Raw genomic sequence first — 131,565 nt, 5'->3', positions numbered from 1 at the left:
TTATAGGCATGTTTGGCCTCTTGTGGGGGATTTTAGGAACTGCTGGCGTGGAATTCCTGGATTTTGGGGGTTTGGGGGTTTTTTTGGGGTGGTTTTTTTTTCCTACAGGGTCAGCCAGGAAGAGCTGACTTGGTGTTTGTAAAACTCATTTTTAGCATCGATTTTTGCGGGTTTTTTTGGGGCTGTTTGGGGTTTTATTTTTTTGCTGTGGGAGGGGCGGGAAGGGAAGAGAGAAAGGGTTTGAAATAAAAACCTTGGAAATTGTTGGATGTTTCTTGTGGTGAATCCCGAGTCCCTGACCCCCTCCAGGCCCCCTTTGCCTCTTTTTTGGGGCATCCTGGCACCCCAAAACCCATCAGGGACCTTGGGATGCCTCCATGGCTGCTCCCAATACCCAAAAATAAATTTGGGGGATTTCTGGGTGCCCCCCGGCTGCTCCCAGTACCCCAAAACCCATCAGGAAGCTCCAACTGCTGCCCTTGGCTTCTCCTGGCACCCCAAACCCATTCGGGGGGAGCCCTGGGTGCCCCCTGGGTGCTCCTGGCACCCCAAACCCATTCGGGGGGAGCCCTGGGTGCTCCAGGCACCCCAAACCCATTCGGGGGAGCCCTGGGTGCCCCCTGGGTGCCCCCAGTTCCCCCATGGATACTGGGATGCTCCTGGTGCTCCCAGTTCCCGCATCCCCGTGGGGTGGGCTGAGACCCCATGGGCTGGAGAAGCCCAAATTCCCCTCCTGGCCCCCCAAACCCCCTCCCCAGCCCCTTCCCCATTCCCGTCCCCCCAAATCCCCCTCGGGCCATGCAGACCAAAGGCGGTGGAGCGACACAATTGGGAATGGGGTGGGTTTGGGGTCTCAGGGATGGGGGCGAGGCCAGTTTGGGATCCCTTTGGAGGTTTAGGGTCCCCGGGATAGGGAATGAGGCGGATTTGGGATCCCTGGGATTGGGAATGGCGCAGATTTGGGGTGCCCAGAATGGGGAATGCGGCAGATTTGGGGTTCCCAGGATGGGGCAGATTAGGAGTGCCTGGGATGGGGAGTGGGGCAGATTTGGGGTCTCAGGGATGGGGGGCGAGGCCAATTTGGGATGCCCAGGATTGGGAATGAGGCGGATTTGGGGTGCCCACAGCCCGAGGAAGCTTTGGGGCCGTGCTGAATGCGGGACCCCGGGAATGCTCCAGGAATTCGGGGCCCCGGGACGCGCCCACGGCCTGGAGGAGCCCGTGGGGACCCGGGGCACCCCCTCGCTGCCCCCGGGCCCCCCAGAAAAAGCCGCTTTTGTGCGGCCGCCCCCGAGCGGGCCTGGACAGCGCCCAGCAGGGCCGGGGTTTTATTTTTACCTCCTGATTAGCATCAGAAAGCGGCGCGGCCCCCGCGGGCGGCGCGGCCCCGGACAACGGGCGCTTTCTTCCCGCTCCGCCCGCCCCCGACCCCAGCCCCAGTCCCGCGGGTGCTGCTTCCCCCGGGACCCCCGAGAGCAGCCCCGGCCCCCGCGGGGTCAGCGAGAGGGGCGGCCGCTGGTGGTGCCCACCCTGCGGAAAAAATCCCCTTGGGTGGCGGGGTGTTGCTCCCCGTCCTTAAATCCCATCCCCAAATCCCATCCCAAATCCCACCCCAAAATTCTGTCCCTCAATCCCATCCCCACATCCCACCCTTGGCCAGCTCTGCCCCAGCCACGGGGGTGGGTCTGGGGTGTCCAAACCCCCAGTTTGGGGCTGGGACCTGTGCGGAGTGTGGGCGCTGCCCAGTGTGCTGAGGGGAGTGTGGGAACGAGGGAAACTGAGGCACGGGGTGGGATCAGTCTAAGGGAAACTGAGGTACGGGGTGGGATCAATTCAAAGGAAACTGAGGCACGGGGTGGGATCAGTCTAAGGGAAACTGAGGCACGGGGTGGGGAGGGAATGAGGGAAACTGAGGCACGGCCCGGGACCAGTGCAAGGGAAACTGAGGCACGGCCCGGGACCAGTGCAAGGGAAACTGAGGCACGGCACGGGATCAATCCAAGGGACACTGAGGCACGGCCCGGGCCAATGCAGCCGGGGCCATGCAGGGGATGGGTGGGCATGGTGCCCGCTGTCCCTGCTGTCCCTGCTGTCCCCGGCCGGGCGCTGGCAGCGCCCCAGGGTCAGCGCTGGCACCGGCGCTGCTCCGAGCTAACATTTACCCAGCCCCGAGGGCTTGGCTGCCACCCCGGGAAAGGACAGGCCAGGGGCCACCAACCAACCCAGCCTGGGGGCACAGACAGTGACGCTGGCACTGCCACCGCGCCAGCCCGGCGCTGGCACTGCCAGGGAGAGCCACGGGCCCTGGGAAATGGGGACAGGGAGGGAGGGAGGGATTGGGGATGGATGGACAGAGGGAGGGAGGGATGGATGGACGCATGGATGGATGGATGGAATCGAGGGATGGATGGATGGATGGATCCATGGATGGATGGATGGATCCATGGATGGATGGATGGATGATGGATGATGGATGGATGGATGGATGGATGGATGGACGGACAGATGGATGGATGGACGGACAGATGAGTGGATGGATGGATGGATGATGGATGGATGATGGATGGATGGATGGATGGATGGACGGACGGATGGATGGATGGATGGATGGATGGATGATGGATGGACGACGGATGGATAGATGGATGGATGATGGATGGATGGATGGATGGATGGACGGACCGATGGATGGATGGATGGATGGATGGATCCATGGATGGATGGATGGATGGATGGATGGACGGACAGATGGATGGATGGATGGACGGACAGATGAATGGATGGATGGATGGATGGATGATGGATGGACGACGGATGGATAGATGGATGGATGATGGATGGATGGATGGATGGATGGACGGACCGATGGATGGATGGATGGATGGACGGACAGATGGATGGATGGATCCATGGATGGATGGATGGATGATGGAGGAGGGAAGCAGCGGATGGGGCTGCCGGGGTCCCGGGGGGGCCGTGCGGAGGGGCGGGAGGGGAGGGCGGCGGCGGGGTCCGGGTGGGGCCGGGGCCCCCTCCCGTCGCCGCTCACATGACGCCGCTCCCGGGATGCGCCGGGCGGCGCCGGGCGTGGGCGGCGGCGGCGGCGAGAGGCGGCGGCAGCGGGACCGCACCGGGGCGCGCCGGCTCCGCCACCGGCACCGCCACCGCCACCGGCGCCGACACCAGCACCGGCAGCGGGACCGGCCCATGGCCCGCGGCCGGACCGCCGCGCCCGCCCCCTGAGCGGCCCCATGGAGCAGGTAGGACCGGGACCGGGACCGGGATAAGGAGCGGGAGCGGGAGCGGGAGCGGAGCCGCCGCGGCGGGGACCGGGCGGGTCCAGCACCCACAGGCGCGGCGCCGTTCCGGGGGTCCGGCACCCCCGGGGACCCCGCCTGCCGGCGGAGGGACCCCACCGCTCCCCACCTGCGGCCGCTGCGCTCCCCACCTGCGGCCGCTGCGCTCCCCACCTGCTGCTTTCTGCCCCACCCACCTTCCCCCGGCGTCCCCGCCGCCCGCCTGCTGCCCCAGCAGCACCTGAGCCCCGCCGCAGCATCGCCCACCCGGGACCCTCGGTATCACCGCCCTGAGAGCCCCGCGCCCCCCGTGCGCCTCACCCAGCCCAGGTGTGCCGCGGGACCCTGTCCCTGTCCCTGCCCTGCCACCGCCTCCTGCCACAGCCCGGGGCGGGTCCCGCCCGCGATTTGGGGAGGGGGTTTCTGCGGGGAAGGGGCTGGAGCCGCCGTGGGGTGTGGAAAAACCCCGGGGGGGTCTTTGCTCTGTGTCCCCATCCCGTTATTCACCGGCCGCCGCCTCCAGCCCCCGTCCCGCTCCGGCCGGGCTGTGCTGCCCCTTCTCGCCGCCCACTCGGGGCTGGGGGTCTCTCGGACCCCCCGTGCCGTGGCTCTGCGTGGACAGGAGGGTCCCTGGGGCGGGGGTCACCCCCTCCCGACCATCCCTCCCCAATTCCGGGGTCCATCTCGCTCCCCGCAGCCCCCGGGACTCTGCCTCGTGTTCCCCCCGCCTCCGCCATCGCTCCGGCTCAGCGCAGATCCCAGCGCAGGATCTGATGCCTCGTGGGTGCCCCGCACCCCCCGAGCCTCCGGAGGGGCTGGGGCAGCGCTGGGGCCCGCGCGGAGGCGCCGCTGCGGGCACGGCACGTCCCCAGCTCTGCCCGCACGTTGGGGACCGCGTGCTGCAAAATCCACCCCCCTCCCGAGCCGCGGCGGGGGGAGCCGGGGCGCCCCAGCGTGGCCGCGTCACCCACCCGCCACCGCCGCCCCCGCGCCCAGCCCGGACCCCCGGCACGGCCCCCGCGCCCCGGCAAAGCCAGCGCGGGGTGCAGCATCCCCGGGGGCCCCGCTGCCGGCTGCGATCTCCCCGCTGCAAAAATCCCCTCATCTCTTCCCACATCCAGCTGCAATGCAGAGGAGCTCCCGAGCCGCCCGCACGCCTTCCCCGCCGCCCTGATTGGCGGCGACGCCTCTGGAAGGGGCCGTGGTAATTTTAGGCCGTGAGCGGCAGCAGGTTGGCATGTGCCCGCCGGCACCGGGCACGGCTCCTCCGGCAGCGCTGCCCGGCCGCCCTCCCTGCTCCCGGGAGCGGCCCGCGGCACCGGGGATGCTGCGCAGCGCCCGGGGCTCCCCGAATCCCGGCAGGATCGCGGCCCCTCCCTGATGTGGGATGAGCACGTAAGTCCTCGGCGCCCCCCGCCGCCCCGCCCGGCTCGGCGCTGCCCCGCTGCCGGCGTTCCCGGCTCGGCGCTGCCGGCCCCGAGCCCCCCTGGCCTCGCTGTTGTTTATCCCGACGGCCCCGCTGGCGGGCAGGGAAGGAGGGGCCGGGGCCGTAACCCTTTGGTCTGGCCGCCCGCTCAAAATGGCTTCGGTTCCCAGCCGCCGCCAGGGAACGGGAGCTGCCGCTGGAAGCGCCCGCCTGGAGCCGGGAGGGGACACCCGGCGAGACCCCCCCAGCTGGGCACCCGCGGGGTCACCCTGCGCGCCCCGCCCGATCCCGCCGCCCCCCCGGCTCCTCCCCGCGCCCCGCTTTTGCTTTTCTTCATTTTAATTCCCGGGATTAGGTTAAAACCCATCTTCCATCCAGGCTGGATTCCCCTCTCGCTGCCTTTGTCTGCGGCGCGGAAGCGGCTCCGCAGGGAGCGGCGGGCGGGGGGCTCCTGCTCCACCCCTGCTCCCCCAGACCCGCTCCTGCTCCCCCAAATCCGCTCCTGCTCCCCCGGACCCGCTCCTGCTCCCCCAAATCCCCTCCTGCTCCCCCGGACCCGCTCCTGCGGCCGCCGGGATTTGGGGTGGGGGGCTCGAGCAGCGATGGCTGTGCCCCCCAAGGGCCGCGGGAGGGAGGCAGGGCGGTGGTTTTCGGGTGGATGGTCACGGAATGGGGCGTGGGGGAGCCCTGGCGGGCGTGAGCCGCGGTCCCGCCCCGCCCGTGGGGACCCAGGGGCGCGGTGTCCCCGGGGGGCTGCGGGGTGCGGCTCAGGAGACAAAGAACGGGGATTCCTTGGGGCGGGGAGGGAGCGTCTGGGGCACGGCGGCACCCGCGCCCCGGGGACACCTGTGGGGAAGGTGCCCGGGGGCAGGGATGGGGCTGGGGGCTCTCCTGGAGCCCCCCTGGCTGTGCGCCCCAGGATGGGGCTCAGCCCTCGCTGTGTCCCTGTCCCTGACCCCGTGCCAGGGTCAGTCCCTGTCCCTGCAGGGCCAGCTCAGGTTGTGTCACCTCCTGGGTGGCACTGGGGACACCAGGAGGGCACTCGGGGTGCCGGGATCCACAGCTGCGTCCTGCCGGGGCTGTCGGGGCTGGACGTGGCTGTGTCCCCTCGCGGGGGACACGTCAGGAGGGACCCCAGGAGTGGCACTGCCGCAGGGGATGGGAGCGGGTGGCACGGCTGGAGGAGGCCTCTGCTCGTCCCACGGCCTGTCCTCAGGGCAGGGACAGACGGACGGACGGACGTTGGTCAGGTTGGCCCGCGGTGCCAACCCCAGCCCGAGGGGACATTTCCTGGAAAGTCCCTCTGGAGAGTGGCCAGCGGGATGGAGCAGCTGGGATGGGCAGAGCTGCGTGGCCGGGCAGGCAGAGGGCAGCCGGGCACACCCCAGGGAGGGGACAGCGGACAGGGACGTGTCCCATGCAGGGTCTGGGGACATTGTGCACCCCCTGTGGGTCCTGGGGGTGCCACACTTGGGGGCTGAGGGGGCCTGGCTGTGCCCTGTGGGGAGCAAATTCCCATCACTCCCATCCCACTGTTTGTCCCCTCCTGCTCCCAAGGACAACAGGGGACAGCAGAGGTGGCAGTGACTCTGTGGGACCCCTCAGTGCTGGCACCCACATTTCCAGAGGGAAACCCCCCCATCCCACCCCTGGGTGCTGTGGGTGGCACCATCCCTGGGTGACCCCTGTCCCCCCCTGTTTCCTGGATGTCCTTGGCGGTCCCATCCCTGCTCCTGTCCCTGGTGTCCCCTGCCTGTCCTGGCTGGAGTGACACAAGTGGGAGCTGCCACCCCATGAACGGGTCCAGCCCCCGTGGCCTCGCTCCAGCCCCGAATTCCGGCGTTTATTTGTTCTGGGGGCGCCGCGCCTGCCCCGGAGCCCGCAGGAAGTTGTTGTTGACACGGGATTTTCTTAATGGTGTCACGGAAAACTCGCGCTTGGCAGCCGCGGTGTCGCGAGCTGGCATTCCTGGGATCACGGGGTGGTATGGGCTGGCATTCCCAGGAATGTGGGGTGGTACAGGCTGGCATTCCTGGGATCACGGGGTGGTATGGGCTGGCATTCCCAGGATCATGGGGTGGCACGGGCTGGCATTCCCGGGATCACGGGGTGGCACGGGCTGGCATTCCCGGGATCATGGGGTGGCATGGGCTGGCATTCCCGGGATCACGGGGTGGCACAGGCTGGCATTCCCGGGATCATGGGGTGGCACAGGCTGGCATTCCCGGGATCATGGGGTGGCACGGGCTGGCATTCCCAGGATCATGGGGTGGCACGGGCTGGCATTCCCGGGATCACGGGGTGGCACGGGCTGGCGTTCCCAGGAATGCTGCTTGGCATGGGCTGGCATTCCCAGGAATGCTGCTTGGCACGGGCTGGCGTTCCCGGGATCATGGTGTGTTGTGGGCTGGCATTCCCAGGAATGCTGCTTGGCACGGGCTGGCATTCCCAGGAATGCTGTGTGGCATGGGCTGGCATTCCCAGGAATGCTGTGTGGCACAGGCTGGCATTCCCAGGAATGCTGCTTGGCACGGGCTGGCGTTCCCGGGATCATGGTGTGTTATGGGCTGGCATTCCCAGGAATGCTGTGTGGCACAGGCTGGCATTCCCAGGAATGCTGCTTGGCACGGGCTGGCGTCCCTGAGGGCAAAGCTGGGATCCAGGCAGGGAACGCCCGCTCGCTCGGGACTCGGGGAGCGGCCTGGGGCTGGCAGTGACGTGGGGACATCGCCTGGGGGTGCCGGAGCCCTTGGCACCTGCAGGATTTGGGTCCCCCTGGAATTCTGGGGTGCTCTGGGGGTTTGTTCCAACCCCCACCTTTGTGCCACACGTGGAGCTGTGTCCCTGTTGGGGACAGAGAGGGGACAATGACGCCTGCCAGCAGCGGAGGAGCCATCTCGGGGCGCTGTGGGGGTAAATGGGAGATGATCCCGCTGTGCCCTGCCCTGAGCCCCTCCCTGGGCTCATCTGCCCCGGATGGGCCCTGCTGGCTCCAGCCCTGTCCCTGTGGTGACTCTGTCCCCTCCTGCCCTGTCCCTGTGTCCCCAGGGGTTGTGGCCACCATTCCTCCCGGTTTTCTTCACCTCCTCCCACTTTCCTGTCACACGTGGCTTCATTTCCCTCCCAAAATTGTCCTTCACACCATCCCAGGGCTGGTGCTGGGTCCTGGCTGTGCCACAGGTGACTCAGGTGACTCAGGGCTCGTGTCATGGCATTGATGTCACCTCCTGCCACCGCAGAGCCTTTCAGGTGCCGTTTGCACCCCGGAATTCGGCTGTGGGATTTGTTTCCTCAGCAGTTTCTCCACACTGGTTTTGGGATGCTCTGCTGTGTCCAGGCCAGGCCCTGCTGGCTGCCCCCATGCTGGCTGCCCCCATCCGTCTGTCTGCCAGGCCAGGCTCTGTCCGTCCGTCTGTCCAGCTGTTTCCCACCCTCGCTGTTTCCTTTCCCCGCAGCTCTGTCTCAGCCTTTGTCCGTCGGTCGGCCCCGACCCAGCTGTTTCCGTCCCCCCGTCTGCCTGTGCCAGTCCCCGTCACTGCTATCCCTCTGTCCTGGCGTTTCCTGTCCGTGTGTCCGGCAGTGCCCGGCCTTGGCCTCGCCCTGCTGCTGCCTGTCCGGCTTCCCCTGCCCTGCCTCTCCTGGTGTCCCTGTGCCAGCTGCCCTGTGCCTGCCCTGCTCAGCTCACGGTCCCTGTCCCTCTGTCCTGGCTGCTCCTGGCCTGGCTGTCCCCTGCCCATGGCTGGGTGACACATCCCTGTCCACATCCCCATCCCACTCCATGCCTGGCCTGGTTTCTGGGTGTCCCTTGTGTGGCCCTGGTCCCCAGGAATGTCCCCTGTCCATCCCCGGTTGTCCCACTCCTGTCCCTGTGTGTCCCCCTCCTGTCCCGGTCCCCGTGTGCCCTGTCCTGGTCCCTGGATGTCCCTCCCTGTTCCTGGGGGGTCCCTTCCCCATCCTGGTCCCATCCCTGGTGCCTGCTCTGGTGCCCATCCCGGTGCCAGCTCGGTACTGGTTCCTGCTCTCCTGGTGTTGGTGTCGGTACCCGTTCCCACCCCACTGTCCCGCTGCCGGTTCCCGTTCACACCCCGGTGCTGGTGCCGGTTCCAGCTGTCCTGCTTCCGGTTCTGCTGTCCCGGTGCCGGTTCCCGTTCCCGGTGCCGGTTCCTCTGTCCCGGTGCCGGTCCCGCTGTCCCGGTGCCGGTCCCGCTGTCCCGGTGCCGGTTCTGCTGTCCCGGTGCCGGTTCCTCTGTCCCGGTTCCCGTTCCCATCCCGGTGCCGGTTCCCGGTCCCTCTGTCCCGGTGCCGGTCCCGCTGTCCCGGGGCCGGTTCCCGTTCCCACCCCGCCATCCCGGTGCCGGTGCCGTGCCGGTCCCTCCCGCCGGGCGGGCCGTACCGAGCCGCCCCGCGCCCCGCCCGCCGCCGCGGGCGCCCGGAGGAGGCGGAGCCGCGACCGGGGCCGGGGCCGCCGCCGGCCCAGCCCGAGCCGAGCCGAGCCGAGCCGAGCCGAGCCGGACCGCGCCGTGCGGGGCCGCGCCGGGCCGAACCAGCGGGAGCGCACGGGCAGCGCCGTGCGGGGCCGTGCCGAGCCGAGCCGTGCGGAGCCGGGCCGAGCCGAGCCCGCCGCGCCCCGATGAATGGGATCGCCTTCTGCCTGGTCGGGATCCCGCCGTCCGCCCCCGCGGTGAGCGACACCGGCGGCACCGGGAGGCGGCAGCGGGGACCGGGAGCGGCGCTGGGGGGAACTGGGCGGACTGGGAGGGTGTGGGCTCGGCGGAGCGGGGTCTGCGAGGAACTGGGGGATACTGGGCGGACTGGGGAGGGATAGGCTCGGGGAAATGGGGTCTGGGAGGAAATGGAGATAACGCTGAGCTGTAGGTCTGGGGGAACGGGGACCGGGGGAACTGGGAGCTACTGGGAGAGTGCGGGGCCGGGACTGGGAGTGCTGGGATGGCGCCGAGGTCTGGCAGCGCGGCCGGGTGTTGGGTGATGCCCCTCGGGGACCGGACCGGGACCGAGCCGGTTCTGCGGGGCTGGACTGTGGCTCAGGGCCAGCGGGACCGGGGGTGTCCGGCCACCCTCGCCACGCCACAGGCGCTGCTGGCCGCGGTGGCCTGGCCGCAGCCACGGCGGCGTCGTGGCAGGGCGGAGGGGCTGCGGCGCCTGGATCCGGCCCCGGAGCCGAGGGGGAGACCCCGGGAAGGAGCTGCCCCTTCCCGGGACGGGCCCACGGACACCCACGCACTTCCTCCGAAACTCCCGGCCGGGCTGGCTCCGGCGGCTCCGGCGGGTCCATCCCGACAGCGCTCGCCTCTGGGCAGGCAGCAGCCCCCGGCGTGCCCAGGAGCTCCTGGAGGTCAAATCCAACCCCCCCGGCCCCGAGCAGCCCCCCAGGATCTGCTGACCCGCGGGTGGGCACCGGCATCGCCCGGCGCCGCTGCCCCGGAGGGCGATTCCCGTCTCCCGGCAGTGGTGCCAAGGAAGGCCAGCCCAGCCCTGGCTAAATCCCCATTTCCTGCCCGTTTTATGCCAGATCCCGGCGAAACCTTGGCGTGGGGATGAGGACAGCGCTGGGGGACCTGGGGCGGGGGTCTGGTGGCCGTGGGGACCCCGCGGTGTTGGACTGGCACATCCTGGCCCCAGAGCTGCGTTTGTCCCTCAGTTCCTGGTTGTTTGAGCTCGGCTTCCTCGGCCCCGGCCATGGGGGAATTAACCGGCCTGAAAGGGTTAATTGGGGTGTGCGGAGTGGCCCGGGGATGAGGAGCTGCTGAGCATTAATCATGGTTCCTCCTGGACCCGTCCCTGCTTACCCCGTACCGCTGAGTGCCGGCGCTCGGAATTTTGGGATGGGCGTGTGTGCGTGTGTGTGTGTGTCTGAATCTTGGAATCGGCTTTTCTGCTGCGTTTTGGGGTGAAATGTGCCCTCCTGGGGGGCGGCACCGGGGGCAGGGCTCGAGTCGCTGATTTGGGGTGATTTGGGGCGCTGGGGGATTTGGGTTGCTGGGGCATTTGGGGTGACTTTGGAGGGGTTCATTACTCACCACGTGTGGGGATGAAGGCTCTTTGCCATCCTCCCGTGAGGATTTAGTGCTGTGCCAGCAGAAATCCTGCCCGGCAGCCGCCCTAGGGCTGCGTGTCAGGGACGGTGTCCCACTGTCCCCAAGGCCCTCACCCCTGCATGGCTCCTGCCCCCGAACCCTTTTTGCTGTCTCTGCTTTACAAATTGAATTTCTTCCCCCCTTTCCCCCCCCCCTCCACCCCCTTTCTCTCTGAACCCTGAACTTGAAATACAGGAAAAGCCTGTGCTCGGGGCTGCTGCCGCAATCCCGCCTCGCCAGCGCGAAACCTGGCACGGGCACCGGGCTGGGCCACGCGGTGCCACCCTGGGGTCCCACCGGGCACCCTGGGCTTGTGCCTGCCAGGGCTCTGAGCTCTGTGCTTTAACCCTGGCGTGTCCCGCGCCACCACTGGCAGGGGCACCGGGGGGAGATCCCAAACCCCCCGGGGCTGGCAGCCCTGCCCGCTGCCATCATCCAGGGTCAGCTGCCAGGCTGGGCCTTGTGTGGGGCTTGGGGCCGGTGGGTTTGGGGACTGTGGGTTTGGGGAGTTTGGGTTTGGGGATGGTGGGTTTGGGGACTGTGGGTTTGGGGGCTTTGCGTTTGGGAATTTGGGTTTGGGGAGTTTGGGTTTGGGGAGTTTGGCCTGGGGGGAACAGCTTGTGGGGGATGCTGAGTGTGGGACCAGCTCCGAACTGGAATTTGGAGCCTCTCCCCAGTTCACGTGGAGCCACTCATTGGGAGAAAGCACACGGGGATGAGGGCGGCTGTCCTGGGAAGCTGCCGAGCCCTGGGATGGCCTTTTATTCTTATTAAAAGGGAAAAAAACAGGATTAGGTTTCAAGTCGGTGCCGTCCCATTAATAAACCAAGTTTGTCTTCGGCAAGGCAGCAAGACCTGATTTAAAAAGGAATGGAGATAGATGACCTATTTTAAGCTCTCAAGTTGGAAAATATCGACCTGGCTGCCTCCAGCCTGCCAGCGGCGGGGCCGGCTGTGCCAGCTGGGCCACAACGCGCTCCCAAAACCCTCCTGGATATCCCTAAACCTGCCTGGCTCTCCCAAAACCCTCCCGGATATCCCTAAACCCTCCTGGATATCCCTAAGCCTGCTTAGTTATCCCAAAACCTGCCTGGATATCCCTAAACCTGCCTGGCTCTCCCAAAACCCTCCCGGATATCCCTAAACCCTCCTGAATATCCCTAAGCCTGCTTAGTTATCCCAAAACCTGCCTGGCTATCCCAAAACCTGTTTGGTTATCCCAAAACCCTCTTGGACCTCCCAAAACCCACCCGGCTATCCCAAAACCTGCCTGGTTATCCCAAAACACTCCCAGTTCTCTCAAAACCCTCCTGGCTCTCCCAAAACCCTCCTGGCCATCCCAAAACCCGCCCAGCTCTCCCCAAACCTGCCCGGCTCTCCCAAAACCCGCCCAGCTCAGGATGCCCCAGGTGGTTCCTTCAAAGGCGCCACCGACCTCCTGCCTGGAGCTCCTGGAGCGGTCGCTCCTTTCTCCCCAGGAGTTCATTAAGGCCTCGCCAGCTGCCAGCCCGGCACTCCTTGGCGTGGCGCAAGAGCCGCGGCGGCGCGGTCCCAGCTCGGTGCCACCGCGGCCGCGCCGGGATCGGCCGCATTCCCCATGGCTTCGGTGTCACCAGGGCTGGAGAGAGGTTTTTGGGGTGGTTTTAAGGGTGGGGGGTGTTGGGGTGTGGGGTTGGCCCCGATCTTTGGGGGATGAAGCTGGAGCTGGGCTGGCCGTGGGGAAGATGGGGTGAGTTGTCCCAAAGTGACCAAAATGAGGTAGTGGTGACCATGGGGATGGCCCTGGTGACAGTGGGGATGGAGCCTGGTGACCATGGGGATGGGGCCTGGTGACCATGGGGATGGCCCTGGTGACCATGGGGATGGCCCTGGTGGCCATGGGGATGGGGCCTGGTGACCATGGGGATGGCCCTGGTGACCATGGGGATGGAGCCTGGTGACCATGGGGATGGCCCTGGTGACCATGGGGATGGCCCTGGTGACCATGGGGATGGAGCCTGGTGACCATGGGGATGGCCCTGGTGACCATGGGGATGGCCCTGGTGACCATGGGGATGGCTCTGGTGACCATGGGGATGGCCCTGGTGACCATGGGGATGGAGCCTGGTGACCATGGGGATGGGGCCTGGTGGCCATGGGGATGGGGCCTGGTGACCATGGGGATGGAGCCTGGTGACCATGGGGATGGCCCTGGTGACCATGGGGATGGCCCTGGTGACCATGGGGATGGCTCTGGTGACAGTGGGGATGGGGCCTGGTGACCATGGGGATGGAGCCTGGTGACCATGGGGATGGCCCTGGTGGCCTTGGGGATGGCCCTGGTGACCATGGGGATGGCCCTGGTGGCCTTGGGGATGGCCCTGGTGACCATGGGGGTGGCCCTGGTGGCCTTGGGGATGGCCCTGGTGACCATGGGGATGGGGCCTGGTGGCCGTGGGGCGGCTCTGATGATGACGGGGATGGTCCTGGTGACCGTGAGGATGGACCTTGCTCTTGCCCAGTAGAATCCCTTTCCCAAACACAGCAGGAAGGATTTGGGATTCCAGGAGCCAGGCTAGGGAACAGGTTCCTGCCACAGCCCTGAGCCCCAGGCTCGTGTCCCCTTCAGTGACCAGCCATGTCCCCATCGCCCCTCTGGTCACCCACCACCGGTGGCACCCCCCGACCTGTCACCGCACACCCCGGGTGCCCACGGTGACCGTCCCCCCCCCCGCCATCCCCCGAGGGCCACAGAGGGTCCCTTGATGGGGCCGAGCGCGTGGGGCAGCCCCGGGGCGGGTGGGACGAGCGCGGTGGCTCCGGGGGACAATCGGGCCATTGTCGCACATCGTTGTGGCACATAGTGGCTCTTTCTGTGCAGCCGGGCGGGGGCCGGGCTGCGGTGCCAGCGCTTTCAGGGCCAAGCGTGGTCCCCAGCGGGGCTGGCGGTGACTGGTGTGGCAGCAGGGGCAGGACATCGATGTCCCCGGCCGGGGAGGGGACACGGACTGGACGTTCGGCCATGGACGCGTGTGGGATGAGGAAAAATGTTGGGCTGCTCCGAATGCCAGGGAAACGCTGCTGGGGTGCTGCTGGAGCTCGGTGTCCCCAAGGCCGTGTCCCCAAAGCCGCCTCCTGTCCATGCTGTGACCGGTGGAAGCTCAGGACCCCTTTTGGCTCCTTATTTCCACCATCCAGTGAGGGCTGTGGGGTTTGTGCTCCCTCCCAAGCCCTCAGGTGTCACCCCAAGGGTGTCCCTCACATCTCTGGGGGGTTCATGGGGGGCTCCCCACCCCAGGCCCCCCATCCTTGAAGGGAGCAGGGGCTGGAAGGAGCTGCAGCCTCCCCCTGACCTCGTGGGCTGGGTTTTCCACGCAAGGTGCCTCTGGAGCCGCCGGAGGAAATGGCTCATTGTTAGCCCGGCTGAAAAAAACAGAGACCCAAAAAACGGCCCTAATGAGGCCAGCTTCTATTTGAGGGTTTGCATGGGAAAAACAGGAAACAGAATCCTGTTACTTTTCTAGGGCCCACTGCCGATAACGCCGTTTGTAGGATGGGGCTGAGGAGGAGGAGGAGGAGGAGGAGCTGGCGATGAAGGCAGCCCCAGCACGGCCTTGGTGGTCCTGCTTCCTCCTGGGCTGGGGGGTGAAAACTCCTCCTTGGAGTGGCTCTGGCTCCACGGTTCCCGTCTTTGTGCTGACTCTGGTGTGTCCCCAGCCTTGTCCCTGCCTCGGGGCTGCTGGCACTGGGTGTGGGACAATCCAGGAGGGGTGAGGAGCTGGGAGGGCTGGGATGTGGGGATGGACAGAGCACGGCGCTGGGGACAGGGGGTGGCTGCCTAAAGTGTCCCCAGAGCTGGCCCTGGCTGTCCTGGGATGTGTCCTGTGGGTCTGTCCCCTGTCCCCACCTCCCATGGGACTCGGGAGGGCTGGGATGGAGCCAGGGCCTGCCCTGGAGTTGTGACGGGGAGGATCCGCGTGGATGCCGTCACTTCAGCGCGGTGACATCGGCTGGTGACACCTGCGGGGCTGTCACAGGGACAATCCAACAAGCGCAGCCCAGGAATGCCACCAGGGATGCCAGCAGCCATGGGGACCTGCAGGGACAGTGCCACGTGGCCAGAGAGCCACAACGGGCACCAGGAGAGGCCGGGAATGGAATGGGGCTCTGGGATTCCCAAATTTCCCTGGATATGGCAGCAGGGACCCCCTGTCCGGGTGAACAGGAGCTGCTGCTTCCAGATGTGTGAGGAACGGGATTCCTGTGGGTCCAGGGATGGCATCTCGGGGTGACAGTGCCAGGAGGGAGCTGGGTTTGGTTTGGTGACAGGATGGAGCCACCAGGGATGGGCCAGGGAGGGGACGCGGTCCAGGGAAAAATCGGTGTGGGAAGGAAGGAAAGGAAGGAAAGGAAGGAAAGGAAGGAAAGGAAGGGAGGGAGGGAGGGAGGGAGGGAGGGAGGGAGGAAGGGAGGAAGGGAGGAAGGGAGGAAGGGAGGAAGGGAGGAAGGGAGGAAGGAAGGAAGGAAGGAAGGAAGGAAGGAAGGAAGGAAGGAAGGAAGGAAGGAAGGAAGGAAGGAAGGAAGGAAGGAAGGAAGGAAGGAAGGAAGGAAGGAAGGAAGGAAGGAAGGAAGGAAGGAAGGAAGGAAGGAAGGAAGGAAGGAAGGAAGGAAGGAAGGAAGGAAGGAAGGAAGGAAGGAAGGGTTTCCTTGCCTGTGTTAACACCCAGGAATGTCACAGGGACGGTTGGTGGCTTCTCCTTGGCTCCGGTGTCACCCGGGCAGTGTCACCACCCCACTCCCGGCTGCTCTGGGGGTGATGAGGATGTGGATGTGGGTCCTTGGCTGGTGTGGGGTGGATTTGGGGGCAGGACAGTGCCCATCCACCCTCAGTGCTGGATCTCCTGTGGAATCCCCGTCCTGGGCTGTCCTCAGAGGTGGCACTGAGGACAAGGACACCCAGCCCTGGGCCCCGGTGGCTTTCCCATGTCCCCCATGATGTCTGAGAGGTTTTTGGGGTCCCAGTGATGCCGTGAGGGGCTCGGGGGGTGCTGTTGACAGCCAGGCCGTGGGAAAAGAGGCTCTTGGGAGTCTCCATGGATGCCTGGAGCCAACCCCAGCACTCCCACCCTCCCAGGGCTGGTGCATCCATCCTGAGGGGTCCTCCCCGGGCTGGCACCTGGCACAGGGAGGCACCTGGGGCGTTTCTCTCCGTGACTGAGGTGGTTTTTCCTCCTTGTCCCTCCTTTTTCCTCCTTTCCCCGGTGCTGCTGCTCCTGCCTGGGATGTGCCTCCCGCTCCCAGGGCTCCCACCCTGCTTTCCCCCAGTCCCAGCTGTGTGGAATTGGGGTGGGGGCGTTCCAGGGGCCCGGAGCGTCCCGGGGGGCGCTGCAGCGGGGCCAGCACCCCCCAAATCCCCGCTGAGCTGCAAAGCTCCTCAGCCCCGGGTCGAGTTAAAGAGAATTAAAATGCTTTCTCCCGCCGATCCCTAATCCCCGCGGCTGCGGCAGGGCCGGCAGGGATGCCCGGATGCTCCCGGCGTGGTCACCTGTCCCCACCCCGTTCTGCTGCCACTTCACCCCCCCAGCCAGTCCAGGCTCGGCTGCCGGAGCATCCCCGCCCTGCCCGGCTCCTGGAGCATCGATCTCGGCTCTTCTTGGGGGTGCAGCCCCCCCAGACGCTGCCTGGAGCCCGGGGAGGGCGTGTGGGACCCCCGACCCCCTTCCCCATCGCAGCTTTGCCATAAAAGGGCTGGAAGTGGGTTATTGTCTCAGCGGGGCTTTCTCCTCCTCCCAAATCCTATTAAAACCTCATTTTTCTGACCCTAATCTCTGCTGGCCCTTCTGGGGGGGGGCGGATTAGCGGTCGTGTCCCCCCCGCCCCGGCCGCGCTGGGTCCGTGCGGGAGAGGCGCGGCCGGAGGGGGGCGGCTCTGTGGCCGCGGTGGTGGCAGCGCTGTCGCTGTCGCTGTCGCCGTCGCTGTCGCTGCCCAAAGGGTGACGTTATCCCCGCCGCGTGCCAGGGCGATGGCGCCGCTGGCAGGGACAGCTGGTGACATGTCCCCAGCTGGGAGCAGCGGCTGCAGCCCCGCGATGTCACCGCGCTCCGGGCGAGGGGGGACAGGGGGTGGCATCGGGGTCAAATGTGGGCATCCCTCAATACGGGGAGCAGGGCCGGGTGTCCCCCATGGGCGTGTGTCCCTGTCCGTGTGTCCCCCATCCATGTCCCTCTATTTGTGTGTGCCTGTCTGTGTGTCCCTTCATTCATGTGTCCCCTGTCCATGTGTCCCTGTCCATGTCCCCTGTCTGTGTCCCCTGTCCATGTGTCCCCTGTCCGTGTGTCCCCCTGTCCATGTCCCATGGCCGTGTGTCCCTGTCCATGTGTCCCCCATCCATGTCCCTCTGTCTGTGTGTCCCTGTCTGTGTGTCCCTCCATTCATGTGTCCCCTGTCCGTGTGTCCCCCTGTCCGTGTCCCCTGTCTGTGTTCCCTGTCTGTGTGTCCCCCCATCCATGTGTCCCCTGTCCGTGTGTCCCCCTGTCCGTGTGTCCCCCTGTCCGTGTGCCCTGGCCGTGTCCCTGTGCATGCCGGGAGCTCCCTTTGCAGCGTATTTAGGACACTCCTGTGCAAACGGAACGTTCTGGAAGGCGTCCAGGCCGCTCGCATTCCTCGGGGTGGAATCTGCCCCCGCCAGCGCCGCCTGACCTTTCCTGCTTTGGGCTGCGGGAACAATCCCAGGGACCGTCCCCTCCCTGTCCCCCACCAGGGCTCGGGGATCCCTCCCTGTCCCCTCCGGGCGGCCGGGGCAGCTCAGCACCACCGCGAGGGGCAGGGGGCAGTGCCGGGGTGGCACCATTGTCCCCAGCTGTCCCGGGTGGGTCCAGCCCCCCGTTCCCGGCTGGATTTCCCCACCGAGCCAGGAGGCGAAGCCCCCCCAGGGCTGTTTGCACTCTCAGCCTGGTCCGGCTGCTCCAGCCGGGCAGCTCTGTGAGCTGGGACAAGGCAGCGCCTGTCCCCGGGCTGCGGTGAGGCCGCTGGGCTGGCTCAGGGACAGACCCTGGGCACAGGCCCTGGTGACACCGGGATGGCCCCGGGCTGGCTCAGGGACAGACCCTGGTGACACCGGGATGGCTCAGGGACAGACCCTGGTGACACCGGGATGGCTCAGGGACAGACCCGGGTGACACAGCGGTGGCCCTGGGGGTGCTGCTGGCAGGGTTTGGCTCCCCCGTGTCCCCATCCCGGTTTGTCGTGGCTGTGCAGCTTTGGAGGCACCGAGATGGTGCCCCGGGAGCGCAGAGGGGTGCCTGGGGACACCTTGGGTCCTTGGGGACACGGCTGCCACCAGGCCACGCCACCCAGCCGGCCTCAGGGTGGCTGCTGGAGCTGTTTTGGGGCAGATCCATGTCACCTGGGGGGGACACTGGGGACATTCTGGCCATGGCAGCCAGTGTCCCCGTGTCCCTGCATTCCGTGTCCCCATGTCCCTACATTCCGTGTCCCCGTGTCCCTGCATTCTGTGTCCTCTCCATGTCCCCGTGTCCCCGCATTCCGTGTCCCCGCATTCCATGTCCCCGCATTCCATGTCCCCATGTCCCCACATTCCATGTCCTCTCCATGTCCCCATGTCCCCACATTCCATGTCCCCGCCATGTCCCCGTGTCCCCACATTCCATGTCCCCGCCATGTCCCCGTGTCCCCGCATTCCGTGTCCCCTCGCTGGTGCCCACCTGGGGCTGTGGGGCATCCCCCTGGCGGGGCGGGGACAGCCGGGGGTGCCCGGCCCGGGCCCGCGGGGCTGCAATGCCAGCAATGCCCGGCATTTCCCGGCGTGGCCTCCAGCACGGCAGGAATGCGGCCGGGACCCCCTCGAGCGGGGCCGGGGACGGGCAGGGCGGGAGGGGACAGCGCAGGGGACGCTGCCAGCCCCAGGCCGAGCTGTGCCGGGCTCTCCGAGGTGCCGCTCTTTTCCTGATCCCTCCCAGATTTTGTCTGCCGCGGGGGGTGGCGGTGTCGCTGTGCCTGGGGGACGACAGGGGACCCGCCGCCCCTGGGTGTCCCCCAAAATGAGAGGTGGGGCTGGCGGTGCTCTCGGTTTAATTCCAGCTGGGAATTGTCCTTGCAGCATTTTTTTTTAATTTTAAAATTGATTTTATTTTTTTTAATTTAATTTTTTTTTAATATATATTTTAAAATTTTTTTTGTCTCCTTTTTGCCACAGGCACTGAGAGGGCCGTGAGGGGCTGTGTGTGTCTCTGGGGGGATATTTACATTTTTGGCCTCCACGGGGCTGTTTTGGTCTCCCGGGGGGATTTTGATCCTCGGGGTGCAGCGCATGTGTCCCCCTCAGCCCCCACTGCCGGGGGGGGACAGAGAGGGGACCTGGGGTGTCCCGCAGCCCCCCCAGCTCTCCGCGGTGGTGACAGAGGGTGACAACTCTCTTCGTGTCCCCGGCATCGCCCGGTGCCCTGCGGAAAGGAAGGAAGGAAGGGGCCGGGAGGAGGGAGAGGAGGAAGCGGGGAGGGTGGGATGCTGCCCGGGGTGATGGAGGAAGAAGGGGGCGGATTGAAAAAAAAAATTAAAAAAAAAAAAAGGGAAAAAAATGAAGGGAAAAAAAATGAAACGGAAAAGATAAGGGAAAAAAAGAAAGAAGAAGAAAAAAGGGAAGATCCTGGCAAAGTGACCCCGGGGGCGGCGGGCGGGGGCGCTGGGTGCGGGGGTCTGGCTGGGGGCGGTGGGCTGGGCACTGATCCCTGCCAGCAGCTGGGACTGTGGCTGCCCGCCCTCCCTGCGTCCATCCTTCCCTCCCTCCCTCCCTCTTTCCCTCCCTCCCTCCGCCCGGGGCCGGGGGTGGCTGTGCCTGGGTGGGGGCTGCGGCGCTCGGGGGGGCTGAGCCAGCGAGCGAGCGCCGATGCGGGCGTGAGGCGGCTCCTCCGGCTGCCCCCATGGGGGTCCCGAGCCCGGCCTGAGAGCCCCGAGCGCCGCTGGGATGGTGCAGGAGAGCGCGGCCGGGGCGGCGCGGGGGTCGCGGCGGGCGCTGCGGGGTCGCTGCCGGCCCCCGCCGGCCCCCAGCCCCAAGCGGCTGTGGAGCGTGGAGCGCTGCGGGAGGGGCTGGCGCCTGGAGCGGCCGGTCGGGGTGGATTGCAGCTCCCCGGAGCCCCGCTGCATCTGGCTGAGCAGCCTGCGCCGCCACGCCGCCGGGCCCGGGCCGAGAACCGAGCGGTGCCGCCGGGTGAGAGCCGCGGAGGGGCCGAGGATCCGGGACGGTGCGGAGGGGTCGCAGGAGGGTGGGGGGGGGGTGTCTGTCACAGCCCCCGGTGGCCGTGACTCCCCTTGGTCCCCTCTGCGCCCGAGCAGGGTCCGGCTCCCGGGTCCTGCTCCTGCTGCGCCGTGCCCGGGGTGGGGACAAATGCCGAGCCCCGGGGGGGGGGACACAGCGCTCCTTGGCTGGGCGGGAGCGGGGGACACTGGCAGGAGGGGGGATACTGGCAGGAAGGGGACACTGGCAGGAGGGGGGGGACACTGGCAGGAGGGGGGGGACACTGGCAGGAGGGGGACACTGGCAGGAGGGGGACACTGGCAGGAGGGGGGGACACTGGCAGGAGGGGGGGGACACTGGCAGGAGTGGGGGGACACTGGCAGGAGGGACCTGTCCCCACGGTGTCCCCACGGGGGTGGCTCAGTGTCATGGGGGACAGGGGCTTGGTGACAGCTGTGCTGGGGGTGGAGGGACTCATTGGGGTGACCCAGCTGGGGGGTCTGGATGATCAAGGGGCTGCCCGATCCCTGCAGCGCTGATGGGAGGGGGATTTGGGGCTGCTGGGGTGAGGATGCAGCTGGGGGAGTGCAGCAGGAGCCACCGGGGCGAGGCCAGAATCGAGCCAGAAATTTGGGAGGAGGGACAGGGCTCTGAGGACAAACGGCTGAGGTGACAAACTGTCTGGCGGAGCTGGAGCATCTCAGCCAGCACTGGGCGGCTGCCCGAGGCCACAGCCGCACGCTTCAAAACCCAAAACCTCCAAATCCAGATGGTGGAGAGGGAAACTGAGGCAGAGCAGCCAGGCAGGACTGGCTCACCTCACACCTGGGGACGCGTCCCTGATCTGGAGCCGCCCGCACGGCCGCGACACGGGGACACGTCCCTGTCCCCGCGGGCCGTTGGTGTCGGCAGCCCTCGCTGCTGCCGGGCCTGTCCGTGCCGGTTACCGTCAGCGGGGCACATTCAGCTGTCAGCTTAAAAATAATCCGGCGAGCCGGGGCCGGCACAAAGGAGGGCGCAGATGGGGCCGGGCGCCGCCGGGATGCTGCCAGGGCCGCGGGATGGGGTCCCCCGGGAGCGGGGGGCGCCTGTTGCCAGCTGGGTTGGGGTCATCCCCTGGGATTCGGCAGGGCGGGGAGGGGTCGTGGTGCTGGCAGAGGGGTTGTGGTGCTGGCAGAGGGGTCGTGGTGCTGGCAGAGGGGTCTTGTGGCTTTCCCATGGTGGTTCTGCGTGGTTTGGGGGGCAGCCGGTGTTTGGAGAGGGTCAGGGCGGTGGCAGAGGTGCGTGCTCAGCACAGGGATCCCGTTCTCAGGGGGACAAGACCCCCGTGGCCACCCTGGGCTCCGTGCAGGACGTGCTGGACCGGGGGCACAGCCCGGCCCTGCTGTCTGATCTCCCCACCGGCAGCGAAAAGGCCCACTCAGCACAGGCACACACAAAGGCTTTTTGTGCCTTGTCCCTTTGTGTCCCTTGTCCCCGTCCCCTCCCATCCATCGCTTCCACCCAGACAGCCCCTGAATTTTAACACCCTCGTGCAAGCATGGGCTGACTCCGGCAGCAGGGAAGGAGCCAGGGCTTGGGCAGGGTCCCTGTGGATCCCTGCCGGGATCCCTGCCCGTCCCTCTGGCTCCCACATTCCCAATTTCCCTGGATTTGGCGGAGCTGGGTGGTGCCAGGACATCAGGCAGCGCCCTCTGCTCCCCACGGCCCTGGAGCTGCTCCCACCCCAGCCAGATGTGCTGCCAGATGTGCAGCCACAGGGAGCAGCCTCGGCCCTCACCGGGGCTGTGCTGAGCCCTCCCAAACCCATCCCATCGAACTCCAAGCTCCTGGAATTCGGAACCCAGGAGTTCATCCCAGGTGTTGGCACTCTGGCTGCTCCTCGGTGCCAGGAGTGGTGCCCGTGGCTGCTCCGGCTGTGTCACTGCCCCATTCCCTGTCCCAGCACTGGCACTGGGAGCTGTGGGATGGAGCCACATCCCCTTGGCACTGCTCTGGGCAGTGTGCCCTGCCAGGTCCCTGCCCCGTTTTGGGAAGCCTCACTCATCCCACCACCTCCCAGGAAGCTCTTTCTGCCTTTGCCCGCGGTTATTGCTGTGGCATCGGGGACCCTTTGTCCCCAAGTGCCACATCCCGTCCCCTCATCTCCCCTCCTGGGTCCCATCCAGACCCCCAGGCACAGCTCATTTATTTTGATTTCCTTTCCATTCATCTCCTTCCCAAAGGCCCCACAGGAGGAGTCGGGGAGGGGGGGCTGGAGTTCACTGGTGGGGGGCTGGGATTAGGGATGGGGGGGGTTTTAGGAACGGGGCAGCTTTTGGGGCAGGGCTCAGCCCCATCCCGGGGCTCGGGAGCACGTGGGGGTGACACCTTGTCCTTGTCCCTGCAGCCGACGCCGGGCCGGAGAGATGGGGCGTCCCCGAACGCCAACGCGCCCCCGGAGGGGGGGTCCTTCCCCTGGGTGGGGCCCAGGACGGTGGCGCTGCGCAAGAGCCCCCAGGGCGGCTTCGGCTTCACCCTGCGCCACTTCATCGTGTACCCTCCGGAGTCAGCCGTGCACTCGGCCAAGGTAGGGCCGGGGTCCGTCCTGGAATGCGGCCCTGGGAGCGCTGGGTGCGGGATGAGGGCTGGGGTGGGCAGGGAGTGAGGAGTGCAGCATCCATTGCCTGCTCTGTTGGGATTCCTGGTGATCACCCCCCTGTGGGGATCTCACCCTGGGATGGAGGAGCCCGTGGGGCTGCTGGAGCTGCTGGAAGATGAGCTCTGGGCAAGCAGCACCTCTGGAGGCATCCCAGAGCCTTTTGGGATATGGGATTGTTTGTGGGAATGGAGAGGATCCATCAGCTCCCACCAGAAGCTTTGGCATCATGGGAACGGCAGGAAAAGGCACCTCGGAGCCCCCGGGGCCAACCAGGGCTGGCAGATTTTTAGTTCTCACTTTCCTGACTGTTGGTGGGGATTTTCCAACTGGATCTGCCCAGGGATCTGTGTTTTGGTCACCCCTCCGGGTGACGTTTTCTGGGAGGACACGACCCTGGCTTGGCACCTCTGAGCCCTGATCTGGGCAGAGCCTTTCCCCTCGAGGATGGAGAGATCCCATGGAGCCTCCCAGCAGCAGCTTCCAGCATGGATGGAGAGCCCTCCACACCCCGAGGCATGAACCAGCTCCAAACTCCTGGAATTCTGGAATTCGGAACCCCCTCTCTCCCCACTTTCTGTGGATGACAAGAGAGGATAATCTGGGATCTGTGTGATCCCACGCACCCCTTTCCCTGCTCCAGGCCGGGCAGACCCCTGGATCATCCCATCACCCCTGGAGCTCCACAGCTGCCCCACGGCCCCGGCTGCCCCACGGCCGGGCGCTGGCAGACAGGGAAGTGCCGTGGGAAGTGAGTCACAGGGTGGGGAGAGCCGACTCGCCGCAATCCCCGCTCGCCATCCTCCGGCACCTCCGGCATTTCCCAGGCTCCTCACTCTGCCTCTCCAACCCCTTCCTGCCTTCCTGCGCCCGGAGCGCGGCCCCGTCCCCGCCAGTGTGACTCTGCCGGCGAGAGATTTGTCATGGGAACGGCCTCAAGCTCCTCCAAACCCGCTCCCACATCTCCTCTGCCTTCCGAAAGATTGCTCCTGCCCCTCTGGGCACCGGGCTGAGCCCTGCCCGGGCGGCAGCACCCGGGGCCGCGTGGGATGGAGCCGGATCAGCGCCGGGAGCTGGAGATGCTCTTGGAAAGAGGCTGGGAATAGCTCCCGGCCGCGGTGCCGGCGGGGCAGGGCGCGGTGGGGCTGGCGCAGCAGCAGCAGCAGCAGCCGCGGGGGCCGGCACCCCGCCAGCTCCGGGGGCTGAGTTTCGGTGGCTTGACTCAGCAGGGAGGGGACCGGGAGGGCGCTCGCCAGCGCTCGCCGTGCTCATCGCCCTGGCAGCGGGGCTGCTGCGGTGCCCCCGGGGCCGGGAAGGGCTCTGGGGCGCCCCCGGGGCCGGGAAGGGCTCTGTGCTGCCCCCGGGGCCGGGAAGGGCTCTGCGGTGCCCCCGGGGCCGGGAAGGGCTCTGGGGCGCCGCGGGGCGAGGACGGGCAGGGAGGGGCTGAGCCCATGCCCGCAGGGGCTCTCGCTGTGGCCGGGGAATGTGGCTGTTCCTTGGGCACCTGCTGCTCCTTGTGCCGGCAGTGTCGCACACCGGTGCCCTCCCGGCACCCCGGGGGGACCTGGCACCTTGGGGACATCAGGGCTGTGTCCCCACCGGCTGGGGGCTGTGGCCAAGCCTGTGCTGCCAGCCGGGCACGGAAAATGAGAATTCCCTTCCAGGTGCCCAGACCCCTCCTTGGGGGAATGTGAGACTCACCCTGTGCCCCACCCCAACCTGGCACCCCCCGCCCGGGCAGCGCGGCTCTGCTGAGGCTCCCCGCAGGGAGTTTGGGTTAAAAGGGCAGGGATTTGGTGCAATTCCCACCCCACGGCACAGACCAGCGCCCACTGCAGCCCTGGCAGCCCCCGCCGCGCACCGGGAGGCTGCAGGGATGGACAGGGATGAGGATTCACCCAGGATGGGATGGATCCCTCCCCTGGAACCCCACGGCACGGCTTGGGCTCTCGGGGCCGGGCTCGGCGGCCCGGTGGGAAGGGTCAGATGCCACCCTGGGGCTGCCAGGCCCCTTCCTGCTCCCCTGCCCCAAACCCGGCCCCACGCCGGCAGCTGGGTGCGGGGGCTGCGCGGGTCCCGTGGGCGGGATCCGGTGTCGGGCGGTAATTTTAGTCGGGGGCGGCCGAGGGCAGGGGGACGCGCCGGTCCCACAGGGGCTTCATGGGGCCGCCACCCCCTCGGTCCCCTCCCGGTCCCCTCGGCACGGCCCCGCCACCAAATCAATGCTTTTCTCTTTCTGTTTTTGGCAGGAGGAGGAGAATGGGAACCGAGCAGGTGAGCACCGGCATGGGGACCCTGGGGACAGTGGGTGGCACAGGGGAGAGGGGGGTGACGCGGCTGTCACAGCTCGCAGTGGGTGTTGCTGTTGTTGTCACCGCAGCCCTGAATATCAGCTGGCGGTGAAGCCACGCGGCGCTTTGGTGGCAGCTTGGTGGCCCTTGGCGCCGGCCATGGGCTCGGTGTCCCCAATCCCCCCGGGATGTCACACCCGGAGGGGCTGCGGCGTGGCCAGCACCGGCCCCGGGCGAGCGCGGGCTCTCTGGGGACAGGGGCGCGGTGTCGCTGTCCCCTCCGGGAGGCTCAGGGTGACGCGAGCGAATGTGAAGGTGTCAGAACGGATCGGCGCTGGCGCGGTGACGCGGCGCCGGGGCCGTGCTGCCCGGGCAGCCGCTGCCGCACCGGGCACCCGGTACCCAGCCGGGCTGGGGGCCCCGACCTCGCTCCAGGGGGGGTTTGGGATCCCCGGTGGGCACCGCGCCCTCCTGGGGGCTTCGCTCTCGGGGGTGGTGGGGCCGGCGATCTGCGGGAGGACAGGAGGGGACGGTGCTGGCTGCGGCGGCAGCTCCCTGACACGCTGTGCCCGCCGAGCAGGGCCCCCCCGGAGCCGCCTGGAGCCCATGGACACGATCTTCGTGAAGAACGTGCGGGAGGACGGGCCGGCGCACCAGGCGGGGCTGCGCACGGGTGAGCGGGGACGCGGAGCCGGGGGCGGCTCCCGGCTGCTCGCGGGATCCCGGGAATGCTCCGCCTCCTCTGCCGGGGAATTTCTTGCTTATTCTGCTCTTTTTCTGGCGTTCCTGCTCCTTTCTGACCCTTCTCTCTGGTTCTGAGAGCGCTCTGCTCTCTCTCGTCTTGGGGTGCTCAGAGCAGCCTTGGGGTCCCCGGGGGTTCTCTGGGTCTGGGGTCCCCCTTTGCTCCCTTTGCCCGGCGGGGTCTGGCTCACACCCTGCCCTGGATGACCGCGGGGACATCCAGGTGCCACCAGTCCCTCGTGGTGACACTGTCCCCTTCCCGGGCTCTGCAGGTGACCGGCTGGTCAAGGTGAATGGGGAGAGCATCATCGGGAAAACCTACTCCCAGGTGATCGCCCTGATCCAGAACAGGTGAGCGCCCTTCCTGGGAGGGGAGGTGACAGCATGGGGACAGGTCACAGCAGGCCCTGTCCCTCTGGGTGTCACTGGGATGGCAGGGGCCCTGAGGCGCTTGGGTGACCACGGACAGGCAGCAAGGTGCTGTCACCATCGCGTGGGGACAGGGACGTTCATCTCGTGGGGGATCCAGCCAGGTGTGAGCCTGGGGACAGCTGGGGCTGACCCCTCTGTCCCCTGTCCCACAGCGATGATGTGCTGGAGCTCTCCATCATGCCCAAGGATGAGGACATCCTCCAGCTGGTGAGTTTGCTGGGCAGGTGCCCGGAGGACACCGGGGGACACCTGGGGACACTTGGGGACAGGGCTCCACCAGCATCCATGGGGGAGCAACGGGTGCAGAACTGGGGGTACTGGGGAAGGAACGGGGGTATGGGCCCTGTGGTTTTTGGGGGAGCACTCTCAGGCACAGCTGGAGGATGAATTGTCCCAGGTTTTGGGGTGTGGTTTGTCCTTGGACTCCCTTAAGTGGCTCTGCCATGGGTGTGCCAGGATCTGGGGGTGACAGTGGCCCTGGCAGGGTGGCCTGAGCTGAGGGCTGTGCTTGGGGCTCCTCTTGGTGCCCCTCCCATCCCAGCTTGGATATTCGGTGGCTTTTGGGGTCCGCCACTGCCTGTGCCCAGCCTGAGGGCCCCTTCCCATATGGCTGAGGGGTTTTACAGGAGGGTCCCATTCTGTGCCTCTCTGGTCTCTGGGAATCCCCCAGCGTGGAGCCAGGGGCACGTGAAAAATGAGCCGGGATGGCCGTGAGCCGGGCCGGCCGTGCCGGGGTATTTTAGGAAGGAGGGGAGGGGACAGCGGAAGGGCTGCGGCTGCTGCCAGCGCTGCCCAGAGCCGGGGGGGCCCCGTGGGAAAGTAGGAGGGGTGTGGGGGGCTGCATCCAGCCCAGCTGACCCCACTGGAGGTTTGCTGAGGAGTTGGGGCATGCGGAGAGCATCCCTGCGGTGGGCGTGTGGAGGATTGTGACCCCGTCCCCCTCCCTGACCCGCTGTCCCCCGTCCCCAGGCCTATTCCCAGGACGCCTACCTGAAGGGCAACGAGCCGTACTCCGGGGGGGCTCAGAGCATCCCCGAGCCCCCTCCCATCTGCTACCCACGGAAAACGTACCCCTTCCAGGCCCGGGGTGCCGAGCCCGCCCCGGGCCAGCCGCCGGACCCCCGCGCCCCCCGCTCGGCCACCACCGGTCCCTCGTCCCCGCTCGGCGCCCGCAGCAGCGACACCGGCGGCAGCCCCGCGCACCGCCCCGAGGAGCCGCAGCCCGGGGGTCCCCCCCCGCGCCCCGCCGCACCCCACGGGCACCCCGGCTCCTTCTCCCGCCCCGCCTGCCCCGCCAGCGTCCCATCCTCCGTGCCCGACCGCTACGGGATGGCCCCCGCCACCGCCTCCTGCTACGGCGTCCCCAAGCACCTCCCGGAGCACCGGACTCACTGCGGCTTCAAGGAGGGCACCGGGCGGCCGCCCCGGGACGTGTCGGGAGCCCAGCGTGCGCCCGGCCGCCAGGAGTGCCAGCAGGCGCTGTCGCGCTGGTTCTGCAGCCAGGAGCCGCGGCGCAGCGCCTCGGAGGAGCGGCGGCACGCCATGCCCCGCTACCGCAGCGTGTCCCACGACCGCCTGGGCGGCTCCGGGCCCGCGGCCCCACAGCGGGGCTGGCCCCACAGCGCCTCGCACGACACCCTGCTGCAGCCCAGCCGCGAGGGCTGGGCCCCCCGCGCCCGCTCCGACCACTACCTGGGCAGGTACGGGCGCTCCATGGAGGCGCTGGAGCCCGGCGCGCTGCTCGCGTCGCACCTCGACCGCTCCGCGTGGCCGCCCGAGAGGCTCTGCCGGGCCGCCGTCGCTGCCACCGCGACCGCCGGGCCGCCCGTCCCGCCCGGTTCCTTCGCCGCTTCCTCCTCCTCCTCCTCCTCATCGCGGGAGCCGGTGCAGAAGCACCCGTCGCAGCCCAACCTGCCGAGCGCGGATGACTCGGGCTACATCGGCTACCGCAGCTACAGCCCGTCCTTCCAGCGCCGCACCGGGCTGCTGCACGCCCTGTCCTGCCGCGACCCTGCCTTCGGGGGGCTGCCCACCTTCAGCATCGCGCAGCGGGCCGTGGCCCCGCTCAGGGACAGCGCGGTCAGCCCCGCCAGCCCCCCCGCGGCCGTGCCGGCCGCGCCCAGCGCGCCCCGGGAGCCGCGGCCGGAGGGCGGCCGCGGGTCCGAGCAGCCGGAGGAGCGCCGGGAGGAGGTGGTGCTGCGGCAGAAGCCGCCCACGGGCCGCAAGATGCCCGTGCCGCTGCGGCAGATGAACTTTGTGTTCCCCGAGGGGGTGAAGGAGACGGACATTTGTGACCCGGCCGCGGGCAGAGGGGACAGGCCGGGCAGCGAGCGGCCGGGCCGGCGAGTGGCTCCCCTGGCGGCCCCCGAGGACTCGCTGGCATCCATCCCCTTCATCGGTGAGTGCAGGGGGGCCTGCTGGTCACCTGCGGGAAGGGATTTAGGGGGTCCTGTGCCGGGGAGGGCACGTTTGGGGGTCAGGAGTCCGGAGCACCCATCTGTGGCCAGCGTGGAGATGGGAAGGGCCGGCAGCGCCTTCAATGCCTGGCACCCCACAGTGCCCCATACCCCACCGTGTCCTGTGCCCCTCTGGATCTTCTGTCCCCAGGCAGGCCCGGGGTTGGTGATGTGGTGCCACAGTTTGGGTTTGAGCACCCTCACCCCTCCCTCTTGCCCTGCACCCCCTGCCCAGCTGCTGGGGCCCCTTACTGGTGTGAACTGGAGCCCTGCTCGTTCCTGCCCCGCTCAGAGGTGGGGACAGGGCTCTCCCTGTTCCTGTCTCACCTGGGAGCTCCCTGCCCTGACCCAGCTGGGTTTAGGAAGCCACAGCTCTGCCCTGTCACTGGATGGGAGGGGAGGGGATGGAGTGGGGATGGGGGTCTCAGGGTTGCTGTGGGTGAGGGTCCAGGTGCCCCATCAGCTCCTGGGGGTGCCAGTGTGTCCCCAGCCCAGCCCTGACACCAAACCCACCACCCTCAGAAGCGCTGGGGGGTCCCAGCAGGGCCTTCCCCTGCCCCAACCCCCCCTCCAACACTGCCCACCCCCCTCACAGACGAACCCACCAGCCCCAGCATCGACCTGAAGGCCAAGCACGTCCCAGCCTCCTCGGTGGTGTCCAGCGCCATGAACTCGGCACCCGCCGTGGCCACCAGCCCCGCGTCGCCCACCTTCGCCTTTGCCCTGTCCCGGCACTACTCCCAGGACTGCAGTAAGTTCTGGGCAGGGGGAACCACCCTGGGAGCCTTGGAGGGGAGCAGCCCCTGCCCCAGAGCCCTGCCTGGCACGCCCGGGCTGAGCAGGGCGGGTTTGCCCCCTCCCCACCGCAGGTAGCATCAAGGCCGGCCGCCGCTCCTCCTACCTGCTGGCCATCACCACCGAGCGCTCCAAGTCCTGCGACGATGGCCTGAACGCATTTCGGGACGAGGGGAAGATCCTAAGGTAGGGCTGGAGCCCCCTCCCGGTCCCACTGCCCCCCAGCTCCCGCCCACTCGCGCTGACAGGGGCTCTCTCCCCCCAGGAGGATGCCCAGCCGGGTCCCCAGCCTCCGCATGCTGAGGAGCTTCTTCACCGATGGGGTGAGTGCCACGCTGGGGCTGCCCCAAAACAACGGGGGGGTTCCCTGGTGGAGCAGGGGTGCCCATGGCCTCACCCCAACGCCTCCCTCCGGCCCCTCGCAGTCTCTGGACAGCCTGGGCACGTCGGAAGACGCCCGTTCCAAAAGACACTCAACCTCCGACCTCTCGGACGTGCCGTTCAGCGCCGTGAGGAAGGAGGGCTGGCTCCACTGCAAGCAGATCCTCACCAAAAAGGGGAAGGTAGGCGGGGTCTGCCCCCAGCCCGGAGCCCCGTGGCGCCGCGGGCCGCTCCCTGAGGCCGGCGCTCCATCCCTTCTCCCCGCAGAAGGTCGGGGGAGGCATCCGGCAGTGGAAGCGCGTCTTCGCCGTGCTGCGCACCCACTCGCTGTACCTGTGCAAGGACAGGCGGGAGGCGGTGACCTGCGCCCCGGCCCCAGGTGAGGAGGAGCCGCCGATCAGCATCCAAGCGTGCCTGGTGGACATCTCCTACAGCGAGACCAAGAGGAAGCACGTCTTCCGCCTGACGACCGCTGACTTCTGTGAATATCTCTTTCAGGCAGAGGATCGGGAAGACATGCTGGCCTGGATCAAAGTCATCAGGGAGAACAGCAAGGCTGAGGGCGAGGTGAGAGCCACATGGGGCTCCCGGCTGCCTCTGGCTCTCCCGGCACTAACCGCCTCGGCTCTCTCCGGCTCTTTGCCTTGTGCTGCTTCCCCAGGCCACGGCCAGGCCCGTGCCGTGCTCCCAGGGGTGCGCGGGGGCTCGTGGCTCCCAAGAAGAGTGTGGCCCCATGGCCTCAGGCGGGGCAGGGTGCGCGGGATGCTCGGCAGATGGGCCGCGGCTCTGCAGGCGGGGCTGGCATCAGATCTGCCGTGTCAGTGTTTGGTTGTGCGGTGGCAGAGGAGCCTGTGTGGCTCTGCCAGGGTCTGGTGTGGCTCTGCCAGGGTGCGGCCTGGCTTTGGTGAGGTGCGACGTGGCTGTGCCATGGTGTGATGTGTTCCCACCATGGTGTGATGTGTTCCCACCATGGCGTGATGTGACTGTGCCGTGGGTTGACGTGTCCCTGCTGTGGTTTGACATGGCCGTGCCATGGTATGGCCTGTCCCTGCCATGGTGCAGTGTGGCTCTGCCGTGGTTTGATGTGGTTCTGCCTGGTCTGACATGGCTCTGTTCATGGAGAGAGGAGCACGGTGCCCGTGTGGTGCTGCCAAGGCTGAGCCCTCCCTGGGCAGCCGTGGCTGTGCGAGGTCACTCGGGTGTGAGATGGGCAGAGCTGCTCTGAGGCTGCTCTGGATTGCAGCGGTGGATCTGTGGGGTGGCCGTGCCAGCGCTGGGCTGGCTGCAGTGTCGCGGTGTCGCGGTGTCGCGGTGTCACAGTTTGGTGGCCGTGGTCATGCTGGGCTTGTGGCAGGCTCTGGTGTTGAGCTCGGAGTGGTCTCTGGCTGTCTGTGGCACAGCCCTGTGCCAGAGGGCGCAGGGGGCTCGGTGGGGACGGTGCTGCCAGGTCAGAACCGGACGGTGCTGCTGAGTTGGATGGTGCTCCAAGGCTGGAACTGGCCAGTGCTGCTGGGTCAGAACCAGACTGTGCTGCTGGGTCAGAACCGAATGGTGCTGTTGGGCTGGAACTGGATGGTGCTGCTGCTGGGTTGGACCCAGATGGTGCTCCAGGTATTGGACCTGGACGGTGCTGCCTGGTTGGAACTGGACGGTGCTGCTGGGTCAGAACCGGTGCTCTAAGGCTGGAACATCCAGAGTTGTCTGGGCAAACACGGCGCTGTGGTGCTGTGAGGAGCATCCTGCAGGGATGGTTCTGTGCCCATGGAGGCTGAACTGTGGGAGCATCCTGCAGGGATGGTTCTGTGCCCATGGAGGCTGAACTGTGGGGAGCATCCTGCAGGGATGGTTCTGTGCAGGGGATGGTTCTGTGCCTGTGGAGGCTGAACTGTGGGAGCATCCTGCAGGGATGGTTCTGTGCAGGGGATGGTTCTGTGCCCGTGGAGGCTGAACTGGGGGAGCATCCTGCAGGGATGGCTCCGTGCCCATGGAGGCTGTGCAGTGCAGGCACAGGTGTGCGTGGTCGGCGCAGGTCAGCAGAGGTGTGCGTGCCGTGGAAGGACACACCTGTGTCCAGCTCAGACCCTGCTCTGTGGCCTGGAGCGATGGACAGCAGCAGGGCTGTCCCGGGGCAGCGGGGACCTGGTGCTGCCCTTGCCTGGTGCCACCCGGTCCCGCCCGGCGCCCAGCACAGCGTGGACTTGCCCGGGGGTGTCCGGTGGACGCGCTGCTCAAGCTCTCCCTTCCCCTCTTCTCTCTGCCTCCCCAGGACCCCGGTTTTGCCAGCCAAGCCCTTATCAGCAAGAAGTTAAACGACTACCGGAAAGTGAGGTACGGACCGGGGTGGTGGGCACCGAGAGCCCCGGGGCGTTGGTCACCCTGGTGTGACGGTGACGGAGCAAAGCCGGCGGCTCCTGGATGGGGCAGTGATGGAAGAGCCGCCTGCACGCGGCGTGGCCTGGGGTCAGCCAGAGTGGCACACTTGTAACGAGGGTGGAGCAGCCCGGTGCTGCCCAGGCTCTCTGTAGGATGCCGGGGAGCCTGGGAGTGGTGCTGGCCACACTCACTGGGAGGTTTTGTGCCGGGCTGGTGCCCCTGGCCGTGCCCCACCTGAGCCCTCCCCGCTCTCCCTGCAGCCCTGCGGGCACCAAGCCCGACTCGTCGCCCAAGGGCCCTCGTGGGCTGGGGATCCGAGCCGAGTTCCTGAAGCAGACGGGAACCAGTGCGCCCCGGTCCCCCCGGCAGGACGCGGCTGTCACGAAAGGTACGTGGGACACCCCAGAAGGACAAACCCGGGGTGCTTTGTGTCCCCCACGGCTGCTGTGGTGCTTATCCCCGCAGGGCTGCTCTTCCCACTTACCCCAAGTGATCCTGTGGGTTTTTCCCCCCTCCCCAGATGAAAGCAGCTCCCAGAAAGCCCCGTGGGGCATCAACATCATGAAGAAGAACAAGAAATCTGCCCCGCGTGCCTTCGGCGTGAGGCTGGAGGATTGTCAGCCTGCCCCGGACAACAAGGTAGGGCTGTGCCACCACTGCCGGCCCTCGGGGACTCTGCCCAGGCCTGGCACGCCCTGAGCCCATCTCTGTCCCTGCAGAACGTGCCCCTGATCGTGGAAGCGTGCTGCAAGGTGGTGGAGGACCGGGGCCTGGAGTACATGGGCATCTACCGCGTGCCCGGCAACAACGCGGTGGTGTCCAGCCTGCAGGAGCAGCTCAACAAGGGAGCCACCGAGATCAACCTGCAGGACGAGGTGAGGGCAGGGCAGGTGATCATCCCCATGGCTGGCCCCATCCTGCTCCCCATCCCTATCATGCCTCTGGAATGCTCTCCTGGTCTGTGTCATCATCGCTGTCCCCGTCATCATCCCCATCTTTGTTATCGTCCATGTTCCTCTCATCTCCCCTGTCCCCATCAACATCCATGTCCCCGTCATCATCCTGTCCCATCATCCCTGTCTCTGGCATCATCCTTATCCCCATTATTATCATTCTTTCTGTCATCATCCTTGTCCCCATTATCCCAGTCCTGTCAGTGTCGTCCCTGTCCCCATCATCCTCCCTGTCCCGTTGTCCCTGTCCCCACCATCCCTGTCCCATTGTCCCTGTCCCCACCATCCCTGACCCCATCGTCCCTGTCCCCTCCATCCCCGTTTCCATCCCCTGGAGTGGTGGCGCCGCCTGGCGGTCGCTGCCAGCACTGCCGGTGAAATCCTGGGGACGCTTCTGTCGCCGGGGCTGTGCCTGGTTTGGTGTCCCTGGTGTCCCCTCGGTGTCCCTGGTTGTCCCTCTGAGCAGCCTCTTCTGTCCCCCGCAGCGGTGGCAGGACCTGAACGTCATCAGCAGCCTCCTGAAATCCTTCTTCCGAAAGCTGCCTGAGCCCCTGTTCACCGACGGTGAGTCCCTGTCCCCCGAGGCCACCAGAGCCCAGACCCCATCCCCTGTGCTGGGGACCTGTCCCCAGACCCAGTGACACAACCACCCATGGCGGGGGACAATCTGTCACCAAGGCCACGTGTCCTTGTCCCTCCTTGCCCTGCAGTAGGACCAGCCCTGAGACCCTTCCCCCGTATCTCCAGCGGGTTCATCCGGGGGTCTCTGACTCTGGGGAGGTGGTGGCCTGTCCCCTCCACCCTGCTGTGACACCCTCATGTGCCACTTTCAGATAAATACAATGACTTCATCGAAGCCAACCGAATTGAAGATGCCAGCGAGAGGATGAGGACGCTGCGGAAGCTGGTAGGGACAAGGGACAGGGGCTGGGGTGAGGACACCGCCCTGGAGCCCCCCTTGGGTGGGGACAGAGGGCAGAGAGGTGACCCAATGCGTCCCCACAGATCCGGGACCTGCCAGGCCACTACTACGAGACCCTCAAATTCCTGGTGGGTCACCTGAAGACCATCGCTGACCACTCGGAGAAGAACAAGGTAGGGACCCCCCCCCTCCCCGGGAATCTCCTGCCCCACCTGGAGCCCCCTGCCCGGGCTGGGCTGCAGCTCTGAGCCGGCTCTGGGTGCAGATGGAGCCCCGGAACCTGGCGCTGGTGTTCGGCCCCACGCTGGTGCGAACGTCCGAGGACAACATGACCGACATGGTGACGCACATGCCCGACCGCTACAAGATCGTGGAGACCCTCATCCAGCACGTGAGTGGCACCCCTGGGTGGGCAGGGGAATGGGATCTGTCCCCCAAAAAGGGGGACGGAGCTCCTGACCCCTGTCCTGTCTCCCCCACAGTCAGACTGGTTCTTCAGTGACAAGGAGGACAAGGGTGAGAAGGTGAGTCCTGTCCCCACTCAGGGGGTCCTGCTGTGGCTCAGGGGGGTGCAGGTGGGAGCTGGGGGGCTCTGGGCAGTGCCCTGATCCCTGTTTGTTCCCCACAGACGCCCGTGGACGAGAAGGAGGCTCAGTCTGTGCCCAACATCGAGTACCTGCTGCCCAACATTGGCAGGACGGCAGCGCCCGGCGATGCCGCAGGTGAGGGGTGGCACCTGTGACATTGTTCCCGCACTCCTGGCACCCCAGAGTGCCCCTCCCGACTCTCTGTGCGCCCCTGCCCACATCCACGGCCAGCCTGTGATTGCTGGATGGGACATCCCATCTCCCTCCTCTCCAAAGCTGGGAGCAGCCCTGGGGATGCTCGAGGAGCCCCTGCCCACCCTGTCCCACCCCCCTTCTCTCCGGCGGCCACTCCTTGTCCCTCAGGGCAGCGCCCACCCTGCGGGACCCCCGCCCCTGCCCACGCTGCCACACCTGGAGACCGGGAGCCTTTGACGTTGGACTGATTTCTTACGTTCTTTCCTTGAACTTCTCTGTGCTGTCCTCTTCCTCCTCCTCCTCCTCTTCCTCCTGCAGCGGATCTCCTCGAGAGCTAGAGCGGGTACAGTCTGATCCCGGGTGCATTGCTCACGCACTAACCCTCGGGGGGACGCGAGAGAGGGGGAGCAGGGGGACACCGGGAGGGGAGGGGACACTGTCCTGCCTGGCGCTGTCCCCAGAGTCCCCAACACTGGCAGAGGAGCCCCAAATCCTTCTCACTCTGCTTGGCCAGTTCCTGTGATGGCACCCCACTGCAGGGATGGGTGTGGGGTGTCCCAGAGCCCTCACATTCTGGGGTGTGGGGTTCCCAAAGCCCTGGGGAGGGTCAGCACCCCCTTTCTGCCTCCCCCTCTCTCGTTGTCAGCACTGCTAACCCCGTCCCGGGCATGCGGGGCGGGAGAGGGGTCTGTGTCCTGTCCTTGTCCTTCACATGGCGGCAGCAGGGCCAGGGCTGCCTGTCCTCTCTGTGTCCCCTCTGTGTCCCCTCCTTACCCTGTAACCCCGGCCTATCCCAGCCCTCTCTGAGGCTGGCTGTGGCACGGAGCCACCTCCCCGCCCTCTCTCCCGGGGACGCGGCGGTGGCAGCGCCCTGTCCCTGTCCCCTCTGCGCCCCGTGGCTGTGGGAGGGTTGGGGTCCCACCGCGGGGGTCCCGTCTGTGTGTCCTGGCTGCGTGTGCCTGCGTGTGCCCCCCTTGTCCCCATTCCTCACCCTGGGTGAGGTGAGCAATGCCAGGGACCCCCCCGCGACCACCGGAGCCCCTCCTGGCAGGTCCAGCCGGTGTGACAGCCCCAGCATGTCCCTGTCCTGGTTTGGGGGCATGGAGCAGCGTCCCCAAAGAGACCCCAGACCCCTTCCCTGCACACTCCCCCCGCCAGGACCCCTCTAACCCCCTCTCCCCTCTGCTTTCCAGGCTCCACCCGCAGCGGCTCTGCCAAACCGAAGGTGAGCGGGATCCCGGGCTGGGGCCGGCAGGGTGGGCACGCGGGGCTGGGGACACCCAGCCTGTCCCCGTCCGTGTCACCGCCGCCCCTGACCCCGCTGTCCCCGCATCCCCAGGGCACGTGGCCGTCGCGCAAAGCGCCGCCGCACCGGGAGCTCCTCGCCATCCCCTTCGTCTCGGCCGCCGCCCGCAAGAGGAAGAAGAGGAGAGAGGCCGAAGGCGTTGGGAGCAGCACCGACGACGACGCGGAGCGCAGGGACGGCCCGGGCTGGCAGCAGGAGCAGGAGGGCCCCGCGGGGACACCCGGCAAAGCGCCCCGCGGCACCAGCACCGAGCCGGCCGGGACGCAGCGGGAATGCTCCGCCGAGACCGCGGGCAGCGGCTCCGAGCCGGCCCCGGACGCCCGCTCCATCGTGTCCGGCTACTCCACGCTGTCCACCATGGACCGCAGCCTGTGCTCCGAGGTGCACTCGGTGGCCGGGAGCCGCGGGGAGGAGGCGGATGACGAGCGCAGCGAGCTCAGCCACATGGAGACGGACACGGAGAGCCGCGAGGGAGCGCGGCCGCGGCCGGGCCAGGCCGGGCTGGGGACGGGCGACGAGGACAAGTCACCCCCGGGCCGCCCCTCCTTCAACTCGCACCGCCTGATCCAGTGCGACACGCTGGCCCGCAGGAGGCTGGGGAGACCGCGGGACACGGCGGCGGCGGCCGGCGGTGACGAGCAGGGCTGGGTGGCCCCCGGGCGGGCGTCGCTGCGGGAGCAGCTCCGGCAGCACCTGCGGGGCTCCGCCGATGACATGGGGGTGCGGCTGCGCCGGGCACACTCCCCCGAGACGCGCCGCAAGAAGAGCAGCTGGCGCCGGCACACGGTGGTGGTGCCCGGCGGCCTCAAGGACCTCAACTTCAACGAGTGGAAGGAGCCGCGGGGACTCGAGGGGACCCCGGGACCCTGCCGCGACAAGGACTCGGGGCTCAGCAGCCTGGAGTCCACCAAAGCCCGGCCCGCGGCTCCCGCCCCGGCTCCCCCTGGCACCGCCGGCCCGGGCACGGCCGCCCGGAGCCCCCCGGGCAGCCCCGGCCCCCCGGCACCCCTGCGCTTCCCACAGTGTCTGTGACCCCCCCGGGCGTGTTTAATTTAAGGACTGTCCCTTGTCCCCGTATTTAATTGCCCTCCAGAGGAGCCGCTGGTGTTATTTAACAGGTCCCGGTGGCCCTGTGCCATGGGGGGACAAAGCCACCTCGTCCCCCCGCTTTGGGGACCAGCGGCGGTGTCACCACACGGTGCCCCAGCCCCCAGGCAGTGCCAGGAGGGGCGTGGGGGCTCACGGGGACTGTCCCCAGTGGTGGCACTGCTGTCCCCAGCTGCAGCGGAGCGAAGTGCGGGCACTTCCCTGGGCGCTGCGGCTGCTCCGGCCGGGACCTGCCTGGGATGGGGACCCTGGGGACCCTGGGGACCTCTGTGTCACAGACCCCTGTGTTGAGGGACCCTGGTGACCTGGTCAGAAACCTGCTGGGGACCCTGGGGATCTTGGTGTCACAGACACTTGCTCTGGGGGACCTTGGGGACATCAGGGTCAGAGACCCCTGCCCTGGTGACCTCCATGACAGACCCCTGCCCTGGGGACTCTCCATGCCCTGAGGACCTTGGGGGTCCCATCCCAGAGACCCCCCCGTGTGCTGGGGTCACCTGGGGACCTCAGCGCTGTCACCCTCACCTGGGGGGGCTCTGGTGAGAGGGGGGAGCCGGGGAGGGGGTGGCACTGAGGGGGACACCGGCGGCAGGGGGGACACTGCCACCCTCCACCCCCCACGAGCCGCGTGTGGCACATCCTGGGACGCCCCTGTCCCCTCCCGTCGCTGTCCCCTTCCTGCCCCCAGGCCAGAAGCACTTTAGGAAGGGAGTTTGGGGACCCCCGGCCTGGCCACGCGGGGACACAAGTGCCACCACCTCGGTGGCCTGGTGTCACACCCTGTCACCGTCTCTCCGTGTCGTTCTCATACGTTATGCAAATATTTGCTGTAAAGTCATTGGTTTTTCTTTTCTTTTCGATTTTGTTTTTTGGTTTTTGTTGTTCGTTTTCCCCTGTAAATACCGGCCCTGCCCGTGTAACATATCCCAAAGGATTTATAAGGATTTTTTAAGAAGTTTTGCTCAGCGGAAAGGCCAGCCCCAAGCAGGGGACGTGCTGGACCAGTGGTGACTTTTTAAAACCCTCCTGCATGTCCCACCCAAACCCCTTCCCACCCCCATTCCCAGCCCTGTCGGGATCTGCAAAACTGCAAAAAAAACCCCAAACCAACCCAAAAAATCCCCCCTGCTTTGGCCCCCCCACCTCCAGTCTATATATTGGAAATAAACTGGTTATTCAAGGTTTTGTTGGTATTTAATTCCCTTTTTTTTTTTTTTGGTGGGCAGGAACTTCAAATTCCTGGTGCTGGGAATTTTTATTCCTGGGTTTATCCATGTGAGGATAAATCTCATTTTTCTCTGAGCCTGTGGGGAAGAAATAACAGAATTGGGGAGACCCCATTCCCATTAAAATTCTCAATTTTCAATTTCTCAAATTTGTCAATTTCTCAATTTTCAATTTCTCAAAATTCGGGGAGAGGGGGTAAAAATGAGGGGAAAAATCGCCAGAAAAAGACAGAAAAAGAGGCAAAAAAAAAAAAAAAAGAGTAATTTTATTAAAGCCAGACACTCTGATAGAAAAGAAAAATTATAAAGGGAAAAAGGAAAATAATAAAAAGCAACCCTTTTGTCACGGGAATTACAACGGTCACACACAACTACCCATGGCATCCACGGTGACACAGGGGACACGGGGGGGGGGTGGCACAGGGTGGGGGCGTCCCCTCCCTCCCCTCCCCCACTTTTCCCCTGTGCGAGGCTTTTTTTTTTTTTTTTGCATTTTTCTTCATTTTTTTTCCTTTTTTTTTCCCTCCATTTTCTACTCTTTTTTGTACTTTTTGTTCCTTTTATTTCCTTTTTAAAACAGTTCACGAGAAAATTCATGCGGAAGAGAGAGAGAGAGAGAGAGAGACACACGACGGCGTAGAAACCCCAAAACAGCCTCTAAGGAGAACCAGAAATTCCTTGTTTTTCCTTTTTTTTTGGCGTTTTTTGCTTTTTCTTCACAGTTTGTCCTTTTTTTTTTTTGTCCTTTTCAGAGTCGTAGCCTTTTTTTTTGTTTGTTTTGAAACAACATCCAGACGAGTAAAGCGGGGAGCGCATGCAGCGGGCGCCTCCGACACATGCACGATGCAGGCAGCGCTTGCGTTTGGGCTTTTTTTGTCATTTTTACACATTTTCCTCTTTTTTTTTAATCATTTTTAAAATATGTTTTTCCTGGTCTGAACCAGAATTGAGTTGTTTCGTTGTTAATTTTGATTTTTTCGTAGTTGTTTTTTGTTGTTGTCTTCTTGCTTCAGTGAGAGATTTGCACGATGCCATGAAGGGGACGGACGCACACGCACACGGGGACACCACGCTCACAGGGACACCAGCCGGGAAAAGGGGACACTGGGGGGGTTTGGGGACAGCCTGGGAGCTGCCACCCCCTCACCTGGCGCTGTCACCCCCTGGTTTGTCACTGTCACCCCCCTGCTCTGAGCCAGTGACACCGAGCTGGGAGGGGTGGCCTGGGGACAACCCCAGTGGGGTGGGAAAAGGGACAACCCCCCCCAAAATCGGTGACAGCTTGGGGACACCAAGGTGGGGACACTGAGGACAGCCCCCTCCCGTGTCATTTTTGGGGGTGTCCCCATGGAGGGTGGCAATTGTCACCTCCTCACGTGGGTGTCCCAATGGAGGTGGCACTTGTCACCGTCCTGTGACATTTCTGGGGGTGGCCACAAGGGGGCGGCACTTGTCACCTCCTCATGTCATTTCTCTGTGTGTCACCACAAGGGTGGCAATTGTCACCCCCATGTGGGTGTCCCCATGGGGTGGTATTGTCACCTCCATGTGGGTGTCCCCAAGGGGGTGGCATTGTCACCGCCATGTGGGTGTCCCCAAGGGGGTGGCATTGTCACCTCCATGTGGGTGTCATAAAGGAGGGTGGCATTGTCACCTCCATGTGGGTGTCCCCAAGGGGGTGGCATTGTCACCTCCATGAGGGTGTCCCCAAGGGGGTGGCATTGTCACCTTCACGTGGGTGTCCCCAAGGGGGTGGCATTGTCACCGCCATGTGGGTGTCCCCAAGGGGGTGGCACTGTCACCTCCATGTGGGTGTCATAAAGGAGGGTGGCATTGTCACCCCCATGTGGGTGTCCCCAAGGGGTGGCATTGTCACCTCCATGAGGGTGTTCCCAAGGGGGTGGCATTGTCACCGCCATGTGGGTGTCCCCAAGGGGGTGGCATTGTCACCTCCATGTGGGTGTCCCCAAGGGGGTGGCATTGTCACCTCCATGTGGGTGTCCCCAAGGGGGTGGCATTGTCACCTCCATGTGGGTGTCCCCAAGGGGGTGGCATTGTCACCGCCATGTGGGTGTCCCCAAGGGGTGGCATTGTCACCTCCATGTGGGTGTCCCCAAGGGGTGGCACTGTCACCGCCATGTGGGTGTCCCCAAGGGGGTGGCACTGTCACCTCCATGAGGGTGTCATAAAGGAGGGTGGCATTGTCACCGCCATGTGGGTGTCCCCAAGGGGTGGCATTGTCACCGCCATGTGGGTGTCCCCAAGGGGGTGGCATTGTCACCTCCATGAGGGTGTCCCCAAGGGGTGGCATTGTCACCGCCATGTGGGTGTCATAAAGGAGGGTGGCATTGTCACCTCCATGAGGGTGTCCCCAAGGGGTGGCATTGTCACCTCCAGCCAGCAGAGCTCGGGCGCTGTCACTGCCCCCCCTGGGGTGACACAAGGTGACAGGAGGTGACAGCGCGGGGGTGACCGGGGGCAGGGGAGGGGACAGCGCCAGGTGCCACCACCCGCCCGGCCCCGGGAGCTGCGGCTTTGCTACAGAGAATTCACTTTGGTACCGAGAACAGAAATTAATTAAAAACGAAATTAATTCCAAACGCGTCAGTGACTGCTATTGCTGCTGGCACTGGGGGCGGGCGGGGGTCTCCAGGGCCACCAGGGGACACCTGGGGACACCTGGGGACAAGGAGAGAGGGCGGGGACTCAGCGCTGAGGGCGACGAAGCCGCTCTGGGAACCACGAGGAGCTCTAAACCTAAGAAGGGATTTTAAATCCATCCCCTAAATAATACCGGACATGATTTATTTATTTCTCTTCTTTTTCCTTTTTTTTTTTAGGTTTTTTTTTAGTTTTTTTCCCCTCTTTAAATATTTATATATAGATTTATATTACGTATATTATATATATATAATATGTAAATATATTTTTTAAAACAATATAAAATGTTAAGACACTTCACTTAAATGTAAAGAGTTGCTTTTTTTGCAATCCAAAGAAATTGCATCATGATTTTTTTTTCATTTTTTTTTCCTTTCTTTTTTTGGTCTTTTTTTTGGTTTTTGTTCTTTTTTGTGTGTGTTTTCTCTTTGTTATTCAAAAAAAGGCTCTCATTTCTTCTGTACAAAAATGATCGAGATACAAAAAACAAAAAACAAAAAAACCAAAACAAAAAACCAGAGGAGGGGGGAAAAGGAAGAAAAAAGGAATTGAAATTTAAAAAAACCCGAAAATAATCAACCCAAGGACGAAACAGAGAACGGAAGGAGTGATTGGATCTTGTGCTGCACACACAGAGCACACGCACACACACACCTGGGCACACCTGGGTGCACCTGGGCACAGCTGGGTACACCTGGGCACAGCTGGATACACCTGGGGCACACCTGGGCACACCTGGGTACACCTGGGAGCACCTGGGCACAGCCCAGTGCACCTGGCACCACCTGTGGAGCACCTGGGCCCACCTGGAGTACATCTGGCCACAGCTGGCTGCACCTGGAGCCCACCTGGGCACAGGTGGGTACAGCTAGGGCACACCTGGGGCACACCTGGGGTGTACCTGGGCACACCCGGAGCCCACCTGGGCACACCTGGGGCACACCCGGAGCCCACCTGGGCACACCCGGAGCCCACCTGGGCACACCTGGCCCAGCCACGCTGCAGGGAGGTGGCCACGGGCCCCCCGCTCGCTGCCCCCGGGCCGGGCAGGGCCGGGGCTGCTCCGCCGGGGCTCCGGGGCCCGGTCCCCGCCGGGAGGGGACAGAGCCGCGGCCGGGTGCCCCCCCCTCCCCCGGCATCACCGCGCCCCGCTGGATCCCGGACCCCTCCCCAGTTCACACCCGCGCCCTGCGGCCCCTCCGGCACTCCCGGGGACCCCCCGGCCCCCCTGGAGGGGACGCGGTGGTGGCGGCGGCGCTGACAGCGGCGCGGGGCCCGAGGTGTCCCCGGGGTGTCCCCGCGCCCTCGGCCCCGCCGGCCGCGCCCCGCCGAGCCCGGGCCGGAGCCGCGCTCTCCTCCTGCGGGGGCACCGCCGCCGCTCCCGGGGCGCTCGGGGGCCGCTCCGGGGGCCGCTCCGGGGGTCGCTCCGGGGGTCGCTCCGGGGGTGTCCTCGGCCGCCGCTGCTTCCCGGTTTTCCGCCCGGTGGGAGCTGGAGGCTGCTCCTGGCTGGACGCTGGTGGGGGGAAGCTCTGAGAGCTCTTAAATAAACAGAAAAAAAAAACCCAAAAAAAAAACCAAAAAAGGAGGGGAGGGGAAAGGGGGAAAAAGAGGAGGGGGGGGACCAAACCAACAGCGATCCAAAGGGGAGGGAAAAAAAGGAGAAAAGGAGGGGAAAAAAAAGAGAGAGAGAGAGAAACAGAAAGTGGCTGGTTGGCCATGGCGGAGCGGGAGGGGACACAGAGGTCGGGCCGAGGCGCGGCACAGGCGAGACAACAAAAGTTCGTTTGGCGGAGCGGAGGCGACAAAAACACGGATCAAACAGAAAGAGGAGGGGACACAGGTGGCGGATTCCCTCCAGAGCGCCTCAAGGAGAAGCCAAGTCCCAGGGAGGAAGAGGAGCCCGAGGAAGAGAGGAGGAGCCCCCCGGAGCAGGAGAGCGGCCGGGCGGAGCTGGCCGGGGCGCTCAGAATGAGATGGAGGAGTTCCTGGCCCCAAAAGAAGTCAATACGGGGATGGATGTTCTGCCAGCTGCGGGTTTTTCTGAGACCGTGGGGGAGGTCTCACTGGCCTCTTTAGATGGTCTAGTGGCCTGGAAAGAAAAGCAAGATTCAAGGAGGACGAGGAGGAGGAGAAAGGGGTGGAAAGTCCAAAGAAAAATAAAGAAAAAGCTTAAAAAAAAAAAAAAGACGAAAGAAAGGAATAAAACAAAAAGAGGAAAAAAAAACAACAAAAACGAGGACAGGAAAAACCCAAAAACAACCGAGAAGCAAAGGGAGTTCGTTCAGAAGCAGCACTGAGTCAGGCCTGAGGTCAAGCAGCTGGAAAAGGGCCACCACAAAGAGCGCGACAAGAGCGGGTCCCACGTGTCACTGCACGGGCAGGGGACGGCCCCGAGAGGAAAGGACGGACGGACGGACAGACGGGCACGCGGACACACAGGCACACACAGCCGGGGGGCACAGGGGACACGGGGGAGGCACAGGGGGGACAAGAAGGGCAGCGTTAGAGCGGGCACAGCCCCCGGGGCAGCGCCCGAGGGCGGCCGTGCCCACCCTGTCCCTGTCCCTGTCCCTGTCCCTGTCCCCGCCGTGCGGGCACGGCCCGACCCGGCTCGGGAGTGATGCTGAGAATGCCCCAGGGATGGGGAGCGGGATCTGGGGTCCCCCAGCCCCACCTTGCCCCCAGTGAGGGGCTGGGCTGCGGGGGGACAGGGGGGGACACCCCCAAATCCTGCACGGGGACAGAAGTGGCACCGAAAAGTCCTGAGGAGACCACGCCAGCAGGGCCACGGGGACGGTCACCAAGGCGGTGACACCGAGCAGGCAGGGCCGTGCTGCTGGGTGGCCCCCAGGGGAGGGGACCTGGTGGCCTCACGGGGTCAGGAGACGCTTCCCGACCCCTCAGGGTTTGCCCGGGGTCCAGTGCAGGGGGAATCCAGAAGGAGCCCCCTGCCCCTCCCTGATCCCATGGGGTGGGACAACCCCGAACGCCAGAGGGGACACTCAGGGACACCCTGAGCTTGAGGACCTCAAAAAACCCCAAAAAACCTCCAAAAACCTCCAAAAAACCCTCAAAAATCTCCTCCCTGGGGAAGGTTTTCCACTGGGAAGGGAGCAGCCAAGGTGGGGTTTGACCCTGTTTGCCAACAGGTGCCCGTTTTGCTCATTCCACATTTTTCCCCCCAAACCCTGCTGCGAGGAGCTGGGAATTCCTTCGGTTTGTCCGGCGGGGCTGCGGGATGCACGAGGATCAGCAGAATTGGGTTTATTGCGCGGTTTGGGGGCGGGAAAGGGCTCAAGACACAGAGCGGGGGCAGAGCAGAGCTCAGGGCGAACCCGCCCGCGGCGCTGCTGCCCAGCCGGGGGGAAAGGGGCGCTGGAGGGGGGACAGGCAGCAGGGAGGGACGGAGGGAGGGAGGCACCCAAGTGTCCGTGATGCCCTGGCCTGTGGGAATGCACGGCCAGCACTGGGGTGACAGCAGGGACCGGGTGGGGAGCCCTGGGGCTGCCCCGGGGTGGGTGGGGAGGGTCCGTGCTGGCCGCTGGGGTCGCTCCATGGCACCCCAAAACGCTTCTCTTCCAGCTGCTGTGGCCGCTCACCGTCCCCACAGTGCCACCAGCCCGCCTGGGACACCCCAAGCTGCTTCTGTGGGGCCACGGGGGGGGTCCCGGCTCCCCAAAACCTCCCCAGGCAGGGAATCCCCATCCCCGCGTGGCTCTGCCACGTTCATCAGCACGGCCAAGGAGGTGGCACTGTCCCCTGTGAGGGGAAAACTGGGGCTCAGCCACCCCTCTGGGTGACACCCAGCGCTGGGGACAAACCCTTCAGCCTCACCCCACAGCGAGGATGAGTTCGTGACTCTCTCGCGTCCCTGTCTCCAGCCACAGGGCGGGCTCAGAGTGTGACCAGAGCCCCTCCCGCACCGCCACCACCGCGTCCCTTTGTCCCCAGCCCCGCCGGGCTCAGCCGAAGCCAAGAAGGCACCAAGGAAGGGAGAATGCGGTCCCAGAACTCATCCCCGGCTCGGGTGTGCCCGGCTCGGGCCGTACCCTGGGCGGTGCCCGGCTCGGGTGTCCCCGGCTCGGGGTGTGCCCGGCTCGGGAGTGCCCGGCTCGGGTGTGCCCGGCTCGGGGAGTGCCCGGCTCGGGTGTGCCCGGCTCGGGTGTGCCCGGCTCGGGCCGTGCCCTGGGCGGTGCCAGGGCGGCGGGCAGCCCCGGGGCGGCTCTAGGGGTGGAGTACCTGCTGCTGGCCCTGGATCCGCATGTACTCCATGCGCTGCTTGATGTGCTTGCCCTTGTCGGGGCTGCCCTGCTGGCCCTGCTTCAGCCGCGACGCCGGATTCACCATCTTCATGGCCGGGATGGAGACGCCGCCGCTCTGCCGGGACACAAAATCCAGGGGGAAAGGGTTAAAATCGGCCGGTGGAGCCCTGGGCGGCACCGCTGGGTGCCCCGGGCTGCGCCACCCCTGCCAGCGCTGCCCGAGGGGACAAGGCCGGGCCAGGACCGGGTCACCGGCTCGCCCTGAGCTCCGAACCCCGCCGGGACTTACCGGGAGGCACCCGGGAGGGAGTTTAGGGAGACACGGCAAACACCGGGACACCGAGGGCGGGACGGGACAGCCCGCGGGGCCAAGAGAGAGGGAAAGAGGCGGCGGCAGGCAGAAGCAGATTCCAGGAGGGAGCGGCGGCAGTGGGAGTACAGAGGAGTTTATTCACTGTGCACAGGTGAGGATACACAGGCGGCAGTGCCACAACCCCCCCGGGTCCCCTCCGTGCCAGGGTCCCCTGTCCTGTTCCAGCCCGGGCTGGGGAATCCATGGCTCAGGTGAAGCCCTGGAGAGCCCCACAAGTGCCTGTGCCGCACCATCCCCAGCATTCCAGCGCTGGGAATCTTCCCTGGAATGTGACACCAGCCCCGCCCTGCCCTGCCCTGCTCGAGGACCGACCCATCACAGCCTCTCCCATCCCAGCCTAACCCTGAGCCTGGCTTCGCCCCAGCCCCAGCCATAAATCCATCCCGCAGCTCCACTTCCCTTTCCCGGGAAAAAAAAATGGGAAAAATTGCAGCTCCAGCCCCCGAGGAGGGAGAGAACGGCTCCAAATGGAAAAGGAGATTTATTCCCCAGCGCTGGCTGTTAATAAAGGAGCAGGTTGTCGTCGCAGCGGAGCTCAGGGCATTTTTCCCCTCCCTGTTTTTCCTCAGATATTCAGCTGGATTCCAGCAGAAAGCAATTTGGGATGGCTTCAGGGAGCTCGTGCTGTGCTTTAATTAGGAGAAACATCTGCCAGGCTCCGGCTGCTGCTCGTTAGGAGAGGGATTTTATGGAAAATGGTGAAACTGAGAGCGGTGCTTCTGCACCAGCCCTGGCTGACCCCGTGGGATGCTCTTGGACCCCGTGGGATGCCCATGGACCCTGCGGGACACTTGTGGATCCCGTGGGATTCTCATAGATCCCATGGGATGCCCATCCTGGACCTGGTGCTCCCAAATCCTGCCAGGGCAGAAGAATCCCCCTCATCCAGGGTCTAATTCCAGGACGGGATCAGCCAGCACCGCTTGGCACCATCTCCCCTCCAGCTCCTGCCTCGCTCCTGCCCTTCCCAAACCCCTCCGAGTGTCAGGGAGAAGAGGAAGATTCGTTCTCCAGCTCGGCTCTGCCTGGAGGTGGAGTCACAGAGAGGGAGCAGGCAGAGGAAGAGACATCAGAGCGAATCCAGGGCAGAGCAGGGCACGGGGGAGAAGAGAAAATGAACCTGGGGAGTGCCGGGGGGCAGCTGCGGCTTGGGGAGCAGCGCTGGCTTGGTCCTGCTCGGAAAGGGACTCGTGGCAGCGCCGTCCTTGGCCTGGCTGAGGTCCAGCGCGGTGTCACCGTCGCCGCCTCCGTGCCCGAGGTCCCCCAGGCTCCTCCCGGCCTCCTCGGATCCCGGCGCGTCCTTGGGGAACGCAAATTCCACGGCGGGGTGGCTGCTGATCTCGCTGATGGTCATTTCCAGCTCGCGGATGGTTTCCTCCAGGCTGTCCAGTCTCTGGTAGGTGTCCTCGTAAATCTCCTTCTTGCCCGGGCCCGCGGGGTTCAGGCGGCCTCTGCAGAGCCCCTCTGCCGCTTTCCCCGCCGCTCGGGGGCCGCCCCCGGCAGCCGGAGCCCCTCGGTCCCATCCCGGCGGTGCCGCGGCGGGGCCGGAGCGGGCCGGGACCCGCTCCAGGGGCGGCTGCTCCGCCCGGGAAGGCCCCGCTGCCCTCGGGGCTGGGTCCCTGCCCGCGGGAGCCCCGGGCGGAGGGCTCTCCTCCCTCCATGCAGCTTTGGGAGCCCCAGCTGGGTGTCCGGGAGCGAGCCTGGCTCCTCTTTGGGAGTCCCCAAGGCCAGCGGGAATTTGGGCAACGATCGCGGCACCCGCGGAGGGGAGCGCGGCCTCCGCAGCTCCGGCGCCTTCCCCGCGGCTCCGAGGAGGCTGCGCAGCCTCGGGACTCTGGGGACAAGCCCTGCCACCGCCTCCTGGCCTGCCGGCAGCGTCCGGAGCCGCGTCCCCTCTTTGTCCCCCCATTTTATCCCTCGGGAAAGGCGGGGCTGCCAAGGGAAGCGCCCGGGATGCGCTGCCGGGGGGCTGCGGGGCTGGCGGGGGTTCCTGCGCCAGCGGGGACTTTGGGGAGCTGCCGGGAGCCGCCACACGGCCTCTCTTTGTCCCCTCGGGTGGCAGCTGCCCTGCTGGTGCTGCGCTGCCCGGCGCCGCCCACAGCTCCGGCTCGGCGTCGGGGGACGGCGGCTCCGACACCCACTCGGTGAGCACGATCTGGGGCAGGGAGAACGCCCGGCCGGCCGGGGCTGCCGGCGCCAGCGGCTCCTAGGTAGAGAATTCAGACAGGTTAGGGGCCAGGCGGCAGCGGGGTTTGCCTGGGGAGGCACCACGGGGCGCCACAAATCATTGGGGTCCCCCCAGAGCGGCGCCTCCGGGCATGGCAGAGCTCCAGGGGGAGTCTGGGGAGGGAGGGAGGCGCAGCTCCCTCCGGCCCATCCCACATATCCCAGCGGGATTCACGGCATGGTCAGGGGCTGGAGGGGATTGCTCAGCTCCCTCCTCCAGCCCTGACATCCCGCAGGGACCCACAGCATGGACAGGGGCTGGAAAAGGATGTTCAGTTCCCTCCTGTGCAGCCCTACATCCCACTGCACCATGGACAGAGAAAGAGATGAGCATCCCTGTCCAGCCCTGACACCCCACAGGGACCCAGAGCATGGACAGGGAATGGAAGGAGGTGTTCAGCTCCCTTCTCCAGCCCTGACGTCCCAGCGGGACCCCCAGAATGGACACGGGCTGGAAAGGGATGTAGAAATCCCACACATCCGCCAGGACACACAGCACAGACAGGGAATGGAGGAGAAGCTCAGTTCCCTCCTGTCCAGGCCTGACATCCCAAAAAACTTCAAATCAGAACCCAACCACCCGGCTCTGCTCCAACCCCTCCCTTCCCATGCACTCGGGGCGGGGTCTCCCCCGCACCGCCCGCCCCCGGTGCCGTGAGAGTGGCGGGCGCCGCCCGTGCCGTGCCCGGTGCGGTGCGGGGGCGGCCCGGGAGCCTCCCGGGAGCCGCGGCCGTGGGTTAGTGCAGGCTCCGGTGCCGCGTCAGTGCCGGGAGCGAGGCGGTGAGGACAGAAGGTGGTGATTAGTCGGTTAAATCAGAGAAAAGCAGCAGAAGTGAGCCGAGAGGAGGCAGAGGAGGAAGGTGAGAGCGCAGCCCGTGGAGCCGTTACCTTCCATCCTTCGGCTCCGAGGGGCCACGGCTCGGAGTGGCCTGGGGACACGGCCTCGAGGGGGTCACAGCGGGGCACGGGGAGGAAAGGGGAGGCTGAGCTCCGCTGAAACACCTGGGGAGTCAAACACGGCCGTTGGAGCGAGGGAGGGGTGACCTGGGCCTGCACTGGGGCCACGGCCTGAGTGGGGCTCACAGCAGCCGGGCTGGTGGCGGCAGCATTGGGACAGAGCAGCATTGTCCCCTGTGCTGCTGGCAGGGCCGCCTGTCCCCTGTGCTGCTGGCAGGGCCACCTGTCCCCCGGCCAGCTGTGCCATCAGAGCCAGCAGAGCCGCCCGTTCCCGGCCATCAGTATCACTGCTCCTCCGCCAGAAGGGTCACTGCCCCAGCCTGGCAGCATCACCGGTCCAGTTCCCCTGCCTGCAGCATTTTCACCTGTCCCACACCTGCACCATGCCCAGTTCTCCTCCCTCCTGGAGGAAAACCATCCAAGGAAAACCGTCCAAGGAAAAACCATCCAAGAAAACCCATCCAAGGAAAACCATCCATGAAAAAACTCCCCTGTCCCCACTGGAGCACCTGAGCCGTGCTCAAACCCAGGCTTAAATCCCAGAGTGGGAGGGAAGTGCAGAAGGAAGTGCAGATGTTCATCACCCAGTTGTGTGTCACCCAGGTGAAGCACACCTGTCCTCAGCAGTGCCACCACTCCGTCCCCGTGGCCCTGCGCAGAGCAGGGACCCCGGGGCGGTGCCGGTGCCGGGGATGTCACACCCCGAACCCCCCCCGAGCAGAAGGGCAGGGCGGTGTCACCTGCGGGCGGTGTCACCTGCGGGCCGGTGTCACCTGCGGGCGGTGTCACCTGCGGGGCGGTGTCACCTGCGGGCTGGTGTCACCTGCGGGGCGGTGTCACCTGGGGGGCGGTGTCACCTGCGGGCGGTGTCACCTGCGGGCCGGTGTCACCTGCGGGCGGGGTCCCGGGCTCCCGCCCCTCTCGCGCTCACCTCCAGCTCGGCGATGATCCGGTCCTCGTCGTCGTCGTCCTTGACGGCCGAGGCGATGATGGGCGGGGTGGAGGCGGGCCGGACCACCTCGGACACCGCCCGCCTCAGCTTCACCTGCGGCTTCGGCGTCTCCAGCTCCTCCGACTCCGCCTTCTGCCGAGGGGAGCGCGCCGTGAGGGCCGGGGGCACCGGGGGGCACCGGGAGGCACCGGGGGACACGGAGGGACACGGAGGGACACGGAGGGACACCGGGAGGGGTCGCGCTGCCCATCCCAGCCCAGCCACCATCCTCACCTTCATAAAGCCGGGCTCCTTCTTGCTGGTGACGATGACCTCCCCGCTGCGGGTCGTGGTCAGCCCGTGCGACGAGGGGAAGCTGCGGCGGGGCGGCGGAGGCGGCGGCGACTTGGAGGGTTTCTCGGTGCGGTACCGCGGCACCGTCAGCTCGTCTGGGCACAGAGGGGGCTCTGAGGGCACCGCGCCCGGCCGTGTCCCTCCCATCCCACCTCGGGGACAGCACCGCGCAGCCCCGGCCTCGCCTCTGGAGGCCACCCCGTCCCTGCCCACCCCGTACCTGAGCCCCGGCGGCCGTTGGGGTCCCCTTTGCCCCCCGATTTGGGGGTGTGCTGTGGCTTGGAGGGTTTGTGCTCGGGCGTGGAGGCGGCGCTGCCGCTGCCCGGGGTTTGTTTGTGCTTGGCTGCGAATTCCAGGTCGGGGATGGCCTTCATGAGCTCGGCCTGCGTCTCCTCCAGGAGCCGGTTGATGTCCTTGGCGCTGTACTGGGTGAGCGCCGCCCGCTTCTCCTCCCAGTCCCGCTCGGCCGCCTGCGGACACAGCGCCGGCTCCAGCCCCGTCCCTGGCGGGCAGGACGTGACCCCAGAGCCCCCTGACACCCCCGGACCCGCTGCGAGGAGCTGGGGGGCGGATTTTTGCTTCCATCCCCAAATTTCACACAATTACCGGCTGGAAGAGACGTTCAAGATCATCGAGTCCAACCCAGCCCCAACACCTCAACTCAACCCTGGCACCCAGTGCCACATCCAGGCTTTGTTAAACACACCCAGGGATGGTGACTCCACCACAGAACATTCCAGAACTTTATCATCTTTCTGTAAAAAACTTTTTCCTAATATCCAACCCAAATTTCCCTTGGGGCAGCTCGAGGCTGTGTCCTCTGGTTCTGTCAGTTCCTGCAGACAGAGCCCAGCCCCAGCTGAGCACAGGCCCCTTTCAGGAGCTGTGCAGAGTGAAGGGGGCACCCCTGAGTCTCCTTTTCTCCAGGTGAGCACCCCCAGCTCTCATCCTGGAGCTGCCAGGGCTCCTCCACCGAGGAGCAGCAGGGTGGGCACTGCTCCCATCCCCATTTTCACCTTCCCAGACCCTCTGGAGGAGCCCCCCGAGCTGACCCCCCCGGCCGGGCTCTCACCTCCACAGACACTGCTTTGTCCGCGCTCTTCTTGCTGGGGGTCTCGGGCCCCGTCTGAGTCTTGGCGGGCACCATCTCGGGGGCTCGTGAGGGGTTATTGCTCTTGCCAGGGTGGCTCTGGGGCTGGGCGGGGAAGCCCAGGGGCTCGGGGGTGCCCGTCAGGTGGTGCAGGCTCACGGGAGGGCTGGTGGGCATCTCCAGCTCCAGCCCTTTGCTGAAATCTGTCTCCGGGGCCACCTTCTTGGGCGACTGGCTCAGGCTGCTGGGCGAGCTCCACACGCCCTCGTCCACTTGTCTAGGGCAGAGCGGAGGCACTGAGGGTCTGAGGGGCACGGGGAGGGCACAAAATCCTCATTTCCTCAAGGCTGAGGTGCTCTGGGCTGGGCTTGGTGCTGCTTTGGAGGGCCTGTCCGCTCTCATGAGCCCGGCGGGAAATGGGATCCCTCCAAACCCTTCCCCTGCTCCAGATCCCGCTGGAGCCGCCCTTGGGATTGAGGATTTATTTGGGATGAGGGCACTGCGGGATCCCAGGCTCCTTTCCCTGGGAAACTGGGCTAGAGCAGAGCCCGGGGCCATCCCGGGGGCAGCCAGGAGCCATCACTAATGGGACCCTAATGGGATCCTAATGGGATCCTAATGGGATCAGGCAGGTGAAATCCACCCCGCAGCGGCTCTGGCAGAGGATTTTTCTCTGGCTGAGGATTTTTCCACCACAGAACAGCTCTCTGCTCCCTGGGAAAGAGGTTTCTGCTCACGCCAAGGGCTGTGTGTCTGTCCTGATGTAAAATCCTGCTTTATTCCCAAGGCAAAATGAGGTTTGTATCAAAAGAGAGGGTCCCATGCACACCTGGAAAGGACTGAGGGTGTTTTTGGGGTCCTTCAGCAGAAAAATGAGGCTTTTACCAAAAAGGGTTCCCACTCACTCCTGGAGAGGACCGTGAGGGTGTTTTTGGGGTGCTTTAGCAGAAAAAGGAGGGTTTTAACAAAAGAGGGGGGCCTGGAAAGGACTAAGGGTATTTTTGGGGTCCTTTTTTTGGGGGTCCTTCAGCAGAAAAATGATCATTTTGTGCACACCCCTCGGACCCGCTCCCGCCCTGAGAGTTTGGGATGCGCAGAGAGGAGGTGGCACAAAGGGCACAGAGGTGGCACAGTGGGGACAAAGGGACCCCGAGGGGGTGGCTGTGCCCTCGGGGGCTCGGCGCTCACCTGCGGATCTGGGCCAGGGTGTCGGTGACGGTCTTGCAGCGCTTGAGGAGCCCGTCCAGGCGGTTGGGCTCCTCCTTGAGGAACTTGACGGCCTCCACCTCCACCCGCAGCACCACCCGCATCTTGCTCTGCAGGCTGGGGAACTGGGCTGCCAGGGGACACTGCTGTCACCCCCGTGTCCCTCCCAGCGCCCCGCTGGCACCGCCAGGACCCTGTGCTGTGGGCAGGGTGGATCCTGGGAAAGTCTGGATTGATGGCTCCATCCCGATTTTAGGGGTGTCCCCTCCACGGCTGTGGGCACAGGGTGTGGCACTGATGGGCACCTGGGAGGGCAGGGGACCCCCCTGGCAGGGGCAAACCCACAGATCCAGGGCAGGGAGCACCTGGAGAATCCCAGGGGAAAACACAAACCTGGGAAAACACAAATCCAGGAGCACCTGGAGAATCCCAGGGGAAAACACAAATCCATGAAAACCTGGAGAATCTCAGGTGCAAGCACCCAAATCCCGGGGCAAGGAGAACCTGGGATATCCCAGGTGCAAACACGAATCCAGGAGCATCCCCAGGCAGGGATGGAGCAGGCAAATGCCAGAAGGTTCTGTTTGCACCTCCCCAGCCCCTCCTCACCCTTCAGGTCCGTCAGGGTCTCCCCCAGCTGCTTGAGCACCACGGCCTTTTCCTCCAGCTCCTGCGCCGGGATCAGCCGGTGGTTGTGCGCCAGATCCTTCTGGATCTTCTCCACGGACTTTTCCAGGTCACTGGGAGGGCAGGGGGAGGGCAGGGGGTCACTGGGGGGGTCACTGCTGGCTCAGGAGGGTGGAGAGCCCTGAGGGTGGTAGCAGGAGAGGGGAGCACTGGGATGGGGACCCCTCCTCACTTGGGGACGTGGTCACCAGGCTGGGGGTTCCTCCTCACTCAGGGGTGTGGTCACTGAGCTGAGACCCCTCCTCAGGCTGGGCTGGGGACCCCTCCTCATGTAGGGGTGTGGTCACTGCGTAGGGACCCCTCCTCATGTAGGGACATGGTCACTGCATAGGGACCCCCTCATCTGGGGATGTGGTCACTGCATGGGGACCCCTCCTCATGTAGGGATGTGGTCACTGCATGGGGACCCCTCCTCATGTAGGGATGTGGTCACTGCCTGGGGACCCCCTGATTTGGGAACATGGTCACTGCTTGGGGACCCCCTGATTTGGGGACGTGGTCACTGCATAGGGACCCCTCCTCATGTAGGGACATGGTCATTGCATGGGGACCCCCTGATTTGGGGACATGGTCACTGCATGGGGACCCCCCGATTTGGGGACATGGTCATTGCACAGGAACCCCCCGATTTGGGGACATGGTCACTGCATAGGGACCCCCCGATTTGGGGACATGGTCATTGCACAGGAACCCCCCGATTTGGTGCCATGCCCTGGGCAGTGCAGAGCTGCTCCGTGCCCCCTCTCTCTGCCAGGGCCCCCTGGCCAGGCTCACTTGAGCTGCTGGGTGATGAGCTCCTCCTCGTTGAGGTAGCGCAGCCGCTCCTCCTCCACCAAGCTGCGCTGGCGCTGCAGAGGGTCCTCGTGCTTGCGCATCGTGTCCGTCACCCTCACGCTCAGCTCCGTCTCCGTCCGCCGCAGCAGCGACTTCACCGTCTCCTGGTTCTGCAGCTGTGGGGAGGAGGAGGAGGAGGAGGAGGAGGAGGGGTCAGGCTGGGAGAGACCCCTCAAGATGGGAAACGGGTCCTGGTGAGGGAGCAGCCCTGAGATGGGCGAGGGGAGGGATCCCTGAGCCTGAATTTGGGAAAGATCCCTGGGCTGGGCATGGGGAGGGATCCCTGGGGTTGGATTCATGCAGGATCCCCAAGCTTGGATTCAGGCAGGATCCCCGAGTTTGGATTCAGAGAGGATCCCCGAGTTTGGATTCGGGCAGGATCCCCGAGTTTGGATTCAGGCAGGATCCCCGAGTTTGGATTCAGGCAGGATCCCTGAGCTTGGATTCAGAAGGATCCCCAAGCTTGGATTCAGGCAGGATCCCCGAGTTTGGATTCAGGCAGGATCCCCGAGTTTGGATTCAGAGAGGATCCCCGAGTTTGGATTCATGCAGGATCCCCAAGCTTGGATTCAGGCAGGATGCCCGAGTTTGGATTCAGGCAGGATGCCCGAGTTTGGATTTGGAGAGGATCCCCGAGTTTGGATTCGGGCAGGATCCCCAAGCTTGGATTCAGAGAGGATCCCTGAGTTTGGATTTGGAGAGGATCCCCAAGCTCAGCTCCAGGACGGATCCCTGAGCCCCCCCACACCAACCCCAGTGCACAAAGGGCATTTCCCCATCCCAACCCAGTGAGAGCTGGCTCAGATTCGGGGTCCCCTCTGCCCGGGTGCCCACCTGCAGCTTCTTGAGCTGCTGCAGCTGGTTGCGGAGGTCGCTGGCGTTCTGCTGCAGGTCGTGCAGGTGCAGCTGCATGTGCAGGCGGGTGATGGCCGTGGGCTGCCCCGCCGGGGTGCTGGTGGCCGAGGGTGGCGGTGGCGCGGGCACTGGGGTGCCCATGCCGCTGCGGCTGGTGGCTGGGGGGGAAAGCGGAGGCTGCTGAGGGGTTTCGGTGCCCGTTTCTTTTCTTTCCCCACCCGATCCTACAGCTCTGGGGGTCTCCAAAGTCCCCCATCCATGCTGAGTCCTCCCTGCCTCCTCTGAGGCCACTCCAGAGCAGTATGGGGGGATCCCACTGGTTGAAAGTGATGCCTCAGGACTTCAGCTTTTATATTTCTCAAATCCTGTACTGCTTTAGGGAATAATTCTGAAACTCCATGGTCTGTCAGCTGCTGCTCTCTTGTTTTATTCAGACAAAACAATTCCTCTCCAGGCCTGTAACTCAAGGACACCTCACTACCTCAGGCCCCAAAAAATATTAAAAAAAGTGAATTGGGGGGGGAAACAAACTGTGAGTAAATGTCTTCATTACCTGAATCTGTAATTGGAGGATTAACCCAAATTACATCAATTAATATCAATTAATTGATACATAAGTGGACCAAACATATAATTGTCTGAAAAACTCATGACCATCGTCCATTTTGGGTGCAGCCCCTTAGGGAGGCTTCATCTGACCTTAACGTACCTGGAGGCCCCTCATTAAATAGATCCACCCGTATTCTCTTAATTCTGGTTTTAGGTCAGCCTGAGAAAGGCATCACCAGCACATGAGGGGGGCTGCAGAGCCCACCCTGGGACACCCACGGGGGTCCTGCAGGGCCGGGGTCACTCACACGCTGATGGGGGGGTCCCGCCGTTGGTGGCCTCTGTCTTCTCACTGAAACCAAAGAGCGGAGGGCGCTGAGTGTGGGCGGGGTTGGTGCCCCTGGGAGGGGGACAAACCCCCAGGAGGGACAGGGACAGAGCCCCCGGGGTCCCGGAGCTGCCCTCACCTGGGGGTCTCAGCCTCGGAGCCGCGGAGCAGCGCGCTCTGCACCAGCCCCGTCAGGCTGGCGATCTGCTTCTCCATGGCCTCCATCCGCTCCCTGCGCCGGCAGAGGGACAGGGACGGGTCACGGGCTGCGTCTGCCACCACGGCCACCCCCGGCCGCTCCCGGCCCCGCTCACAGCCCAGCCCTGCCAGCCCGGGAGCTGGGGACACTGGGGACACGGCTGTCACCAGCTGCAGCTCCTCAGTCCCTGTCTGTGCTCGCACCTAGCCCTCACCCGGCGCCCAATTCCCCACCCCAGCACTGCAGTGGCGACGGGGCAGCGCCTTCCTCTGCTCCTCCTCCTCCTCCCAATCCACTCCTCCTCCCCCTCCGGTCCATACAAAATCCCCTTTTAGCAAAGCTCAAACCCACCGGGGATCCCAAATCCAAAGGCAACAGAAAACCTGGAACATCCCAGGAACAAACACAAATCCAGGACAACCCGGAGCACCCCAGGTACAAACACAAATCCAGGACAACCTGGAGCACCCCAGGTACAAACACAACCTGGAGCACCCCAGGTACAAACACAAATCCAGGACAACCCGGCGCACCCCAGGTACAAACACAAATCCAGGACAACCCGGAGCACCCCAGGTACAAACACAAATCCAGGACAACCTGGAGCACCCCAGGTACAAACACAACCTGGAGCACCCCAGGTACAAACACAACCCGGAGCACCCCTGGTGCAAGCACTCCACGCCTCCTCTCACCTGGTCTCCGTGTCCTTGGCCGGCCCGGGCGATCCGAAGCCCGAGAGCGGCCGCTCTGCGGGGCCGGGGAACAGCTCGGGGGGCCCGGACGAGCTGGGGTTGCGCGTTTTGCCCGCGGGGCCGTCCATGAAGACAGAGGAGCAGGAATCCTTGCGGAAGGACTGACGGACGGGCGAGGAGCGGCTGGGCGGGCCCGAGTAGGGGCTGTGCGGGCTCTGCCCGGGCTCCACCATCTTCTGCGGGGACGAGGGCGGCATGCGGAAGCCCAGCCCGGGGCCGTACGTGTCGCTGTAGATGGGCGCGTTGGGCTTGTACAAACTGTCCTCCAGCTCCGTCTGCAGCGCGGCCGCCGAGTAGGTGCTGAGTGACCGCACCGAGCCCCGCTTGTAGAGCCCCCCTGAGTAGCCAAAGGGGTCCCCCATGCCCGCCAGCGACTGCGTGGAGGTGATGCTGAGCCTGCCCTCGTGCACCATCCCGTAGGGATCCGCGTAGAGCCCCTCGTTCTTCACCAGCACCACGTTCTTGCCCGCCAGGTCCTCGTCGGGTTTGACATCGCGGCGCTCCAGGATGGCGCTGGGGCTGGGGGACACGCCCTGCGCCGGGGGCAGGCTGGACAGGCGCTCGCCGTGGTGCACGGGGCTGCCCGCGTAGGAGGGCGGGCGGCCGCCGCTGTAGGACATGCGGGAGCGCGAGGGCGATGAGGACTGCAGCACGGGCGGCGGGGAGCCCGAGGCCAGGTGCGAGGCTGGGGAGATGTTGTTGAGCCGGCGCGTGGGAGAGGATTCCCGGGAGGTGTAGACCATGTCCCGCTGTGGGAATGGGGCGGGGGGATCAGCACTGAGTGAGCCCCACGCTGCTGGGCCCTCTGCCCCACCAAGGACTGGCGATTCTATGATCCTGTGATTCTGTGATTCTGTGATTCTGTGATTCTGTAATTCTGTGATTCTGTGATTCTGTGATTCTGTGATTCTATGATTCTGTGATTCTATGATTCTGTGATTCTGTGATTCTGTGATTCTGTGATTCTCTAATTCTGTAATTCTGTGATTCTGTGATTCTATGATTCTATGATTCTGTGATTCTGTGATTCTATGATTCTATGATTCTGTAATTCTGTGATTCTGTGATTCTGTGATTCTCTAATTCTCTAATTCTGTGATTCTGTGATTCTGTGATTCTATGATTCTGTGATTCTGTGATTCTGTGATTCTATGATTCTGTGATTCTGTGATTCTATGATTCTATGATTCTGTAATTCTGTGATTCTGTGATTCTGTAATTCTGTGATTCTGTGATTCTGTGATTCTGTGATTCTCTAATTCTCTAATTCTGTGATTCTGTGATTCCCAGCCAGCAGCAGGCTGATTTATCCTGATGATTTATCCTGATGATTTATCCAAATGAATTATCCTGATGATTTATCCTGATGATTTATCCCGATGATTTATGCTAATGAATTATCCCCATGATTTAATTCCCTACAAACCATATTTACGACCCCGCTGTCAGCTCCCACCCAGCGCTGGCAGCAGGCAGGATGGATCCCAGCCACACACAGCTCCCAATTCCCAATCTCTGCCACTTTCCCTTCCTACTGCTCCCACTCCACCAGGCCCCGCCACCCCCTGGGCTGTGCCCGTGTCCCCTCTCACCCTCAGGTCGCCGTTGGTGATGTGTGAGGCTGGGAACGAGGCGTAGAGCGGCTCTTTCCGGTAGATTTTAATGATGCTTCGGTCCTGGATATCTCTGGAAGCAGAGGCAGAGCCTGAACACCCGGGACAGACCCCACAAAACACCAGCCCTGCACCCACCACCTCCTTTGTTCCTTCATCCCTGTCCTGGGTTTCAGGATATGAGTGTGTTCTATTATCTGTTAGAGGTGGGGCAGCTTGCCTGAGAACATTTTAATTTTAAAATTATAACAACCTGGAGAGAGGGGGTTTACATTTTCCATTTTAAGGGAAACTCCTGCCTTCCTTAGCGGACACCTGACTTTTCAAACCAGGACAGTCCCGCAGATTTCCCATCTTGTGACAGATTTGAAGGACTGGAAACCAGCCCCGGGTGGGAATTGATCCCTCCCTGCTCACCGGACATCCTCCAGCTCGTAGAAGACGTTCCGGGACTCGTCCTTGATGAGGATGGCAGTGTTGGGGGACTTGAGCATGCCCATGGTGAGCTTCTGGGGGAACATGTGCACGATGAGGGCGTGCAGGGTGTCCATGCTGCTGATCTCGTGCGTGATGTGCACCCGCCTGGTCTCGTCCCCAAACTGCAGGAACAGCACCCCTGGGAGCACAGGAGGCGCGCCGGAGTCAGCTCTGACCCTGCCCCTTCTCCATGGGGGTGACAGGGTCTGCCCAGCCAAAGGAAGGGGTCGGGGGAGCTCTGGCCACCCCACAGCGCCCTGGTGAAGGTGGGAGGCTCTGGGGCAACCAAAAAAAGGGGTTGGGGAACTTCTGGCCACCCAATCTCACCCTGCTGAAGGTGCAAGGCTTGGGAGCACCCACAAAAAGGAGTTGGACACCCAACAGTGCCCTGGTGAAGGTGGAAGTGTCCAGGGCAACCAAAAAAAGGGTTTGGGGGATGTTTGGCCACCCAGCCTGGCCCTGGTGAGGGGATGTGTTCCCTGAGGGCTCTGGGGCACCCAAAAAAATGGGATGAGGAACTTCCGGCCAAGCACAGCTTGGTCTGGAATTTTGGGCAGGTGGAGACCAACCCCACCCTGCACCAGGGAGGTTTTGGGGCCTCCGGGGGTACCTGGGGAGCGCAGCTTGGTCTGGCTGGCCGAGCGGGACAGGGGCAGGCTCTGCCGGAACCGGTTCATCCTGTTGAAGGCCAGCGGCAGCTCCGCCTCCGACATGGTCTCCAGGGACTCGGCCGAGGCGAAGGAGAGCTTGGCTTGGTCGGCCAGGCCAGGCTGGGAGCCCTGGGAGTGCCGGGAGCTCCTGGTCTGCAATGGGACAGGGACAGGGACGGGTCAGGGGTGCAGGGATGGGCGACCTGGGTGAGGCTGGTCCCGCTTTCCTCAGGAATGTGGCACTGGGATGGAGAGGCTGGTGAGGGTGGTGGGAGCGTGGAATGGCCTGGGATGGGAGGGAGACACAAAGGTTGGCAAGTGCAACCCCTGGGACACCCCCAAAAATCCCTCCCTGTGCCTGAGGGTGGGGCTGGGCCACATCCAGGGGGCTCCACCCCAAATTGAGGGGGCTCCACCCCAAACCCAGGGGCTCCATCCCAAATTGAGGGGGCTCCATCCCAAACCCAGGGGGCTCCATCCCAAATCCAGGGGCTCCATCCCAAACCCAGGGGCTCCATCCCAAATCCAGGGGGCTCCATCCCAAATTGAGGGGGCTTCATCCCAAACACAGCGGGCTCCATCCCAAATCCAGGGGCTCCATCCCAAACCCAGGGGGCTTCATCCCAAATCCAGGGGGCTCCATCCCAAATCCAGGGGCTCCATCCCAAATCCAGGGGGCTCCATCCCAAACCCAGGGGGCTCCATCCCAAACCCAGGGGGCTTCATCCCACATCTAAGGATCCCCCATCCTTCATTCAGGGATGCCCCATCCTTGTCCATGGATGCTCCATCCTCATCCAGGGATGCTCCATCCCATATCCAGGGATCTCCCATCCCACATCCAAGGTAACTCCATCCTCATCCAGGGATGCTCCACGCTACATTCCCACCCCAGCTCAGGCTCTGACGTGCTTCACCCCCCGCTCCATGCCTGCTCCGCCTCCTGCTCCCAGCACAGACCCCATTCCCATTCCCAATCCCACCCCATTCCCATTCCCAATCCCACCCCGCTCCAGGATAAACCTTCCCAGCTCCATCCCGGTGCCTCTGGGCTCCCACACCGGCAAACCCCTGGAATTTAACCCTGCAGGAAGGAGCCAAGGCTGCCAGAGCCGAGCACTGGAATGACCTTGGCTGCTCCCGGAGGTTACACATCCATTACTCCACTCCCGGGAATCCTAAATGCCCGGATCCTTCTGGAAGCAAAGCACTGGGAAGGTTTATGGCTCTGGGAGCTGGAAGGATTTCATTTTCCAGGATCCCCATTTCACAGGAGCCTGCTCCCAGAAAGTTTGCACCACAGACATGGAAAATGTGGATTTTCCAATATCCCAAATATCCCCAATATCTCCAAATATCCACAAATATCCACAATATCCACAAATATCCCCAAATATCCCCAAATTTGTGGCCATTCCCAGAACTGCTGCCTGTTAATAACCCCAAAAACCCAGGCCTGGATTTTCCAGGCACTTGTTGAAGGTTGGCAAACCCAACAGAGGGAACAAACAGCTCCCAGGGTGTGGAAAAGGCGGCGCTGTGGAAAGGGACAACAGCTCTATTTTAAGACGGGGGAAAAAAAGGAAAAAAAAAGAAAGAAATCAATATGAAATGATAACAGCCATCATCGCCATTTAAATGAGACATTAATTGGAAGATTTAATTAATCCTGTGAGGCGGGGTTTGAGAGGACTTGAAATGTTCTCGCTGTAGTTAATTGCTGGAAAATTGACTGCTGGGCTGGGTTGTTGCTGTTGGAGCACAAAGAGCCCTGGCAGAGCCTCACATCAGGAAGGGATGCAGGGATGGAGGGAAACATTCCTTGCTCCCATCCCTGGGGCCGTGGGACGCAGCTCTGACCCCTCGTGGGGGTGGTTTTGGGGTGGAAAAGGTGAATTTTGGGGCTCCTCGCCCTCAAGGCCGTGGGTTTTGGGTACCCTGCTCTGGGTTTGGGGTGATGCTCACCCAGATCCCAGCCCGGGATGGATCCTTAGGGAAGCACAGGGACGGGGCCGGCAGCTCCTGGTGGGGATGTGAGCCAGGGCTGCAGCTCTGCCTGGCTCTGCCTTCCTGGATCCTTCCCCTGCCTTGTTCCTGTTCTCTGGGATCTCGCCCTGCCCCAAATCCATCCCTTCATGCATGCATCCCTGCATCCATCCATCCATCATCCATCCCTCCATCCCTGCATCCCTTCCACACCCAAATCCCATCCCATCCCACCCCAAATCCCCCCCATTTCCACCCCTCATGGGTGACAGGGGCACCTTCCCTGCCCCAGGTGACCCCAACACCCCCTGTCCCTGCCCTGTTCCCATTCTCTGGGATCTCGCCCTGCCCCAAATCTGTCCCTGCATCCATCCCTGAATCCCTTTTACTCCCCACCCCAAATCCCCCCCATTTCCACCCCCTGTGGGTGACAGGGGCACCTTCCCTGCCCCAGGTGATCCCAGCCCCCTCCCGGCCCTGCAGGCGCCCTCGGGCCCCGAAGCTCCCACTGTGGATAATTTATAGAATCAGTCAAACCACAAAAAAAACCCCGACCAAGCCAGGCGAGATGAGCGTTAATGGGTTTTCAGCCCGGAAGGGACCGTTCTGCCCTGATGCTCTGCGCAATTTGCTGTCCCCAACCCCCGAAACTGTCACCGGCACCGGGACAGCGCCACCCCAGCCTCCCTTCCCTAAACTCAGGGCAGCCCTTGGGGCTCGGGATCCTCCCAGATGGGCTCAGGATCCCCCCAGATGAGCACAGGGCCCCCCTGGCCATGGTGACCCCAAGGGTGGCACCTCGGGGCAGCTTTGCCCATCCCTCTGGAACTGCAGGTGTTTTGAGCGCTCCTGACCCTGCCCTCGGGGTGCCAGGTGTGCCAGTTTGGATGTCCCCTGCCACCCCTGCCCCACCAGGGCATGCAGGAGCCATCTCCCAGCTGGGAAAGGCTCAGGATAAACCCAAACCCCATCCTAAAAATCCCCAGCGTGGCCATAAAAACCTCGTGCCCCCTCATTTTTCCGTCCTGCCCCCCAGGTGACCCTTTCATCCACACCCAGACCCCTCCCCGGGGGCTTCTGCAGCCCAAATTCCCCTTGGGCACCGAGAAAATTCCCTGCGGGATCCGAGGTGGTGGCAGGGAAGGGAGGGAGGGGACATGGCCGCCCTGCGCCTGTCCCCAGCTGGGAAATGACCCATTTCCCGCCGAGCCAGCCCCAGAGCGGCAATCCCGGAGCTGGACCCTGGAATTCCCGGCTGGTCCCCGTGGGGATTCCAGCGGGGAACGCTCGGGACGGGAGCGAGGGAGAGCAGCCACAACAAAAACCGCTCAAGGCCACGGGGAGGCCGCGCCGGGAAAAATCTGGAATTGCGAGGCAGAGGGGGCTGGGCCAAGGGCATCGAGCTCGGGATGCCCACAGCGTCCCCCCGCGATTAAACCTGCTCGGATGAAGCCCCCTGGGAGCCTCCCGAGCCGAGGGAATCCCGCAGGAGCAAAGCTTGGAACCCTGGCTGTGCCCCCGTGGTGATGGTCCTGGGGAAAACCCGACCCCAAAAATCCCCAATTCCAGCAGGGCCAGGAGCACCCCCAGAGCCTCCGGAGGAGGAATTGGGAAAAATCCCCAATTCCAGCGGGGCCAGGAGCACCCCCAGAGCCTCCGGAGGAGGAACTGGGAAAAATCCCCAATTCCAGCAGGGCCAGGAGCACCCCCAGAGCCTCTGGAGGAGGAATTGGGAAAAATCCCCAATTCCAGCAGGGCCAGGAGCGCCCCCAGAGCCTCCGGAGGAGGAATTGGGAAAAATCCCCAATTCCAGCAGGGCCAGGAGCACCCCCAGAGCCTCCGGAGGAGGAATTGGGAAAAATCCCCAATTCCAGCAGGGCCAGGAACGTCCCCATCCCCTCCCCCGTCCCTGGGAGTTTTATATAAAAACGGTGGGATGGGGAATGGAGGGAGTTTTTTTAATGTCGAATTTATTTTTTCCTTTTGTCTCCCCAGAGCTAAAAAAAGCCACAATTAAGGGATTCTTTGAGCTCCTAAAAAGCCCCGACCATCCCTGCGGAAGCAGCTCCATTATCTCTGCCTGGAGATAAGGATGCTCCTCATTCCTGCCTCATCCTCATCCTCATCCTCCTCGCACACCCCTCTCGCACATTCCCCGGCCCAGCTGGGAGGGCGGAATGCTCGGCGAGGAGCAGGGAAGGATCAAAGGACGCGGCGGATTTTTGGGAATCCGTGAAAGGAGCGGGGTCACCCCTCTGGATGGGGAAAGGCGGTGGATGGAGAGGGGCAGAGGGGTCAGGAGAGGGACAGAGGTGACAGGAGCAGCCCTGGACCTCCCACAGATCACTTCAAAGCAGACAGGAGGGGAAAAAAAACAAGGGAAGAATGCGTGGGGAAGGAATCCTGCCCCGGGATGGAGCAGCTGCTCCCAACAGCACCCGGAGCCACCCCACAGCTGCAGATTTCCACCCTCGGCCCCGCCAGGGGCCTCGGAGGGGACGCGGGGTCTGTCCCAGCCCCACAGGCTCCCAGGGCCCTGCCCGAGCCCTCCCGAGCGAAAAACGGGTCCTGCCCGAGCCCCCCGTCCATTCCACACCTGAGGGGCGTCCAGGCCACGGCAGGTGAGAGGAACAGCAGGAGGAGAAGCGGCTCCGTCCCCCTCTGACCCCCCGGGACACTCAGAGCTCCAATTCCCAGCCGCACCCCGAGCTCCGCACCCCCTCGCACCCCAAAACCGCCGAGACCAGCCCCAAAACAGACCTGGGATGGACAAACCCTCGCTGTGCCAGTGCCACCGGCGGCGCCTGGCCCCGAGCTCAGCCTCCCCTCCCCTCCCGTCACCGGGAGGAGCCTCCCGGGCTGGGCTGGGCAGCTCCGGGGCGGGGGCCGCGCCCTCCAGGAGCCCCCAGAGCCCCCAGAATCGCGCCCCATGGGCCCCGAGGGTGCTCCGGAGCGCGGCCGGGCATGGCCCTGGCGGGGCCTGGCGGGTCCTGGCAGGTTCTGGCGGGTCCTGGCAGGTCCTGGCAGCTCCTTGCCCTCCGCTGCCCGTCTGCAGCTCCTCCGCAGGATGGGGATAAAGGCGAGGGGGCCCTGAAATCCCTGGAAAACAGCTGGCACGGCTGGCACCGCCCCGGGCACGGTTATTTACCGAGGCTCCGGCCCCGGGCTGGACACGGATCGGGATTAATCCCTGCTGATCCCCCTCTCATCGCTTAATCCCGGGGTCCCGCCCAGCCCCATCTGGTGCTGAGCCCTGGGAAGGATCCGTGGGGTGGGATGGGGTCCATGGGGTGGGGTCCATGGGGTGGGGTACACGGGATGGGCATTCCCAATTGGAATAGAACATCCCTGAGCAGAAACCAGCGTCCCTGATGAGAAACCATAATTCCCAATTCAAATAGAGCATTGTGGACCAGAACCCAGCATTCCCAACATTGCTGACCCAGAACGCCTGACAAGAATTCCCAACTGGAATAGAACATTCCTGACCAGAACCCAGCATTCCCAACATTGCTGACCCAGAACGCCTGACAAGAATTCCCAACTGGAATAGGACATTCCTGACCAGAACCCAGCTTTCCCAACTGGGCTGCAGTGTCCTCAAACAGACACTGGCATCCCTGAACAGAAACCAGCATTCCCAGCTGGAATAGAACATTCCTGACCAGAAACCAGCATCCCTGATGAGAAACTATAATTCCCAATTCGAATACACCATCCCTGAGCAGAACCCAGCATTCCCAAGGGGAATTCAGCATCCCGAGCCTGGCTGCTCTGCCCCAGGGCCCGGCTCTGGTGCCGCCCCGCTCGGACACCTGATCCCGGCCGGCGAAACCCAACCCCTCTGCTCCGCCCTTTCCCTCAGCTGCTCCAGCCAGGAGCGATGGATTCCGCTCGGGAGGGAATTCCAACGTCCCAGCTCCTGCCGCTGGAGGCGAGGAGCCGGGGGATGCCCATCTGGGAAGAAAAACGGGGAAAACTGGAGGGAATTTGGGGCAGAAGTGGAGGAAATGAGAGGCCCAGGGTGGTCTGAGAGGCACCCAAAGGGTTTTTCCAGGAGTCTCCCCCATCGAAGGGGTTGTGGCCTTTCCAACGCCGCCCTCCCGGCCCTCTCCCCTCTCCCCCCGCCCCCAAATTAAAATCGTTGCCGCTGCCGGCAGCAATAACTCATCCCACGTCTAATGCTGAACATTTTGTCAGGATTATCCCGATTAAGGCAGAATTAATCCCGATCTCAATGTTAACAGGATTAGCGTTCAAATCGGATTAGGGTTTTTAAACGGGACCCCTTGACTGAAGGAAGGGGCCGCCCCCTCCGGAGAGAGCGGGACTCCCCGCCTTGGGATGGGCTCCGGGATGGGCCATTCCCAACCCCTGATCCCGATCCCAGAAACTCCCGACACTCTGCAGGTGACAGCACCTGGATGTCCCTGAGGTAAAGGCACCTCTCTGTCCCTGGAGACGGAGAGGGAAAAAAGGAAAAGGGGAAAAGGGAAAGGGGAAAAGGGAAAAGGGAAAAGGGAAAATGGAAAAGGGGAAAGGGGAAAAGGGAAAAGGGAAAAGGGAAAAGGGAAAAGGGAGAAGGGAAAATGGAAAAGGGGAAAGGGGAAAGGGGAAAAGGGAAAAAGGGAAAGGGGAAAAGGGAAAAGGGAAAAGGGAGAAGGGAAAAGGGAAAATGGAAAAGGGGAAAGGGGAAAGGGGAAAGGGGAAAGGGGAAAAGGAAAAGGGAGAAGGGAAAAGGGAAAAGGGAAAAGGGAAAAGGGAGAAGGGAAAAGGGAAAAGGGAGAAGGGAAAAGGGAAAAGGGAAAAGGGGAAAGGGGAAAGGAAGGAAAAAGGGGGACTTTCTCATCCCCTCTCCCCGATTTTCCTGCTGGCAGCAGAAGCTCCGCGTGCTGATGAATATTTAAAAGCCTGGATCCTCTGCAGCCTCATGAATATTGACGCTGCTGCTCGCCCCACACCTTCCCCAACCCCGTCCATTCCCGCCGTGCCTCAGTTTCCCCGTTCCTGCGCTGAGGATGCCGCTTCCATTCCCAGCACCCGGATGGGGTGGGCGCCATCCCCGCCAGGGGCAGGGGGGTGGGACCAGGAGACCTTTAATCGCTTTTCCCACATAACCCATCCATAAATATCGACAGCCCCGCGATCGATGGACAACAACGAGCATCATCTCCCGGCCATGCCGCAAAACCAGCGAGGACCCCAAAAACCACAGCGAGGCGGTTGGAGCAGCCTCTCGCCACTGTTTACCCACCCTAAACCCCCCTTCCCACCGGGATCAACCCCCGGGATCAACCCCCGGGATCAACGCCCGGGATCAACGCCCCCGCAGCCCTCGGGAGCGCGGCCCTCGGCGGGGCCGGCGGGAGGCGGCAGCGGGAGCAGCGGGATTACAGCAGCCCAGGGCTCGTCGCCTCCTATTTGCTCATCTCCTGCGAGTAAATTCTCATCTCCTGCTCTCACTGCGGCTGGCCGAGCGCCGCCGAGGGGGAAATGGCTTCCCGCGAGGAGACGCGGGGCTCCGGGCAGCCGCGGGCCCGAGGCCGGAGCGGGAGCGCGGTGCGGATGAAGCCGCTCCTGACGCTCGTTTTTAAGACAAGCGCGTCCTTTGTGTGTCCCCCGCCGGTTTTGCCCTTCTGGATCTTTTACTCGGCTGCCTTTGATGTTCCTTCAAAGTCCCGGCTCCAAAGGAGCTCTGCCGAGCCCTTGGATCTCCTCGCTCCTCCGGGAATCCAAATTCCACCCCACCCCTCGCATCAGCGCGGCGGGAGCCCCCGGCCCTCTCCACTGAACTTCCCCGCGGGATTTTCCCCCCTTGGATGTGACCCTGGATGTCCCAAAAACACCGCGAGCCTTTGGGATCGCCCCGGGCGCGATTTTCGGGCAGGGAGGGCAGGAATGAGGGGATGGAAAAGTGCGGGCAGGATTGGGATGTATTGGAGACAGCCCGGGGTGTCCTGGAGGATCGGGAATCTGCCTGGAGCCTGGGCTGGCAGCAGCGTGACGGTGGAACAGAGGTGACAGTGGCACGGGGGTGGCAGATCGATGCCATGCCCCGGGGGAAGGGCGCAAAAAATCGGGAAAATATTTTAAAGCTGAGGATTTTTTGCCTTCCCTCCCCTCAAAGCGCCAGGAAGGTCCTAAAGTTCAGCCCTGTTTTATTTCTTAGTCGCAAAAAAAATCGGAAGAAAAGACGAAAAATCCGAGAAAAAGATTAAAAAAAAGTGAGGATTTCGCGCCTTCCCTCCCCTGGCAGCGCCGGGAATGCCCTGTGGGAGCCGGGGCCAGCTGAACCTCCCGGAGCCGCGGCTCCACCCCCGTTCCACTCCGGGAATGAAAACTCGGGAACAAATTTTCGTATCCCGCATTTCCCGGCCCCACATTCCCTGGGTTCTTTGGGTTTATTTTTTTCCACGGGAAGAGCGAATCCACCCGGGACAAGGCGCCAAGGTCACCCGGCAAGGCGGCGACCTTGAAGGGCAGCCAGGGAGTCACCGGGCAAGGAGGAGGAGGAGGAGGAGGAGGCTGGAAACCAGAGTACCCCTGCTTGAGCGGCCACTCCGAGCTTCCAACCCCATCCTGAACCAACCTTTTCCCATCCTTTTCCCAGAATTCAGTCTCAGAATTAACCCCAGAGCAGCAGGATTTGGCCGTGGGGTGGCTGCTCAGAACGAGGCCTCACAGAACCACTCACGGCTCACCCCAAACCCCAAAATTCCCTCTCACCACCTTCGACTTCAGCTCAGGAATCCTCATCCAAAAAAATCCCAAAAATCCCACCCTGGGCTCCCACCCCCCTCGAGAGCCAGAGCCAAGCACATGCATTTCAGAGAGAAAGCAGGAAAAATCCAAAATACTGACCTTAAAGCTCCAGTAGTTGGGTTGCTAACAACAAAGAAAAGATAAAACAGAAGAGAACACACACACACACACACACAAACAAAAAAATACCATTAAGATTCTTGGTTTGACTTTTGGTTTTTTCCCTTTGAGAATCTCTGAGCTCGGATTCAAACCTGCTCTGGTTCCTGCCCCTCCCAAAGGGTCGCTGGGGTTTCGGGGAGCGAGCAAGGGGTGAGGATTGAAGCAAATCGGGGTGAAAAAGGAGGGAAGAGGGGTTGGCACAGCAGCCCGGCATGGCTACTGGAGCCACCGGCGCGCCCAGCCCCTCCTGGCACTGCCGCGGCGCTGGAAGTCACAGCAATGTTCATTTTCCACGGGATTTTCCAGCCCTGCCCGGCTGTGCCCGCCCCCTCCCCGCGCGCTGGTGTCGCCGCTGTCACCGCGATGTGGCACCGCCGGTGACGGGAACTGGCACCGCTCCCGAGCTGCCCTTCCCGGGCTGGGCTGGGCTGGGCTGGGATGGGATGGGATGGGAGGGGATGGGATGGGATGGGGATGGGGATGGGGATGGGATGGGATGGGGATGGGAGGGGATGGGGATGGGATGGGATGGGGATGGGAGGGGATGGGGATGGGATGGGATGGGGATGGGATGGGATGGGATGGGATGGGATGGGATGGGATGGGATGGGATGGGATGGGATGGGATGGGGATGGGGATGGGATGGGATGGGATGGGATGGGATGGGATGGGATGGGATGGGATGGGAGGGGAGCCTGGGGTCCCAGAGGGGGCCTTGGGGCCTTGCAGAGTTCTGGAAGAGTTCAGGTGGGAAGGGATTGAAAGGCGTCTTTATTCCAGGGGGATCCCAATATCCCAGGCTGTTCCTAGCCCCATCCGACCCCCTGCAGGAGGGAAGGTGGGTCCAGGGGTGAGGAGTGGGATTGAGGGACAAGGAATGGGATCCAGGGACAAGAAATGGGATCCAGGGACAAGGGGTGGGATTTAGGGACAAGGGGTGGGATTTAGGAACAAGGAGTGGGATCCAATGACAAGGAGAGGGATCCAGGGACAAGGAGTGGGATCCAGGGACAGGGAGTGAGATCCACCTGGCTGGAAGGATAATCCACCAGGATAATGATGTGTATCCTGACTTTTCCCTTCCCCAGCTTTTCCCTTCCCCAGTTTTTCCCTCCCCAACTTTTCCCTCCCTCTCTCTCCTCACTTCTCTCTCTCGGACCCTCAGTAATTTTCCCTCCCCTGATATTGCTGATCCTATCTGCTGCCAGCGCCGGCTGTGAGTTTTATTTATTATTTTGGGATGACAGTGTGGATTTTATTTATTATTTCGGGATGACTGGACAAGCTCCTCACCGAGCCCATAAATCACAGCCAAATCCAGAATGTTCTGGCACCATTTGTGGTGGGCACTGTGACCTGTGGGCACAGGATGGCACAGCAGCCATCCCTACCCCAGCTCAGCAGATCCAACTAGGAAAAACAAGCTTTTAACCCCATTTTTTAACCCTATTGTAACAATTTAAAAGTTTAACAAGGGGCAATAGGAGATAAAGACAATAAAGCAAAGGCTGGTGGCGTTCAGCCAAGAGCACATTTGCTATTTTGGAAACACTTTTAATATGTTTATATTTCTTGAAAAAAACACTTTTTATATATTTATTTCTATTGTATTAGCTTGTTGCATATTTTTTATACTAAATATTTATAATATATATTTTATTTATAAAATATCATGTTATAAAGAATATACATTTATGAAATATATATATTTATTTATAGTATTTTATATTTTAAAATTATTTTAAATATTTTTAAAATGCTTAATATTTTAAAATATTTTAGTATTTCCCAAAAGCCACTATTATAACATGTATTATAACACAATATGTATAATATTATAATAATGTGTCTCTATAATAATTATAATTTATAATAATGTGTCTCTACCTTTCCCTGGCAGCCCCGGGGATGTGGCACCGCCCGTGGGGACAGGGACACGCTGCCCGTCCCTGCAGGGCTCCGGGACCATCCAGGGCTGACAATCTGGCGCGGGTGGCAGCGCCAGGCGGGCCGTGGCCAGCACCACGTGGTGGCACTTGGTGGCTCCATCTGTCCCTGCTGGCGCTGCTGCCACCCCACCCTGCCCGTGCTCTGCCCACCCCAAATGCCCCAAAACCACAGAGGGTGCAGCCCTGGCGGGGGGTCAGGCACAGCCACAGCCCTCGGGTTTTAGTTTTTATATTTTTTAGAATTTGCGCTGCTTCGGTGTGGAGTTCTGAGCTTCCTGTTATGGGATGGTGAGCTCTGCACAGAGCAGGGAGACAAAACAATTCCTGCTCCAGCTGGGGACCAAGGACAAATGATCCAAATCTCAGCCCAGGAGCACAAACACCGCGGGCTGGAGAGAGAAAAACAAGGATGGGACTGCAGGGGCTAAAGCTGGAACTGACAATAAACTCCAAGATGCAAATGGAGCAGAACTTAAAAAGGTGAGAGACCCTGTGACCATTTGGGTTCGTTTTGTGACCATTTGGGGTCATCTTGGGTGCAGCCCTGGCTGGGCACTTGTGAACTTGTGAACTTTGGGCACTGGCTGGGGCTGAGGCCTTGTGAGGGCTGAGCTGGAACTGAGGCCAGAATTACAGAATAAAGCAGGGATCTGTTTAAAGGATCTCTTCAATGGATCCACCCTGGGCAGCACAAGGACCCAGCCAGGGCTGCACCCAAGATGAGCCAAAATGAACCCAAAATGAACCCAAAAGAAAACAGAATGAACCCAAAAGATCACAAAATGAACCCAAAATGAACCAAAATGGTCCCAAAATACACGACCAGGCACGGGGTCTCTCACTTTGACAAGTCCTGCACCATTTGCATCTTGCAGTTCATTGTCCCATTCCAGCTTCAGCCCCTGCAGTCCCATCCTTGTTTTTCTCTCTCCAGCCCACGGGGTTTGTGCTCCTGGGCTGAGATTTGGATCATTTGTCCTTGGTCCCAGCTGGAGCAGGAATTGTTTTGTCTCCCTGCTCTGTGCACAGAGCTCAGCATCCCCTGATGTGAAGCCCAGACCCACACACTAAAGCAGCACAGAACCCGAAAAACACAAAACCTAAACCTGAGGCATCACCTGCCAGCCCCTTCCAGGCTGGATTTGCCCAGAGAGAGGGGGAGAGGAGAGGACCGAGCTGGAATTAACATTTCGCTGGCTCTTCAAAAGCATCAAAGGGAGATAATGGGCCGGGAGAGGATTGGAAGCGACAGCCGCGTTCCGAGCCATAAAGCAGGCGGCTCCTTGCAGCAGCAACCCTGCAAAAGGTGCGGGGAATTACAGAGGCTGTGATTTATAATTACAATGAGAGTCATGTCCGCGGTGCTGCCAAACGAGGGAATAACGAGGAGCTCAGGGTCCCCAAAGCGCGGGGAGGAGGGCGGAGATGCTGCCGGGAGCCCTCGGAGGGACGGACACACAGACGAGGCAGGAAAGCAGGGCTGGAGTGATGTAATCGGGAATATTTTGGGACTTAACTTTGAAAAAATAAAATAAATTAAATGGTTGTGGTTGTCCCAGGAGGAGACGGGAGGTAAATGAAATGAAATCCAAGTGAGTCAGCGCCTTGACCGAGGGGGACTTCCCCTGAATGGCAATTAAATCCCAAATCTGTTGGTGATTAACGAGGCACGGCCGTGTCCCTCTCGAAAGGGCAGCAGCGGCAGCCGCCGCCCCGGCACGCTGCACGCCCAGGGAGGACAGAGGCAGCTTCATCGGCTTTTTAATTAACTCATTTCCAGGAGTTCCAGCTTCCGATCGAGTCCCCCACCCTCCGGCACCGCGTCTTGACAAACAAAAATCTCCTTGAAAAATAACAGCCGAGTGAATTTAATCTGTTTCTGCTTATTAAAGTTTTTTGGTTGTTGGTTTTTTTGTTGTTGTTTTGTTTGGGTTTTGGGTTTTTTTAAATGCTTTTCAACGCCAGCGAAAGTGAATTAAAGTGGAAATAGCAGCATGACAAGACAGGGAGAAGAATGCAAGCAGTGACCAGACAGAGCGGGGGCTGCAGATTTTGTCACCTGAAGTGCCACAATAATTGCAGGCACCTCTCAAACGTGACCGGGGGGGGACAGCGGGGACAGGAAGGGACGCAGGAGGGCTGGGGCTCATCCCTGTCACACCTGGGCTCCTCAGGAGGCCCCACCACGAGGTTCTGCTGCTCCTCTTTCAGGCAGAGCCCTGGGCTCTGCTGCCCCTCCACCCTGAGCGGGCTCTGACGGCCATCGAGGCGACATCAGAGACGCCACCGCCGCCTGTCGCGGCGACTCAGCATCAGGACTCCCCCACAGACCCCCAGCTCCAGCTTCCCCCTCCAGGCCCCTCCAGCTGCCCCCGCACCCCCTCCTCCCCGAGCCCACCCGCGCCAATCACAGCCCTGGCCTCCTCCGCGGTCCCTGGGGACAGCGCAGGTGACACCGGAGCCCCGGGGGCACCTTTCCCCCCCGGCCCCGGCTCCAGCCCCCTCCTCTCCCGGAGCGAGGCGGCGAATGCGCAGCGCCGGCTCGGAGCAGTGCATCAGGACGTGCTGTGCCGAGGAGCAGCCATGCTGGGGCTCCGAAATCTCCCTCCTGCAGCAGCCCCGGCCAAGGTCAGCCCCGTCCCCGCCGCAGGTGCCGCGGGGGCCGCATTCCGCGCTCAGCGCGCCCTCCCCAGCGCAGGGGGGGCTCGGATCCATCGCTGCCGGACGCGGGAGCGCCCCGGAGCCCCGCAGCGGGGTCAGGGCGGCCCTGAGGAGGTTTTGGGGCACGGACAGGGCAGGGGGAGCTGGCAGGAGCCGGGCAGATCAGATGGCACGGTGGCCATGGCAACGGCACGGCGTAGGTGGACCAAACACAATAGGGACGCGCGAGGTAAAGCGGCTCCGCTCCCCCCGCGCTCGGCACCGCGTCCGACCCCGGCAGCTCCGGGGGGACCCCCCGGCGCATCCGCACCCCCAAACCCGGCAAAGAGGGATAAATCTTTGAGAAACGCCAAGGACAAGCAACGGGGTCCCCTCGGAGGGGGTCACGGCAGCCGCGTCCCCACCGCAGGGTCCCCGGGGGGGTCGCGGCAGCGCGGGAGGGGGGCGCTGAGCACCCCCGTTCCCGGCAGAGATGGGGGTGAGGAAGACTCCGGCACGGAGCCCGCCCTGCCCTTCCTCCGTCCCCTCGCACCGGGGCTGGCGGAGCCGCAGGGACAGCGGAGCCGCCGCTCCGGCTGCTGCAGGGCTGGGGCGGCCCCTCCCCGAAAAGCCACCTCCGACACGGCGGGCAGCGGCCCCGGGGTCACGGGGAAAAGGAGAGAAATTCGGGCTGGGAACGGCGGGAAACTTGAGGGGAGGGAGGGAGGGAGGGAAAGATGGATGGATGGTGGATGGATGGTGGATGGATGGACAGATGGACAGACAGACGGATGGAGGGACGGATGGACACAGTCACCCTGCCCGTGTGTGCCAGGGAGAGCAGGGACGCTCGCAGCCCTGCCGGGGGAGCGCTGGTAGCCCAGCTGTGCCAAGGGGAGCGTCCCCCTCCAGGTCCTGCTGGGCACCTCCTGGGCACCTCCCTGCCCCACTCCCCCGAACCCATTCTGCCCCCCGGGGCTGTCATCGCTGTCCCCAGCCGGGTTTTTACCCACTTCCCGCGTAAAAAGACCCCTTCCAAAAAACCCCCAAACAAGGGGAAGCGGGGTGCCCCGCGGAGTTCCGCCTGACTCCAGAGCCCCCGTTCCCAGCCAGCCCTGCTGGAACGAGCCGGGAATGGCTGGCGGGGGGGGAATGAGGGAATCGATAGGGCCGGCTCCGGCTGCAGTCCCAGGGACACGCACACAGCGCTCGTGTTACTCCCGGCAGCCGCGCTCCTCCATTTCAGCGCTTCCCAGCGCCTCCCGTCACTCTCCACCTCTGGAGACCAAGATGACACCGCGGGGAGAGCCCCGAGGGACCCCGCGTCCCCTCTGCCACCGCGCTGCCGCCTCCCGCGCCGCCTCAGCCGGCGCTCCCCGTCCCCACCGAGCGCCCCGTTGCCCCCAAACCTGCCCGTGCCCAAACCCAGCCCAGGCGGGCACCCCGAGGTGCCAGGGCCGTGTGCCGCCCCTCGGAGGGGTTTGGAGGTGAGGGCAAACCTTTCCTGCCACCGCAGGGCTCAGCTGTGGGCGCAGCCCGCGGGAAGGACGCTGGGCTAGGTGAGCTGCAGGCGACAGGAGCGCCCGCAGGGCGCGGGGACGGTGCCCGCCCCGGCCGTCATCGGCCCGAGGGGGGCACAGGGAACCGGTGTCCCCTCCCGGGGCTCGGGTGACAACGCGGAGCGGCCCTGGGACAGCGGGGGGTGCGCAGGGGGGTGGCACGGGCACCGCCAGGGCTTTGCAGGAACCCCCCGTGCACCCCCGAGGGGACAAGGGGAGCCCCCCCGGCTGCGGCACCGAAGGGCAGCGCTCAAAGTGCCACCCCCTCCCCGCCGCGACACCGGGAACGGGGGGGACCCCCGGGAATGGGGGAGAGGGGGAGGCTGAAGGAAAGGGGACGGTGGAGGGGCTGCCCCCGGTCTGGGGCCGGGGTACGGACACCCCCGGCTGCCGCCGGGAACCGGGAGCTCGGGGTGGGGATTTTGGGGAGGGGGACGCTGCGGTGGGCAGGAGCGACAGCAGGACAGCTGGGGCAGGGGAGATCGGCGGGGGAGCCGCAGCAGCGGGTGGCGGACACCGGCTCCGTCACCGCCCGGAGGGATGCGCCCCGCTCCATCCCGCGCCATCCCGCGCCATCCCGCGCGTTCCCGCCCGGTACCTGCGGCAGGTGAGGGCTGCGGGCCGGGATCCGCAGCGCCGCTCGGCCCCGCTCGGCCCCGCTCGGCCGCTCTCGGCTCGGCTCGGCCCCGCTCGGCTCCCGCCGCCCCTCCCGCCGCCGGGCCCGCCCCGCCCCGCCCGCGGCGCCGTCACCATGGCAACCGCGGCTGCACCCCGCCCCCCCGCGCCGCCGGCAGGGGGCGCTGAGAGCGCGGAGGGGCGGGGCCTGCGGGGGGGGCACGTGAGGGAATAACGGGAAAATAATGAATAACGGGGGAATAACAGGGGAATAACGGGGGAATAACGGGAAAATAACGGGGAATAACGGGGGAATATCGGGGGAATATCGGGGGAATAACGGGGGAATAACGGGGGAATAACGGGGGAATAACGGGAAAATAACGAGGAATAATGGGGGAATATCGGGGGAATATCGGGGGAATAACGGGGGAATAACGGGAAAATAACGGGGAATAACGGGGGAATATCGGGGGAATAACGGGGGAATAACGGGGGAATAACGGAGATGGGGACCGGGACAGGGACAGGGACGGGGACAACGCAGGGATGGGGACAGGGACCGGATAACACAGGGGAATAGACGGCTAGGGGCAGGAATGGGGACAGGGATATGGGCATGGATATGGGTATGGAAATACAGGGATGTGGATATGGATAGGGAAATACTGGGATGTCGATATGGATGTGGACATGGAAATACAGGGATATGGGCAGGGATAACACAGGGACACACTCCTGGAAACACACGCAGGCACACGCAGGGATGTGCACACTTGGATGTACACGGGGACTCGCGCACAGCTGGATTCACAGCTGCATTCACACCTGGGTTCCCACACTCCATCACCCCCCAGCACAGACCCAGACCTGTGCCCGGGCTCTGCAGGAGCCCCCTGTGGGACCCGGTGCCACCTGCGCCCGCTGCCACCTGTGCCCAGCGCCCCCCGTGTCCCCTGCACGGCCCTCACAGCCCAGAGCCAACGGCGCCATCAGGAAAGGGAGAGGATTCCCGGGAGCAACGGATTTCTGCCAGGCTGGAGGGAATGTTGACATTTATGGAACGTCCCTTTTCACCTCTGGTGTTCCAAACTCCCTCAAATGTCTTTTTTTCTTTTTTTTCCTTTTCTTCCTTTAATTTTTTTTTTCTTTTTCTCTCTCTCTCTCTCTCTTTTTTTTTTTTTTTAATCCAAATAAAACAGCAAAGCCTGGGATTCTGAAATCCCTTCCAGGCTCCTCTGGAATATCAAAGTGATTTTCAAACGTTCCAGGCAGGCCTGGATCCCAATGTCATTTAAAGGTTGGCACCTGAGCTTCCCAGGATTTCTGGATTCCTGTTATTATTTATTGCCTGCCAGGGAAATGAAGGAAAAGAAGGGAGGAAAAGGAAAAAAAAAATAGATTTTGGTAGGCTTTTAGGGTGTTTGGGTGGGGAATGAGCTGCAGCCAAGCCCAAAAATCCAGGTTGGGTTTGGGAATAAAGGAGATAATTCCCAAATCCAGATAATTCCTTCACCTATAAAAATCCTTAGCAGTTTATCAGACCTGAGCCAACCCCAGCTGGATTTTTCCCTTTTTTTTTTTTTTTTTTTTTTTTCTTTTTAGAGCTGCTGCTTATTTAAAAAGAGGAAAGTCTTTAAATCCCTGTAATAATAGGGGGAAAAAAATCCCATTTATTTACCAGGAAGCAGCGCTCTGTGCCTGGACATGCCCCAAATATGGATTGTGACAGCAAAGCCACCATCAATTATTGTCCCCTCCCCAAAATTGGGGTGTTTGGAGGCATTTGGGGGGGCAGCAGCTCCGACGGCCCCAGTTTTCCTGGCAAAGCTGGACTCCCTTCCAGCAGGCCAGTTCTGGGAGCTTTGGGAATTTTTGAATTTGGGGAATTTTGGGACCTTTGTCCCCTGGGGATTTTTGGGATGATTCGAGGTTTCCTGTCAAGGGTGCTCCAGGTTCTGCTGCCCAGGGGGAGGTGGGCATTTATTCCTGCCAAATTGGTGTCACCAGAGCCAAATCAGGGGGTTTGGAGTCCCCAGTGCACCCCAAAACAGGATAGGAACAAGGGGACACAGCCAAAGGACAGCGTGGTGGACAAGGCACCAACCCCAAGGCATTTGGGGTCCCCAGAACACCCAAAACAGGGTCAGGACCCCCTCCCGAACAGACCCTCCCCAGGGCCCTGCTGCGCTCAGCAAAGGCCCCCAGATGCTGGGGGGCCCCGCTCCCCACACCTGGGGGATTCTGCTCCCCACACCTGGGGGTTCTGCTCCCCACACCTGGGGGGTTCTGCTCCCCACACCTGGGGGATTCTGCTCCCCACACCTGGGGGTTCTGCTCCCCACACCTGGGGGTTCTGCTCCCCACACCTGGGGGGCTCCTGCTCCCCACACCTGGGGGATTCTGCTCCCCACACCTGGGGGGTTCTGCTCCCCACACCTGGGGGTTCTCCCCACACCTGGGGGTTCTGCTCCCCACACCTGGGGGTTCTGCTCCCCACACCTGGGGGGCCCCGCTCCCCACACCTGGGGGGCCCCACTCCCCACACCTGGGGGATTCTGCTCCCCACACCTGGGGGCCCCCGCTCCCCACACCTGGAGGATTCTGCTCCCCACACCTGGGGGTTCTGCTCCCCACACCTGGGGGTTCTCCCCACACCTGGGGATTCTGCTCCCCACACCTGGGGGGTTCTGCTCCCCACACCTCGGGGGTTCTGCTCCCCACACCTGGGGGGTTCTGCTCCCCACACCTGGGGGGTTCTGCTCCCCACACCTGGGGGTTCTCCCCACACCTGGGGGTTCTTCTCCCCACATCTGGGGGTTCTGCTCCCCACACACAGCGCTCTCTGTCACACCTGGGGGATTCTTCCCTCAGGGCTGGGGAATTCTCTCCCTCACCCCTGTAAGATTCCCTTCCTCACCCCTGGAATATTCTCTTCCTCACCCCTGCAATATTCGCCTTCTTACACCTGGAATATTCTCTCCCTCACGCCTGGAGAATCCCCTCCCGCACACCTGTAGGATTCCCCTCCTCACCCCTGCAATATTCCCTCTCTCACCGCAGGACCATTCCCTTCCTCACCCCCGGAGGACGCTCCCCCATCACTGCCGCGCCCACCCCCCCTTTTCACACACACCCACCGCCCCCTCGCTCCCTTTCCCCTCCATCCCGCTCCTCCCAGCACTCCCAGCCCCCCAGTTCTGGGCCACCGCCCTCACCTGGTCCCGCAGGCGCTCCTGCTGCCCGCGCAGCGCCAGGGCGTGCTGCGGGTATTTGCTCTTCAGGTGGTCCATGAAGGCATCCCGCTTGCGCTCCATCTCCGTCTTCTGGAGGCCGGTGAGCGCCTCCAGGCTCTGGGCGGCGATCACCGTGTGCCGGCGCTCCGAGGTGTGCACCAGCCCCACGTTGGAGAAGCGCCGGGTGCCGTTGCCCAGGGTGCGGTACTCGCGCGGGTACTCGGCATCGTCCGCGGAGATCATGTGCGAGCTCGTCCTGTCGGGATCTGTGCGGGTCCGGGAGAGCACAGCGGGGTCAGGGCACAGTCCCTGGCCATGGGGCAGGAGGGGGGACGGTCCCAGCCGTGGGGCGGGGGGGATTTGTCCCTTCGGGATCTGCGTGGGCACCAGGAGAGCACAGCGGGGTCAGGAGAGGGCCCCTGGTCATGGGGAAAGGGGGGGATGATCCCTGGCCATGGGGCAGAGGGAGGGGGACGGTCCCCAGCCATGGGGCAGGGATAGGGGCAATCCTCTCCATGGGGCAGAGGTTGAAGGTTGGGATTTGGGGTTGGGGAGGGGGATTTCAGCAAGGAAAGATGGCAGAGCCTTGCTGGGAACGGGATCGCCGCTCAGTGGGGTGCACACAGTGGGATCATCCCTCAGTGGGGTGGGGACAATGGGATCGGCCCTCAGAGGGGTGCACACAGTGGGATCACCCCTCAGAGGGGTGCACAGAGTGGGATCACCCCTCAGAGGGGTGCCCGGGGAAGGAGGTGGGTGCCGGGCTCGTCCCCCTGCGGTGGCCGCGCTGTCCCCGCTCCCGGACACGCGGCAGGAGATGAGGGGACAGCGGGGATGGAGGGGCCGGGGGGTGCAGGGGCTGGGATTCCACCAAAGCCGCGATGATCGGAGCGAAACGGGAATGAAACAGCGCTGGGCCACTGAAAACAGCACAGACGGGACACGGGACAGGGACACGGGGGACACAGGGAAACACGGGGGACACGGGGACACGGACACGGCTCCGGAGCACGGACACACGGGGGCACACGGACACAGGACAGAGCGAAAAGAAAATGAAACCAGGCGGGGGGGGGGAAGGTGGTGTGTGCAGGCACCGGGGAGGGGGGACAGGACCCCCATGGCCCCCCAGAGAGGGGGGGCAGGACCCCCATGTCCCCCCAGAGACCCCGGCGGGGGCTCAGTGCCCATCCCGCAGCCATCGCTCACAGAGGCCCACGGGCACCAAGCCCGGGATTGTTGGGATGCTCTGCCCCATCCCAAACCCTTCCCGGGGCTCAGCCCAGCCCTGTGCACCAAACCCGGCATCCCTGGGATGCTCTCCCTTATCCCAGCCCCTTTCCGGTGCCCGGGAACACCAACCCCGGCATCCCTGGGATGCTCTGCCCCATCCGAGCCCTTCCCGGGGCTCAGCCCAACCCTGTGCACCAACCCCGGCATCCCTGGGATGCTCTGCCCCATCCCAAACCCTTCCCGGGGCTCAGCCCGGCCCAGGCAGGCGGGAGAGGGCACAGACAGAGGGTCCCAGGCGCAGAGAGGTGACAGGGACTCGTCCTTTCGCTCATAATTCATTCCGAGCACGCTGGGATCTGACTTCCAGGGAAGCTGCAGAGCCGATGGATGCCTGGAAGTCCCCGCACGCTGCCAGCGCCTGGCACCGCCTCGGTGCCCGCAGCTCGAGGCCACCGCGCAGCCCCCGGCCCCTGCCCAGCCCCGTGCCCTCTGCGGGGCGGCTCCAGGAGCCCAAAAAGCCACTTTGGGGGTCTCACACCATCCGGGAGCCGCTGTCCCCAGTCCTTGGAGCGGTGCCAGCCTGGCCCGAGGCCAGGGCCTGGCTTTGCCACCACTGGTGAATCTCGCAGCTCGTTCTGCGGGGCTCAGCCTCCTCCTCCTGCTCCCCTTTTAACCTTGATCCATAATTCATCCAATTCTTCTCCCGCTTTTGCCTGTGCCTTCCCTCCTCGGCTCCCGGCAAACAAACCACAGCGAGGTTTTTTCCCCTTTTCCCTTAATTTTTTTCCCCCCCTCCATTATTCATGAGCCCGGCAGATCAGTTTGATATCAAACTGATAAGAAAGCGTTATCAGCGGGGTCACGGCCGCGATTCCTCCACTCAAGGTCGCACGAGCGGCTTTGTCACCAGCCCAGCGGGGACATCACGTGCTCACAAACGCCACGGGGACATCCCAAAGCCTTCCCTCCTCCAAAATCCACCGGTGCAGCTCCGTCCCTCCCAGCTCTGCCACCAAATGTCACCTTGGCCGGGCTGTCCCCCCCTTTTCCCAGAAAACGGAGCTGGAATGTGGCAAGAGCTGAAGATCCCGTCCCTCCCTCGCTCTGCCGGGTCCCCGTGGCACCAGGGAGGTCACAGTGGCACCAGGGAGGTCAAGGTGGCACCAGGGAGGTCAAGGTGGCACCGGGGAGGACAAGGTGGCACTGGGGAGGTTACAGTGGCACCGGGGAGGACAAGGTGGCACCGGGGAGGACAAGGTGGCACCAGGGAGGTCAAGGTGGCACCGGGGAGGTCAAGGTGGCACCGGGGAGGTCACAGTGGCACCGGGGAGGTCACAGTGGCACCGGGGAGGACAAGGTGGCACCGGGGAGGTCACGGTGGCACCGGGGAGGTTACAGTGGCACCTCCACCATGCCAAACAGTCCCGGCTCCCCTCTGCCATCAGGGGGGGCCGAGGGGACACGGGCAGGGCATCGCCCCGGGCTCCCAGCGGCTGCCGAATTCCAGCCCTGCTGGGCAATCCCGCTGGAGCAGCTCGTCCTGAAACCCCCGCGACCCCCAGGAGCCGCCTGCCCCTCTCCCCGCTCCCGTCACAGCCCCACAACGTGCGGTCCTCACTGGGAAATGCAAATCCAAACTGGGAAACTCCTCCCCGGCCTCGGCCGCTCTCCCCAGCACAGGCTCCGCGACCCCAGAGCAGAAATTTGGGCAGGAGCTGCACCCAGCACCCGACACCCCGCACAGCCACAGCCTCGGAGCCCTTGGAAAGGTCCGGAGCACCCTCGGGAGCAGCCAGGAGCCTGCTCGGGGTGGGGGATCGGAGCCGGGGCCAGCCCCGCTGTGCTCCGAGGCCACCAAAACCATCCCTGGGGCGCCGCAGAACTCGCGGATTCCTCCCGTCCCACGGGAATTCTGTGCCCGGGGATGGGGATGAAGGCGAGCCCCGCCAGCCGCAGCAGAAGGAGCTGCAGCGCGTCTCCCTCCCGGAGCCGAGCCGGGACGGGGATTTTTGGGGGGACAGAGGGGGTTTGCTCCCCGCCACCACCTCCCGGTGCCCGCCCCAGCCCCGCCGCAGCAGCGCGGGGCTGAGGCCGCGTCCGCAGCTCCTTCCCGGCCCCTCCCGCTCCGCCATCAGCATGCAGCTCCCCGCTCCCTAATCACACGCTCCGCCAGCGGAACGCGCCAGCTCCGCTCGCCCGCTCCCAGGGATGATCTGAACAGGGGCACGGAGGAGCTGGACCCCCTCAGGGGCGCTTCCAGCCCGCGCTGCGCCGCATCCGCTGCGCGATCCATCCCCGGGACACGGGGCCAGCCAGGACGGGGCGGCCCCGACCCCGCAGCATCGCAAAGGTTCTGATCCGTGAGCCCATCGCAAATGTTCTGATCCAGGGGAGGAAAAGTCGCCACAGCCACGCGCGCTGGCCTCGTGTCAGCGCTCCGGAGATGCCACCAGAGATCCCATGCAGAGGGGGTCCCGCCCGCAGCGGGCAGGGATGGTCCCGCAAGGAAACAGCCTGGGGGGCTCGTTTGGGGAAATGAACCTGAAAACCCTCAGGGCCAGGCTGAAGGAAAGGCTGTTAACCCTTCCCTCCTGGCGATAATTCCACCTCAAATCCCCCACAAAGTTTTTTTCTCCTCCTCCTGCAGCAGTTCAGGAATGCAGCGGTTCCCGCACGGCCGCAGCAGATCCCTGGAAAGTGCTTCCCGAGGCTGCTTCCAAGTAGGTCACTGGGGTGGCAGAGCCTGCCCGGAGCCTGCCCGCGCTGCCCAGCCCGGCCCAGCCCACGGGGACACCCTGCGGGCCGCGTCCCCCGCCCCGGCACCGTCCCCTCGCTTACCCGCGGGCGCAGCGCGGCTCCCACGGCGGCCGGGCAGCGGCTCCGGGGGCACGGAGGGGGCAGCGCTCCGCTCGGCGGGGGCTGCGGGCGGCTCCTTGGCCGGGCGCAGGGCTCCCACCACGGCCAGGATGCCGCGGTAGATCCGGGCCAGCCCCTCTCCGAGCAGAGGGAGGTTGAGGGAACGCGGTTCTCTTTGCCGATTCATCCACCCATCGTCCCCACCTGCCAGCAGAGGTGTCACCCGTGCCGGGGCCGGAGCCCCGGGCTGCTAGCAGGGCACGGCCATCGCGTCCTTCCCGGGAAAACAGCGAGACCGGAGAGACCGCTTTGGGTGGAAATCTTCAGGAACGGCGCTGGCAGGAGCTCCTGAGAGACAGGGCAGGGAAAGGCCCCAAAAACCGGAGCGGCTGCGGGATCCGGCTGGGATCCCCCCGTTAGCAGCGGCTCGGCGGGGTTTTATCATCCGGAGGAACGTCTCAAACCCAGTTTATTACTGCAGTCCCATAAATCTTCATGAGGCAGCGAAACCTCGCGCGGGTCGCGGCGAGCGATCAGCGGAGCGTGCAAAATCGCCCGAGAAAGCGCTCGCACAAAAAGGGGCGAGGGGAGGGGAGGCGGGGAGTGCATTTGGGGAGAGAGGCAGCCGGGAGGGCGGCAGCCCCTCGGAGCGATGCGGCTCCCCCGCGCCCGGCCATTAGCGCGGCCGGAAGAGCGGGATGCTCCCGCTTCCTCCCGGAGGCTGCACTGCCGCACTGCCCGGCGCCCAGCGAGCCCGCCCGGCTCCCGGAGCCCTGCCCGGTGCTAACCCCTTCCGTGCCGCGCCGCCGGGGGCGGGAGGAGGCGTGGGGAGAGCGGGGGGAGCTCCTGCGCCGCGCGGTTTAACTCGTGTGGTGCTGCAGAGACGGCCCTGGGAATGCGCGCACTGCCAGAGCCGGGCCTGCGGGAAATCAGGGAATGATGGAGCGGTTTGAGGTGGGAAAATCAGCCAGATCCCAGCCCTGCCATGGGCAGGGAGATCCCACCACGCCAGGTGGCTCAGAGTCACCGGCAGAGCCATTGCTGTCCCTGTCCCTGGCTCGGCCACCGTGGTGTCCACTCATTTTGGGATGGTCAAGCGCCTTACAGGACCTGCCCTCACACCCAAAAGGTGCTGGGAGCTGCCCAGATGCTCAAGTTCTCCGAGCAAACGCAAGCCCAGGAGCGTGGACACGGCAGGTGACACCGGGGGGACACCGGTGTCCCCTCTCCTGCCACCGCCACGACCCCGACAGGGCCAACCCTGGCCGGATCTGGCCACTTAAAGCGAATTCCCAGGGAATTCCAGCCTTGGGGCTGCGGGATTGCCGGGAGCGGGGAGGACTCAGGGTCCGTCCCAGGGCATGTGAAAGTGAGGGGACTTCAGGGTGTCCTTGTCCCTCTCACAGCGACGCAGGAGCGAAAGCTGCCGGCGACCGGGGTGAGAATCCCCCACCCTCCCCTCGCTGCCGGGCTCATGGAGCGGCCGCCAAATCCCCTGGGAAGAGCCAAGGCCACTCGCAGGGGACCGTGAGCACCCAGCAGGGGACAAACCTCTCCGGGATGTCCCCCGGGATGCGGGAATTGTTCTCCCGCCTCATCCCCCCCTTCCCAAGGATCCCTGCCGGTGCTCAGCGGGCTCCCCGCCGCGCCTTTCACTCCCAAATTCCAGCGGAACAGCGGAAAATCAAACATCCCCCTGCTCCACAAACACACAGCTCCATTGGGAACTTCCCAGACGGGACCCCACAGATCCCGCTTGGCTTTGGGCAGGGGCACCGTGCCCGCTCACGGTGCCAGTCCGGATTCTCCGCGTGAAATCCTGGGATCCTGCCCGTTCCCAGCCCCGGGCGCCGCCTTCTCCCGCCCGCACCCCGCAAATTCCCGCCCCGGAGCTGCTCCGGGACGCGGAGCTCGGCCCGAGGCTGCAGCTTGGAGGAGCTCAGCTGGCATCGCCCCGTGGCACTGCCCTGCCAGGCGGCTCCTTCCCGCGGATAAATCCTGCATGTCACTTGTCAGAACCGGAGCGAGGGGAGGAATCCCATCTGGCCGACCCTGGAAAAAGCAGCCGCCACTTTTCCCACCTCGCCGGGTGTGATCGCGCCCACGCGCCCACATGGAGACGGGAGACGAGTTCACCTCCCAAAATCCCGGGGATCCAGTGCCAAGGGAAGGGCCGGCACACCTGGATGCTCGCCTGGGGCCGTGCAGCAAGGAGCAAGCCAAGGGAAAATGAGGGGCAGAGGGTGGGAAGGGCAAATTCCAGCTGGGAGAGCTGGGAGAATCTTCCCAGTGCCCTCGGAAAGCCAAGGAAAGATGAGGGGCAGAGGGAAGGGCAAATTCCAGCTGGGAAAGCCGGGAAAAATCTTCCTGCTTCCCTTGGAAAGCCAAAGAAAGATGAGGGGCAGAGGGAATGAGGGAAGGAGAAAATCCAGCTGGGAGAGCCGGGAAAATCTTCCCGCTGCCCTCGGCTCCGTGTCCGGCCGCTGGCCAGAGGCTGAGCCGGGGCATTCCTGGAGCACGGAAAACTTCCCTGCCCGGGGCAGAGCCAGGAGGAGGAGGAGGAGGAGGACGGAGCCCTGCGTGCCCTGGCAAGGGCGACATCCTCGGCTGGCAGGGCTGGGGACGCGCCAGCAGCCCGGGGATGCGGGATAAAAATAAAGGCGAGGCGAGGCTGGCCAGCTCCTGGCGGCTCCCACAGAAGGAGCTTTGTGGTCTCGTCCCCACCCCCGCGGCACAGCCAGGACCTGGCAGCTGCCATGGGAATGGCCCGGGGACCTCCCTTGGCACAGGGAAACTGAGGCACGGAAGGGAGTGACACGGGTCGGGCTGCTGAGAGGGGAGGGGGTCAAACCCAGAATGGTCGGAATTGAAAGGATTTTCCCAGGATTTTGGGGCCTGGCAGGCTCCGTGTGGGGCAGGTGAGGATGTGGGGCCGTGACTCAGCCGTGGGGCCGTGACTCAGCCGTGTCAGTTCGGTTGGAGAAGCAGAACCAACTCCCCCTGCCCCAGGCTGCTCCTGGGACTCTCCCGGGGATCCGGGGCAGCCACGGCTTCTCTGGGAATTCCATCCCAGCCCCTCCCCACCCTCTCAGGCAGGAATTCCTTCCCAAAATCCCATCCAGACTTCCATGACAGGAGGAACGGGAAGGAGCAGCAGAAGGAACTGAGACCTTCCAGCCTGGCCTGTGGCCACCAGCAGCTGCCAGGGCAAAGCCCAGAGCCGGGCACGGGGCCTTTGGCATCCCAAATCCCACTCCATGAGGGACGAACCCTCGCAGGGAAGCCACGAGGGGAGGGATCCAAGCCAGGCCCACCCTTTGCCCCACCAGGCTGGATCTCCAGAGGGCTCAATTCCACGAGGGAGCCCTCGGGGAGGGGATTTTTCCTGGCTCAGAGGGTTTGGGACCACGGCAATCCCACAGCCAGCTCCATCCTTGGCACAGGAGACCCAACTCGCCCAAATCTTGGCTCTGCCACCCCCAGGATGGGCTCGGAGCCCACCCCGGCGCTCAGCAGCTCCATCCACAGCACCGAGCTGTGCTCCCGCACCCTCCAGGCAGGATTTGGGTGGCACTGCCCCTTCGGATGGCTCCTGCTGGCAGCTGGGCCCTGCCAGGCGTGGGAGAGGCTGGGAGAGGCTGGGTGGGTGTCCCGTGGGGGGCCGGGAATGCTCCCGGCGGGGGTGGGGAGAGCAGCCCCTATTTCTGGGCGCACAGGTAGCACGTTGGTGCTTGGTCACCGCCTGCCGTGCCAGCCCGGTTAGTCACAGCTCGTTAAAAATCAGAAAAGCTGGGAGAAAAATATCTCAGAGCCTCGGCAGGAAAACGTGCTCAGGGATGGAAAACACGGGGTGAAATCCTGCAAGGATTCGCTGTCAGCCTGAGCAGCCACGGGACACGGACGCTGCGGGGACATGTGACACATCCCCCTGGCCGCAGGGCACGGCGACACCGAGCCGGTCCCTCGCAGGGTGGTGGCACCTCCCACCTCGAGACAACGCGGGTGACACGAGGACAAGGCCGAGCGCGGTGCCACCCCCGGCCCGCTGAGTGCGCCCTGCTGTCCCCTCCTGCCCCATCCTGCCCTGCCGGGCACATCGGGGGCTCAGCCACGGCCCCCCCGCCCGCCGCCTCCCACCAGCGGCAGCCAGAGCGGGGTTTAGTCAAGCAAAAGGAGGGCAGCAGCAGCTGCCTGCAGCCCTCTGCCTCCTCCTCCTCCTCCTTCTCCCTTCAGAGCCGGGCACGACACAGCCCACGCCATCTGTGCCCACCTGTGAGGGGCTGGGACCGTCCCCAGGCCACCCTAGAGGTCGCCTGTGAGGGGCTGGGGCATCCCCCGGCCCACAGCATCCATCAGCTGCTGGGCAGAGCCCACCTGTGTGGGACCGGGACCCTCAGGCCACCCAGAGCCCACCTGTGAGGGGCTGGGACTGTGCCCAGGCTGGGCCTTCTGTCCCTTCCTGGGGCAGGACCCTTCTGTGAGGGGCTGGCACCACCATCCATCACTTCCCTGGGCACTGTCCACCTGTGAGGGTCTGGGACCATTCCCTGGCCACTCTAGAACCCCCTGTGAGGGTCTGGGACCACCCCATCCCGGCCCATCCATCACTCCCAGGGCACGGCTCATCCCCGGAGCCTGCGGACCCTGCGCCCCCCGTCCCCGCGTCCCCCCGGTCCATACCCACGAGCAGCGCTGGCAGCCGGTAGTCCCCGGGCTCGCTGGCTCTGCCCGGCTCCCGCAGCCTGGCGGCGGCTCGGGGGGAAGCTCCAGGGGGCTGCTTTGCCCAGCGGGGCAGCATCGCGGGGGCAGCGGCAGGCGGCTCGGCTGGGAGCGCGGCTCGCCGATCTGCGCGACAAACACACGCAGCTCATCGCATCTGCTTAACGCGGGCCGGGCACGGGCTCCATGAGCATTTCGGCATTTCAAGCCACACTCCGGGCCCGGCAGGGTCGGCTCCGAGCAGCCGGATCGGGCGGCGCTGGCTGCCGGTGCTGATTAAACGCGGGGTGGGCTCGTTACCGAGCGAGGGGAGGGTGGCACCGACCTGATCGCGCAGCTCTGACCTCGCAGGCGTGCGGCGGCTGTCACCTCGCATCCAGCGCCGCCACCGCCACCTCAAACCCAGCGCCGCCGCCGCCACCTCAAACCCAGCGCCGCCGCCGCCAGCTCAAACCCAGCGCCGAGTCCTCCGCGCCGGGGAGCGGAGCCGCAGCGAGGCCGCGCTGCTGCCGAGCGCTCCCCGCTCCTCTCCCCGCGCTACCGAGCGGCTCCCAGGCTCGTCTCCACGGCCGGCGTTCCCCGCTCCCGCCGCTCCGCCAGCTCCCATCGCTTCCCCTCACATCCTGGCCCTGCCCTGGCAACTTTCCCCCCGGTTTGTCCCTCCGCTCGCTCCGCTGGGCGCGGACGGTTCTCGCTCTGTTTTCCGCCGTTCCGGAGCTCCCTGCGGGTCCCCCGGGGATTTTTTCCCCCCTTCCTTCCCCTGGAAATGTCAGCGTGCCCCCTCAAACGCATCACATGGGCCGGGCAGTGCCAGCAGCCGGGCAGAGCCATCAGCGCCCGGATTGTCGCGCTGCCCTCCCCGTGTCCCCCGCCGGTGACACCGCGGGGCTCTGCCCGAGCTGCCACCAGCCCCGGAGCCGGCCCCGAGGGTCCCGTGAGCCAGGATGTCCCTGATGGCACCGCGCTGCCAACCCCTGGGCACTGACACCCCGAAATGTCCCCGCTGTGAGCCCGCTGCCGATCCCCCGGGAGCTCGGGAAGGAATTCCAGAGGTTTTCCGGGTTTGTCCCCAGACGTTTTCCGGGTTTGTCCCCAGAGGTTTTCCGGGTTTGTCCCCAGAGGTTTCTGGGTTTGTCCCCAGTGGTTTTCTGGGTTTATCCCCAGTGGTTTTCCGGGTTTGTCCCCAGAGGTTTTCTGGGTTTGTCCCCAGAGGTTTTCTGGGTTTGTCCCCAGAGGTTTTCCGGGTTTGTCCCCAGGACACGGCGCTGGTCACTGCGGGCAGGGTCGGGCCACAACCCCCATGGATGGAACTGACCATTCCCAAAATTCCCAGGGTGAGGGGATGATTCCGAAGGAAGGAGGAGCGGCGAACACCCGAGGGGCGCAGCCCGCTCCTCCCGCACCCATAACCCCATCCCTGCCCCCACATTTTGGGGGTTTCACACGGTGCCATCCCCAGGGTTCCGGGGAGACGCTGCCCCAGCCAAAGGAACCCCAAACCCAACCTCGCCCCTCCCCACAGGGCTGTGACCCTCCAGGGTTATTTCAGTCCAAATGCTGATGCCACAGGATTAAAAATTCTGGAATCTTGGGATCAATAAGGCTGGAAAAGCCTCCCAAGCACTCCCCCGGTGCTTGACGTGTCACCGTGTCCCCAAGTGCCACCTCCAGGTGACCTTTAACCCCCTGCGGGGACGGTGACCCCACACCTCCCCAGGCAGCTCAGGTGGCTCCAGGTGGGAAGAGCTGGGAACCCAGGAATGCTCACACCCCCTTGGATTTTCCTGATTTTTGACCCTGGAGAAACTGAGGCACGGACGGAGCAGGGCCAGGTGCTCTCCCCATTCCCAGCCCAGGGCAAGAAGGGAGAAACTCCAGCGCCCTGAGCTCCTCTTGGAGCCTCTCCAGGCTCCCCAGCAGCCGCAGCCGTGAGTCACAGCTGGCACAGGCGGCACTCACGACACCAGGAACCTTCCCAAAAAATTCCTTCTCCTCGCAGCTGAGCGCTCTGGGCCGGTTCCCGCACCCCACACGCACCGCGGGGGATTTTCCCCCCTCCTCTCCCTCACTTTGGGGCCGGCGGAATCTTTCCCTGTTAATATCCAATATTATCCACGCGAGGCTGATTCCTGCCTGGAGGAGAGGCGGGGATTGCTCCAAAAATAAAGGAGACAGAAAGGTTGGATGCACAAATGCCGAGGAGAGGTGACCAAGGACACGCAGCAGGGCAGGGATGGGACAGGGACAGGGACAGGGACAGGGACAGGGACAGGGACAGGGGCAGGGACAGGGACAGGGCCGGGAGGTTTCTCAGGACCCGCAGCTCCAGGGAAGACGCTCCCTATAACTGGAAAAACTCGGAAAGAGCGGAGATTTTCTCGGGAAAATGCCGTCAGATAAACGCGACGGGGATTAATTGTCCTTCCCTGAAAACCCGGCTGGGAGGATGCGGTGACCTTTTAATTGCGATTGCGCTGCTGATGAGGGGTTAATGAGCTGCCACCTCGCTGTCACCCATTGTCCCCGCGGGCCCCCATTCCACAGGTACTGCAGGTGCCACGCTCCAATCAAAACAAGATTACAAAACAAGACTACAAGATCCATTTCCTCTTATTAACACGTGGACAGAAATATAAAAAATGTAAACTAATGTATTATATAAATGCCACGGGATGGGGGAAGGAGCCGAGGGCAGCTCCAGCGCCCAGGTTTATCCCGGGATAAATCTCAGCCGGCATCACCCGTGCCTGGCATTGCTGTGCCAGCGCAGGGACAGTCCCCAGCAGAGTCCAGCACCATTCCCTGCACCCTGAACCCCCCGGAAAGGAGGGAAACGCCCGGATTTAAATCCGAACCCCGTTTTTCCCCCACTTTGGGCTCTCCCAAGGTGGTGACTTCCCTGCGGCACAACCCGGAGCTGTCAGGGTGGTGACAAAGGTGTCACCCACTGCTGGTGACACCGCTGGAGCCGCAGCGTGTCCAGGAGGCAATTCCCGGGGAAAAGCTGCTAAAAGCAGCTCCGACACTCGGGGTGAGACATCCGCATTCACACCTGCGCTCCAGGACACGATTTCGCTCTCAGCAGCTCCCGGGGAGCCGCTGGATGCTCCGTTCCTTCCATTCCCACTCCATTCCCGCTCCGTTCCCGCTCCCGGCCCATCCCTCAGTGAATCCCGGCGCTCCTCACGATGCCCTAAGTTTTAGGTTTTATATTTTTTTCAGATTCTGTGCTGTTTTACTCAGTGGGACAGTCACGGATCGGGGTTGGGTCGGGAACAGTGGGACAGTCACGGATCGGGGTTGGGTCGGGAACAGTGGGACAGTCACGGATCAGGAATGCGGGCCCCCTCCCAGAGCTGGCGCAGACAGCGGGGCTTTGTGCCCTCACCCAGTCTATAGAGCAATATTCACACAGGCGGTGCCCTCACAGCGGCACAGAGGGGCCTTTGTGTCACCAGCACGGCCACCAGAGATGGGGACAAACAGAGCGCTGGAGGGGGACGAGCGGGGATGGCACAGAGGGGTTACCCAGGAGGGCAGGGACGCTGGGAGGCCAACAAAGCTCGGCCCGTGGCCGGATCAGCCGTGCCCAGCATGGCTTAGGGCGGGGGCACCAGGTGGGGATGGATGTGCCCATGGGTGGTGCCAGGCGGGGATGGCTGTGCCCCATTCCCTTAGGCAGCGCCAGGTGGGGATGGATGTGCCCATGGGTGGTGCCAGGTGGGGGTGGATGTGCCCAATCCTGGATGGCAGCGCCAGGTGGGGATGGATGTGCCCATGGGTGGTGCCAGGTGGGGATGGATGTGCCATGGGTGGTGCCAGGTGGGGATGGATGGGCCCCATTCCCGTAGGCAGTGCCAGGTGGGGATGGATGTGCCCATGGGTGGTGCCAGGCAGGGATGGATGTGCCCCATTCCCGTAGGCAGTGCCAGGCAGGGATGGATGTGCCCCATTCCCGTAGGCAGCGCCAGGTGGGGGTGGATGTGCCCATTTTTGGATGGTGTTCCCAGGTAGGGATGGCTGTGCCCCATTCCCTTGGCTCTGCCATGTCAGAGCCCGATCAGGAGGTGCTTCCCCAAATTCCCGAATTCCTGAATTCCCGCTCCTCAGCCCCCATCCCTGAGCTGTGCCCCCAGGCGGAGGTGGCAGCACTGGAGGCCACAGGGACAGCGGGACAGGCAGAGCCAACCCCAGCGGGAGACCCAGACCCAGCCCCAGCCCTCGGGGCGTCTCGAATGAGCAAAACCCCTCTCCAGGTGGACAGAAAAACCTTTTCCACTTGGAAAGAAGGCTGTGAGTGCCGGTGAGGTATCGAATCGGGAGGAAACTGAGTTAAGCAGTGAAAAAAACCCTTAAAAACCTCTTGGCACCGCGCAGCTCCGAGCCTTTCACAGCTGAAGGGCCCGGAAATGCGGCTCCTGATCAAACCCAGCCAAGTGACGGCTGCTGAGTTCTCAAATCACACCAAAAACTCCTCAAAGCCCTAGCAGAAGCAGCCGGAGGTGTGGCGGGGATGGCTCAGCCTGCTCGGATCCGCGGGCAACATCTGCCGAGCCTGGCATCGCCCTCGGCGCTGGCAGTGCCCGGCGCCGCTCCCAGGCGGGAGCTGCCAAGCGGTGCCAGGTGGAGCCGAGGGAATTTTGGCACCCGCAGGTCCCCTCCAGCCTCCCACGGCCCTCTCATCCCAAGCTGTTCCCGCAGCACCCTCTGGATCAGCCCGTGGATTCGGGGTTTTGCTCCCCAGCTGGTGGCGGAACCCAGCCCCTCCTGGGGAAGCGAGGATTTGTTCCCCGAGCCGAGCGGAGCCTGGCACAGCCTCCCGGGGCTGCAGCAACACCTCGGGGCCCGGCTGGCGCCCGGCGCGCCCGGCACCCACCGCCTGCACCCGGCGCCCTGGCACGGCCCCAAACCCGCTGCTCCAGAACCTCCTCCCCGTTCCCTTTGCTCACTTCGCTCAGAGCGGCCGCAGCATCGGGAGATGCGTGCCCGGTTCTGCCTTAAAATATCCCAAAATCCACCTGTGGGACGGGGAAGGGGAAGGAGCACCAGGAGCGGCTGCGGCAGCGCTGGGAGCAGGGGCCGCGCCAGGAGAGCCCAGATTTGGGGATAGGGGAGAGGGAAAAGCCTCAGCAGGGGCAGCGCTGGGGTTTGGGGGCACAAATTCTCTCCTCACGGAGCTCTGGGGTCGTTGGAAGGATCCCAGGAGGGTTTGGGATGGAGGGAACCCTAAGGTTCACCCCCTGCCATGGTTGGGGACATCTCCCACTGCCCCAGGCTGCTCCAGCCTGGCCTTGGACACTTCCAGGGATGAGGCAGCTGCAGATTTTCTGCCCTTTTCGTGCAGGAAGACCCCAAAATGCCACAGGAGAGGTGTCAAACCTCCTGGCTGAGCCACTGCCAGGCTGCCCCTGCTCCCAGGGGACAATGGGCAGGATGGGATAAATCCAGGGGGTCACTCCGAGCCCCGGGACCACCCCGCTCCCGGGATGCTGCTGGAGAGCCAAACCTCACCTGCCTTGAAAAACTCCATTTATTTCCTCTGGATTTAAGCATTTCCAAACCCCCAGCATCGCTGGAAAAGCCTCGGCATCGCTGGGGGTTTGGAAAGGGTTAAATCCAGAGGAAATAAATGGAGTTTTTCAAGGCAGGTGAGGTTTGGATCTCCAGCTCCATCCCCTGGGGACGCCCCAGCAGCTCCCACCTCACCTGGGGACCTCTGCTCTTCCTCCCAAGGCAGCCCCGGGATTTCAGTCACGCCCGGAGCTGCTGCCGGTGCCAAAATCAGCCGTTAAATCAGCATTTCCCGACCTCTCCGTTTATATCCCCGCGCTCTTTACCCGTTTGGAAGCGGCAGGAGGGAGCGGTTTAAAGGCATCCGAGAGCAATTCTTAAATTAACGATTTGCAAATGGCTTAATTGAGGTCCTGGTCTGGCTCTTTGCAGCGGAGAGGTTCTGAATCATTGCTATTTGTTGGGTTTTATTGTGAATTTCAGGCCCTGGGCTCCGATAAAAGCTTTAAAACCTCGCCTAGGGGTGGGAGTTGTGGCTTGAACTGGGCTGGGAGTTGTGGTTTAAACTGGGCACGGGCAGATGGGGGTGAGGAAACGGAAGGGGGAAAAATAGGAGAGGGAAGAAGGAAATGGGGGAGTTGGGGGATGCTCACAGCCCTCCTGGGGATTTCTGTGGCTTTGTGTAAGGCTTTTGCACTGATAAAAATAAAATTTGGGGTGTTTGGAGGGAGGGAAGCTCAGCCCTGTGGTTGGGGATGAGGGATCCCTGCTGAGAGTGGGGATTTGGGGTTTTAGGGGTGAAGTTTGGACAGGGCTTGGAGCAGCTGGGATGGTGCCTGGTGGGATTGAAGGTCCTTCCGTCCCAAACCATTCCCTGATCCCATAAAGATCCCATAAAGATCTCATCCCCACCAACACCACAGATCCCGGGTACAGGGTTTGGTTTTGCACCTTTCCCAAAATTCATCTCCCGGCAGGGCAGGAGAGGTGGAGGCACCTGGAGGGGACGGAAGGGACTGGGAAATGCTGGAAGGAACTGGAAAGAGGCACCAGGAGGGGCTGGAGAGCATCGGGAAGGGATGGAAGAGACCGGGAAGGGATGGGAGAAGCCGGAGGGGTTGGATGGAACCAGGAACAGCTGGAAGGCTCCGGGAAGGGCTGGAAGGGTCCGGGAAGGGCTGGAAGGCTCCGGGAAGGGCTGGAAGGCTCCGGGAGAGGATGGAAAGCACCATGAAGGGCTGGAAGGTTCCGGGAAGGGCTGGAAGGCTCCGGGAAGGGCTGGAAGGCTCCGGGAAGGGCTGGAAGGCTCTGGGAAGGCTGGAAGGCTCCGGGAGAGGATGGAAGGACCTGGGAACGACTGGAAGGCTCCAGTAAGGGCTGGAAGCCCTCTCAGGCAGCCAAGGCCGCTCCTGTCTGCTCCAACTCCTCTGCCGGCGGGGGCTCTAATTGCGGCACATCAGACGGTAATTATAGGTGCAGTAATTATAGGTACAGCTCTGACGACGCTGCAGCCGTCAGGCGGCTCTGGCAGGAGCAGCCGCGGGGAGCCGGGGCCGCATCCTCTCCCCCCGCTCCCGGCTCTATTTTGGGGAGCTTTCGGCGCTGCCCCGGCCCCCGGACACCTGCTCATCCCTCAGGGCCAGCGCCGGCCCCAGCCCGCTCTCCGGGATGGAAAAGCGGCTCCAGGCTGCCGATCCCGGGGAATTTCCACCGGGAATTGTTTCCACAGGGGAATTTTTTACCGGGGAATTGGTTTCACTGCACCCCGAGCTTCTCCCGGGGTCGATCACCTGTGGATGCGCCCGGAATTCCCAGGGGGAAGCGTCTGAAGCTTCTGCAGCGAGGGTGGCAACGGGGCCAGGACCCAGAGAGGGAACGGGGAGCTCAGACAGATCCAGGGAGGAGGAGGAGGAGGAGGATGGGGAGGAAGAGGAGAATGAGGATAAGGAGGAGGATGAGGAGAATGTGCAGGATGAGGACAGGGTGGATGAGGATGAGGAGGATGAAGATGCCACTGGTTGTGCCGCAATTTTACAAGAGGGGGAGGAAAAAGCCCATGGGGGAGAAGCAATAATTGGATCATTGTAATTAAAAAGCAAACGGTGGCCCGGAACGGGAGAGGGCAGTGGGGACCAGGGGATGGGGACATTTTTCTGTCCCACGGGGTTGGGGACAGCCCTTCTGTGTCCCTCTGGGATGGGGACAGCCCTTCTGTGTCCCTCTGGGATGGGGACAGCCCTTCTGTGTCCCTCTGGGATGGGGACAGCCCCTCTGTGTCCCACTGGGATGGGGACAACCCTTCTGTGTCCCTCTGGGATGGGGACAGCCCTTCTGTGTCCCTCTGGGATGGGGACAGCCCCTCTGTGTCCCACTGGGATGGGGACAGCCCTTCTGTGTCCCACTGGGATGGGGACAGCCCCTCTGTGTCCCACTGGGATGGGGACAGCCCCTCTGTGTCCCACTGGGATGGGGACAGCCTGTCTCCACGGGATGGGGACACTTTCCCCTATCCCAGGGGTCCCTTCCCCTGTCCCCTGCCCTGGGACACCTGTGGCCACCACCCCTTCCCCTGGGAAGCCACGAGCATTCCCACCATTCCCACACAGAATTCCCGGCTCATCCCATCCCAGCTCCCTCCTGTCACCTTCAGCAGGACTTTGGTGACACAACCAGGGGACTTTTGGGGACAAAAGCCACCTCCACCCCCTCCCTGGCTGCTCCAGGGTTTTTCCGGGCTGGATGAAAGCGGCGCCGGTTTCCTCCAGGTGTTCACAACCCTCGGGAAGGGTCAGGAGGCGCTTTGGGGCCGGGAGACAAAACTCATTAATGTCCCCATTAGCGGTGGCCTCGCTGGCGCTGTCACCTCCGCCAGGACGCGGCGGCGCTTTCATCCCCCAGACAGAGGCGGAAAAGCAGACGGGAGGCAGGGAAAATGTTCCAAAGGGTCGGGAAAATGTGGTTTTTTTCCATAATTCTCGCTCCTGATCCCACATCAGCGTCCTTCGGGATGTCACCCCGGCGCTCGTGACTCGGGAGGCGTCACCAAGGGTTTGTGGGCCCTGGTCTGGGGCTGGCAGGGAAAGAGGGGTCGGGAGGGGCTTTCCTGGTTGGAAAAGATTCCCCAAACCCCACGGATCCTACAAATTCTCTGCTGTGCTCCCTTGTGCTGGGTTTGACACCTCCAGGAGCTGCCTGAGCCATTCAACCACTGGGTCCCTAAGGATCGCCACTGAATCCCAAGGAATCACCACTGAATCCCAAAAACCCATTGCCACTGAATCCCAAGGAATCACTGCTGAATCCCAAAAAAACACCGCCACTGAATCCCAAAGAATCACCTCTGAATCCCCAAAAACCATCGCCACTGAATCCCAAAAACCATCGCCACTGAATCCCAAAGAATCACCACTGAGTCCCAAAAAAGTCACCACTGAATCCCAAGGAACCATTGGCACCGAATTCCAAGAGAACATCACCATTGAATCCCAAAGACCATCATCACTCCATCCCCCCAAGAATCACGATTGAATCCCCCAAAAAATTACAGCTGAATCCCAAAGAAGCAGCACCACTGAATTCCAAAATAAATCACTGTTGAATCCCAAAAAAAGTAGCCACTGAATCCCAAAAACCCATCACCACTGAATCCCAAAAACAATCCCAAAAACAATCCCAAAAACAATCCCAAAAATAATCCCAAAAATAATGGAAAAAGGCAGAGCACCAAGGATCCCTCCAGGAGCACCAGGAATCCTTTTAGCAACACCAAAAACCTCGCGATGATCACCAAGGATCCTTTCAGGAGCACCAAGGATCCTCCAGGACCACAAAACTCCACAAATCCATCCTGTCCTCCACCAAAAGTTTGGGAAGCGACGCCTTGACCACAGGTGCCGACCAAAATCCAGGCAGGAGCCTCCTAAAAACATCCCAAAATCCAGGCACGACCCTCTAATAAAACATCCCAAAAACCAGGTGGGACCCTTTAAACCATCCCAAAATTGGGGCTGCAGGTGCTGCCCTCACCCACCACGGGCCCGGCTCCGGGGAGAGGGGCAGGGAAAGAGTGAAAATCACGGAATTGTGGGAAATCCAGGGAAAAGGGGAGGATGCTGCTGGCCCCCGGTACTGACCTGGAGACTTTAAACAAAGGGAACACAGTCCTGGCTTCTTCCCGCCCGCAATTCCATGGAGCCCTGGGTAGGGACAGGAAAGGAGGAGATTCATGAATTTGGGAAATTCCGGCTGGGAATTTTTTATTATTGTTGTTGTTGTTTGTTTGTTTGTTTGTTTGTTTGTTTTCCCAGGAATTCAGATGGGGGGAAAGAAATAAATTAATCAGAACAAGCAAAACACAGAGAAAAAGCCTGAAATAAAAGAGTGGTGGGAAAGGGGTAACCAGGACAGGGCAAGAGGGGACACAGACTCCACAAAAATCCCTTTTTCTGCCAGGAATAGGGTGGGAAAAGGACCCACAACCTTTCCTACACCCCAAAATCCCCCCAGAGGATAAAAAACCTGACCAAGCCCTCTTATCCCCATTTCCCCTGGATTTTTGGGGCAGTTTCACCCCCAAAAAGAGGGATTTTGGAGGCTCCTGGCGATGGATCTGAAAACTGGGAAGGAATTTCACGGCCGCTGTGAGTAAATCATCTCCGAGGCGTGAGAAAAGCGGGGAAACAAAAAACCAATAAAAACCATGGAATGTGAGTGGAAAATCCTTCGGAAATTCACTTCATTCCTTTGTTTTGATAATCGAGGAGGGGATGAATTATTTATGCCACGTTTTGCAACCTGCCAGGAAAACCTGCGGGAATCTCCTTCCTCTCCCTCGTGACACCTGAGAGGTGAAAATGAGGGAATTTTAGGGGGAAAAGAGAAAGGAGGAGGCCAAGGTGGCTCCTTTGGTTTTCCAGGGAGAACGGAGCTCTCCAATCCTCTCCTCGGGATTTTGGAGGGAAGGGGAAGGCCGGGGGTGCTCCCGGCTTGGGTTCCCAGCTGGAACCGTGAATTCCCAACTGGAATCGTGAATTCCCAACTGGAACCGTGAATTCCCAGCTGGAACCATGAATTCCCAACTGGGATCATGAATTCCCAACTGGAACCGTGAATCTCCAACTGGGATCATGAATCCCCAACTGGGATCATGAATTCCCAACTGGGATCGTGAATTCCCAGTTGGGATCATGAATCTCCAACTGGGATCGTGAATTCCCAGCTGGAACCGTGAATTCCCAACTGGGATCATGAATTCCCAACTGGAACCGTGAATTTCCAGCTGGGATCATGAATTCCCAGTTGGGATCATGAATCCCCAACTGGGATTGTGAATTCCCAACTGGGATCCTGAATTCCCAGCTGGGATCGTGAATCCCCAACTGGGATCGTGAATTCCCAGCTGGGATCATGAATCCCCAACTGGGATTGTGAATTCCCAACTGGGATCCTGAATTTCCAGCTGGGATCGTGAATTCCTGACTGGAATCATGAGTTCCCAAGCTTTGATCTTGGCCTCCCCTGCATGACCTCAGGGCTGGGACCTGCCCTGGGAACACCCAGGTTTCCCAAATTTTGGATGGAAGGGAGATAAAAGCTGGGAAAAGCTCCCAATTTTCACTCTCCTGAGCTATTTTTCCTGGGATGGGGCAGCCAAAAATTCCCTCAAATTCCAGGAATGTGACCCCATAGAGAATCCATCCTGCCTGAGCTCCCTGTGAGTGCTGATTCCCGGGATTCTGCAGGGAATTTTGTGGGATTTGGAGGGGAGGAGGAGCCCAGCGCCCACCTGAGCCCCTCGGGGGTGGGGACGGGGCTGGATTTGGGAGATTCCCGGGGGAAGGAGCGGGGCTTGGCAGGGGGGGAGGAGGAAGAGGAGGAGAAGGCAGGGAAGGCTCCATGGCCGTGTCCTTGAGAGTCCTTCGGAGGCTCTCGCGGCTCGGGAAGGGCTGAAAATCCCCGAGTGCTCCTGGATTTGATGGCCGGGACCGCGGGGAGGGACGGGGGGAGGGAGCAGGAGCGGGGGAAGGAGGGGACAGCGCCACAGCGTCCCCTGACAGGACCTGGGCACCTTTGGAGGGGACAGCGCCACACCCTGACAGGACCTGGGGACAGCGACGCACCCTGACAGGACCTGGGCACCTTTGGAGGGGACAGCGCCACACCCTGACAGGACCTGGGGACAGCCACGCACCCTGACAGGACCTGGGGACAGCGACGCACCCTGACAGGACCAGTTTGCAGCGGGAATTCGGCTCCCACATTTCCCAGTTTGCCGCGGGAATTCAGCTCCCACATTTCCCGTTTTGGGGCTGGAATTCAGCTCCTACATTTCCCATTTTGGGGCTGGGATGCAGCTCCCACATTTCCCAGTTTGCAGCAGGAATTCGGCTCCCACATTTCCCATTTTGGGGCTGGGATGCAGCTCCAACATTTCCCAGTTTGCAGCAGGAATTCAGCTCCCACATTTCCCAGTTTGGGGCTGGGATGCAGCTCCCACATTTCCCAGTTTGGGGCTGGGATTTATCTCCCACATTTCCCAGTTTGGGGCTGGGATGCAGCTCCCACATTTCCCAGTTTGGGGCTGGGATGCAGCTCCCACATTTCCCAGCTTTTCGCTGTTCCCGGATCACTGAACTCCTCCTCTGCCTCCGCAATCAGAACATTTCAGCAGCGAGAGAACAACACAAACAACCCCGAAGTGTTTTTGTCCCCCTCCTTTCCCTTCTCTTCCTTTTCCTCCCACCCTCTCCATCATCTGCTGGAGATGAATCTCCAAAAAAAAAAATCTTTAAAAAATTGAGAAAAAACCCAAACCCCATCATTTGCATGGATTCTGAAAGTGGAAAGCGAGCGGGGGGAGGGATAAAATAAAAATAAAATAAAACCAGCTGACAGCAAAGTTTCATTGTCCCTGAGCTGTGATCGGGGAGGGCTCAGCCTGAAGAGCCCTCGAGTCCTGCAGCACCTGCAGCTGGCACGGGGAGGGAGGGGAGGGCGGGGAGGGAGGGGAGGGAGGGGAGGGAGGGGAAGGGAGGGGAAGGGAGGGGAAGGGAGGGGAAGGGAGGGGTCTCAGAGCACTGAGAATCCTCCTGGGGACAGATTTGGGATGTCCCCAAAGCCTGGAGGGGATGGGGGTGCTGGCTTGGGGGGTGAGAGCCCCGATTTGGGGGTTTGGAATGGGAGAATCCCACAGAGTTTGGGGAAAGGGCCTCAGCTCTTCATCCTGGGGAGCTCGAGTTTTGTGGGATCATGGAATTTCATGGGGTCACAGAATGATTAGCGCTGCAAGGACCTGGAGGATCCTTTCATCCCAGCCCTGTGGGATCCTCTCATCCCAGCCCTGTGGGATCCTCTCATCCCAGCTGTGGCCATTCCCTCTCCTCCCGTCCCTTGGGATCACAGCCCAGCCCCTCTGGCCGTCCCCTCCTATCAGGGACCTCAGAAGGTGCCTCCTGATCCCCCTTTTCTCCAGGACCAACATTCCCAGCTCCCTCAGTGGCTCGAAACCTTTCCCTGTCCCTTGGGACCAGAGCCTGATGTCCCCTCCTGTCCGCTCCTGTCAGGGACCTCCGAAGGTCCCTCCTGATCCCTTTTTTCTCCAGGATGAACATTCCCACTCCCTCAGGAGCTCCCGCCCCTTCCCAGGATCACTCCCACATCCTGTCACAGGGACAGGGACAGGGACGGTGCCAGCCCGGCCCTGTGCCCTCCCCGCCAGCCCCGGGCCCTCGCTGCCATGGGACGCGGCTGCCACGTGTCGCCGCTGTCCCCAGGGCGCGGGGATCGATGGCCACAATCGATGGCTCTGATTAAACCCTGCCCTGATGGCGCTGCCCCGCCGAGGTGGCCCCTGGGGACCGCGGGTGACACTCCGGGGCCAAGGGCACCCCGCTGCCACGGGAAGGGTGGGAATGGGGGCATTTTGGGGAAATTTGGGGGGAATTTTGGGGAAATTTGGAGAGGGGAAGGGAAGGGAAGGGAAGGGAAGGGAAGGGAAGGGAAGGGAAGGGAAGGGAAGGGAAGGGAAGGGAAGGGAAGGGAAGGGAAGGGAAGGGAAGGGAAGGGAAGGGAAGGGAAGGGAAGGGAAGGGAAGGGAAGGGAAGGGAAGGGAAGGGAAGGGAAGGGAAGGGAAGGGAAGGGAAGGGAAGGGACCGTGTGAGGGGACAGAGGTGCCACCCTCACCAGGGTGTCACGCCAGCATGGATGGGGCCCCAGGCTCACCCGCAGCCCGGCAGGGAGGCACCTTTATCCCCCTTTTCCTAAAGGGAAAACCACATTTTGGGGGGAAATATGCGTTTTTCCTGAGTGGGGGGCAGAGCTGAGCCTGGCACCGACACCCACACCCCACCAGTGCCCCACAGCTCCCAGTCAGTGCCAGTCCCCAGCCAGGGCTGGCCCCACCCTCCCCTGTCCCAGGAGGGGCACCAGCACCCCCAGACCGTGACCAGGACATTCCATAAAAACCAACACTTCCAAAAAAAAAAGGGTGGGCATCCGTCCCTGCCCATCCCACCCTGCTGGGAGGGGACAAAGCCCGCAGCTCCTTCTGCACAAAGCCACCCAAACCCGCTGCGACCGCCCTGCCATGGCCGGGGACCCCTCTATGCCCCCCCCGAGGGGTCCCAGTCCCGCCCAGCGGCTCCCAGTGGGGAGGGGGCTCCTGCCGGGGGCACCGAGCCCTTCCCGGGGTGGCTGAGCGTTGCCGGGGGCAGCCTGGTGGGAGATAATTAACGCGTTGGAAATGAATTCCTCATTAAAACCCGGCAGCAGCCGCCGCTGGGGCTGGAACAGCCCCGGGGCTGCGCTGCCCTGAACCCCGCGTGGGTTTGGGGGGGACAGGAGGGGCCTTGAAGCGCCCCCCCCGCCCCTTTTGCCAGCGCTGGGAAATCCTTTGGGCATTCAGAGGGGCTGGGGAGCACCTGCACCCCCAGGATGGGGACAGGGAAGCACCTGCACCCCCAGGATGGGGATTGGGAAGCACCTGCATCCCAAAGATGGGGATTGGGAAGCACCTGCACCCCAAAGATGGGGACAGGGAAGCGCCTGAACCCTCGGGATGGTGCCTGCACCCCCAAAAGGGGTGGCTGGGGAGCACCGGCACCCCCGGAACGCGGGGCTGGGGCGTTGGGGTCCCCGGGAAGGGCTGAACGCCCCTCCCGGTGCGGGCCCCCTCCCCTGAGGTGTGACCCCCGTGTCACCCCTGGGGGGCCGGGAAGGGGCGCAGCTCCGAGGGCGCCGCCGCCCGTTCCGGCCGTGCTTCCCCCGCTCCCAGCCCCGCTGCCCGGGAGCTCGGTGCCCGCCGGGGGGTGCCAGGCTGGGGGGGCACGGCGGCATCGCCGCTCGCCAGCCCCGGTGCCACGGCGAGAACAAAGAGAGCGGAGGGAGCGCGGAGCTGCCCGCGGCCAGCGCAGACAAAGGGACCCCCGCCCGTGTCGCTGTCACCTCCGCGGGGCTGGCGCGGGGCAGGGCGGCACCCGGACCCCGCGGAGGCTCCGCCAGCTCGGGACTGGCCACCTCCGGAGTTATTTTAAGTTTCCCTCCGCGCCTCCTCCCCCCACGCCCCAGCCCAGCCCGGGATGAGCCAGATTTATTTATTTATATATATTTTTAATGATTTTTTTTTTCCTCCCGTGCTGCGAGGATGCTGAAAATGTCGCCCCAGGGGCCACCCGGTGGCTCGCGCTGGCCTTTGTGTCTCGGCAGAGGCAGCGAGGAGAAACAGCGAACGCAGCAGGTGAGGGCGAGCCCGCGGCTCCCTCCGCGCCCAGCTGGGGACAGATCCCGAGCCCGGCCTCTCCCAGCAGGGCTCGGCCACCAAAACATCCCGGTTAAATCCCGGCCAGGGCGGCTGGAGCGGCCATCGGCACGAACCCGCCCCCTCCGAGCGCCCCCAGAGCCCGCAGCGCTCCCCATCTCCGGTGGGGCAACAACGCCCCCCAAAAAGCGGCCCCGCCGCCAGCACCGACCCCACAACCGCGGCCCTGCCGTCCCCGGAGGGGCGGGGGGGTCACCGCGTCCCGGCGCTCGTCACACGCCCCTCCGGAGCGCCACAGCCCCGCCACAGCTGGGCGGCCACCAAAACTCCGGCAGCGTTTTGTGCCCCCCTCACCGCACCCCGAGCATCCCCGAGAAAAGCAGGGCTGGGGAGGAGGGAGGAAAGGGAGGCAAAAAAACCACACAAATAAAAAAAAAATACCTGCTACTTAAGAATGGATGCACATAGTGAGAGTGACATGCCTTGAGAGGGTGTATTCCCCATTGCTGCTCGCCGAGGCTGTTGCTGCGCTTTTGGGGGTTTTGGGGCGGCTTTTCCTCTATTTTTATTTTTCCTCCTCTCCTTTCCTGCGGGGAGAAGGGGCTGCAGGCCCGGCCGAGCTCGGCAGCAGCGGCGGCGGCGGCGGCGGCGGCGGGGAGTGGGCGCGGGGAGCGCGCCGGGAGCGCGCCCGGCTGCGCGTGGGAGAGCGCGCGGCCCCGCGAGGTACAAAAGGGAGCGAGCGAGCGAGCGAACGAACGAACGAACGGCAAAAACACATTAGCTCATGATGGATCCGCGCGGGGAGGGGGGCACGGCTGCCCCCGGCCCCGCGCTGCCTCTTAAAGGCCTCTCCCTCTCCCTCTTAAAAGGTTTTTTTTTTTTTCCTGGTGTTGCTGTTTTGGGTTTTTTTCCCCCTTCTCCGCTGATTTGCCGGCAGCGCTGGCACGCGCGCGTCGCTGTCGCCGGGTGACAGCGGGGACCCGCGGGAGCGCGCACGGGGAGGGAGGCAGGGAGGGAGGGAGGGAGGGAGGAGCCGTCCCCGGAGGTTTGGGGTCGCCGGGGGGGTGAGGGGGGGACGGGGATGTTGTTGGTGGGGTCACCTGGGCTGGCGTGGGGTGGGGACAGCGCTTGGGCATGTCCCCAGTGAGGGAGGGGTGGCTTTTTGGGGGAAAAGAGGGGATTTGAGGTGTGAGCGCACCTGGGCAGGTGGGAGGGGCAGGGCGCGGCTGGGGATGGGCAACGGTGGCACCGGGGACAGCGGGTGCCAGCCGGGACAGCGGTGACCGAGTGCGGTGGGGACACCGTGATGGGGGCTCGGGCTCTGCCTGGCAGCGCCCATTGCCTTGGGGACATACCCAGTGTCACCCAATGTCACCCACCACGGTGGGGACACACCCAGTGTCACCCAGTGTCACCCACACGGCAGGGACACACCCAGTGTCACCCACACGGCGGGGACACACCCAGTGTCACCCAGTGTCACCCACCACGGTGGGGACACACCCAGTGTCACCCAGTGTCACCCAGTGTCACCCACCACGGCGGGGACACACCCAGTGTCACCCAGTGTCACCCAGTGTCACCCACCACGGCGGGGACACACCCAGTGTCACCCAGTGTCACCCACACGGCGGGGACACACCCAGTGTCACCCAGTGTCACCCAGTGTCACCCAGTGTCACCCACCACGGCGGGGACACACCCAGTGTCACCCAGTGTCACCCACACGGCGGGGACACACCCAGTGTCACCCAGTGTCACCCAGTGTCACCCACACGGCGGGGACACACCCAGTGTCACCCAGTGTCACCCACCACGGTGGGGACACACCCAGTGTCACCCAGTGTCACCCAGTGTCACCCACACGGCGGGGACACACCCAGTGTCACCCAGTGTCACCCACACGGCGGGGACACAGCCACGGGGGGCTCGGCCCTTGATGCCACCAAGGCGGGCACACGGTGACAGGGGCTCAGCCTCTGCCCGGCAGTGCCCATTGCCTTGGGGACACACCCGGTGCCGCCCACCCAGTGGGGCCCCAGCCCTGGGGGCTCGGGGGGTGGTGAGGGGGGTGGGGAGGGGTCACAGAGGAGCCGGGGGGGAGGGGCGGGGTCAGGGCAGGGTCAGGAGCCCCCCCGCAGCCCCCCCGCCCCCATGGCTGCATTAACGGCAGAGCCGCCCCCGGGGCTCCATTATGGGATCGTGCAGGGACCGGGGCCTTTTCCGGCCCAGCGCGTCCCCATGGAGCCACAGCCAGCCGGGGGGGACACGGGGGGGACACGGGGGGGGCCAGGGCTGGCACGGGGACAGCACCCGCTGCAATGTGTCCCCGTGTCCCTGCCCTGCGATGGGCACGGGCGGCTCCTCCTGTGATCCTGGGTGACCCCACAGCCTCCCAGTGCCACCCCACAGCCTCCCAGTGCCACCCCACAGCCTCCCAGTGCCACCCCATCATCTCCCAGTGCCACCCCAGAGCCTCCCAGTGCCACCCCATCATCTCCCAGTGCCACCCCAGAGCCTCCCAGTGCCACCCCATCATCTCCCAGTGCCACCCCACAGCCTCCCAGTGCCACCCCATCATCTCCCAGTGCCACCCCATCATCTCCCAGTGCTGCCCCTGTCCTGATGTGGAGATAAAATTCCACCCCCTGGCATTAAAAACCCCTCATCAGCCCCAGATCCTGCCCTCCTGGAGCTGCCACTGGGGAATTTGGGGCCTCCTGGTGCCAGGGGCCATCCCTAATCCCACATCCCATCCCACCCCCCAGAGATCCATCCCACGCCCCACGGATCCCTCCTCCATCCCATGGATCCACCCCACATCCCAAATCCCATATCCCAAATCCCACATCCCACCCCGCCATGGGTCCATCCCATATCCCACCCCCTCCATCCCCACCCCTCCCTGGCTCAGGGCTGTCCCAGGGCTGATCCTGGATCTCTCCCTGGATCCAGTGGGATTCCATCCCTGTGGAGGCAGCACTGGCCTGGAATCCCAAAACCAGGGGCACCAAATGCTGCCAAGGAGCAGATTTGGGGCGATTTTGGTATTTTTGGGGTGCACACAGGGCTGGGAAGTGCCACTCCAACAGCGCTGGGACATTCCCAGTGCCACCAGTGCCACTGAGAGCCCATCCACTGGGATTCCCGGGAATTTAGGGCTGCAATCCTGTCCATCCCACCCCAAACCCACAACTAGGAGAGGATTTCTGCTCCCCAGGCTCAGCCCTCCTCTCCCTCCTCGCCCTCCCTCTCCCGGGAGGAGTTCCCCGAGCCAATCCCGATCCTCTCCCGAGCTGTTCTCGCTGGGATTTTTGCCGCAGCTCCTCACGGATCCCTCCCACCGCCATCTGTCCCTCGGCAGCGGCTCCGTGTCCCCGCCGGGCCCGGCCCCGCGCCCCCGCTCCCGTTTTTACCGCTCCCAGTCACGCTCCGGCCCTCGCAGCCCATCCCGGGAATTCGCCTTTTCCAACCCCAAACCCGCCTGGAATCCTGCAGGAATGTTGGGATTATTCCCTTCCCAATCCCCTCAGTCTGTGGGGTCACCCCCCAGCCCCACTCCTGGGACTCTGTAGGGTCCTGCCTGCGATGCTGGATTGGGAATGAGCCTTTTCCATCCTCATATTCCCAAAATTCCTCACGTTCCTCAGCAGTATCTCCAAAATTCCTCCTAGTCCTTGCTCATATTCCCAAAATCCACCTGGAATGCTGGGAAAAGCGAGGACATTTCCCTCGCAATCCCCTAAATTTCTGGTGTCACCACCCAGCCCCGCTCCTGGGAATCTCTGGGGTGCTGTGATGGTGGCAATGCCCTTATGGTGGCAGTGCCCCGATGGCGGCAGTGTCCTGATGGTGACAGTGCCCTGATGGTGGCAACACCCTGGTGGTGGCAGTGCCCTGGTGGTGGCAGTGCCCCTGTGGTGACAGTGCCCTGATGGTGGCAGTGCCCCTGTGGTGACAGTGCCCTGATGGTGACAGTGCCCCTGTAGTGGCAGTGCCCTGATGGTGGCAACACCCTGGTGGTGGCAGTGCCCTGGTGGTGGCAGTACCCCTGTGGTGACAGTGCCCTGATGGTGGCAGTGCCCTGATGGTGGCAGTGTCCTGGTGGTGGTGGCAGTGTCCTGATGGTGGTGGCAGCGTCCTGGTGGTGGCAGTGTCCTGGTGGTGGCAGTGTCCTGGTGGTGGTGGCAGCGTCCTGGTGGTGGCACCTCTGCGGTGATGGCAGTGCCCTGGTGGTGGCAGTGCCCCTGTAGTGGCAGTGTCCTGGTGGTGTCACTGCCCTGATGGTGGCAGTGTCCTGATGGTGACAGTGCCCTGGTGGTGACAGTGCCTTGATGGTGGCAGCTCTGCGGTGGTGGCAGTGCCCTGATGGTGGCAGTGTCCTGGTGGTGGCAGCTCTGCGGTGGTGGCAGCTCTGCGGTGGTGGCAGTGTCCTGGTGGTGACAGTGTCCTGGTGGTGGCAGTGCCCTGATGGTGGCAGTGCCCCTGTGGTGGCAGCTCTGCGTGCTCCGCAGTGTCCCCTCCCTGTCCCCTCCCTGTCCCCGCCGCTCCTGCTGCTTCCCTGCGGGCACCGGGAAGAGGGAAAATCTCCATGGCAACCGGGGACAGCCGGGACAGGGACCGGGAACCGGAGCCGCAGCTTTGGGTCCCCTGAGCCGGGCGCTGCCGTCCCTCGGGGGGGTGGCCTTGGCCTCAAATTCCCAAATTTCCTGGGAAATGGGGAATTTTTACGGCTTTTAACCCCCCCGAGGAGGAGGATGGGATGGGAGTGGTCCCAGATTTCCAGGTCACATTCCTGGGCTGGGATAAGGGGGAGGAATTATCCCTCAGCAGCAAAAATGCAGGATTTTCATCCCAAAATGTGGTGTGGGCAAGGAATTCTTGGAGCATGAGGGAGGAGGAAGAGGATGGACAGGAAAGGGGTGGAAAAGGGGAACAGGAGGACCAAATGTCCCTTTCCACCTCAGATTTGTCACCTCTCTGTGCTCCCTGTGACACTTTGATCCCTAAATCCCCACAGAATTCCATTATTTCCCTCTGCTCCATGGGGTTTTGGCCACTCCAGGGGTGGCCCCCAGAGTCTGAGAATTAACGGGGACAGATCCTGACCAGAAATGGAGACAGAACTGGCCCTAAATGGGGACAGATCTGGCCCTAAATGGGGACAAATCCTGGCCATTAATGGGGACAGAGCCGGGAAGGGACCCCAGCTGCTTCCCAGGGCTTTGGGATTCCTCCCGGCGGCCCTAAGAGGATTTTCCCGGGGGAAGGAGCAGCTTTGGGGGGGTGACCGAGATTTCCATGATCCCACATGAAATCCTGCCCTGACCCCAAACTGGGGCTGGCCATGCTGGGCTCAATCCCTCCTTTCCTCTGCTTCCCAGGATTCCCCCAGTAACAGGCGGGAATTGTGGGATCGGCCATGGAACAGATCCCCCCAAAAACCCTGAAACGGCCTCGGGACATTTTGGGAAAGGCCAAAAGGTTGAAAAGTGCACCTGGGACACCCCTGTGACAGCAGGGACAGCGACAAGGACACGGCAGGGACGCGGGAATGGCTTCAATTCAGGGGTCACCCCCATTCCCAGGGGCTTGGGGAGCAGAAATTCCTGGAAGATTCCAGGGGCTTTTCCAGATGCTCAGGAGGAAGAGTTTTATGGGAATAAAAGAGAATTTATCAGAAATTTATGGGAATTGTATGGGAATAAAATTTCCCTGCTGTGGGAATTGTTGGTGCATGATATAGGAGGAAGAGGATGGACAGGAATGGGGTCAGCAGGGTCAAATGTCCCTTTCCACCCCGAATTTGTCACCTTTTTGTGCTCCGTGTGACACTTTGATCCCTAAATCCCCTCAGAATTCCACGATTTCCTGGGCACAGCTCCATGGGACCTCTGGCCACTGCAGGGGTTGTCCCAGGAGGGATGAGGGGGGTGACAGCTCCTGGGGACAGGGAGAGAGGGGAAAACACCGCGGGTTTGTGGGGTTTGTGCTGGGAGGAGGAGGAGGAGGAGGAAGGGCAGCAGAGAGGAGGAAAAGCATCCCGGGAAGAGCCACAATCCCAGAGTGGGGACAAAACAGCGGGAACAGGGACAGGGTGGGACAGGGACAGGGATGGGACAGGGACAGGGATGGGACAGGGATGGGACAGGGACAGGGACAGGGACAGGGATGGGACAGGGACAGGGAGAGGGACAGGAACAGGGACAGGGATGGGACAGGGATGGGACAGGGACAGGGATGGGACAGGGACAGGGATGGGACAGGGACAGGAACAGGGACAGGAACAGGGACAGGGACAGGGACAGGGATGGGACAGGGATGGGGGTGGGACAGGGACAGGGTGGGACAGGAACAGGGACAGGGTGGGACAGGGATGGGACAGGGACAGGGACAGGGACAGGGACAGGGACAGGGACAGGGATGGGACAGGGACAGGGACAGGGACAGGGACAGGGACAGGGACAGGGACAGGGATGGGACAGGGACAGGGCCAGCTCTGGAACTGTGGGAGATGGGAGCTGGATGGGGAAGTGAGAAGGGTCTGGGGATTTTCCGTGCCCAGCCGAGGCGGGGATGTGCAGCTCGAGCCGCGCCGGGAGGAGGGAGCTGAGTCATGGCTCACACCTCGCTGCCGGAAAAAGGGGGAAAAAGGGAAAAAAATGGAAAAAAGAGGAGGATGGGGCGCTAGGGCCGGGATGAAGTGTTCCTCGCCGCGGCTGAGGGCCCGGGCTGGCGCCGGGACACGGCGCTGAGGCCACCCCGGGTCGCCCTGGGGACAGCGACAGAGCGGGACCCGCCACAGCTGGGGCTCGGAGCCCTACCGGCCCTGGGATCCCTCCTGGCCCTGGGATCCCTCCTAAATTTTGTGGGATTGGGGTTTTTAAGGCACATTTGGGTTCCAGCTGCAGCCGGGAGCGGAGCAGAGCCCGGGGTGGGCTGAGGCTCCTTCCTGCAGCTCCCCGAAATTCCATCCTGGGAAGGAACCAGCTCCAGGCTGGATTTGGGAGAGCGCTGAGGACAAACAGAGGGCGCTGATCCCTCTGCCCGCGCTGAGTCACCAAGGCAAATTTCAGAAGGGTAAAAGGGGGATGAAGAACCGGGGAAAAAAGGATGGAAGGGGAGAGATGAAGGCGGGGAGAGCCGGCCCCAGCCCCAGGAGAGCGGCGGGGCCGCGGCATCGCCCGGCGTTGCCATGGAGACGCAATTTGGAGCTCTGGCGCTCCTCGCGATCCTCGCTCCCCCTCTCGGCTGAATTCCCGGGTTTTACTCCTGGTTTTTATTCTCGGTTTTTATTCCTGGATTTTATTCCTGGGTTTTATTTTTCGTTTTTATTCCTGGTTTTTATTCCTCGTTTTTATTCCGTGTTTGCAGCCCAGGGGACCGATCCGAGTTTGGGGTCCGGGGCGGGGCAGGGACGGGTTTGGGGTGATCGGGATCCCCCTCAGGATCGGCCACCCTGGAGGGGCAGTGTGGGGCCTGGATGAGGATTTTCCAGGATTTTCCAGGATTTTCCAGGATTCTCCAGGATTTTCCCCTCTGTATTCTGTGCCCGAGGGTCCCTCTGGGTCCAGCTCCCGGCTCCTTCCAAGGGGATCCAGCGGCAAATCCTGGGATTGGGAACGGGGCGGGAGAGACCCCCAGGGTCACCCCCTTTCACTTCCGGGGTGAAAGGCTCCATGGATTCCCGAAATCCTGGAATTATTCCCTTGGAAAAGTCCCCCAGGACCCCCGAGCCCGACCCTTTCCTGGCCCCGTGTCCCCAGGTGCCACATCCTGAACATTCCCGGGAATTCTCCCTCCCCCGCTGCCTTTCCAGCGCCCTCCAGGGGAGGAATTATTCCTAAAATCCGACCTGAAGCTCCTCCGAGGAAAAATTCCCAAAGTTTTTTGGGAATTCCTGGAGCAGCCGGGCTGACATTGCCACCGTGTGGGGACAGGGCGGCAGCGCCGGGGAGCGGGAAAGTCCCAAATTCGGATTGTTTTAGGGTAAAAATAACCCCGGGATGATCCCTGGGACGGGATTTTATGGGTTTTTATGTCCCTTTCAACAAGAACAGATGGGCTTTTCCACACGATTCCCATATTTTTCCCCCAAAAGAGTGACTTTTCCACCGGATTGCCATATTTCCCTTAAAATGAGAGGCCTTTCCATAGGAGTTCAGGTTTTTCCCCAAAAGGAAGAGAATTTCCACTGAATTCCCTGGTTTCTCCCCCAAAGAGGGACATTTCCACAGCATTCCCGTATTTTCCCCCTAAAGTGAGACACCTTTTCCCAGGATTCCCATCTTCCCCCCCAAAAGGAGAGACCTTTCCACAGGATTTCCAGGTTTTTCCCCAAAAAGAGGGATCTTCCCGCAGGATTCTCCTGTGTCACCTCAAAAGGAAAATGGGGAATTCAGGCAAGTCCAGGAATTTTGGGATGAATCTCCACTCCCCGAGCATTCTCCCTTTTTTTTTTTTTTGGTCCCCAATCCATCGATTTTTGGGATCAAAACCTTTCCAAGGCTTCCCATCCCAAGGGAATTCATGACCCTTTTAGGGCTGAGTCTCTCCAAACGCGATTTTCCCTTTTTTATCCCCAAAACCCCCATTCTGGACAACAAAACCCCTCCCCTCTCCCTTCCCACTCTTCCTGCTCTTCCCAAATTCCCGAAAACCCCAACTTTGCATTTCTGAGCGCTCCGGGGTGGGGCCGGGGTCGCTTTGGGGTCAGCGGGGTCGCCGCGGGTCACGGAGCAGCTGCTCCGCTCTCAATCCCCTGGAAAATCCCGGGAATTCGGGAGCATCCATTCACATCCCGAACAAACTCCTCAATCACCGGAAATACTTGGGAAGAAGTAAAAAAGAAAAGCCTAAAAAATGGGATTTTTTTCCCACCCTTTTAGGGTTTGGTAACACCACACTCGCTGTGGTTTCAAAATGTTCCAAGGGGGTTTTAAATTTATTTTTAAATTTATCCCAAATCTATCAGTTGTATCCCAAACTTTTCTATTTTACCCCAAATTGTTTTAGGAATAATTTTTTGCTTCCCACAAGGAAAGGGAGTGGATAAAACCATTCCCTGTAACGGGAATAATTCATTTGGGAAGGGACTAATTAATTTCTAATCCCATTTTGGGGGTTTTCCTGGCAAATCCGTGTGCCCTCCAGGATTTCCCCCCCTTTTTTATCCCAAATCTCCCATTCTCCCCTCGGGGGTGGGAAAGAAGTCTGGCACCCCCGGTTTGGGGCAATTTCTATGAAGTTCCTCTTTCCTGGGGTCCAATGGCCGAGGGGGGAATTTCCCAGGTGAGGATTATCCCAGGAATTCTCCGGGTGTTTCCCTGTGGCCTGGAAGGGTTGGGAATTCCCCCGTGGGGAGCAGGGATTGGGCTGGGATGGGAATGCGTGAATACAGAAATGCATAATTATGTAAAAAAAGAAACACATATAAAAATAAATAATGTATAAAAGCATAAGTGTATATTTAAAATAAATTACATATAAATATTAAAATTTAAAATAAATAAAAATAATTTATATACAAATATATAAACTTATATATAAATATATAAACAAATGTAGAAGTACAGAAGTGCACAAATACCCAGATGCACACACCAATAAATACCCAATTAAATGCATTAATAAACACAAATACTTGGATATTCCAATGTTTGGATATTGGAATATTCCAATATTCAGATACTCAAACATTTGGATCTTCAGATATTTGGACATTCAGATATTCTGATATTCAGATTTTTTGATATTCAGATATTCTAATATGTGGATATTCGGATATTTGGATATTCCAGTATTTTGATATTCCCATATTCAGACATTTGGATATTTGGATATTCAGATATTCCAATATTCCCATATTCAGATACTGTGATATTCACATATTCAGATATTCCAATATTTGGATATTCCCATATTCAGATATTGGGATATTCCAATACAGACAGTTCCAGGTTTTCTGGCTGAGCTCATTCCCCAAAAAAAATCCACCCCAGGGATCCCTCGGTGGGACCCTGGAAGATCCCAATCCTTGGCTGTTCCCATCTCCAGGCCTAAAAAAAACCCTAAAAGAGTAAAAAACCCAAAAGAGCAAAAAACCCCAGCCAAGAGTGAGCCGTGCATTGATAACGGGAGGGGCAGGGGACACGGAGGGGACCTGGGGCAGCAACGCCAGGAATTTGAGATAAAATGAGTTTATTTGATATTAAAATGAGTTTATTTGGGATAAAAAACAAGTTTATTTGGGATAAAAACCAGTTTATTTGGGATTAAAATGAGTTTATTTGGGATAAAAATGAGTTTATTCGGGAAGCGCCTCCCGCCTGTGCCCTGCCCACTGCAATATAAATAGAATACACGAATTAAAAATAAATATATTTATAAATAGAAAGCATTTCCATGTCTCAAACCGCGTCCCTGCAGACACACCCCACGTGGAATCCCGAGTGGAATTTCACCCTTTTCCCAAAAAATCCCCTCCTGGCGCTCCCAGATTCCCTGGGAAATGACGTCTGCACGCATCCCCCAGCCCCCTTCCGCTCGGGGGGCTCCGGCTGCTCCCCCAGGTCCCCCCTCGGGATTTTGGGGAAAATTCCCTGGGATTTGGGGTTTTCCCAGAGCCTTTCGGGATCCCCTGGGAGGGGCAGAATTCCTGAAATTTCCTCCCCGCTCCGCTCCTCCCTCCCGGCCGAGCTCAGCCCAAAGGTAAAATGGCTCTGGCTCCGTGTGGAAAAGGGAATTTAACCCCAGGATTCCCAGAAAAGCTCCAGCGCCGCTGAAAATTTGGGGAATTTTTCATTTTGGTGGCCCCCAAACCCCTTTTCCCGAACAAAGAGGGATTTGGGGGATTTTTGTTGGAAAATTCCCTTCAGGAAATTCTCTCCTGTGCGAAACCGGGGGGGGAAATGTGGGGGATTGGGGTGGAAAATTGGGATTTTTTTGGTGCAGGGGAGCACCCATGGGTGCTGGAAAAAGGGGGAGATCCCGCAGGGATCCCTTTGGGATCAGCGGGAAAAGCGATCAGGTGATCCCCGCTTGCGGATTGGAGTCATTTTAAATTTTTTTTTAAATTTTCTTTTTTTACACGCTCGCTCAGGAATGCGCTTCCTCCTCCTCTTTTCCTCCTCCTCCTCTTTTCCTCCTCCTCCTCCTCCTCCTCTGGGATCGTTGCTAATTTGGGATCTCTCGTGCTCCAACAAATCATTATCATCAAATTTCGGATTAAAATTAAAAAAAAAAAACCCCAAACAACCCCAAAAAAAAAAAACCAAAACCCAGAAGGAGAAGAACAAACCCAACTTTTCATGCAGGAGACAAAAAAGGGGCTGGGGAGGGAGCGGAGCCGCCGCTTCCCTGCCCCCGGGAAGGTTTCCCTGGGAACAGTTTCCCCAAAATTCGCCTCCTGAGCAGGAGCTCAGACCCCGCTCCAGCGGCCTCAGGTTCGGAGGGACCCGCCACAATGGAGCCCAGCGCATAAAATCGGAATTTTTAAATTATTTTTTCCCATTTCCCCCCCCTTTTGCAAAGAGGAATCTGCAGCCTGGGGTTTTTGTAGGGTTTTTTGTTTGGGTTTCTTTTCTTTTCGGGATTTTTTGTGGGGTTTTTTTTGTTGTGTTTTTTTTTTTGGTTTTTTTTTTGGGAAAGCACCGCGGGAGAGTTGCTAAACACCGAAGGAACCTTGGGATTTAAAGTTGGAAATAAAGTTTAGCAGCTCCGAGGTGTGAGAGAGAATTCCCTTTTTATTCCTCTATTATTTCCCATTTTAAAAATTTATTTTCCCCTCCCTAATTTTATTTTTCTTCTTTTTTTTTCCTTTTTTGGGGTATTTTTTCCAAATTTTTATTTTCCTTTTTTTTTCTTTTTTTTCTCCTGTTTTTTTTTTTTTTTTCTTTTTACCTTTTTTTTTCCCTTTTAACAAAGAATTCGAATGGAAAAAAAAAAGACACGAAGTGAATAAAGACGATGTGCGAGTAAAAAAAAAAAAAGGGAAAAAAAAGAAGAATACAACTCTCTCCGAACTCTCTTTTTCTCCACCGCTGTTACTGTGGACGCCAGCTAATAAATGCAATTAATTAGCAATTAATTAATAAGCTGCAGGATGAATTGTGGCCGAGGCGATGACTTCGAACAAGCCGCCTAGAAGGAACATTTTTCACGCTTTATTAAAAATATTCCTCCACACACCCATCCCAGAGGAATCCACATTTGGGAAGGCGCAGCGACCTCTTCAACCAACCCAAAAAACCATCGAAAAATCCATTTAAACCGCGGAAACAAAGCGGAGGCGCCCGCGCTGCCGCCACCTCGGAACCACGGTGATTTGGGGATTTTATTTGGGGCTTTTCGAGGGGGGAACCGCGGTGCGGGGGGGTCCCCATTGTGTGCGCGGGGTTTGGGGAGGGCGCGCGGGGGAAATTTGGGGTTCGGGGACACCCGATGGAGCCGGGGGCGTTCCCGGGGGTGTCCCCGGAGGGAACGCGGGGCCCCCCCGCGCCCCCCGAGCTTTGTCCGCTCCGGCTCTCGGGTGATTTACACCGATCCCCCCCCCCCCCCCCCCAAAAAAGGGATTATTTGGGAGGCGGAGGTGGGTGCGGGGCCGGCCCGGGCGATGAGAGATGTTTGACTTCTTAATTTTTTTCTCTTTTTTTTCCTCGCCGGGGAGGGGGCAGACGAGGAGCCGAGCCCCGGAGCAGGAATTGGGTGTTCGGGAGATGTTGCCAATCCTCAACCGGAGCGTTTGAAAGCGAGATCGGATTTTTTGGGGTTTTTTTGGGGTTTTTTTCCCCTCTTTTCCTTGTTTTTTTTCACCTCCCCTCCCCCTCTGGCCCCTCTCCGGAGGGATGTGTGTGATCAGCGAGTGGAAACACAAATGTCCTGATTTTCCTGATTTTCCCTGCCCCTCTTTGAGAGGGACAAAGTGAAAAAAGCAGCAAAAAACAACCTCGGAAAAATGTTCCTGACCTGCGAGGGGACCTTGGGGATCGCTCCGGCCACCATGGACTACAGCGTGCAAGCCCGGCCGGGCCATTTCCACGCCGGCTACCAACAGATCGAAGGCATCAACTTGGGCTACTTACAGATCAACGGCACCCAGATGTTCGCGCTGGCCCAGGTGCTCAGCGACCTGTTCAAGGACATCCCCAGGACCACCATCAGCAAGAAGATGGAAACCTTAAAGATCAAGAGCCGTCGCTGCGACCTGGCCGAGCTGCGGACCCTCAAGGCCATCAACTCGGTGCCCACGCGCGCCGTGAAGTGCTCGCTCATCTCCAAGGCGGACCTGGAGGCTCTCTGCACCTCCTGCAAGAGCCTCCGCCGCAGGAAAAGGAGGAGGAAGAGCAGGAGAAGGGAGCAGCTGCTGCTGCCGGGCCCCGGGGAGTTCTTCCCCTGCCCGCGGCCCCCGCCCTGCAGAGCCGGCGGCTGCTGCGGTGCCCCCGGCCGGGCCATGCCGGCCCCCGGCCCGCAGCAGCTCCAGCCCGCCCGGGGGGGGCTCTTTGGGGGGGTCCTGGCCGGCTGCCCCCGAGAGCTGGCGCTGCTGGGCCCCGCGGCCGCGCAGCCCTGCGCGCTCCCAGGGCCCGCGGGCCGGCACCGGCGGGCCCCGGGCCGCCCCCGGGGGCTCCTCCCGCTCGGAGCGGGGCCCGCGGCCGCCAGGAAGGGCCGGTGCCGCGGCTTCCCCGCCTCCAAGCGCCAGGGCACGTCCGCCGGCTACTCCAGCGACTCGGACTCCAGCCTGGACCTCGCCGCGTCCAGCCCCGCCACCTCCAGCGACTCCTCGGAGGAGGAGGAGGAGGAGGAGGAAGAGGAGGAGGAAGAGGAGGAAGGGGACAGCTCGTGCAGCAGCGAGGAGGGCAGCTCCTCGGAGTCGGAGAGCAGCTCGCTGTGCAGCGGGGACTCGGTGCAGAGCACGCGGTACCGGCAGGCGGCCCTGCCCCGCTTCCAGGCCCCCCGGGAGCCGCTCGGGGAGGAGCGGCCGGCGGAGCCCCCCCCGAGCAAGGCGCTGCGCCCCGACCCCGAGCTCCTCTTCCTCTCGCAGCACCTCTGGGCCCGCACCCTGCGAGCGTCAACTTTGGAAAGTTTGAGCGCGGCGGCAGCGCCGGGGGCTCAGCCGGGGCTGTACGCGAGGCACGAGGCCTCCCCTGCCTCCTCCTCCTCCTCCTCTTCCTCTTCCTCCTCTTCCTCCTCCTCCTCCTCCTCCTCCTCCTCGCCCCCTCCCTCCCCGAGCAGCAGCATCCCCGGGGGGGCCCCGCCACAAAAGGAGCGCGGCTTTGGGGACGCCGGCGGGAAGGATTTGCACAAAGACGCCTCGAACAAAAGCTCCTCGTTAGAGCGGCCCAGCGGAGCCTCCCCGGGGCCGGCGCCTTCCCCCGAACCGGCCCCGGAGCTGCGGGCGAGCCCCGCTGCCCTCGGCGAGCCCCGGCCGGAGCATTTCGACCGCTTGATCCGCCAGTCCAAGCTGTGGTGCTACGCCAAGGGATTCAACGTGGACGGGAAAGGTTTGCGGCAGGGCCGGGGCAGCCCGGAGCCCTGGAGGGGAGCGGAGCTGCGGTTCCAACCCCGCGGAGGAACCGGGAGCCCCGCGGCGCTGCGGAGCCGCCAGGACGGCAGCGCCAAACGGCGGCGCCTGGCCAGGGTCACCGAGAGGCAGCGCGGCCCCTCCAAAGCCAGGCCGCCAAAAACTCCCCGCAGGAATTCCAGGAAGGGAAACGCTCCCTGCAAGGCCAGCCCGCCTCGGAATTCCTTCAGCCTGATGGGCAACTTCCCCTGCACGCCCTCGCTGGTGGTGGGCGAGGACGGGGACCTGTGCCCGGCCTCGTCGCTGGGCGGCAAAAACTCCTGGGCGCTGTCCAAGACGCACCCGCTGTGGCGGTGGCACCTGGGCGGCAGCGCCATCCCCGTGCCCCCCAGCCTCAAATTCCGCGGCTGCGCCAGCCTGGAGGATCCCTGAGCAGCGCAGGACAAATCCCAGGAGCGCGGGAGGTGCCCGGGATGGGAGCGGGGCCGCCCCAGCCCCGCGTGGGGAAGGGGCTGCCCGGAGGAGCCGCGCGGGGATTTGGGGCTGATTTGGGGCCATTTGGAGCTGATTTTGGCTCGATTTGGGTCTGATTTGGGGCCTATTTGGAGCTGATTTGGGTCCGATTTGGAGCTGACATGGGGCTGGTTTGGGTCCGACTTGGGGCTCATTTGGGGCTGATTTTGGCCTGATTTCGGGACGATTTGGGTCCGATTTGAGGCTAATTTGGAGCTGGTTTGGGTCGATTTGGGGCCGCGGGCGCTGCGGGATGTTGGGTTTGGGAGGAGTTTTAGGGTGAGGTTAAAGCGCGCGAAGGAACACAAATAATTTCCCAAAAACTCCGCGGGCCGCTGGAAACGAGGGAGGCGATTCCCAGGAAAGGGATTTAGGGATGAGGCGGCTGCTGGGAACGAGCTGGGAATGAGCTGGGAATGAAGGAGCTGGGAATGAGCTGGGAATGAAGGAGCTCCCGCCGCCCTGACCTCCCGACCCTACTCCAAAAAACCAAACAAGTCCCAAACCCCAGACCTCGTTTCTCCTTTTTCCTCCATAAAAATTGGATCAAAACAATAAAAATCCCACGCAGGAAAGGGAAAACTCCCGTTCCTTTCAGGGCCGAGTGGATCCCGGGGAAAATGTGGAAAATCCGGAAAATCCCGGTTTTCCAGCGGGGTGTTCTTGGTGGAGGGGCAGGGAGGAAACGCCAACTTAAAAAAAATCGGGAATTTCGGGAGGTTGGGAGAGAGCACGAGAGGTGGAGAGGGAGTGACTTGAAGCTGCTCCATGGAAATCTAAAGAATCTTTTTAAAAAGTGGTGGAAAAGGGGGAAAAAGTGAGGAATTTGTGGGATAATCATCCCTGGAAAAGGTTTGAATCCCGGGAAGAAAATCCGGGAAAATCGGGAATGAAAGGATTTGATCCTCGCTGGAATTTCCCTCCCTCCCCTGCTTGAACTTTTCCAAACCTTTGGAAATTCCCGATGGGATTTCCAGCCCATCAAGGCCCCCAAATCTCTGCTTTGGGAACTTAAAAAACCCAAAAAATCAAAGCTATTTTGGGGCTCTTTGTTGTTTGTTGTTTGTTTTGGGTTTGTTTTTTTTTTTTTTTTAATTTCCTGAGCTAATTTTTTTTTTCCAGGAGAAAAAAAAATTCCCGGCTCTCTCCGGGGGTCCCGCTTGGAAAATTCTTACTTTTCTCTGCAAAATTTAGGCCCGAAAACAAAAAAAACAAAACAAAACAAAATTTCAAAATTAAAAATCGCTGCGCGGGAAAAGGGAATGATTGAAAGGAATATCTTCGCACGCGGCCTGCTTGATTTATTCCTATTTTAAATTTCATTTTTAAATTCCATCAGCGCCTTAAAAAATAAGGAAAAGAAAGGGCCGGGGGGAGGGAAAGGGATTTTAAAGGCCGGGAATGTTTGGGATCTGCTGGGCGCCGTTTTCTCTGGAAGTGGCGAATTGGTGCTAAAAGCGGTGTTTGTTTAATTTGGGTTTTTAGCGGTTTTTTTTTTTGTTAAATCGGGTTTTTTTTGTTGTTTATTTCGCCCCCTCCCGCTGAGCAGAGTAGCGGGAAAATTCCCTCGGCAAAATATTGGGATTTTCGAGCAGTTATTCCCCAAAAAAATCCCCCAAACAACACGAAAACGTGGTGAGAAAAGCGGATTTTAGGGGAGGTTTTCCATGGAATCGCCATGGAATTTCGGGTGGGGTTAAAAATGTATATTCTATTAAAAAAAATAAAGGATTTTAAAATAATTTGAGGGTGGGGTTGGAAAAAAAAATCCCGGGATGCACGCTGGGAATGAATATTTATATTTATATTTATAATCCTATAAAAATAATAGAAATATATATTACAAATCATATAAATATATTAAGAATCCTATATGAGTATAAATATAAATATATAAATATAAATATTTAAATCCAGCAACCTCCAGGCCCCTCAGCTCCCCCCCAGAAAAACTCAGGAATATTTTTCCAAGGGATAAAATCACCTCGGGAATTGCGGGGGGAGTGGCCCAGATTTTTATCCCGGTGTAAATACGGCTAAAAATCACTTTTTCTATTAAAAATTCACATTTTGGGCAGAGATTTTCTTCATTTCTCTGCTCGTGCATGGGGTTGGGATGTAAATAATTGTGAGTATTTGTAAATATTCTGTAAATCTCAATAAATTTTCTGTAAATGTTCTGTAAATATTTGGGGGCCTAAAAAAAAATTCAAAATACCTCAAAATTTTCATTAAAAAGGCACCTGGAGCAGCAGAATTGCCCAACAATAATCATGAAAATAAGAATTATCATCCTGATGTTAATTATGATAATTCTTGCTTTGGTTTTGAGGTGTTTAAGGGGATTTAAGCTACCAAAGAATAAAAAAAAAAACAAAAACCTTTAAATAAGAGATAGAGTGAGGGGGATGGAGTGGCAGTGGAAATAAACATAATAAAAGAAATATAAATTTAAAAATAAAAGAAAATACAATTTTTGGCCTGGAATCGCTTGGTTTGGGGTGAAAATCAGCAAATCTGGGGTGGTTTGGGGGTAAAATTTCACTTCCAGGAGAGCCAAAGGGAGGGGAATTTTCATTAAGTGGGAGAAAGGAGCAAAAGATTGGATTTTTTTGGTCATAAAGTCCATTCTTGTGTTCATTTTTGGTTGGGGTTGGAGGAAAGCAAAACAAAGATGGGAAAAATAATGGAAAACCCCAACTTTGCTCCTCTGGAGTGGAAATTCCCATTCCTTTGGGGTAAAAAAATCTCATTCCTTTGGATTAAAAATTCCCATTTCTTTGAGTTTAAAATTCCCATGTTTGAATTAAAAATTCCCATTGCTCTTTTTTTTTTTTTTTTTTTTTTTTTTTTTTTTAATTAAAAATTCCCCTTTTTTCGAGGGAACTCCCAGCTCCAGTCTGGGATGCAGGGAGGGAGGGATCGGGATGAGCTGTGGGAATGGGGATCTGGGATGAGCTGCGGGATGGTGATCCCAAAGGCAGGAGCTGCAGGATCCCATTGGGGTGAGCTCCAGGATGGGAATCCCAATGGGATGTGGTGAGGAATGGGGATCCGGGATGAGCTGTGGGATGATGATCCCAAAGGGATGAGGTGCAGGGAGTGATGATCCTCATGGGATGAGCTGCAGGATGGGAATCCCAATGGGATGTGGTGAGGAATGGGGATCCTGGATGAGCTGGGGAATGATGATCCCAAAGGGATGAACGGCAGGATCCCAGTGGGATCAGCTGTGGGACCAGGATCCCAGTGGGATCAGCTCCAGGATGAGTGTCCCGCTGGGATGAGCTCCAGGACCAGGATCCCAGTGGGATGAGCTCCAGGACCAGGATCCCATTGGGATGAGCTCCAGGACCAGGATCCCAGTGGGATCAGCTCCAGGACCAGGATCCCGCTGGGATGAGCTCCAGGACCAGGGTCCCACTGGGATGAGCTCCAGGACCAGGATCCCGCTGGGATGAGCTGTAGGGGCAGCTCGGTCTCCCGGGTTATTCCCAGGTCTGGGAGGTTCCTCCCTTCCCCTGCGGACCCGGGGACCGGACGCTCTCCCGGTGCCCCGGGGGCTGTGGGCACACCCGAGCCGCTGCCGCCCTCCGCAGGGCGCCCTCCCACCGCCCGCCCAGACGCGATTTTGGGGGAAAAAAGGGCATTTTTAAGCTTCTCCCAGCAGAGGTCCCCAGCTGCCTGCCCAGCGGCGCTCCCTGGATTCCGGGGGAATCCTCCGGCCCGAAGGGCTGGAATGGAATTCCCGGGGGAATTTCTAATTCCCGATAAATTAGAATTTATCCTATTTATCTTGTTCCCAAGAAAAAGAGGAATGCGGCCAGGAAACTGCTCCTGGGTTTTGTTCTGGGTCCAAGGCAAGGGGAGTTTCCTGGGATATCCCAAGGGTGACACAGATTTTGGGATCTGCAAGGTGCAATCCCAAAGAAAAATTTTCCCAATATTTCAGAATTATTCCACTTCACTCATTCCCTGAAGGTGTAATCCCACAAATAAATATTCAAAATATTTCAGGATAATTTCTCTCTACTCCTTTCCTGTAGGTGCAGCCCCATAAATAAACATTCCCTGTCCCAGGATTCAGGGATATGCCACTTCACATCCTTTATTTGGGAAGGAAATGAAATAAATAAATTTATTTGTTTTAAAATTTGGCGAAGACACCTGAGGTTCCCGAAGTGACAGAAGCCTCCTGGGGGAAACACCCCCACCCCAACACCACAACTCAGCAGCAGAAAAGGAGAAAACGCCCCCAGAACCCCCAAATCCATCCCGGCAGAGCGGACCCTGGACAGATCCCTTTAAGCCGAGCTTTGGTGCCGCTAATCTCGGTTTCAGTTTCAGGTCCCGCCGCTATTTTGGTGTCACCGCTGCCACCAAGGCAGGGCGGAGCGGAGGAAGGGGAGAGCGGGGAGGGTTTGTCTAAATTAGGAAATCACCCCAAAAATCTGCAGAGCAGGGCCACAACTGCTCCACACCCTGCTCGGGACCGATGGTTTCAATTTATCCACTCATTAAATTAATGTGAAGCTTAATTAGTGCTGGTTTTAGCTCCTCTGGGGAATCCTCAAACCCATCCCAAACCCCTTCACACCCATTTTGGGCAGTTTCATCAAAATTTCCCATTCCTGGGACTTGCAAAGCTCCAAAATATATTTCAGCCTCGGGACAGATGTGAGTCAGGGCTGAGCTGATTGGTGTCACTCATTAATTACTCATTAATGACTCATTAGTTTGTTCTGATCCATGCTGGAGCAGTGCCGGTGACTTCTTCCACATAATTTTGGGGGGAAACCTCAAAGGTGCCAGAATTTGGCTGCTTTTTGTCTGCCAAGGGCCTAGTCGTGATTAATTAATTAATTAATTAATCAATTAATCACTCAGCAGTGATTAATTCCCGGGTCACAGGCCCAAAACTCCTAAAGAGCAACTGGGGGGGGGTGGGAAATTCCAACTCATGGGAAACCTGTCCCACCTTGTCCCCAGCCTGTCCCCTCCTGCTGGTCCCTCAGGGCTTTCGGCGGGCTCCGAGTTGAGAATTTTCTGGATCTGAGGAACTGAGGGATCCTGGATGGTTTGGGTGGGACGGGACCTGAAATTCCCTCCAGTGCCACCCCCGCCACGGCAGGGCCACCTCCCCATGCCCCAGGATGGCCCAAACCCTGTCACACCTGGCCGGGGACACATCCAGGGATGGAGCAGCCACAGCTGCTCTGGGAATTCCATCCCAGCCAGGAACTCCTGCCCCAAATCCCGTCCACCTCTGCCCTGCCGCAGTGGAAGCCATTCCCTGTGTCCTGTCCCTCCATCCCTGTCTCCTGTCCCCTCTCCAGCTCTCCCGGAGCTCCTTGAGGCCCTGGAAAGGCTCCAGGGTGTCCCTGGAGCTTCTCCTTGCCAGGCTGCAGAATCCCGAATCTCCAACTTGTCCTGAGAGAGGAGGGATGGAATCCATGGATGGATGGATGGACGGATGGAGGGATGGAGGGATGGAGGGATGGAATCCATGGATGGACGGATGGAGGGATGGAGGGATGGAGGGATGGAATCCATGGATGGATGGATGGATGGACGGATGGAGGGATGGAATCCATGGATGGATGGATGGATGGATGGACGGATGGAGGGATGGAGGGATGGAATCCATGGATGGATGGATGGATGGATGGACGGATGGAGGGATGGAGGGTGAGGGTCCAGATGTGCCCCTTGGAGGTTCCCCTGTGTCCCTCCACTGCCCGGGGCCGCTCCTCTCTCCCCTCTCCCCTCTCCCCCCCGCCCTCCCTCCCTCCCCCACTCCCCCCTCTCCCCGTTCCCCTTCCCGTTTCCTGCGCCCCCGCAGCCCCGGGCCGGATGCGGCTCCGAGCCCGAGGGGCCGCGGGCGCTTCCTGCCCGCCCCCGCCGCCGCCCCGGGCCCGCCCCGTGCACAGCAGGCACCGGGCACCGGGAAACGGGCACCGGGCACAGGGCAATGGGCACCGGGCACCGGGAAACGGGCACCGGGCACAGGGCAATGGGCACAGGGCACCGGGAAACGGGCACCGGGCACAGGGCAATGGGCACAGGGCACCGGGAAACGGGCACCGGGCACCGGGAAACGGGCACCGGGCACAGGGCAATGGGCACAGGGCACCGGGAAACGGGCACAGGGCACCGGGCACCGGGAAACGGGCACCGGGCACAGGGCAATGGGCACAGGGCACCGGGAAACGGGCACAGGGCACCGGGCACCGGGCAGTGGGCACAGGGCACAGGGCAATGGGCACAGCAGGCACCGGGCACCGGGCAGTGGGCACAGGGCACCGGGCAATGGGCACAGGGCAGTGGGCAGTGGGCACAGGGCAATGGGCACAGGGCAGTGGGCAGTGGGGACTGGACACCAGGCAGGAGGGGTTGGGCACCAGGTACTGGGTACTGGCCACAGCACGGTGGGCAGAGTGGTCACTGGGCATTGGGCACTGGGCAAGAGGCAGCAGACATGGGAATTTAATGGGAATTTAATGGGAATTTAATGGGAATTTAATGGGAATTATAATCCTTTCAAAGTTCAAGTCCGAGGATCTCCGTGGGCAAGGGAAGGGAGGAAATCCCGAATCTGATCCTGGGACAATTCCAAGTCTCCAGGATACAAAGGCCAGAATTCCTTAAACACAAAAGATAAAAGGAAAAGGGGGGGAAAAAAAGGGGGGAAAATACAGGGAGAATCCTTGGAAAAAAGGGAGTTCAGGCTGAGTGAATTCCCGCCCCTGCAGGGATTTTCAGGGATTGGGATAAAGGGAAAATCGTGGGTGGAATGCTTGAGGGGTTCTCAAAAAGGGTAAAAAAACCCCAGAATTTTGGGGTTTGGGTTGAAAGAAATCCCAGGATGGGCCAGGCCAAGATTCCAGAGGTTTTTGGGATGAGGAAAAGGAGGCTCAGGATGTTATTTAGGTTGAAAATGGTAACATTATGGATTATTCAGAGCAGGAAGGATGATCAGAATGGTGGGAAAACCCTAAAAATCCTCAGGAATTGTGGCTGATTTGGGATTGGAGTGTTTGGGTAGAATGTTGTGCCAGGAAATCCATCCCAAAACTCTCCAGGAGTACAAGGGGTGGGGGGAATAAAAGAGCCCAGAAAATAAATATTCCAAATATTTAGGATCTTTTCACTCATTCCCAGCAGGTGTAATCCCCTAAATAAATATTCCCAATATTTCAGGAAAATTTTTCTCTACTCCTTTCATACAGGTGCAATCCCATAAATAAATATTCCCAATATTTCAAGATCCTTTCTCTTCACATTCCCTGCTCATACAATCCCATAAATAAATATTCCCGATATTCCAGGATCATTTCCCTGTTTTCCCGCTGATTCCCACCACTCTTCCTGCCGCGCGCAAACCCCCGAGGGGGGAAGGAACATTTATCCTCTTTCCCAAGGTGCCAAGGGGTTAAATCCCTTTTCCAGAGGAGTCTCGGGCCAGGACAGCCGGTGGCGCTGGCGGAGCCGGGATCCGGGAATTTCGGGATAATGGGATTTACGGAGCGCTGTCGGCTCATCTCTGCGGAGCGCTCCATCGGGAACGAACCCGCAGCGCGATGCCAGCCGGGCACAGGGGGCTGGAGGGGGAAAAACCCCAAAATCCTCATCCCAAAGCGTTGGGGAAGGGTCAAAAAACCCCCCAAAAAGCCAAAATATCACCCGCGCGCAAACCCGCCCGCCCGGCCGCGCCGAGATCCGTGAACCGCAAATTTTACCGGAGCGTGCGGGCGGCGCCGCCATGATTGTACCGGGAGGGGGGGACGGGGACACGGGGACAAACTGGGGGGGACTGGGACAAACTGGGAGGGATGGGGACGAACCGGGGGGGACGGGGACAGGCGGGGGGACCGGGATAAACGGGGGGGACGGCAATAAACGGGGGGGACGAGCAGAAAGCGGGGGGGACAGATAGAAAGGGGGGGGGGGGACCTGCGTGGCGCGGAGCCACATCCGCCAACCCCCGCTGTCCCCGCGCTGTCCCCGCGCTGTCCCCCGGTCCCTTCATCAGCGCCTCGCCCCGCCCGCTCTTGTGGCTTCTCGCTGTCCCCGCCGTCTCCCCCGGCGGTCCCCCCGGGAGAGGCGGGGAGGGGGCAGCACGGAGGAGGAGGAGGAGGAGGAGGAGGAGGAGGAGGAGGAGCGCGCAGAGGGAGGCGGGGGGGCAGGAAACCCTCCTGGAAGTATGAAGGAGATGGTGGGAGGCTGCTGTGTGTGTTCCGACGAGCGCGGCTGGGCGGAGAACCCGCTCGTCTACTGCGACGGCCACGGCTGCAATGTGGCCGTGCACCAAGGTGAGCCCGGCACGGCCCCCCCGAGCCCCTCCCCGAGCCCCCCGAAACCCCCCGGGGACGGGGCGGGGTGAGGATGGGGGCGGCGGCGGCGGCGGGGGGGGCGCGCTTTGTTTTAGCGCTATTGTTCCAAATAACGGTGTCGCCGCCGAGGTGGCGCGGCCGCGGAGGGGGGGACACGGCGGGGACACGGCGGGGTCGAGTTGGGGCAGCCGCGGAGCCCCCCGGGGGTGGCGAGCGGGGCGATTTCTCCGGTGCCCCCCCGGTTTAGCGGGGAGGGGAAGGGAGGGAGGAGGCGCTGCCGCCCCCGGCCCGGCCCGGGGGTGTCGGGGGGGCCGCGGGGAAGCTCCGGAGGGGGCGCGGGGCCCGGAGCTGCCTCCTGCGAGGGTAGGGAGGGAGGAAGGCAGCCCTCCTCCTCCTCCTCCTCCGCCTCCTCCTCCTCCGCCTCCTCCGCCCGCTGCTCCCGGTGACACGGGCGATTTGCATTTTAAATGACTCCGAGCCCGCCCCCAGCTCACGGTAGCGGGCCCGGAAAGTTTGTCCTCGGCTCGGTGAACAAAACAAATCCGGATTAAAATCGGTATTCGAGGCAGCGGAGGAGTGGCGATCCCTGCTCGGTTTGGTTGGAATGCGCCCAGGATTCCGGGCTGCCGGGGCCGCACTGTTTTCCCGCTGATGTTATCCCGTTACTGTCCCGGTTGTTGTTTCAGCCTGTCAGTTTCCCAGTTGTTGTTTTATCCCATCAATTTCCCGGTTGTTGTTTGCCCATCCCTGTCCCGGTTGTTGTTTTTATCCCATTCCTGTCCCGGTGCATCTCCAGCTCCTCCTGCTCGCTCTCGTCCGTTCCCTGTGCTTGCTTCTGGTTCTGGCTCTGTCTGTGGGTCCAGCCCTGTCTGTGATCCTGTGTCCAGCACAGCTCCAGAGGGTCAGGAACAGTTTTTAAGGGTCAGGAACAGTTTGAGAGAGGCAAGAGCTATTCCAGAGTCTCAGGAAGAGTTTTGGATTTTCCAAACCAGATCCAGAGGGGCAGGAACAGGTTCAGATTTTCAATAACAGTTCCAGAGCATCAGGAACAGTTTTGGATTCTCAGGAAGAGTTTTAGAAGCACAGAAGAAGTTCCAGAGGGTCAGGAACAATTTTTATGGGTCAGGAGCAGTTTCAGATTTTCAAGAACTGTTCTAGAGCATCAGGAAGAGGTTGGGATTTTCAAAACCAGATCAAGAGGGTCAAGAAGAGTTTTGGATTTTCAAGAAGAGTTCCAGAGGCACAGGAGGAATTTCAGGGGGTCAGGAACAGTTTTTAGGGATCAGGAGCAGTTCCAGAGGGTTGGGTTGAGTTCCAAATATTCAATAACAGCTTTTAAAGGTCAGGAACAGTATCAGATTTTCAAAAACAGTTTCAGAACATCAGGAAGAGTTTCAGATTTTCAGGAAAAGTTTCAGATTTTCAAGAAGAGTTTCAGAAGTGCAGGAGCAGCTCCAGAGGGTCAGGAAAAGTCTCCGAGCCTGGCCTGAGCCTCGGTCTGTGCCTGTGGGAAGCTCAAGGAGTTTATTTGGGGTTTTTGGGGGCCCTGCAGGATGTGGTGATTCCCCTTTTGGAGCTCGGCCCAGCCCCTGTGGCTTTGGGGAGGTTTTTACTCCCCAAATAACTCAAACCCCAAAAAGGAACCCTGGAGGCTCATCCTGCATGGGCAAAAAAAAAAAAAAAAAAAAAAAAGGAAATAAACAGGGAAAGCAGGGAGAAAAATTGGGAGAAATAAAGGAAAATCCCAGGGAAAACAGGGAAAAAAAGCAGGAAGTAAACAGGGAAACACAGAGAAAAACAGGGAAGAAAACAGGAAATAAACAGGGAGAAAATAGAGGAGGAAATGGAAAAAACAGGGGAAAATGGGGAAAAACAGGGAAAAATGGGGAAAAACAGGGGGAAAGCAGGGGAAAATGGGGTAAACCAGGGTAAAAAAGTGGGAAGTAAACAGGCAGAGTGAAATTCCCGGGAAGCCCCGGGTCCATCTTTAGCCCGGGCTGAGCGCCAAGAACGAGCTCAGCTGGAGCCAGTGGGGGCTGCCAGGGGAAAACAGGGAAAAACAAGGAAAAAATGCAGAATATGAGCTGAAAATAGAAATTATTAATGGCCTTAACTCCTTTATAGAGCTCTTGTTTCCCATCAGATAGTTCTGTGAATATCCTGAATTTTTAATGAAAAATTGTGTCCCAAAGAGGAGAAAACCCCCAAAACAAGGGGGAAAAAGTAAAAAATTAGCAGAAAATACAATTTATAAATGCTCTTAACCCTTTTTGGAGGCCTCCATTTACCACTCATGGTTTCCTCCATATTTTACATTTTTATTTTATTTTATTTAGTTTAGTTTACTTTTTTTTCCATGATTTCTTGGTGCTGATCCTGTTTTTCTCCCTGATTTTCCTCCTGTTTCTTTCCAGCCTGCTCCAAACATTTTTAAACCCCTGAGAAATCAGAAATAAATGGATTTCAAAGGGTTTTATTTGGGGTTTTTTTGCCTTTTTCCCCAGCTTGTTATGGAATTGTCCAGGTTCCCACTGGCCCCTGGTTCTGCCGGAAATGTGAATCCCAGGAAAGAGCCGCCCGGGTGGTGAGTAGGGAAAAATCATGGATGGAGCTCTCCAAGATTTTTGGGGTTTTCCAAGATTTTTGGGTTTGGGGCCTTTTTAAAAATTCAAAAACCCCCAAAAAGAAATCACGGGGGAGATTTTCCTACACCAGATTTTGGGGCACCCCAAAAACAACCCCACACCCTCTCAGTCGGGATTTGGGGTGAACCAAACCCAACCACGACCAAAACTTCTCCTGAAAACTGGAGGAAAAACCCTCACGAGAGGCGGAAGTAAGGAGCAGAGAGAGATAAAAACTCAATTTCTTTTTTACTCTGAGTCGCCGCTTTCGGTTTTACTCCTCAACCACAGCCCCTAAAACCAGCCCTAAAAAAGCCCCAAAAGCAAAACTTTGCCCCAGGCATTTAAATACATTTTTAGGGCTTTTTTGAGGCATTTTTTCCCCAAAACCTCCTCAGTCCTCATTCCCACAGCCCTGTTCTGGCAGCAGCTCCTTTTTGGGGCAGAAATGGGGATTTTCTGGTCCTAAACCTGGAATTAAATGGATGAAATTTGAATTTTATTGATTAATTTTTATTAAATTTGAATTTTATTGATTTTGGATTGAAATTCAAATTTTCTTGATTAAGTTTCAATTTTATCCATGAAATTTGAATTTTATTGATGAAATTTCAATGTCATCAATTAAACTTAATTAAAGCTGACGGAATCTGAATTTTATAGCTGAAATCTGACAAATTTTATTTATTAAATTTTAATTTTATCAATTACAGCTGATGAAATTTGAATTTTATCAATGAAATTGGGTGAATTTTAGTGTTTTTTCTCCCTTCCAGAGGTGCGAGCTGTGTCCCCACAAGGATGGAGCCCTGAAGCGCACGGACAATGGGGGTGAGCCATGGAATTCCCACCTGGAAAATCCCAAAATCCACCCTCCTCCTTTTGCCTGCAAAACCACATGGGGTTTTTGGGGACAGAAGATTTTTTTGGCATGGAAATTTTTTTTTTTTCGGGGGGGTTTCCCGGACTGAATTCCCATTTTCCCTTCCTTTTCCAGGCTGGGCGCACGTGGTGTGTGCCCTGTACATCCCCGAGGTGCAGTTTGCCAACGTGCTCACCATGGAGCCCATCGTGCTCCAGTACGTCCCCCACGACCGCTTCAACAAGGTAAAATCCGGGATTTCGGGATTTCGGGGTCATCCCATCTCCCCATGGCTCCTTCCCGGATTATCCCGACCCCACAGCTGCTCGGATTCTGTTAAAAACCAAGGAAATCCCTGGATTTGCCAAGAAATTTTTGGTCTTCCCCATCTATCTTCCCCAATTTGAGGAATTTCTTTGTGGAACGATGAGAAGCAGTTGGATCCATGGAATTCTCTGTCGGATCCTCCATATTTTTGGGGAGAAAACGGGAATTTCAGGAATTTATTGGTGGGACGACTTGAGCCAACTGAATCTATGGAATTCTGTGTTGGATCCTCCATATTTGGATGGGTTTTGGGGGAGAAAATGGGAATTTGAGGAATTTCATGGTGGAACAACTGGAACCAAAGGAATCCATGGAATTCCATGTTGGTTCCAATGGGACAGTTGGGATTTTGGGGAAAAAGGAGAAGTTTTGTGTGTCCCACCGGGGAGTATCCTGGAATTTTCATAGAAATCCCTCAAAATTTCCTCGATTCCCCAGAAATTCCTTCACAGGGGTGGAAGGTGGGAAAGGCTGGAACTCACCAAGCTCCAAAACCCCTCCTGACCCAACACATCCCATGAGGTTTGGGAATCCCTGGAGGCTTTTCCTCTTGGAAAATGTGGGTTTTTTTCCCTGTTTTTTCCCCCCTTCCCAGACCTGCTACATCTGCGAGGAGCAAGGGCGGGAGAGCAAGGCGGCCTCGGGGGCCTGCATGGCCTGCAACCGGCACGGCTGCCGCCAGGCCTTCCACGTCACCTGGTGAGATTCCCGGGAATTCGCCTCTGGAACGTGCCCCCAGCTGCTCCCTCCCTGCCCTGGCTCTGGGGCTCAGTCCCTCAGGGCTCTGGGGTTTGGCCTTGATCCCCCCCATGGGGTTATTTAGGACCGGAATTGCCCCTTCCTCCTCCTCACCCAGGAGGTTTTTCCAGGTTTTTCCGGGAAGTTCCCAAAGTTCGGGAATTCCGTTGGAACCTGTGGAATCTGATGGATTTTCCTGGGGTTTTTTTTTTGTTTGTTTTCCTGCTGATTTTTCATTTTTCTCCTCCATTTTCCTGCTGATTTTCTCGGGTTTCCCCTGTTTTCCTACCAATGTTGCCATTTTTTCCCTGCTTTCCTGCTGATTTTCCTGGATTTTCCCTGTTTTTCCTGGGATCAGTGCACAGATGGCTGGGCTCCTGTGCGAGGAGGAGGTGCTGGAGGTCGACAATGTCAAATACTGCGGCTACTGCAAATACCACTTCAACAAAATGGTGAGATCCAGGAATTCCAGGGATTCTGGGACTTCCCAATTATTTAGAGAACTTTTATTTATTCAGGGAATTTCATTTCTTTCGGGAATTTCATTTATTGAGGGCATTTTTAATTTATTTAGAGAATTTTTAATTTATTTTGGAAATTTTCGTGTATTTCAGGAATTTTTATTTCATTTGGTGGGTTTGGTTTATTTAGGGAATTTGATTTATTTAGGGAGCTTTCATTTATTTAGGAAATTTTAATTTATTTTTCTTGCCCTTTTCTCTCTTCTCCTTTTTCCATCTTTTTTCATCCTTTTCCATCTTCTTCCCCCTTTCCCTCTTTTCTTTCCCCTTTTCCCCTCTTTTTTCCCTTTTTCCTCTTTTTTCCCATTTTTCCGTCTTTTCTTTCCCCTCTTTCTTCCCTTTTTCCTCATTTTCCTCCTTTTCCCTCTGTTTTTTTCCCTTTTCCCCTCTTTCCTTTCCCCTTTTCCCTCTGTTTTTTTTTTCCTGTTTTCCCCCCTTTTTCCCCATTTCCCTCCTGTTTTCCCCCAGAAGACCTCGCGCCATTCCGGGAGCAGCTCCTTCCTCCCGGGCAGGAGGAGCCGCTCGGCGTCCCCGGCCCAGGAGAAGCACCTGTCCCACCACGAGAGGCCAAAAAAGGTGAGAAAATCCCCAAAACTCACAGAATCCCCCGAATTCCCCAAATTCACAGGATTTGTTTATGGGATCAGGTGCTGGAAAACAATGGGATTCCTTTATGGGATCTGCCAC

General features: G+C 61.4%; 5 protein-coding genes and 1 long non-coding RNA gene across 59 annotated transcripts in view; 4 read left to right on the top strand and 2 right to left on the bottom strand.

Moving 5' to 3' along the window:
• Nucleotides 1-19,698: 19,698 nt before the first annotated feature.
• ARHGAP23 (Rho GTPase activating protein 23) lies at nucleotides 19,699-38,411 on the top strand. 2 transcript variants are annotated; one of them, XM_054649380.2, is made up of 24 exons: nucleotides 19,702-20,022; nucleotides 22,439-22,618; nucleotides 24,937-24,961; nucleotides 25,559-25,651; nucleotides 25,992-26,070; nucleotides 26,304-26,358; nucleotides 27,121-28,549; nucleotides 29,203-29,358; nucleotides 29,477-29,588; nucleotides 29,668-29,725; nucleotides 29,828-29,965; nucleotides 30,051-30,350; nucleotides 32,050-32,111; nucleotides 32,417-32,544; nucleotides 32,677-32,795; nucleotides 32,876-33,031; nucleotides 33,595-33,673; nucleotides 33,943-34,016; nucleotides 34,115-34,204; nucleotides 34,297-34,422; nucleotides 34,514-34,555; nucleotides 34,660-34,753; nucleotides 36,007-36,038; nucleotides 36,153-38,411. In XM_054649380.2, exons 1-24 carry the CDS (start codon nucleotides 19,780-19,782, stop codon nucleotides 37,149-37,151), a joined length of 4,869 nt encoding a protein of 1,622 aa, XP_054505355.2. In that variant the 5' UTR covers nucleotides 19,702-19,779; the 3' UTR covers nucleotides 37,152-38,411. The 2 variants fall into 2 exon arrangements, with proteins under 2 accessions (XP_077047101.1, XP_054505355.2); XM_077190986.1 differs by lacking the exons at nucleotides 36,007-36,038; nucleotides 36,153-38,411 and adding an exon at nucleotides 34,982-35,125 and having other exon boundaries at nucleotides 19,699-20,022.
• A 289-nt stretch (nucleotides 38,412-38,700) lies between these two features.
• On the bottom strand, nucleotides 38,701-83,205 carry SRCIN1 (SRC kinase signaling inhibitor 1). Of its 50 annotated transcripts, XM_077190977.1 has the most exons (24): nucleotides 82,441-83,205; nucleotides 78,352-78,635; nucleotides 68,307-68,330; nucleotides 59,420-59,612; nucleotides 58,750-58,948; nucleotides 58,312-58,405; nucleotides 56,660-57,468; nucleotides 55,905-55,997; nucleotides 55,746-55,789; nucleotides 54,868-55,046; nucleotides 53,974-54,149; nucleotides 53,122-53,252; nucleotides 52,495-52,642; nucleotides 51,289-51,583; nucleotides 50,437-50,686; nucleotides 50,157-50,311; nucleotides 49,863-50,015; nucleotides 45,353-45,490; nucleotides 40,808-42,651; nucleotides 40,514-40,733; nucleotides 40,293-40,328; nucleotides 40,218-40,254; nucleotides 40,144-40,180; nucleotides 38,701-40,068 (listed from the first exon to the last, which is right to left on the bottom strand). In XM_077190977.1, exons 1-19 carry the CDS (start codon nucleotides 82,643-82,645, stop codon nucleotides 42,289-42,291), a joined length of 3,933 nt encoding a protein of 1,310 aa, XP_077047092.1. In that variant the 5' UTR covers nucleotides 82,646-83,205; the 3' UTR covers nucleotides 38,701-40,068; nucleotides 40,144-40,180; nucleotides 40,218-40,254; nucleotides 40,293-40,328; nucleotides 40,514-40,733; nucleotides 40,808-42,288. The 50 variants fall into 50 exon arrangements, with proteins under 50 accessions (XP_077047092.1, XP_077047084.1, XP_077047087.1 ...); XM_077190969.1 differs by having other exon boundaries at nucleotides 40,218-40,328; nucleotides 40,440-40,733; XM_077190972.1 differs by lacking the exon at nucleotides 40,144-40,180 and having other exon boundaries at nucleotides 38,701-40,143.
• Nucleotides 45,497-49,835, bottom strand: LOC143695784 (uncharacterized). The gene is made up of 3 exons (XM_077190988.1): nucleotides 49,721-49,835; nucleotides 48,863-49,687; nucleotides 45,497-47,954 (listed from the first exon to the last, which is right to left on the bottom strand). Exons 2-3 carry the CDS (start codon nucleotides 49,097-49,099, stop codon nucleotides 46,818-46,820), a joined length of 1,374 nt encoding a protein of 457 aa, XP_077047103.1. The 5' UTR covers nucleotides 49,100-49,687; nucleotides 49,721-49,835; the 3' UTR covers nucleotides 45,497-46,817.
• A 17,153-nt stretch (nucleotides 83,206-100,358) lies between the features above and the next one.
• Nucleotides 100,359-102,851, top strand: LOC143695785 (uncharacterized). Its single transcript, XR_013185322.1, has 3 exons — nucleotides 100,359-100,592; nucleotides 102,328-102,421; nucleotides 102,531-102,851. It is a non-coding gene; the product is annotated as an uncharacterized LOC143695785 (long non-coding RNA).
• A 10,140-nt stretch (nucleotides 102,852-112,991) lies between these two features.
• EPOP (elongin BC and polycomb repressive complex 2 associated protein) lies at nucleotides 112,992-119,853 on the top strand. Of its 3 annotated transcripts, XM_077190859.1 has the most exons (3): nucleotides 112,992-113,152; nucleotides 114,368-114,762; nucleotides 115,110-119,853. In XM_077190859.1, exon 3 carries the CDS (start codon nucleotides 115,398-115,400, stop codon nucleotides 117,390-117,392), a length of 1,995 nt encoding a protein of 664 aa, XP_077046974.1. In that variant the 5' UTR covers nucleotides 112,992-113,152; nucleotides 114,368-114,762; nucleotides 115,110-115,397; the 3' UTR covers nucleotides 117,393-119,853. The 3 variants fall into 3 exon arrangements, with proteins under 3 accessions (XP_077046974.1, XP_077046975.1, XP_077046973.1); XM_077190860.1 differs by lacking the exon at nucleotides 112,992-113,152 and having other exon boundaries at nucleotides 113,387-114,762; nucleotides 115,117-119,853; XM_077190858.1 differs by lacking the exon at nucleotides 112,992-113,152 and having other exon boundaries at nucleotides 113,387-114,762.
• A 5,772-nt stretch (nucleotides 119,854-125,625) lies between these two features.
• Nucleotides 125,626-131,565, top strand: part of MLLT6 (MLLT6, PHD finger containing) — a 19,759-nt gene continuing 13,819 nt past the window's right edge. Inside the window, exons 1-7 of one of the 2 annotated variants that reach the window (XM_077190809.1) lie at nucleotides 125,626-125,785; nucleotides 128,311-128,390; nucleotides 129,207-129,261; nucleotides 129,428-129,537; nucleotides 130,215-130,318; nucleotides 130,716-130,809; nucleotides 131,350-131,454. In XM_077190809.1, the coding sequence (XP_077046924.1) occupies nucleotides 125,677-125,785; nucleotides 128,311-128,390; nucleotides 129,207-129,261; nucleotides 129,428-129,537; nucleotides 130,215-130,318; nucleotides 130,716-130,809; nucleotides 131,350-131,454 (657 nt within the window). In that variant the 5' untranslated portion in view covers nucleotides 125,626-125,676. Of the gene's footprint in view, nucleotides 125,786-128,310; nucleotides 128,391-129,206; nucleotides 129,262-129,427; nucleotides 129,538-130,214; nucleotides 130,319-130,715; nucleotides 130,810-131,346; nucleotides 131,455-131,565 lie in introns of both variants that reach the window. The other variant, XM_054649782.2, reaches the window with a different exon arrangement.

The sequence above is a fragment of the Agelaius phoeniceus genome, chromosome 26 (assembly GCF_051311805.1).
Source record: "Agelaius phoeniceus isolate bAgePho1 chromosome 26, bAgePho1.hap1, whole genome shotgun sequence".
In the NCBI taxonomy this organism is placed as follows: Eukaryota; Metazoa; Chordata; class Aves; order Passeriformes; family Icteridae; genus Agelaius; species Agelaius phoeniceus.
Note: the sequence above shows the minus strand (reverse complement) of the source record. Positions and strands in the feature narration are given on the sequence as shown.

Excerpts from the sequence above, each read along its gene's own strand:
- ARHGAP23 (XM_054649380.2), top strand. The coding sequence starts at position 19,780 with ATGGTGCAGGAGAGCGCGGCCGGGGCGGCGCGGGGGTCGCGGCGGGCG. Across the intron at positions 26,071-26,303 it reads ATCGCCCTGATCCAGAACAG|CGATGATGTGCTGGAGCTCT; the intron begins GTGAGCGCCCTT and ends CCTGTCCCACAG. Across the intron at positions 29,359-29,476 it reads GCACTACTCCCAGGACTGCA|GTAGCATCAAGGCCGGCCGC; the intron begins GTAAGTTCTGGG and ends TCCCCACCGCAG.
- EPOP (XM_077190859.1), top strand. The coding sequence starts at position 115,398 with ATGTTCCTGACCTGCGAGGGGACCTTGGGGATCGCTCCGGCCACCATG.
- SRCIN1 (XM_077190951.1), bottom strand. The coding sequence starts at position 82,645 with ATGAATCGGCAAAGAGAACCGCGTTCCCTCAACCTCCCTCTGCTCGGA. Across the intron at positions 58,949-59,419 it reads GACCAAGCTGCGCTCCCCAG|GGGTGCTGTTCCTGCAGTTT; the intron begins GTACCCCCGGAG and ends CTGTGCTCCCAG. Across the intron at positions 55,790-55,904 it reads TCCGAGGCTGAGACCCCCAG|TGAGAAGACAGAGGCCACCA; the intron begins GTGAGGGCAGCT and ends CTTTGGTTTCAG.
- LOC143695784 (XM_077190988.1), bottom strand. The coding sequence starts at position 49,099 with ATGCTGCTCTGTCCCAATGCTGCCGCCACCAGCCCGGCTGCTGTGAGC. Across the intron at positions 47,955-48,862 it reads TCGGAGCCGAAGGATGGAAG|GAGCCGCTGGCGCCGGCAGC; the intron begins GTAACGGCTCCA and ends TTCTCTACCTAG.